This window comes from Physella acuta, unplaced genomic scaffold, assembly GCF_028476545.2.
Source record: "Physella acuta isolate Inbredline_101_S28 unplaced genomic scaffold, ASM2847654v3 ptg000235l, whole genome shotgun sequence".
Taxonomy (NCBI): Eukaryota; Metazoa; Mollusca; class Gastropoda; family Physidae; genus Physella; species Physella acuta.
Window position 1 is genome coordinate 653597 of NW_026731754.1, and position 144179 is coordinate 797775.

Sequence of the window (144179 nt, forward strand, 5' to 3'; positions counted from 1 at the left end):
TCAATAATGTTACGCATCCGCATAATTATTATAATTTTATTAATATGATATATTTCTGCTAAACATTTTTGAATAATATCAATATAAGCCTAATGTAAATATCATATTGGATTTTTCCAAAGAATTTTTATATTAATTAGGGCACAACGATGCAGGCCGCCATCGCACGCAAGCATGGAAGTTGTGGTATCCTTTGTATATTAAGTAGGTCACTGAGAATCAGGCAGCCATTGCACTCAAATGGTAAATGTTTTGCTGTCCTTCAGCTACTAAACGTGTGCCAATACTTTCAGAATTGTGTGGAGGCTTTTTATATGTTATATTATAAGCACATCTAGCAGTGAGTATAAACAGAATAGTGTTTAACATATCTTAATACATAGAGTCTAGTATAGTAGTAGTGTGCTGGTGTTACACTTGATCAGATCAACTACCGCATCGAGTGTATAAATCTGATAGTAACATTCAATGCTCACACACTTGAACATACACACACATACACACACATACACACACACACATACACATACGACAACGCAAACACGACATCACACATTTTGAATAATAAATTATTTACACCATTTTAATTTTTTAAAAAATATCTAAAACAATAACAGGACTTTTCGCCATCTATCCCCATAAATAAATACGCGTAATTTTTGTTTGTCTAGTTGTGTCGTGTCTTTAACAGTAGCATATACCAAAAAATTATAACAATTAGATTTTTAGAAGTGACACTCGATATCCAATTAACAAATTATTACAATTCATTTTACTACTACTGTGTGCTGAAAACTGTAATGAAACAGTTTTTTAACTCTTATATGTAGATTTCATTATGGACTGTTTGAGGTCTCTTTATAATGCAGCAATTTTAACTTTCTCCTTTTTAAATGAAATTTTGATAGAATTTATTCGTGGTGATACCAAAGAGTCTGTGTTTCTTGAAATCAATACAACAAAAGATTTTTAGCAGCCGGAAAATGAAGAAGACCAATAGAAAATAATTCTTCTTGCTGCATTAAAAGTAGACGAATTACCAATTTATGAAATAGAAAAATATACAGGAATGTACGGACTAAGAAAAACTTCGTTTTTAATACCTTTATTCCCATTACTGCTATAAATCATTGGCTAGAATTCTCAAATGATTTTCTATTGCAGGTCATAAGTACATTTTCTATTAAATGGCCAAATGAGCTTTTTTTTTTAAATTTATGCCTCGTCAGGCGTAGCTAAAACGTACTTTCATTACATAATTTTCTATCCCAGATTTGAAAAAGACATAGACTGACTTTCAATAATTTTGCATATTGAAGTATTTTCTTCTTATTATTGTAATCTATTAAACACTTTTTTATTAACAATAAACTGTATTTTATACCATTGTTTACATTAAAATACCCTCCATTGGCGATAATTTTTTAAGTGTGAGTGTGACTATATTAACAATTAAATTATTTTTTTACTCTCTCAAAGTATTTGTTAATTGAACCTTATCAGGAAGAAATTAATGATCATCTACAGTTTTCCATGGAAACCGATAATGAAAACAACCTTGAGCAAAAAGGGGTGATTGGCAAAGGTAAATTGTTTAATAATTATGTTACTTTTTTATCTTAAAAACATTTTAGTTACACGCTTTTATACAATAATGCACTATAGAGATGAAAAATTATTTTTTTTATATAAAAAGGATTAACATTTTTACTAAAAAAGCGTATGTCGCTTCTTAAATTTTAGTAATGATATTCAATACGTAATAGTGTTTCACAAGCTTTTAAATTAATTCCTTATTAAATTAATTATACATCAGAACTCTAATTTAGTCAAGATTAAATCAAGCTTCATTGTTATTGGTTCTTGACCCTCGTGCCCAGGTAGAAACAAATCAGTCAGGTAGAAATGGTCGAACGTTCACTCGCCATTTTCCAGGCACAAGACAAAAGAGAGAGAAAGCAAGTTAAATATAAGCTTGTGGAAATATATCAGGGACGGAACTACAGTGCCGCCAGACCCCGCAATGCGGGGGGGGGGGGGGTAGGCACGCCATTTAAGGGCCCTGGGCCGACCATAATCTATTTTATTTTACTTAAAAAACTTAGTTTTCTTTCATTTTTGACTTGATGGTTGTTTTGTTATAAGAAAACTGTAGCTGCGGTTGGATTATCTTTATTCTATAGACACTATCCCACGCTCTTGTATATGTTTTCCATTTGTTTTTAAACCATTGGGAAAGATAGGCAAACGTTTACACCACCTTCATGACTTATTTCCCTTTATTAAATAGTCAAATAGGGGTGCTCATGAACTCCTTTTAATATATTTTAACTGAACAATTATAAAGCAATTACTTATCTTAATTATTTTTTTTTAAATACATACTAAACAATGGCACAGTATAAAAAGGAAATGTATTTAAAATTAATAATATAAATAAAAGATTTGCACTCCCCCCCCTTCCTCAAACTTTCGATTTGCACCCCCCTCATACTTTTTATATATATACCGAGGGGTCTATGGGGGTTATGACACCCCCCTACCCCCCTTGCCTACGCCACTGGTTCAGAGCCTGGACAATCCGAAACGTAAGAAGTCAGCACTGCACCATCTATTTGTTTAACCTTGTCGTATTATTTCCTCTAAGCCTGGTAAGCTAGTTGCTCTTCTATTTTCCTGTTTTGTAATGTTTGTTGGCCATGGGTTAACTTTTTCTGTACATGTATATTTTCTTGTCACCATTGTGGTTTTGCCAGACCACGTGGGGCGGCCAGAATTTATCTTTATTGTAAAGTCTATTTTTTTTATTCGGATGTTTCTGTAATATTTAGGATTATGCCTGTAACCCACTGTTGTGTATTGTGCACAGCATTGATTTTTATTAGTTGAATCCCTTGGGCTTGTGTTAAGCTATGGATAAGGTAAGGTTTATTTATACTTGACCCACAGTTATGGTTTACTCCTGGCTGTTGGGTTAGGTGATATAGGTAATTTTTATTAGTAGTATCCCTTGGGATAAGGTTTGTTGTTGCCTGACCCACAGATTCGGTTCATTCCTTCTGTCGGGTTCGGTTATTTTACTTATGAGCTGTTTTATACTATTTTTCTGCCGTTATAATCGAATTTCACTTCCTGGGGTGATCTTTGTTGATCCCCAAGAGAGTGTTTCGTTTATTCTAAGTCACTATGTATGTGCAGATGATATTAATAGATAGTATACAATTTTATTGTTCGTGAGTCTTGTGTTGAGGCTGGTAACTGTCTTTTGAGCTAGTAGTTAAGTGCTCAGTGTCCAGCTTTACTAAGTGGGATTAAGGGATACAAAATCTTCAAAAGGAAGCTATTTTTCTAGTTTTTGATGTACAAGCAGGTATTAAATGAAGACGGGGCTAGCTACATGTGACATGTTTGTTGACCTAGGCTACAACAACAGCTATGAAATGTGTTAATAGCATCTATATGATAAATCGAAGTAAAAGTGTAAATACTTATATATTATTTTAAATTTTTGTTCTTTATAATATATATGTATTTATACTTTCTAATAATTTTACAGACAATATGATAGAAATCAGCAGCAAAATATGGCTCGTGGGGTTGACTGGTAGTGGCAAAAGTTCAACCGGAAACACAATCCTTCACGGCGAAAGATTTTCTCTCCGCTCGAATAAAATCAGCGTTAAGTCAGACTTGGTGTTTGGTGAACCTGTCACAGTTATAGACGGCTCAGGTATAGGGGACTCTGCTGAAGACTTGCAGGTGGGCATGAAAACTCTCGTTGAAAATGTCGAGAAAGTTTTTAATAAAACTCTCAACAGAGAATTCACAGCGCTGGTGCTTGTTCTTAAATTTTGTGACCGGTTCTCAAAACAACACAGGGACTGTGTAAAGACTATTAAGGCTATTTTTGGAGAACATGTATTTAAAAAGTGTGGTGTTATTGTATTAACTTATGGGGAAAACTTTGATAAAGAAGATAATATTGGGACATTTATAGAGTGGTGTTTGAGTCAGGGTGGGGATTTCAGAAATCTGTTGATTGAGTGTGATTACAGATGTGTTTTGTTCAACAACAAAGCCCCGTATAAAAAACAGAAGAAGACGATGGTCGCTCAATTAATGAAATGCATTGACAAAGTTAAATCCTACGGTGAAGAAGATTTTCTTCAAGCTGAAGTCGGACGTGAGAAACTTAAACAAGAGGGAGACATTGGAGCTTGGGACCAAGAGGGACTTAAACAAGAGGGACTTATTAGATCTTCGGACAACAAGGATACCCACCAAATTATTCTCATTGAGGGAAGTACAGAGCAACATCAACAGCCATGCTTAACACTAAACGAGCGTCTCGTTATATTCTTTTTTATAATTCTAATTAAGATACTGGTGTTTTTGATTGTATTTTATACATACTAAGTAAAGTAAAGTTTCCTTTTCAAAGCTGTCGGTCTATAGTGCAAGTGAAGTAGAGTTCACTATTTTTTGTGTTCTGGGCATATGAAGAAATAGTATGGTCTGCCGCTTTTACTTTCCGTAACGTTAGTTAGGCACCCATCAGAGACGGTATACTGACTTGAACACGGATTCGAACTCGAGACATACTGGTTAGCAGACCAGCTCTCAACCGCTAGACCACACCTATCACTAAAACTGAATTACTTTTAGCACTGTATTATTGTCATCCGACAAGTTAGCGAAACAGTAAATCTCGTATATATATATATATATATATATATATATATATATATATATATATATATATATATATATATATATATATATATATATATATATATATATATATATATATATATATATATATATATATATATATATATATATATATATATATATGGTTATATGACAAATGATCTCAGACAAAATATCTCACAGACAAATTATCCCAGGACATATGGTCTCAAGGAAAAATGATCTCACGGACAAAAGATGCCAGGACAAAATATATCATGAACACATGATCTCAGACAAAATATCTCAGACACAATATCTCACAGCGAAATTTCAATAGTATGTGCGATGATTATGGTTATTTGAACTTTTTTTTATTCACTGTCAATATGGATTTGTTTACTTTTTTTACGTATAATAATTGTGAATAAGATGAATTTGTTAAATTTAACAAACCATTAAAAGGTTTATTAAACTTAATCTATATAGTAGCATTTGATTTAAAAAAGGAAAATTTAAAACAAAATTACTCCTTTAGCTTGAAAGGTATAATAAATGATAATGTATAAAACAAATAAAAAAAAAACGGTAGCTATACAATATTAATGTTCAAAACACGCGAAATATTTTTCGAAAATGTAAATGGGTCTTCATGTTCGTAACGTTAAACTATTGTTTTTATTGCATCATCAAAAAAACATAACGTTTACTTTTCTATGCTATAAGGTACATCGTTATGATCACACCTCTCCAAACTATGTGATCATGTATTGTGTGAACTCTTGCTCGACATGTTCTAGCTTCACATTTCCAACTCTCTTTGCCTGCTGCTCCAATTATGGCATTTTTAAACATAAATTCACCAGAAACCAATGTTCTAAAACATTTCTGCGAGGTAACGAAAGATGCCATGGCTGAGTAATCACCGCTAATACTGCTTTGTTTGCATACGCACTTCGACAAACTTAGCTTCGCAATTACCACTGTCGTTTAAATCAACATTTGTCACTTGATCACCTAATTTTGACCGACGCATAACTATTGACTTTTGGTGTTCGTGGTATTGTCCTTGAAGCGTATATTTCTTTCCCTTAAGGCATGTCTTAGCCATCAAAGCGGGCGTCCACCTTGATACGAAGGTGTGTCGTAATTGTTTTTTCATTCCCTTTGATCTAATTTCGTCCACCTGACGTGGTAGGATTGTCTAATGTTTGGCAAGCTCAATTACACTGTCTATAGAAAAAATGTCTTTCATCTTCGTATACTCTATTTGCAATCCTAATTTTAAAATATTTAGTGCAATTTGACAAAATTTATACGGCAAACAGTTCTTACAATTATTGTATAGACCTATAAAAAATAGTAAACTTGGTAAACAAAACAATATGACAATCAATAAAAAAAATTCAGATCAACTAAAATCATCCAATACACTATTACAATTTAGCTGTGAGATATGTTGTCTGAGATATTTTGTCTGAGATCAATTGTACGTGGTATCATTTCGAGATTTCTTGAAGCTAAGGTAACGGTCTAATCTAATAAATACTGTTGTATTTTGCCCCCCTCCGCCAAACCCATTTTGGCTGATCTGTAGTTGAACAATAAGAGAACAATCGGCTCGTATTTTGTGGTTGGGATGAAAATTGATATTTTTCTGTCTTTTGTAACGAACTTGTAGTAGTTAATGCAAAATCTTCGTTTTATTTATTATGTTAATTTTTTTTTTTTTTTTTTTTTTTTTTTTTTTTTTTTTTTTTTGTCAAAGTGTAAAATTTGGAATTGGTTTCGTTTTTGACAGTGTGGTATTAATTTGTAAGAAGCAATAATAAATGTTGTTTACTATTTTATTGTATTCGTTTTTTGTATATCAAGTAGCCATTTACACGGTACGCTTATAATCGGTATTTTAATTTAACTATTGTTATAAACTATAACTCATAACAGGAGTTTAGAACAGTGGTTCTGAAACTTTTTTAGTTACTGAACCCCACCAGTTTCATATGCGAGTTCATAGATACCATCTTAATTATTGTTATCGATTGAGAATCATATGAATCGAGTGTCGACCTTGACCTCCGCTGAATACCTGAGATTGACTCAGCTAACCCCTGAGGTTCGATTGAACTCATTTTGAGAAACACTGGTTTAAAATATGTGGCTCTGTGTTTTTGTGATACTTGTCGCAATTAATGTCGTCAAAACGTGAAATGAAACAAGACCTTTCTCCTTTAAAATAAAACCACAAAAAGCTTATATGAACTCACAATTGTTCACTAGAATTATTCATATATAAATTCTAACAAAAAGTATATAGTCTAATTGAGATACTTTTTCACCTCCTCCAGATATTAGAACTGTCTCGTATACTTCAATAAAACGATTATTCTTGTATTTAGTGTAAATGTCTTTAAACAATAATTTCCCATCTGCTCTAAGTCTCCCCAGCTGGTGTTGTGATCTGTATTGTGAAATAAAAATCCTCAACAAATGTAGAATATCTGCTGTATTGCACAGACAGATTTTGTCGATAAACTCCACAAATGTAGAACCTCTGTTGTATTGCACAGACAGATTTTGTCCATAAACTCCCGAAATGTAGAACCTCTGTTGTATTGCACAGACAGATTTTGTCCATAAACTCCCGAAATGTAGAACCTCTGTTGTATTGCACAGACAGATTTTGTCCATAAACTCCCGAAATGTAGAACCTCTGTTGTATTGCACAGGTACAAAGTTTGTCGATAAACTTCACAAATGTAAAATCGCTATTGCACAGGTACAAAGTTTGTCGATAAACTTCACAAATGTAAAATCGCTATTGCACAGGTACAAAGTTTGACGATAAACTCCACAAATGTAAAACCTGGGCTGTATTGCACACACAGTTTGACGATAAACTCCACAAATGTAGAACCTCTGCTGTATTGCAACACCTGCTCCACAGACAGTCTGTTGATAAACTGTACTACGACACAAGCAGCTTACACAGCAAGCCCTATAGTTAACGCGTCACTGATTGGTTGATTTTAGCTGCTGTGTAGCGAGATACACATTTTGTGTTGTGTATTGAAAAGTTGAGTGAGGAAAGTCTAACTACTCGTGTTTGGTAAGATATATACTTATTGCTATCAAACTAGATATAAGACAATCTAGCTTTTCAAGACATTTCTGGGACTATATATACAAATTTTAATTCGATGATATAAACATTGATTTTTCCTTTGTAATGGCCTGCCAAGAATCTAATCAACTAACATGTAGATGTATCTTCATGATCTGACGCAAACGTATACTAAAACTAACTTTAATCGTCGTCTACTTTCAACGTACTACTTGTGGGGGAGAGAGTAAAAAAACTCAAATAAATGGGATTTTTAATTTTTTTATATCTACGTTTATCAATAATTAATTAGGATTTTATATTTTGAGGGAATAATATTTTGTAAAATTTATCATCATCGAATGTCACATATTAACAAACTCAGTAACAAATACGATAGCCCACAGTCACAACTTGCAATGGGATTTGCTTATGAAAAACAATTATTGAGATATATAAAAATAATAAAAACTAAGAAATATTTCGCTTAGTTTTAAGATAAATTGTGTTGATAAAGTTATTATCTTTCTAATATAATATGTACACGTGCGGAATTTGGCTTATCTTGGTAGGACACGGAGGCTTAGACATAAGCCTGCCCATCCCCTATAAACAACACTACATGATTTAAATAGCCACACATGCCTACACACCACAAACAAAACTACACATCTTATCGCGTGCTTCGCTTGTAGAAAAGAAAATTCATAACCTTACGGAGTAATCAGCGTTGAAAATGTTTTATAGAAAAGATTAATAATATGTTGTGTTTGAGACAAGGTTCATAGGGTCAAGGTCGTGTGTCCTATCACATGTTGTCATTGATTTTGTTTGTTATCTCCCACCTGTGACCAGGTAAACAGTCTCACGTATCACGTGCTTGAGTGTGGATTTATTGCATTGGTAAATACAGACCATGGGGCGGCGTGGCCTAGCGGTAGAGAGCTAGACTGCTAACCAGAAAGTCTCGAGTTCAAACCGGGTTCAAATCAGTCGAACGTCCCTGAGTCCACCCAACTCTAATGGGTACTTGACACACGTTAGGGAAAGTAAAGGCGGCTGGGCATAGTGCTGACCACGCTATCCCTTCATATGCCGAGGTCTCTGAAGCAGATGAACTCTACTTCATCCACCCCATGCGTCTTGGGCACGAACGGGAAATGATGATGAAATACAGACTAGGCGGGCTAATGCTGTCCTTTAACTAAAACAGGTTACTTTTTAATGTAAAACAAAGTATTTAATGGATTTAATGCACCTTATTAGTGCGGCTACTGTACATAAAGATATTCATCAGCACAAAGGGATTGAAAGGAATCGAAAAACGGATTGGATGGTAGAATATGAAAAGATTGTGTAACGGGCTATGAAATAAATCCGTGGCGGAATATAAGAGGATTGAGTTACAGAGTATGACATGATTGTGTGTCGGACTATAAAAAGATGGTGTGTTGGGATATAAAATGAATGAGTGATAGAATATTAAAAGATTGTGTGAGGGAATGTACAATTATTGTGTAAGAGAATATACAAAGATTGTGTGACTGAATAAATAGTATTTTGTGACAACGTATAAATGATAGAATCGGTATATAACTGACTACAATGCAACTACTAACGAATGCTAATATTTTTTCTTGTCTTTTTTAAATTAATCCTTCTGATTTGTAGTTGTGTTTTTATTGTATAATTCAGTTTGTAAAGTATCCCTTGACTTTGTAAGGCACCGCTCCTCAGGCTTGGATAGAGGGGGGGGGGGGAAATGTACTTAAAAAATTCAAGACCAGACAGTGTCAGCGATTTTATTTATTTCTAGGGGCGCTTGAACACAGCTAGTCCATTACTTGTCAAGTATGTTAAAAAAAATGAAAATTGACATTAAAAGCACACAGCTTTCCTCCCTTGCAATACAATGGAATGTGTTTGTAATAACACACCAGGGATAAGAGTAGTTGCGTGTGTGCTTATTACGTGTATCAACCTACAACTAATTTGACCACTTACACGTCATTATGGTTTCCTCTGGCATTCAACGTCCGCTACTGTGGCCTAATAACATTTGTTACGGCCTAGAGAACACTTAGTGTTGTTTGACAGGTGGTGTGGTCTAGTGGTAAAAATGTGTCTTTACTAGCGCATAAGTAACGAGTTCGGAGCATACCAAACCCTTCCACCATCAAGGTGAGTAGGAAAATGTGGCGGAAAAGATGGATTAATCGAGGTTGACATGCTCCTCTACCTAGTCTACAAAGTCGTGTGGTTTATTTGGATTGGTCCAGTCATGGATAGCTGCTCTGCGTGTTATTATACTTTATCCGGTTAAATAACTTTAACAGATATGGCTAAATCGTTGTATTACTGGCTGTTAAACTATGTAGTCAGATATTTTAAATAGAAAAATAACGTCACTGTTTTATGTAGCAAGGCTTGAATCACAAGATAGTATACATAGTTTTCCTAAGTTAACCAAATTTAGGAATTATTAAATTTTTTATATTATTTATTTGTTGGTCAATAATCAATTGCTGTTCTCTCAATTGCTGTAGTTTATGTGATTCAACCGTTTTTTTTTTCGGGTAAATCTAGTTTTGTGTTATAAAAATGTGTTTTTATTCACATGTTATTATTGTATTTTACAGACAACTTAAATCACAATGCCTAAAAAGTTACCCAAAGAGCCAAAGATTTTGTTGTTGGCTGGAAGAGGTAGCCTGGGTAAAAGCTCAACCGGCAACTCAATCGTTGGTAAACCTGTTTTTAAAGTTGACGCCGGGCTTGATCAAACTTCTTACGAGATCCTGGCGCACCAAACGGACGATTTGATAGTCATTGACGGATCCGGCATCGGGGAAATTATCGACGATCTGAAAATTAGTCGAGAATCGCTGGTGGAGAATATAGAGTCATATTTCAGTGAATACAACGTATGGTTTACGGCATTGATTGTTGTATATAAGTACGGAACACGCTACACAGCGCAGGAACAGAAAGCTGTAGAGATGTTGAAATCCCTGTTCGGTCAAGACGTTTTGAAAAAATGGGGCGTGGTTTTGTTCACCAATGGTGACCAGTTTGAGGAGCCGTCCACGTTTCATGAATGGTGTGGTCAGCAAGAGGGTCAGATAGTTGATCTGATGAATGAATGTGGGCACAGGTTCGTTTTGTTTGATAACAAGACTCAAGAGGCTTATCTGAAGAAAGAACAACTTGATAAACTTATGGAGGAAGTGGGGAAAATATCCAGCCCAGGATACACGATGAAAAACTACAAGAAAAAAACAACTTCGTGCAGAAGAATATGTATTTATTCTGTTGTTGCTGTATGTTTAATTGTCTTCATTGTGGTTGTTGTGCTTGTAATTTGGCTATGATTTAATGTAGATTATACCAGTTGCACGAAATATTTGTATTTCATTTCATGTCGTTTGTTTCAAATAGTTGTCTATTTAATTAAATTGTAAAGTTTTTATTTAATCTACTTGAAGTTGTTATTTTTATGCTTCGATAAAGCAAATATTTATTTAGTAGTAATTATTTTACCAATGCTAGTTGAAAATGTAAATTATAATTGGTAAAGATCTTTCAAAATTTATCGCTTTTTGCCAAAGACTTTCAACATCTCTTATCTATTATATTTGTAAATATGTATCTTCTTAGACATAACCATATTTTCAGTTTATTTTATAAAAGTTCTTTGTTCGATATCAATTTTTTTTTAAATTCTATACATTATTATATGCCATATTTTTTATTTCATTAGATTATTCCAATTTTGAATGGGTGTCGTATAGAATCGCCAAAACTTTATATGACTGTGGTTACTAAATTATTACAATGTGTGTTGTTTCACTGTTGGCTATTTTTGCTGAAAACATGTTTCTTTAATCATAATAGCAATGAATAATGCTACAACTGTAATGTTTTCAAAGTTTTCAGATATCTTCCGTAAATGATGACATTCATTATGAATACCAATTAACAATTAGGTGGTTAGTGGGGCAGTAGTCATTCACTACGGTCATATGTAATGCTGGCTAATTATAATCAAGTGGATGTTAATGAAATTAGCCAAATGATATGTTGGGACATTAATTAAATTATCCGAATGATACGTAGAACACATGAATGAAGTTAGCCTAATGATATGTACTGGACCTTAATTAAATTAGCCTAGTAATGTGAATTTGGCATTAATAAACTAAGCCAAATGTGGGGTAGTGGACATTAATAAATTAAACCAAATGAGGTGCAGTATACATTAATAAATTAAACCAAATGAGGTCTAGTGGGTATACACCGCGGTTGAATTTCTCATTTATATAATAAATGCATGTTTATCAAAACTTGATAATGAATAAAAAAATATCATTTTTAAACAACTCCTGTTTTTGTTTCCTGCTGTGTTCAATAAAACCATACAACTTGAATATAATTACAATCTTCATTTTAAAATGTGTATATTTATACCTGAATGGTGTCATTCAAACTAACAGATCTAAAATCGTACGATATTTTATTTTAATCATCGAACGGATGATGAGAAAATGGTTTGTTTTTTTTGTTAAGAATGTCAGTAAAAAATAACAGACAAAACAAGTCTTTCGTAAATTAAAACTGAGTGTCGCTACATTTCGTATTTAATAAATGGTTCTAAAGGCTACATTAGTCTGAGAGTCTTTTGCATGCGTTAGATTCGATCACCAACTTATTTATCTTAGGTTTTCTCCTCTTCTGTATCTTACCTTGTGATGTTTGTGTAGTCTTTACGTGCTTCAGGATCTGTGTGAGCCTATTCAAGTTAACGTGAGTCTTATAATGAAATCATCACATCTTCTGTGGGTCAGAAGTGCTCAATGACAACAAAATATCACAGGATAAAATATATAAGGACAATGATCTCATGGATAAAACATTTGAGAGAAAAATATTTCAGAGACAAATATCTCAAAGTCAACATATCTCAGAGATAACATATCTCATGGACCAAACATTTCAGAGAAGAAATATTTCAGAGACAAATTTTTCTCAGAGATAAAATATCTCAGAGTCAAAAATCTCAGCGATAAAATATCTCATGGACAAAACATTTCATGCAAAACATATCTCAGAGACAAAATGTCTTAGACAAAATGTCTTAGACAAAATGTCTTAGACAAAATGTTCAACTCAAAATATCTACATATAATATTAATGTAGTAGTCGATTGAACTTTTGCTGTAAAACTATTATTGTGTCGTTTATCTATTCAAAATTGGTTGTGATTAAAGAGTTAACAAAATTAGCTTATCAGTACATATATATATACGTATATTAGAACATGTTTGTGTTTAAATGTTTTATCTCATGTGGATACTTCTATTTCCCCACCCACCTGTGTATGACTGTGTTTTTCCTTGTTCTAATTTTAACACAATGCACAGTGTAAAGGCCACAGCTGTCGGTCGCCACATGCGAAGTTTTCATATAATGAAGGTGGTGTGTTGTTTGCGCCAGTTGCTCTAGGATTTAGTTACGTGGATAGTTTATTTCAGTGCTTGTGCTTTGGCTAGATCTACAGAAGATTCGTCTTGCTGAATAATGTAAATTTGTTTTGCATAAGAAATTTTGGCTTTTAGATTTGTTGATCAAGTTATATGCTTATAATTAACTGTATTTTATTGCTAAAATGTAAACATTGTCTAAAATAATGTACTTTAATGTTGAATTATTTAAAGTATGAAAAAGTGCGTGTACATGTATGATTGGAAAGCCATCTTTCTGTTTTAATAGGCATACTACACACATCTAAATGGCGTGATGGATTTGCACAGAAATATAGCGATAGAGCTAGCTATTTCATTTCTTAATGAATATGCAACGAACACCTTAAAATGTTGATAGACTTTCAAAATACACCTATATATCTTGATAGTCATAAAACAAACAACTAAATATTTTCATTGCCGTAAAAGAAAAACACCTTAATCTGGTGATAGCCATACAACATTCACCTAAATATGTTGATACATTTACAACATTCACCTAAATATGTTGATAGATTTTCAACATTCGCCTAATTATGTAGATAGCCATATAACATTCACCTAAATATGTAGATAGCCATACAACATTCACCTAAATATGTAGATATTCATACAAAATTCACTTAAATATGTTGATAGCCATAAAAAATTCACCTAAATATGTAGATAGACATACACCTTTCACTTAAATATGTTGATAGCCATACACAATTCACCAAAATTTGTTGATAGCCTTACATGTTTCACCTAAATATGTTGATAACCTTATATCATTCACCTAAATATGTAGATAGACATACAAGATCCACCTAAATATGTTGATAGATTTACAACATTCACCTAATTATGTTGATAGACATACTTCATTGACCTGAATATGTAGATAGCCATACAACATTCACCTAAATATGTTGATTAACATAAATAATTCACCTAAATATGTAGATAGCCATACAACATTCACCTAAATATGTAGAAAGCCATACACCATTCACTTAAATATGTTGATAGCCATACAAAATTCATATAAATATGTAGATAGACATACAAGATTCACCTAAATATGTTGATAGCCTTACATCATTCACCTAAATATGTTGATATACATACAACATTCACTTAAATATGTTGATAGACTAGCATCATTCACTAAATATGTTGATAGACATACAACTTTCACCTAAATATGTTGGTAGCCTTACATCATTCACCTAAATATGTAGAAAGACATACAAGATTCATCTCAATATGTTGATAACCATACAACATTCACTCAAATATATAGATCTAGGACTAATGAACGTGCGTTCACATGAACACAAATGTATTGATCCTATACCAATGCAAGGCAGGTGCTGCTAGTTAAAGCGATCGATTCAGCAACTCATATCGAACTATGACTGGTTATTGTAATATCGGCTTTGTGTTGGCCTGTGTTATAACCACCTGTTGCGTTTATCTGAGCTTATCGTGAGTCATGCTAAGTATAGCCGCGTCAGTCGTAATGTGTATGTGTATGATGGCGTCAGTCGTTATATGTATGGTCGCGTCAGTTGTTATATGTATGGTCGTGTATTGTCGTGTCAGTCGTTATTTGTATGGTCGCGAGGGTTGTTATATGTATGGTTGCGTCAGTTTTTATATGTATGGTCGCGTGAGCTGTTATATGTATTGTAGCTTGACTAAGTCTTAACGGGTGAAGGGGTGTGAATGATTGTTGTTATGTTACAAGTAAATTCCTAACTACTCACCAGATGTAATTGTTGTTTTTATATAACAATCGACACTACACTTATTCTTACCAGACTTAGTTTGATGTGTCCTTTCCACACATTCTGTTGTATTTGTTGAAGCTGAAGTAATGTATGTGACTAATACCACAATTACCCCATCTCCCCCCTACTAGCGTGTTGCTAACAACGGAGAAATGTCACGCTGCTGTGCCCTATATGTAATCACCATGACAATTAGTTGCATGAGCCAGTAGCATAAGTTGACGTATATATGTAGACAGACATTGTTCCCATAACAAATATGTATATGCATTGTATCATACATGCTAACAAAGACTTAAAACTTATTTTAATTCTGCTATTTATTGTAAATGTATCCGTGCGATGTTCAGTAGTGTTCATTGTTTTTTTTTCGTTTGTATCGTGGACTTCTCATACATAAAGAAAAAAAATAAAGAAACCACATGTGCAGATGAAGTAGAGTTCATATGTTTCTGACCTCTGGGCATTGTGCTGACCACACTATTCTTTCATACAGTGGCGTAGCGAAGTCGGGTGTCACCCGGTGCGGCACTTAATGGTGTCACCCCCCCCAGAGGCATAGAGACCCTTCCCAGGGACAAACTTTCAAATTTTCGATTTGCACCCCCCCCCCTCGAGTTTTCTCTATATATTTTGCTATTTTTTGCCTTGATGTCACCTCCCTAAATGGTGTCACCCGGTGCAGTCCGCACCCCCCGCCCCCCCCCCCCCCTCGCTACGCCCCTGCTTTCATATGCCGTGGCCATTGAAACAGGTGAACTATATTTCACCTGCCTCATTGAATGTAAAGTTCAAAAGGATATTTTACTTTTATCTATCCTTATCAAGGCGATGATACTTTATTTTTACAATGCTACTCCTCATGCACAGCACAAAATGAAATGCTACATTGTTCTTAATCACTGTAAAAAAAAATCATTTTAAAATAATTTCTTGTTTCGTCAATGTTTTACTGTTAGAGACCAAGACACATGGGATAAATGAAGTAGAGCTTATCTGTTTAAATGATCTGTGCATAACTTTGCGTTTTTGTGCTATACCTAGTCTCTTAAGTTTTCGTAGAGTTCCAGGATCCGAACTAAAGATTCTCGGTGTAGACGTTATGTGCTACATCATACAACCACACCATCTCTAATTTCTAATGTATTGTGTCTTTTCATTCTAGACAATCATGACTGGTCAAGAAACCAAAAAGTTTTTTGTTGTGGGACGAGGTGGAAACGGCAAGACGATGACCACACAGACCATTGTTGGAGAGAACAGCAAAGTCGTCTATACGTCTGGAACTATTAATGTTATATCTTCAGCAGACGATAAAGTAGATAAAGTAAAAGTGGCTGATGGGACAGGTGTAGGCGAACCGCTGGAAGATCTGGTCAATGATAAAATGCATATTGGGGATATTATACAGCTAGTAGATGACGTCATGGGTAAACAATTTAGTAACACGTTAACTGCCATCGTGCTTGTGTACAAGTTTGGCGTTAGGTTCACAATGCAGGAGAAAACATGATTGTCAAAGATATCTTCGGACAGGACGTGATTAGACAACGCGCTGTTGTGGTCCTGACCAATGGAGACAATTTTGATGAGAATGCTCAAGGAACGTTTCATGATTGGTGCCGAAAACAGACAGGTGATTTCAGGTCTCTGATGGAAGAGTGTAACTACAGGTGTGTGTTGTTTGATAACAGAGATGGGTCAAAGCGTGAGTCACAGGTCATAAAGTTCATGGCAGTCGTGGCACAGATTGATGGTACCATTCCCTATGTGTATACACCAGATAAAGATAGTAGAGAGAAGCTTATTAATGAATACAAAAAGCTGAAACCCATTCCGGCCAAAGAAAACCATACCGTTGAAAAGCCAAGACACCATTTGGTTGCATTCCTAAGTTTGCTCGTTAGTTTGATTTGTTTGATTTTTTGTTTTTGTCGTTGTTGCGATTGTTGTAAGAAATCAGGGGAAGAGGCTTCCAAACAGGAAGACTCGACTCCAAAGGAAACGGACTTGCCCTAGGTAAGAGCAACACTGTCTTCGGAAATGTCAAGTGGGCTTTATTAAAAAATATACAGCTCATTGTAACCAAATATATCATAACACACACATACACACACACACACACACACACATATATATATATATATATATATATATATATATATATATATATATATATATATATATATATATATATATATATATATATATATATATATATATATATATATATATATATATATATGCACTAAAAGGTAAAAATATTCTGAAATTTTTTTAAACATATAACAAATGACTTAATATGTATCTAACTAAAATGCGTGGGTCAGTCATAAAATGTCGGTAAGGGTATTCAATACCTAAAATAGTGACCTACGCTTTTTTGTATAAATGACTATATGCATGTGTGTACATTTCATTTTAAAAAAATAAAATCCCATAACTAATTACAGCGCGTAAAGATTCATACTTTGTATATCAATATCTAATTATCTGTTTTTAAAAATTAATTAAACATCTAATTATATCAAAGTGTATGTTACACAACAGTCTTATTTAGTCTTGCTGTTAGTGTCAAGTTTGAAACAAAGCAAGTTAAAAGACTAAAGCAATAATTAAACGCACGCGAGTAAAACTTAATTTAAAATTAAAAAGAGACTTAATTTAAAATGATATTTGGAATGTATCGGTTACCTCAACGCTGAATCTTTTATATTCTTTAGCCTAGTTTCAAATAGTTTCACTACTGACGGTATGGCTCCTATAAAATGTTGATCAATTTACAAATCGACGTAACTCCAATTATTTAGGGTATAAAACGTAAACACTTTTCAACGTTGAGAGGTGATTGGGCTGGCGTGAAGATTTTGTAATATTTATTACAAGATTGAAGGGGTACAAAAATATTGGTTGCCAAAAACTGCTCATGATCTAGGCATTTTAAAAAGGAAAACTGTTTCTTGTTCCAATAAGAAAATAAGAAATCAACACATTGGAAAGAAATTACTTTTTTATTACTTTAAGCCTCAAGTCAATCTATGAACAAAGATGATAAATTGTTTCATACAACAGCCAAATAATACGATATACTTTGATGTCATCATTGTGAAAACGATGACAAACACCATGTTTGCCTTGATCCAAATTATTGACATTTGTTAATTTGATTTGTGTATTATTTATTTGTAATTTTTTTATTTATATGAATATTAATATTTTTCTATTTGAAAATAATATATAAACCTGCATAAAATTAGCAAATGCAAATTACTTTACAATATTTACTGTATTATTTTTAACACTATATTTAACCTATCGCGTTGGTAAATTAATATATTACATTAGGGCTCAAGTTAATTTGTACTCACTCTGAATACATTCTATTTCAGATATCTAATATAATAAAGCTTAAACGGATTATGTGGCTTTGTAATGAATTAATTTGTTAAACCATTTTCATTTTTCAAAATTATTGTTTTAATTGAGGTAATTTGAAATGAAAAAATAATCAAACAAAATGTAATATCCTTCAGAAAAATTTATAATTGTGTCTGAAAATTACTTAGTACCTTAGCATCAATAACTTTCCTTGATAGATCACCTAAAGAAACAATTACTTCCTTTAGACCCATAGGGGGAATAATATACTTTTAATTGGTGCGTTTTGATTTTGGAAAAGCATAATAAGTTAATTAGCTTGTATTGATAAAGTGCAATGTGGTAGGTAAAACTAATTTTATATACTACATTTTTAAAATTGTATGCACTAAATGTACGATTTGTGTCTTTTTTAAGTTTAAAGTTAGACTTAGCTTTAGGTTATGTGTTATTTTATATTTCAAACGTACATGCCGGATATATTGCTGCATAATAAACATACAAGTCATGGTCCTTTACTAATAGTTTTTTCACAGATTCCAGTGCAGGGCCTGGTCTGGACGGTTAATATATATATATATATATATATATATATATATATATATATATATATATATATATATATATATATATATATACATACATATATATATATATATATATATATATATATGGTAAAGTGTTGAACACCCCTCCCCTTTGATTCAGTACGTTATATCCACACTGCTCAGGCGGGTACTGTATTTGAAGATATTATTTGTCTAATGGTTTTAGCGTGATTATGAAATTGAGAACCAATAGATAATGTGGCGGATAATAAAATGATGTAGCCCTAGCCCTACATGCATTGTTTATGTTTTGTGTTATTCAATGTGTTCCCAAGTTTATTATAAAGGCTCGAGCTGTCACCCTCAGTGTACACGTCCCTCACCATTAAGATCGTTTATTGTTTGTGTCAGGCTTGCTATGCTTTAGTTACCTTATTACAGAGGTTCCCAAACTTTTTCGAGTGGCAACCCCCTTTTATAAAAAAAATAATTTACCCGAGACCCACATAGAATTAAAACGTCAAAATTAGTAGGAGAATCAATAAGCCTTAAAATACGCTTTTCTATCTAATTTTTATATGAATTATTCTTGATAGCTGTTTTAATACGATGAATGAAATTACATTCAAGTAACTCGACCCAACATTTACGGTTGAGTTTTTGTTAACGTCAACCTCATATCATTCTCAGCAATTGTTATTTTATTTCTTTGTTTTGTTTTTAATTTGGAGAGGTGTTAAAATCTATTCTCGCTAAAGATATATAACCTCAAAAGGAACGAAAACCTAAAAAGCAATCAATTTTAAGTTTGGATATACACCAACATTGTGTGAGCAATTTTCATTTAACTCGGTATGTGACGTGGAATCATTCCGCAAATTTAAGAATTCATCTTGCAATTCACCGGGAATGCTGGTAACATCAAGGGAAGCAGAGAATAGGTAACATGACAATGCATATTCTTCTTCTTTCAGCTCAGGGAAATAACGCCGCCGTTCTTTTTTATTAGATTCAAGATGCCCAGAATTCTCTTTCAAATTTTTATTTATCTCAAATTCAGATTTATCTACCACTGCAGAGTGTCTCACACATGGCAATATTTCCAAGATTTATTTTTCTTCGCAAATTATGCAGCTTTGATAAAAATGCCCCGAGTATCATGAAAAGAGATAATATTCATTAATTTTCCTGAACCTTCAGGTTAAGCTTTTGATGAAGTTCGATTATATCTTCTAGGTATGATACTCTCTTCAACCACTCTTAGTCGTTAAAGGTTTTGTTTCCCTTGCACTTCCAAGAACATTTTGATTTCATATTTCAATTTTTAAAAAAAACGATTCACACAATTTTCGTTTGACAGCAGTCGTATTGTACTATAGAAAAACAGAACTTATTCATGTCTTTGCGCAATTCTTTAAACAGACAATTGTATAGTGCTCCATATTTAATATACTTTACGACTTTTATTAGTAATGGGGTCGGAAACGTTTTGCTGGCTAGGGCACACCAGGGAATCATACGTGGATTTCCATTGGTTAGTGAGCTAAATTTTTTACTGTTTACTGAATGCATGATTTTTACCCAAACATAGATGGCGCACGTTACAAACTCTAAAGCCGTTTTCCCATTTTTATCATCCACTTTAAAAAAAAAACGTATTTATGTTGTCCATGATATCAAAAAGCAAAAAATGGTAAAAGCTTGATTACATTCAAATTTGGTGTTTAACATCTACGGACATGTCTGCTATAAAACGCTGAATAATATTATTAGACAGAGATATTTGATGCATCTTTACTGCACTGGAATCCACAAGAATTAATTTCATAATCCTCAACATGCAGGGTTCGATGAGATGTTCTACTATTGTATGAGAGGAATTTTTCTTGGCAATTTCTAATGTGACTTCATATGATGCTTGCTCTAATAATGTGTTCCTTGGTGAAAACATTCTGTTCGATCAAATCTCTGATGTTTGCAACTATCTTTATGCCGACGAAAGTTTTTTTTGTATTTTTGGTGTGTTCCCAATGACTCGTCTCAAAATGTCTTTTTAGATTTGAAGGTTTCATAGACGCATGACTGAGAACAACTTTGCACAGTGTACATTTTTTCTTGTCTATTCCATTTCCAGTAATGTTAGTAAAGCCGAATTTCAGATATTCTTCTAAATATATATTTTTTTAAATTGCTATGGTTTAGTCTACCAATTGGAGACCCCCCCCCCCCCCCAAGAAAGCCCTTCGCGACAACCCTGGGGTTTGCGACCCACAGTTTGGGAACCCTTGCCTTAGTAGCATACTGGAGCGTTACATATGTGCGGACCAACCATTTCCACTAGGATTTCAATTCGCTGAATATTGTAAGCTCGTTTTGTATGAAAACTTTACTATTTGTGTATTTTCACTATCTCGTATATACGAAGTATAGAGAAAGTCTTGTAATCGTGCACAAAAATCACATTAAATTTGGACAGTTTTCACCGTTTTACTCCTCAGTCCTTCATCACATCCGGGATATAGAAGACTTATTTTAATCGGGCAAAAATTATAAACACAGATATATAAAAATTTTGGCGTTTTATGCGTAATGGAGTTGGAAAAAACTGGATTATCCAATTCTGTCCGTGTGTGTGTCCGTGTGTAAACACGATAACTTGAGTACCGTTACAGCTAGGTTGATGAAATTTCATATAAAAGTATTTTATCAAAATCGTAGATCCGTATCAACTTTTGAGCGATTTCCGATAACCGGAAGTGGTACTTTTTCTACTTTGAATTTTTCAAAAGCCTATAACTTGAGTTCTATTTCAGATAGATAAATGAAATTTGATATGTAAGTAGAAGATCTAATTCTCTACCTTCTGTCAAATTTTGAGTAATTTCCGTTTATCGAAAGTACTTATTTACGCTACTTCCGATTTCTCAAAAACGCCTGTAAATTTATAAAGTACTAATAATATTGCGCACTATTATGCACATCTTTATTTAGCGTTCACTTGGTGTGAATTTCTTTTTTCTACGAGATTATATTCTATATTTAAACATTTGAGTATTTAAAATGGATTAAAAATCATGTCTAGAAGTCTATATCCCGAGTTGCCATGCCCCGTAGTGTTATATTAGAATATTCGAGAAAGCTTAGGGGAGATCACTCCCGGTTTATTTTGCAATGTAACTAATGGATTATTTGGAACTTTTCCAATTTAAAAAAAGAATATTTTAATTTTTTTTCCGATTCCGTTCGGGGGGGGGGGGGGGGCGGTTGACGGCCTTCGGGGGGGGGGCGGTTGATGGCCTTCTGGGGGGGGGGGGGGGGAGATGCCTGGAAGAAACTCTGTAAAACAGTTGTTTTGAACTAAAACGTTTGCCGAAATTGTTTTTTTACAAGATCTACATTCAATGGCCGCTAACCCAAAACTGTTCTTTTTATAGTAGTTTAAATATATTTCAGCTACCTCTACGACGTCTCTCCCAGTGTTTTCTCCAGACTTTTTTCTCCGGGGGTGGGGGTGGGGCAGTATGCCTGGAAGAAACTCTGGTCCCTCCTCAACCCCTGCATGGTCGAAATGAGATAAAATTTGAATAGAGAAACAATCAAGCGTTGTTATATGCCTACGCGAAACCGTTAACTGAAAATTGCAATTAATAGGGTAGGGGGAATTTGCAATTAGATAGTTGGTAGCAGGGGGGGGGGCACAGCCGACAATAATAATTTAATAATGAAATATAAGGACATCGGCGCTTTGTTGTCCCTTTTAAGTTCCTTTCTCTGACCCCTCCCCCTCCCCCACAGCTCTTAGCCTTACAAGTAGCGTACTTCCTAGCTGTACATTCACCACTTCTCACATTTTATCAGACACAAGTCCGCTGATATTAATTTAATATAAGGTAAGAATATTTTTTATATTATTAGTACATTAATCAATTGGAGATTTATAATCAATAAATCACTTAATAAATGACGTATCTGGTCTTTTGTGAGTCATTAAAAAAGTATGACGTCATTTATAGATGTCCCATAAATCAGATGGTTTTCCTTCGCGTGAGCTGGGCACATACAACTGTACACGTGAACACCGTGTGTCTTTTATGCATTGCTAAATTTACTACACCCTTCATTCCAGAAGACATGCTCTTACATTCAATAAGCTCAAGAAGAACTTTAACTCCAGTTGTTCATGTTTAACTAGCAAGCTATTTACTAGTTGATGTGAAACATTGTCACCTGTTTTGGTGTCACAATTTTACGTGTTAATGATATCAACATTATCTTTTCCAGTTTGTGCCCAAGACACTTGGGGCAGATAAAGTAAAGTTCATCTGTTTCAATGACCGCGGCACACATTAAAAGGGGAAAATGTGGTTAGCACTATGTCCACCAACCACCTTTGGTTACCTAATGCGAGTTAGTTACCATCAGAGCTGGGTGACTCAGGGACATTCTAATTCTACTGATTTGAACTAAACACTGTAGGTTAGCAATCTAGCTCTCTATTGCTAAGCCACGCCGTCCCTGTGTTAATGATATAGTGGGGCATTTACGTTATACTTTATCCTTTTCCAATTCAATATAAAAAATGTATGTATGATTGATAAGCGTTTGTCTATACCGTATCATTTAATTTTTTTTTGACACTCAATAGATGCATCAAAATAAGCAATTCTTTTATAACTTAGTAGAGGGAATATTTACTTTTAATTGTAACCCACCCAGTGATGAGTGACCACTGCACTCTATTTTTGTCAAATCAGAAAATTAATACAACAGAATTACAGGTACATTAACTGTCCTCATATTTTTACTCTAACTGTAATGTAACACCACACACTAAAGCAAGGTGATAATTTATTTGTTTAATGCTTTTTGTTGACATAAAAAAAATAATAATCAAGATGTTCTTAATATTAGATTATATAGATTACAAGTAGACGAGTAAGCAGGTAGAAATGGTCAATGAAACACTGTCACTTGATTTTATTGCCCCCAATTACACATCAACCAATACATAAATTTACAAATTACATCCTCCATAATAAAAACAGTTTTTTCAACAATACACATTAGGGACAAAAAAATTCTTAGAATAGGCTTTAAAAGAAAATAGAGCTAATACTTCTATATGAAATTTAATCCACCTTACCTGAAACAGTACTTAAGTTATCAGTATTTTAGAAACCATAAATTAACAAGTTGAGTAAAGTACCACTCCACATAACCAGGGACTGCTAATAAATAAGGTGATACAAAGCTACTAACTGGAAATCATTCTCGAATTGAAATTTCTGATAAGGAACTCAAGTTATCGTATTTACATACTCATGATTGCAAAACAAATACTTTCCTACTTAAGCAGGAGTAAAAGGTCAAAATTTTTAAAATAGTGATTACGATTTTTTTTGCACAATACAATACTTCCTATATACTCTGTATATGAGAAAGTAAAAAAAAATACGCTCAATTCTTTTCAAAATTGTAAGTTGAAGTAATAAGCTACTTTAGCTATAGTGATTTAATGTTCATGAAAAAAAGTACTGCATAATTTAAAGCCAAAAAATCTTGCATGTAACTTTTTCCTTATTAATTATACACATATAATTATAACATATAATAAGTTATACATATATTTGCATTCTTAAATTAATTAGCTTACGTTAGTGAAAAAAAGTGCTACATAATTTACTAAACTATTTTAAAGCCAAAAAATCTTGCAAGTACTGTTTTCCTTAATATAATTATACACACCTAATATATAATAAATTATACAAAAATTTACATTCTTAATTGCTATGTTTAAAAAGCACAACTGCTGTGGACATAAATGTCCCTAATATGCATGTCATTCAGGAAGCTTAAAACAACATATAAACCAAACATATGTCTTAGAAGAAAATAAGTGCAAATATTCTGAATAACTTAATATTTAGAAAAGTTAATAACCTTCTAAACTTTCTAATATAATATTAAAGAGCCCAAACATAATCTCATCGCTCCTGTTGCAGTATGGGACACCAACTACAACTATCCAGTCTTGAGCTATCCTCTCTATTGTCTCTGTTACCCATTCTGATTTTAATTATTTATTACTTATATTAGTACCAATATTTGGAGATATACAAATGTAATAGTCAATATTTAAGGTTTTAAAACTAGTAATACACCAGTTATTCTTTCCAAGCTGATTTTTCATCTCTTACAGATGCCTTAAACTTTAGGCCTGGAGTTTCTGTGCAACAAAAAAAGTTACCATTAAAATATACAATACATAATAAACTGAGGGATGTTAAAGAGAGACCCCCCATCCCCCCTAAACACACACAATGTAATAGATTGAGATAATTGTAAGGTCAAGGGAACTCACTCTTCTGTATTAGTATTATATTTATATTGTTATCATGAGTGATGTCCCTTGTGGATTGTACTTCCTTCCTCTCTCTGGTTATCACGATGTAGTTAGACCCAATAAACGTTTTATACACAACCACATGCTTCTATCGTCAATCCATTATATCTGGCGACGAAGGATAAATAATCTACTAGAAAGAGCACCTACTTACGCAAAAAAGAGGTTTGCTAGAGCTTATTAGCTAAGTATTTCTAGAATAATGGCGCTGTATGGCCAAATAAAAGAATTTGATTCGAATGATGAAATCATTCAAGATTACCTAGATAGGTTAAGCTTTTACCTTGAAGCAAACGACGTGACGATAGAAGCCAAAAAGAGAGCTGTTTTGTTAACAGTCATAGGGCCTCAACAATTTAGGCTACTAAAGGACTTATGCGCACCAGCTAGTCTAACTACCAAGAGCTTTAACGAGCTGAGCAAATTGCTAACAGACCACCATGCGCCTACCCCATCAAAGTTTCTATGTCGAGCTAGATTTGACAGTAGGACTCGTCAACCAAACGAGTCAATATCAGAATATGTTGCTGCTTTACGTCATTTAAGTGAATTTTGTGAATTCGGAGACACGCTGTCTGACAGACTATGTGAAAAGTTTGTGACAGGTGTAAACAGTCCTGATGTTCAAAGAAAGTTGCTGCTCGAGTCAGATCTAACATTAGAAAAAGCAATACAACTAGCAATTTCATTCCAGCAGTCATCTGATGCGGCGAGATCTTTAGCACCTTCAGAGATCCATGCAGTAAACAGCAGGTTAGTCAATAAACATCAACCCCAACAGAGCATTCCATCTTATGCTAAACAGCCTGCTCGTTCAAAGCCTAGATCTAAATCTAGTAATAATTATCAAAAATGTAATCGATGCAAGGGTCCCCATGCATCTCATCGGTGCAAGTTCAAGTCTGCAACTTGTTATAAGTGCAGTAAGCAAGGTCACATTGCTAAGGCCTGCTTTGCAAAGTCTTCGTCTGTTGCTAAATCTAGCCAGTCAAGACAGTACCGCAACCAAAGGCAGCACTATGTTAACTCTCACCAAGACTACCTAACCCAACCAATGAACCACTCTACCTGTGAAAATGCTCAAACTGATTCGCAGCCGGATTTCAACCTGTTCTCTGTGAAATCAATAAGTCATGCTCCCATCAATGTACAAGTTAATATCAACGGTAAGAGCATCAGCTTCCAACTTGACACTGGAGCATCTCTAACAGTCATAACAAAGAAAGATTTTGACGCTGTCACAGGAGGATCAGTGCCTCTACAGCCATGTCACAAGTGTCTAATGTGACAATGTTCCGGTAATAGGAGAGTGTATGGTTCATGTAAGTTATAATGGTCAAAGTGTTAAACTTCCTCTTCTTGTGGTTGAAGGAAATGGACCACCATTACTAGGTAGGAACTGGTTAAGTGATCTTAAGTTAAATTGGGAGAGTATTTGTTCATTGAAGAATGTAAGAGAATCTAGTCTTACTTCAATAGATAAAGTAATATCTGAAAATAAAAGTGTTTTTGGCAATTCAGGTTTACTAAATGATAGAACAGTGAAGATAAGCATTAAAGACACAATTCCAAGATACTGCAAAGCTAGAGTTCCACCTTATGCAATGAGGAATAAAATTGAAAATGAGCTAAGTAGATTGGAATCTAATGGCATCATAAAGAAGGTAGACTATTCCGATTGGGCAACGCCCATTGTGCCAGTGTTAAAGAAGGATGGTTCTATAAGAATTTGTGGAGATTATAAAACTACACTGAATAAACAAATAGAGCTAAATAGGTACCCTATACCTAACATTGAGGAAATTTCTTTGAATTTGGCAGGAGGAGACAAATTCACTGAATTAGACTTTAGTCATGCTTACACTCAACTAGAACTGCATCCAGATTCAAAAGTCTATACGACAATAAACACACATAAAGGACTCTACCAATATGAAAGACTATGTTTTGGCATATCATCTAGCCCTGGAATTTTCCAAGCTGTCATGGACAGTATTTTTAAGGATATTCCAAATGTTTGTGTGTACTTTGACAATGTGTACATAACTGGTAAGAATGACACTGAACATCTTAAAACACTTGATAAAGTATTGAAAATTGTTGGTGAAAAAGGTTTAAAGATAAACAAAGATAAATGTCAATTCATGCTGACAGAAATTAGTTTTCTTGGTTATATATTAAGCAAACAAGGCATCAGACCTCAACCTGAGAAAACAAAAGCCATTAAAGAAGCACCCAAACCTGAAAATACCCAACAACTAAGAGCTTTTTTGGGCTTGATAAATTACTATGCAAAATTCATAGGGAATCTGTCTGGTAAACTATCACCACTGTACAAGCTGCTACAGAAAAATGCAACTTGGCACTGGGGTAAACAACAAGAAGCTGCTTTTAATACAGCAAAAGAGGCTTTGTCTTCTGACACCTTACTAACTCACTATGACCCAGGGAAAAGACTTATATTGACATGTGATGCTTCACCAGATGGTGTAGGAGCAGTCTTGTCCCACATGGATGAGAAGGGTGACAGACCCATTGCTTTTGCCAGTAGATCTTTGAACCAGGCTGAGAAAAATTATTCTCAGTTAGATAGGGAAGGCTTAGGCATCATTTTTGGTGTTAAGAAATTTCATAAGTTTCTGTTTGGTAGGAAGTTCACCATCTTTACAGATCATAAACCATTGCTAGGTTTATTTGGAGAAAACAAAACCCTACCTGAGCATGCCTCACCAAGGATTCAAAGATGGGCTATCACACTAACTGCATACAATTATGAATTGAAATAAAAACCTGGATCTGAGAATAGTGTAGATAGTCTTAGTAGATTACCTTTAGAAAACCAAGGCCTGAGCTATGTACCAGAAGATGTATTTGTTCTGTTCGCTATCATGGATAACTCCAATATAAATGTGAGTGATATTAAAAGAGAATACATTAGTAAGAAGGAATGTGATCATCAAACAACTTTGCTAACATCATTAGCACTTACAGAAACTAAAAGGGTAACATCAAAAAAAAAAAAAAAAAAAAAAATAATTTTTGCCATTTAATACTTTCAGATGCCAATTCAAAAATAGTTCCATTAAATCATGACAGAACACCCATTGAAAGAGAATTTGGTGTTAATAAGAATGTGTATCTAAGAAATTATGGGAGAAAGGAAAAATGGATACCAGGTCAAATTGTTCAATGTACAGGACCTGTGTCTTATAAAGTAAAAACAAATGATGGACTTATTGTCCGTAGACATGCAGACCAGTTAAAAATAACTTGTGCAGATAATAAGTGTGAATCTGTCAATCCCACCAAATCTGAACAGTTCACACCAACTCAGTTTGTTCCACAACCAAGTTCTGTTGATATGAGTGAACCAAGTTGTCTGGAGTCAGAAAATGTAAATTCTGGAGTTAATGATTTAAATCCTAGACCTCCTGAGATAGAGAATCCAAATGGTCAGAATATTGAGTCACCAAATCAAAAGCTACTGAGAAGGTCAAACAGGACAATCAAAGTTCCAAATAAGTTAGACCTATGATTTTAAAGGTCAAAAGGACTTTGACATCATTGTTTTGTATCTTGATTATGTTGTAGCATATTGTGCATTGTTTGTAAGGATGTAATCTACCATAGTGTTCATATTACAATATAATTGGTGATTTTAGGATACTATCAATTGTTCTATTGAGAGATGTGTTATTGTGTTCTAAGGGTAAAGGGATGTAATAGATTGAAATAATTGTAAGGTCAAGGGAACTCACTCTTCTGTATTAGTATTATATTTATATTGTTATCATGAGTGATGTCCCTTGTGGATTGTACTTCCTTCCTCTCTCTAGTTATCACCATGTAGTTAGACCCAATAAACGTTTTATACACAACCACATGCTTCTATCGTCAATCCATTATACACAACAGATGCCTTTATGATGATTATTCACAGCTGGAATATCTGTGAGAGTAGAAATTCTACTAGTTTTTTGCTATTGTCCTGGTTGGTAGGAGAATTGCAATCTGTGATGACAGTTTACACTAGAGGCACCTAATGATTATTATAATTTTAGTACATAAATCACAAAAGTTTTCCTTTTCATTTGATATATTTTAATATGGGACTTAGGCAATCATATTTTTTTTCACTAGAAAAATAAAACAAGATAAAATTGCAACAGTTCAGCTTACTTCAATTAATAATTTTTAATCGGTGGTTTAATTCATGTACTCAGTGTTCAATATTTCTACTTTTATTATACTATTTGTTTACCTACCAAATTCTGATAAGACTATACAAAAAAATGATACAATATTTACCATTGTACTTATTTTATTTCATAGTACTTGGTTTTACTTTCAACTGTAATGTTAAACCTACAAAACATAAAACCCCACAAAACAATAACAAGAACAATAGCATTTTACTACAGTATAGTATAATACTCAAAGGTGGTGATATTATCTATATTTAGTTTGCACTTTAAAATGAATAGTTCTAATTATTTTTTTGGGATCAGATTCAATGTGTTTATCACAATCAAAGCAGTCTCCCACCATTAATGTACTAATTAATATTTTAATTATATAGGCCTAGCTATCTTAATTAAAAGAAGCTTATGTTACTCAAAAACAACAATGACTGTCCTTTTATTTGCAACTGGATGTATCACACAGATACTCTATTTAAATACTAATCTGTGTTAATGTGCATGTCGGCTGTTTCCTTGTTCTGTTTTTTTTTTAATTATTAAAATTTAATTAGAAAATCCGCACAATAATTTGAAGAAAATTAAATTGCAGCTCAAATGGAAAAATCTGATTTCCTCAAAAAAATCAGAAAAGTCAAATGCCTGAAAATTCCCAGTTATTATGAAACTGACCAACTAAGGACCTCAGCATTTTCTAAACAAAACTGTTAAAGTTACATACATGGTAGTGCTCTAGCCACTTGAATACACAAGGTTGTAAATCAGTTGATTGCAGTGTTCTAGTCTATAAAAATTGTTGGTATCTTTGTTCCTGTGTCTTATTCCTGTCTCCATGTTGAGAGAACCTGAAGAAATTGTATTAAAATAAAGATTGTCTACAAAGGTCTACCCTTTTCATGGGGCAAGTGCAGTAGAGATCACCTGTTTCTGTGACCTCAGCAAATGAAGGGATAGTGTGGTCAGCACTATGCCCAGCCGCCTTTACTTTCCCTAACGTGAGTTAGGTACCTATCAGAGCTGGGTGGACTCATAGAAGTTCTGCTGACTTGAACCCAGATTTCAACTTGAGACTTTGGGTTATACAGTCTTGCTCTCTGCAGCTAAGCCAAACCATCACCTTACATAATTTACTTTAAATTAAATGTTTGCACCCCACTTCTCATTGGGAAGTACATTGCAGTACAGTTGGTGCTTGTTTAGTGTATTCTTGATAAGTTTAAAATAGTTCATATTGACTATGCAAAACTGTGAGTGTAAGCTTAAATTCACAATGATAAATAAACAAACGATATATAAAATATAACGATATACAAATAATACAGTGTATGTGAGTAGCAGAACATTAGATAACTAACCTGATAGTCTCAAGTTCTAATAATGGGCTCTAGTAACTTGTTGGGAAAATAAAAGTGGCTGAGCATTGTATTAAACTTGGCTACACTTGGGAAAATAAAAGTGGCTGAGCATTGTATTAAACTTGGCTACACTATCCCTTCCTATGCCAAAGTCAGAGAAACTCATAATCTCTCCATCTGTCCCATGGGCTTGAAAGGAAGCCTAACATGTACAAATAAAAAAAATTAACAAAATACAATCGCAACAGTTCAGCTGTACATTATAGTTTTTAATTTATCATTCAGCGTTACATTTTTTACTGTTAAAATGCAATTAGTTTACCTACCAAATTCTGTAAAATAAATTTCAACTTTAATTAAATCAGATTAAAAATGTGTTCATATTTACAATCATACCTGGTTTGTTTCAACCTATCACAGCACTTGGTTTTATTCTGTACTGTAAACATTAACCCATAAGCACAAAACACCTGCAAAACAATGACAAGATCAGTTTACTTTATTATACTACAGTATAAATGGTACTTAAAAGTGATACTAATATCTTATTTAGTTTACACTCTTAAATGGAATACTTAAAATTTAGAATGTAGCATAGTCCCCCACCCCACAGAAGTCACATAAAGGGATCTGAACGATTAACTGTTAAAGGACCTACTGTAAGCATATTCTAAACAAAACTGTTAAAGTAACATACATGGTAGTACTCTAGCCACTTGAATACAGAGGGTTGTAAATCAGTTGATTGCAGTGTTCAAGTATTGTTGGTTTCTTTGTCCCTGTGTCTGCCTTATTCCTGTCTCCATGTTGAGAGAACCTGAAGATTAAAGTTTTGAAAGTAGTAAAAATTTTAATAAAGTGCTTACGTCTAAGGCCCAATGGCAGTGCTAGATCGGGTGTCACCCAAGTAACGATGTTTATCTTTAGTCTGTTAATAATACAGTTGGAACTTGGATGTAGCAATGTTTTCTCTATAGTTAGCACGTTTACGTCATGTCCATGACATCACCCTAACCCTCTAGTAATACTTGTCGATTTATACTTAATCTGTATTATCTACAAACAGTGTTTCTTCCAGACTTTTTTCTCCGGGGGGGCACTTGAAATCTTCGGGGGGAGGGGCGATAAACTTTCTTCGGGGGGGGGGGGCGGACACTGTTAAAAGTATATATTTTCTATATAAATTATATAAATTTCATTTCGTTGGGGGGGGGGGGGGGCGGGTAAAAATTTTTTCGGGGGGGGGGGGGCTTTGCCCTCCCCTCCCCCCCCCCCCCCCCCCCCCCCCCCCCCCGCAGAGATGCCTGGAAGAAACTCTGTCTACAAATGCGACCAGTGTTTCGTTCAAGCGTTTTGCTCCACGGAGGAGTTACTTGAAATTTTCGGGGGTTGGGATGAACCACTGGGGGCGGCCACTGGTAAAAGTGTGTTTTCTATATAGGCACCTAAATTATATTTGGCTTAAGGGTACGGTAGACTTGCTTATGGGGAGGGGTGGCTATTTAGATAAAGTATTTATATATGCAAATGTGGACCATATCCATATTCAAAATAATTAATCATTCTACTTATATCAAGATGCATATTATGACTCTACAATAGGTTGAAATTTAAATGAAAGATGTATTTTTTTAATATGCTGATTTTAACTTTAAGATTCTTAACTTGTTAAAGAAATAATAATGTATTTTATATTGAACTATTTTGTCTTATTTCTACTAACTTTTAAGGCCTAAGTGGCATACTAATGCTAAATGATGATATCGATTCTTTTAAAAGCAAAACTATTTATGCAGCAGACGATCATTTTGCGTCTTTGCATTAGCTAACTCAGGCTAACTGGTACTTGGAGTACGTAGGCCTTGCATGAAACCTGTTAATTAATTAATTAAATAGATCTAGATCTAAAATGTAAAACGATTAGGAATCTACTACTTTAACTACACTTAATCTTAATTTCTAGATCTAGATAAAAGATTTCTAGAGTAGACTGTGAGTAGATCTTGTTGGTCAGCTAGATCTAGAGTCTAGATCTAGATCTATCTAGATCTAGAATCTAGATTCTAGATCTAGATAGATCTAGATCTAGACTCTAGATCTAGATTCTAGATCTGATCTAAATCTTGATTAGATCTAGATTATATATATCTAGATCTAGAATCTAGATTTCTATACTAGATTTATGTCTAGAATCTAGATCTAGTTATTATAGACCTAGACTAGTACTAGGAAATCTAGATCTAGATCTAGATTCTAGATCTACATAAAACTTGATAAAACATATCTAGATCTACTAAAAAGTAACAATCTAATCTAGATCTAGAGAAGATCTAGATTCTAGATCTAAAATCTAGACTAGATCTAGATCTAGAAAAATCTTAGATCTAGACTCTAGACTAATTTTAAAATTTATTAGATTCTAAGTATTAGTTAGTAAGTAATTTTGAACTTTATGAGTTATGATCTAGATCTAGAGAATCTAGAAATCTAGAATCTAGAATTCTAGATCTAACTCTAGATCAGTAGATCCAGCTAGATTAGATACTAGATCTAGATCTAGATAGATTATATCTATATTCTATAAGATCTAGAGATCTAGGTTTTATCTAGACTAGAAAAAAATCTAGATCTAGATTAGACCTTATATTCTTATAATTATATAGACTGTTAGGGCCTATACACTGTATAATCGTATATATTATTTATAGGCCTAGATCTATATAGATCTAATAGGGCATAGGGACCTAATATTCTTCTAGATCTAGATTGATAGATCACTCGCTCTCTAGATTTAAAATCTAGGCTTGACTCTAATTATCTAATATACTAATAGTTACTAGATTTTCTAGATCAAATTTCAAACACTGCGGTTTTGCATAAAACATCAAAATAAAGTAGCTAGATTTAGATTATCTATACTATAGAGTATAGATCTAGAATCTAATCTAGGCCGAAAACCAGAGAGTGACTGTGGTGTTGGGCATAGTGCAGATCGGCAAAGAACTCTAGATCTAGATCATAATCCAGACTCTACTAAGTAGATCTAGTCTAGTATTTAGAATCTACTAGATCTAGAAATCTAGTAACTAGTAGATTTAGAATTCAGTAAGTCTAGAATCTTAGAATCTAGATCTTGAATTCTTGAGTTTTCTAGACTAATCTAGCTAGACTAGATCTAGATTTCTAGCTCTTAAAAACTAGACTAGGTTCCCCATAGTCTGTATAGATCTAGATCTTTATTCAAATCCATGGCTAAACTAGTGAAGTGGTAACCATCCTAGGGTTCTAGAGTGACATAGGGTTAGAGTTGTTGGATGTTTAGAATAGTTTTAAAAAGTAATTTTCGTATGTTACAACACTCTAGCTCTAGTTTACTCCACGTTGTAAGTGTTCAAAACTTTAGAAACTTACATTTTTATTTATTTGTTAGACAAGAAGAAATAAGTGTTGCTGTTTACATTAATATTTTATTTTTATATAGACTGCTTAGTATATAAAAATTTGATACTATATGGCCTAAAGTTATTACCTATTTTGCTAATTTAACCATTTTTTTTATACTACAGCAGTATTGGCAGTGGGCAATTCCTACAGAAAGCCAAAAAGGAAACAGGAGCCACGCAATTCAGGTAAGAAAAAAGTTGATTTAAATTCATTTAAAAATGGTCAGGTAATTTGTTTTACAATTCTGAAATCATCTGTTATTGCTTATTAAGCTGTACAGTTAAAAAATGTGTGTATTGTTACAATAAATGTCATAAAAATTATAGCTCTATTTCACGACAGTAGCAGTAGGCACAGAGGGCCTTTTTTCACATTGGCTGTTTAAAAACATTTTTGCAACACATTATAAAGGGTGAATGAATATCAAAGATGTAGTAGAAAGTGAAAATTTAGAAATATATGTCTGTAAAATTTATATTATTCGCTATTATTAAATTAGCACTTTTGTAGCAATTTTTTTTTCTATAAGATGGAAATTAAACTTATACATTGTTTCAGTTGTGGCAAGCTTTGAAATTCAAAACAAGCAAATAATGATTGAAGAATCAGGTGTATTTCATCCAGGTAAGATATACTAAAACAGTTAATGCAATTATAATGTAAACAGTTTAATATATGTGCTAGTTTAATATCTAAATGACTGTAGTAAACTTGTTCCATTAAAATGCTGTTTATCATTAAATCTAAGATTTCTGTTGCTAGAGAAATAATTTGTTGTTTGTTCCTGTAGGAAATCATGAAGCTGAGATGTGCTATGGAGGAGAAGCTGATCTACACAAACATGTTGCTGGCTGTAAAAAGAATCCAGGTCACAAAGATTTTATACCGCTTAAAGATTTCAACGCAAGTTGTCTCCCCTCACGTTACCATGACGACGAGCTCATGTCTGAGACAATCAAAGCATTGGCAGCCGTAACTGTCCAGGTAAAGACTAAATTCACCAGTCTAGAGAGACCAGAGATTTTCCCAGGCACTCAAGTTCCATATCCATGTTATAAGGACAGAGGAAGTCACGTGATGAGGTTAGGGACGGGGAGGGTGTGTTGTGTGTACAAGTACACAGAGAGTGACGGAACTTGTCGTTGTGCCAAGTGTCAAGTCTCTGCCACACCCAGCAAAGTGTGGGGGCAGGTTTGTGTGATAACAGCCACACACGTGGTGTTTGATGACAGTGAGGCGAGACAGACCAGGTGTGTTTTAGGTTTTGATGACACTAAAAGTCCAGGGGTCAGTCTTGTTGGCTGGGAGGTGGAGGAGTATAGGGCAGACATTGAGGGAGACTTGTGTGAGTTGAGTTATGTGACATGTGACTTAGAGTTGGTTGATGAACTGGACAAGATGTGGCGGCGCTTTGATGATCTATGTAAGGAAGTAATGGACAAATACATGAGATTTGCTGATGTGGACAAGTTGACCGTAATAGTGTCACATCCCCATGGCTGTCCTAAACAGGTCTCTGTAGGACAATGGACACACAGACGTGAGAGGTTTGATGGTGATGGTGATGATGATGATGATGATATCTTATGGACCAGGTACTGGTACACAACATGTACATGTCCAGGCTCCAGTGGAGCGACTGTCTACAGGCCGGGATATGACGGTTCGTGGTATAACCATCCCCACAGTGGATCAAGCCCTGTAGGAAATTATAGTGGGGAGTTTGTGTACTGATGTAACTGTTAGTTCTCTCCCCTTGTCTACACAATGTAAACAAACAAAATGGCGGAACTTTTCCCTTCATTAAACTGTTTGTATTAAGACTCGTATGTCTTGTAAACATTTTATTACGTTTAAATGATTAAAATAAATGTGTTGATTGGTGTAAACCGTTTAACCGTTCTAATTCACATGTACATTAATGGGTTTTAGAGTTTTTTTGTTTCAAATGTTGTAAATAATTTGCTTATAATTTTTGTCGGCAAATTGTTGTCATATGCCTATAAGCTGGCTATTACCTGTAAATAAAATGTAACCTACCTTTCAAATGTCATATTTATACTGTTTGTTTACAAAATGTTCACACTAAACGACATTAAATGGTAAAAGAAAATATATTTTTACTGTTATTTTAATCTTTGTTGTCTGTCAATGTCTGTTGATGTCAAGTTGTTGTCAAACAGCTTATGTTGTGATTTCGATGTTCGCGCCAGGTTGTCATGGGTTGTAAGTTTAAACTTTACAACAAAGTCTATTTGTTTATGCCTAATGTACCAGTAAGGCTAATTTAAATGAGATAATTAGAAACAAAAACGGAATTCTAATAATTTTAAAATATTTCTACACATCACATGCCATAGTTAGATATTTCGAAGCTTCTAGACCTGCTCCAATGGAAAAATGAAAAAAGAAATAGTTTGATGCTGTCATTGACTGATATTTGTGTACACATTGTTGTCATTATAATTGACTAGAAATCCTTTAACAACACTTGAATGTTATAGGATAAAACAACTTTTGTAAAAGTTGATAGATGGCCATGATAGAACAACTAGTGTGACTTTAAAACACCCTAAAGACTAATTTAAATGAGATAATTAGAAAAATGAGGAATTTTAATCATTTAAAAATATTTGACACATCGTATGCTATATTTAGATACTTCGTCGCTTCTAGACCTGCTCCAATAGCAATGTGAAATAGTAGTTTGATGCTGTCATTGACTGACATTTGTATAAACACTGTTGTCATTGACTGACGTTTGTGTAAACAATGCTGTCATTGACTGACATTTGTGTAAACAATGCTGTCATTGACTGACATTTGTGTAAACAATGCTGTCATTGACTGACATTTGTGTAAACACTGCTGTCATAGACTAGAAATCCTTGAACAAACTGACTGTGATATTGTAAAACATCTTTTGCACAGGTTGATAGATCGGCAGTGAAAGAACAACTAGTGTAAATGTAAAACACGGAATATAAGTTTCTAAACATGAAAACTGTAAACCGTGGCATAAATAACGCAATTGGAGAAATGGGACGACATGATCGAGTAAAAGACCACGCGCATTTTATCCCCAATGACACGAGTCTGATCCCCATGTTAGATTACCTTTTTTGTTGCACTAATGTGATGTGTACCTGGACATGTTTGGAGAAAAATAATTTGTCTGGGTGTTCCGTGTAGGCTCAATGACGTAATAAGTCATGGGTATAACACCAATACATGAACTCTACTTTCTCTGCCGAATTGCCTGTATGCTATGCAAGTTAGTTAAAGTTGCTGGTCAATTTAAATATAATATGTAACACAATGTTAAACACAACTGTTACACCAATCCTACTAAGATTGAAATATCGTTACATTTTCAGGATAGCATGTACATTGTTAGGGATTATATCGGTTTCATGTTCTTCGCATATCAGAAGAAGACTCCCGAACATGGCACTAGAACGGACTCCACCAGGAAAAGAGAGGAAGACCACTGGGAACATGGAGGAGAGAGGAAGACCACTGGGAACATGTATGAGAGAGGAAGACCACTGGGAACATGTATGAGAGAGGAAGACCACTGGGAACATGTATGAGAGAGGAAGACCACTGGGAACATGTATGAGAGAGGAAGACCACTGGGAACATGTATGAGAGAGGAAGACCACTGGGAACATGTATGAGAGAGGAAGACCACTGGGAACATGTATGAGAGAGGAAGACCACTGGGAACATGTATGAGAGAGGAAGACCACTGGGAACATGTATGAGAGAGGAAGACCACTGGGAACATGTATGAGAGAGGAAGACCACTGGGAACATGTATGAGAGAGGAAGACCACTGGGAACATGTATGAGAGAGGAAGACCACTGGGAACATGTATGAGAGAGGAAGACCACTGGGAACATGGATGAGACAGATGGAAGAAGTTCTGGGTACTGACAAGACCTGGCATGAACTGAAGTGGCTTGCCCAATACAGAGTGGAATAGCGGAGATTTGTGGCTGCCCTATACTCCGCAGGAAGGGGCGAGGTTTAAGTAAGTAAATATATCGGTTTCATAAGTATACACTCTGTAAGATATTGTGATAAAAACAATAAAACAAGTGTCTATATATATAATTCTCTTCTGGGAAACGTTAGAAAACAAGCTGCAAGCTCGCACCTTGCAGTCCCCTCTCTTCCTCTCTATCGCTACCTTCCCCCCCCCCCCACCCCCCTCACATGGTCAGGAGAGTTGTAGTTCACGCTAAAATTAAATGTTTACAAAACAATCGTAGAGCAGGGTTTGGTGACGGCTATTAGGGGCAGATAATTCAGTTTAAAACTATTTTAAACTTAGAGGAGGTAACTAAGAGGAGGCTGCTTTCACGGTGGGGGGGATGGGGGGGGGGGGGGGAATGGGGGTTTAGTGTTTTAAAGCATAACTAAGGGGATGCTGCTTTCACGGGGGGGGGGGGGGGGGATGGGGTTTTAGTGTTTTAAAGCAAATATTTTCAGTGGCAGCATTGGTACTTTCGAATTCACAACTTATGAATTACTGAAAAGTAGAAAAAACAACTAAATAGCGGCGTATGATACACCGCGGGTCGGCTCGTATGAAATAAAAGTTCTTGGACCAAGTTAAGCGACAGTGCGATCTCAAAATTGAAATATACGTTTTTATGGTCTAGGGGAAGTAACAATGAAAATAATTGAATAAAAAGTATTTACATAGTTATATCCCTGTTTGTTAAATTTGACGTTTTACATTTTTGTTTTTCACAATAAAATATTCTTATTCACCCCCCAGCTTGCAAAATATAAATTTAAAGAAAATGCTATTAAAATATTTGAATGACAGTCCACATTCTGGGATAAAATTCAGTCACTTTTAGCTTCACGATCGGTTGTTTGCAGTTTTTTTTTCTTTTAAATCAATTTCCAATGTTTCAGCCTACATCAGTTCCTGCAATGTAAGCAGTTCCTTAGTTGTTAGTAGAATAATGTTTTTAATAGAGCGAATTAAATTGATAACAAGATAAGTACAACACATTGTTACCGCCACAGAGTAGTGTACATGGAACAGATGAAGTAGAGTTCCTCAAAAGCAACAGTTGTAGATTTGTTTTATTGAACGTTAACAGCAAAGCTGTCAAACATTTAAACCTTCTAGATGAAACAGCATTTCTAACTCGGGTTTAGAAACTGTTAAATAGTTTTATTTACACCACTCAATGTATGGTCAACACAGATGTCCGAGACAGTGGAACATGATGTCAGGTACGTGAATGTCGAGAGGCACATGGGGGGGGCTGTGTACGTGATTGAGCGACATATACAAGTCAGCATCTCCAGGAGTAGATAGAGCGCTCAACTGTCAGCCGAGTCATCATCTACCTATGTGGTGACTGTGAGCACCAAACATTACCCTTGCGGTGTGTCACCAGCAGTAGATTGGGCCATTATTGTGATGTGTCACCAGCAGTAGATTGGGCCACCCTTGTGTCACCAGCAGTAGATTGGGCCACCATTGTGTCACAAGCAGTAGTTGGGTCCATCATTGTGTCACCAGCAGTAGATTGGGCCATCCTTGCGGTGTGTCACCAGCAGTAGATTGGGCCATCCTTGTGGTGTGTCACCAGCAGTAGATTGGGCCACCCTCGCGCTGTGTCACCAGCAGTAGATTGGGCCATCCTTGCGGTGTGTCACCAGCAGTAGATTGGGCCATCATTGCGGTGTGTCACCATCAGTAGATTGGGCCACCCTTGCGGTGTGTCACCAGCAGTAGATTGGGCAACCCTTGCGGTGTGTCACCAACAGTAGATTGGGCCACCCTTGCGTTGTTTCACCAGCAGTAGATTGGCTGTCATGGGTTGTAAGTTTAAACTTTACAACAAAGTTACATTGTTTATGACTATTACACCTGTAAAACTAATATAAATAAGAACATTTGAAAAAAGTGGAACATCAGGTAGTGTAGTTTATATTTCGACGATTCTAGACCTGCTCCAATTGAAATGTAAAATGATATCTTGTTGATGTGATAGACGAACAGTTGTGTAAGCATTGTTGTCATTCTAATTTACTAGATAGCATTGAACAATCTGATGGTGATTTTGTGAATAACTTAAATAAAAGTTTATGTACCCACATTTGTATAGGCTACTTTACGTGAATTATAGGCCTATATATTTTAAAATGTACTTGTTTGAGAAAAATAATTTATGAAATAGTTATTGGTCAAAACGCAATGTGCTTTACTACACGCTGAACGATATTAGTGACAAACAAAACTAATAACCAATTAGCTAAAAATCAGACACATTTAACATAACACAGGCACACACTAATTAACTGATTTAAATGATTCTGTTAAAAATCTTGATATTTAATAGTCATTGAGTTGTTTTTAAGTAATTAGTTTTAGCTTGACCGATAAAATATTATATATATATTTCATAGCGTACGTCTTGATGAGTAGATCTATAGATATAGATTAAATTTGAATGAAGTAGTTCCTTTCTTTTTAGTCTAAAGATTCACATATAAAAAAATTAAAAAATTAAGTTTGACTTGGTTTGTCTCGATCGCGCACCACCTGCGTGGTAACTAGTATACTATCTTCTCAGCTATTTATGCACCTTAAAAATCACGGAGAATGAAAGACGTATCTAAAAAAACTAACTTACGTGAATATGCCTATTCTTTCAAATTAATTTCAAGAATTTCCAAGCTTTTATACTTCAGTAATTATATTATTTCCTGTGTTTTTAGTAGTATTAAAGTTCTTGTTTTAATTTGGTTGAAAATTTTTTTGATACATAATGTGGGGATATAGAAAAATTAATATTTAAACACTTATTTTAAATGTTTTATTTTGTTTTATTATTTACTTTTATGAAGATTTTTCAAAGAGGTATTTTAAAATATTTTTATTCGAATTAGCCATTTAATGTCATTTTATTCAGTTTAATTAATATGACTAATTAGTTAAACTAATTTTTATCAATAATAAAGTAGTACCCATACTTATCTTAGCTTGTTAAAATACCATTTTACGATATTTGACTAAAATAATTAAATCAAAGATCGATTAAAGTACTACCTGCAAAAATATTTTATTCTTTTAATATAATGATATAAACAACAAATAAGATTAGAATCAATAATAAATGCGGTACTTGTAATTTGTAGTCAAGCAATCTATATATATAATTATCTTCTTCGAGCCGTTAGAAAACAAGCTGCAAACGCTCTCCCTACCTCCCCACCCCTACATGGTTTTAGTGAACTGTGTTCACTCTAATTGTTTACAAGCAGAGCCAACGATTTTAAAGGTAGGGGGGGGAGGGGGGGAAGGAAGGGGGGGGTATGGTCCTTAACGAGCTACTTATAGTGTTTTAAAGAAATATTTTCAGTGTCAGCGTTGGTACTGCCGAATTCACAAATTATGAATTATTGAAAATTAGAAACAACTAAATAGCGGCGTATGTTATGCCGCGGGCCGGCTCGTACAATATAAAAGTGATACACGCAGCATATAGCAAAAGTATTCGTTGATAAAAAATACTTTTAAAAAGTGTATCAATTGTGTTTAATAAACAACATTAACAACATAAAAATGGTCAAATATTGTTATGCATCTATCAATTTATATGTAGGCCTAATTATTATATCTTTTCTATTTCACTAAACTATTAAAAAAAATAATTTAACACTAAAAACTTTCTGTTTTATTTAACACTACATTTTTTTAGCTGACTATTTAGTGAAGAAGATTCTCTTTTAACTAGACTATTCTTGTAAAAAGATTTATCTATATTTGTTGAATCCAATCACTTTGATTATGCTATGATTTAACTCGGCATAATAAAAAGTACAGAAATTTTATACATACACATCTTTTATATGTTTTAAGAAAAACTTAACGAATACAACGTCGTAGAATTTAAAAGACGTTTTAAAACTAGCAAGTTGAAATTGAAGTGTTTTAATAAAATTATTAAAAATATTCCGGTAAAAGTTTAGAAATATGTTCAGTAATTGATGGAACACTGAAACTGTTTTTATAAATGAATTAATTGATCAGCACATAAAGGTGACTGGTCGACAACAGAAACATAAAGTACTAAAAAAGCTCTTGTAATTTTAATTCGATTTGTCCTACCATTTGATCTTCTTCTTCTTCGTTATTAATTTTTCGTGTTGGGAGGGATCGAACCTTATCTGCCAGAGGGTTTGAACACGAGACTTTTTTCGAATTTATCAACCATTAGCTTTGCCGACTCGACCATGCTCCCATCACAATTAAGGATTACGTGTCAACTGGTTATGCGCCATTGAGGCCATTGACGCCGATTTCAGCCTGCTTTTATTTTTGGATTTGCTTCCATAGCCTTTTTCCAACCAAGAACAAACTACAAGGCAGCAGTTGTTTGATTTTGGAGTTGTCTCTCCTAGAAGAGTGGCTTTCCCCAGCTAAAGAGCCTCATCTGCCCGAGGGTTCGAACTCGAGACTTTTCGGTTTAGTAACCATAAGCTTTACCGACTTGCCAACGCCGACCCCTTACCATTTGTTGATTTTTTTTGTTAGGACAGCTTTGATCTTTTACAACGAAATAATCAGAAAACCTAAATTGTGGTGAATCAAAGAAAAACGTACAATTATATCGGGATAGTGACTTGGCTCCAGACATTTCTTAATGTTCTTTAAGCTTCGGATTTTAAACATAAAATAATAAGCTATGAGGTGTTATTGTATTTTTAGGGAAATAAAAATTACATCTATTGATGATACAACAGTGCAATGCGTATTTTGGACGTTTTTAAAAACGTAATCGTTCCCATTTGTTTAACTATAATCTATCTTGTGCAAATATATGTTTAATCCATTTTTAATTACTTAATCTTTTTATAATAGAATAGAATCTCGTAGAAAATAGAATTGCACACTAAGCGAACGCCAAATAAAATGTGCACAATAGTACGCAATATTATTACTACTTTAGGGTCATCCATAAATGACGTTACTCTCGTAGGGGGAAGGGGGTTGGGTTCGTATTTTTGTAACGATGTGTGATGAGGGGGAGGTGGGGGGGGGGGGGTTAGATATTGCGACGTCACACTTTTGCATTATAAAAAAGCAATGTTAGAAAACGAATTTTAGACGTTATATTGCATTTTAGATAACTGTTTTAATAAATTGTAATAGTTTAGACAAGATTTTAGAAAAAAATGGGTGTTTTCAAAAAATTCAACTGCAATTTTGAGGGAGGTTGTAGGTTGATGTGTGACGTCATTATAGGGTGGGGGAGGTCTGGCTTTTTGTGACGACGTGTGACGGAGATAGGGGGATGGGGTAAAAATCGTCAAAAAAAAGCTTGACGTCATTTATGGATGAACCCTTTATAAATTTGCTTTATTTTTTATGAAATCGGAAATAGCGTAAATTACTACTTCCGGTTAACGGAAATTACTTAAAATTTGACTCTGTATACGAGAAAGTAAAAAGAAAACACCAATTCGTTCGAATAACTTAAATTTAGGATATATTCAGTGGTCAATATTTATTGTTTTAAATACTCTGCACAGTATAAGTATGTTTGTATTCACACACTATATACGTTTTATTACGCATTTTGTTCAAGACTAATGAATACTGCATTTAAAAGCATACATTCAGCAGTGTTAAACTGAGCTGAACACCGAACTGTGTTGATAGTCTTTAACAATGGACAGTGTTGTTTCCAACCCGCTCAAAGCAACAGTAAGCGCCCCCATGCCAGACAGCAGCGTCTTCTTTGACGTGAGAACGGCTTCTTTCATATTCGACGTGTTCTTCGAATGTTTCCTCATCCATTTCCTGAGTCTGCTGGGCATTGTGGGAAACCTTCTCAACATAGTCGTCCTCTCGTGCCACAACCAGAAGGAGACCACACCATCATCCCACAACCAGAAGGAGACCACACCATCATCCCACAACCAGAAGGAGACCACACCATCATCCCACAACCAGAAGGAGACCACACCATCATCCCACAACCAGAAGGAGACCACACCATCATCCCACAACCAGAAGGAGACCACACCATCATCCCACAACCAGAAGGAGACCACAGCCATCATCCCACAACCAGAAGGAGGTCAAAACCATCATCCCACAACCAGAAGGAGGCCACAACCATCATCCTCATCTCCCTGTCCATCAGCGACCTCTGCTCCTCCATGTTCCAGCCTTTCAGACGACTCAACTGTTTGGTTTCACACTTCGACGTCCCCGGTTCGATTACCATCGGGTCGTTTACGTTCATCTTCATCTACCCCATCACCGACTACTTCGAGACTGTCAGTATATGTCACGTGACAGTCATAGCCATTGAACTCGTTATCGCAGTCTGTTTTCGAAAGTGAGTTTGTGTAAATGTTGATTGGGAATCGGGAGGAGTTTTATTATATAAGCTAACGATGTTCGTACAAGCAATACACGATATATGGTGAACTTAATTCTGTTCTATATTTACATTCACTTTGAGATGTCTTGTGCGATTTTTATTGTATCACTTTACTTTAAAAAATCACATGTAGATTATTCTGTTTATGAATATAACCATAATATTGATTAATATAACTTGGTTTAACGATAGAAATACAAGCTGTGATATGTGTACATGCAAGTGATCGACACTTTACCATTTCAGTAGTACCTGTGAATATGTTATTTGTAGGTTATATTCAAGTGTAGCTTTGTTGTATTTAAGACAATAGTTATAAGTGAGAATAGAATAAATAAAGATTCAAAATTGTAAACTTGTTAAGAAAAAATAAAAGAAATATAAAATTTAAACAGTACAGTTTAATGCAAAAATTGTTTATATTTTTTTGTTTAGTGTATGTAAAAGCAGGATTTAATTTTCAAAGTTGCAAAACATTACGTCTACACTTCATGTAAGTGTAATTTTTTTTTAAAAAAGACAACGATTTGCCTCTTTTTTACTTTCTCGTATACGAGTGAAGCTACATTGATTATGTAAATATTAAAATACATAAAACAAAATTAAAACCAAATGCTATCATCCTTTTTTTAATTTCTCGTATATACGAAGTATAGAGTAAGTATCGTAATCGTGAAAAATCTCGTTTACAAATCTCGATGTTTTTCATCTTGCCTGGGTCGGAAAAAGATAGTTTTGTAATCTTGTCCTTATATCTCTGTGTGTGTATGTGTGTCTGTGAACACGATAACTTGAGTCACAGCTAGGTTGTTGAAATTTTATATTTTATCAAATTTGTAGTTCTGTATCAACTTTTCAGCAATTTCCGATTACCGGAATCGGCTCATATCTTACTTTCATGTTTTCAAAAGCCTAAAACTTGAGTACGATTCAGATAGATAAATGAAATTTCTCATGTAAGTAAAAAATCAAATTTTCTGCTTTCTGTAACATTTTAAAAATTTCCATTGACTGGAAGTAGTCATTTACGCTATTTTCGATTTCTAAAAAAAAACGCATGTGAATTAATAAAGTACTAATAATATTCCGCACTGTTATACACAGATTGTTTGGCGTTTACTTGGTGCACAATTCTTTTTTCTACGAGATTCTATTCTAATTTAAAAAGTTTCAGTTGTTAAAAAATGGATTTAAAAATCATGTCTACATATATAAGAACTAGACTACCCGTCATCCCTTGGACAACTGTGGGTTTCGGGGGTCATCCATAAAAACATCACGTCTGTCACTTATCGTCACAAAAAACCAGATCCCACATTCAAAAAGATGTTTTTCATCTTTTAAAAACACCGCTTTCGGACTATCCCTTCGTATACTGACGTCACATGTGACCTACTCAACTCTACTTCACCTGCCCAGTGTCCCGCCAAGTCTCAGACAACATGTTTGTATAGTTTAAAAAAACGATTCCAGCCGAGCATGTCTTTGACCACACTATCTCTTCATATGCTTCGGACTAAGAAACAGATGAACTCTGCTTCACCCTACTGTATCCCGCCAATTTGAGATAGGCAACTTTATCATTTACCTCTCAAAAATAAAAAAAATTGAAAAAAAAATTATAGTGACGTGTCTAGAACCCGTGCCACCCGCATGAAAGCCGATTACACTAACAACTTAACTAATTAACTTGTGACGTCATTGATGTTTTTATTTATAATCACATAACAACCCAACCATTGATGAGTCTCCTTATGCAACTTGATTTACGCGCATAGATCTAGATCTAAGTCTAGTAATAGTAACTTTCAAATTAAATTTTATCTTAAATTAGCCAATTACATAGCAAAACAAACAAAGATTTATATAAAATAATGAAGGTCTGAAATTATGTAGATCTAGACAGAATTATCTAGAACGAGCTAACCCGCTGCGTATCATACGCCGCTATTTAGTTGCTTTTTTTCTACTTTACAGTAATTTGTGAATTCGACAGTACCAATGCTGCCACTGAAAATATTTGCTTAAAAACACTAACCCCCCCCTCCCCCCCCCCCCCCCACGTGAAAGCAGCCTCCTCTTAGTTACCTCCTCTAAGTTTAAAATCGTTTCAAACTAAATTATCTGCCCCTAATAGCCGTCACCAAACCCGTCTCTATGATTGTAAAATGTAAACAGCGCGAACCACAGCTCACCAGACAATGTGGGGGTGGGGTGGGGTGGGGGTGGTAGTGATAGTGATCAAGAGAAAGAGAGGGGACTGCAAGGAGTCGCTTGCAGCTTGTTTTCTAACGGCTCCCAGAAGAAAATTATATATATAGATTAGATTCTACGACTCGTTTGCTTAAGTCTTGAGTCTAGTTTTTGCGTAACTCTTGCTAGATCTAGAACTAGATCTAATCATTAGACCTATTCTAGCTAGATAGATCTAGATCTAGATAGATAAATCACAAAGATTTATATCAAGCATTTAAGGACTAAAAAATGTATTATGATTTTAAAATGGATTGTATTTTTATCTAATTAATCTTTGGTTTGTATCTAATTAATCTTTGGTTTGACCTAGATTCTAGATCTGGATCTATAAATAACTTTATGATTTTTAGATCTATAAATAAAGAGATAAATTTCTTGGACAGATTGTAGAGCTAGAGAAATGTATTGTAAAACTAAATGAAAAAATTTATATAAGTGTTGGAACGTAATAAAAACAGCAAACGGACGTATCATCTATATACTACTAAAAGTCAAGTTTGTTTACATGTTTGAATATTTATTTGTTTGTTTGCCTGATTGACTATTGTGATATGTTCCACTCTATCTGGAAAGCTGTAAAATAGTATGCAGGTAGAGAATAATTTTTTAATGCAGACAAACTGTTGATCACAAATTTATTTAAAGACGTTAATTAATTTATTGATTTATTCATAGTTAAATTAACCGTATTTTTTTAAAAATGTTAATACTTTGAATAAACTTTGTGGGGATAGTGACGTCCCTTGATGTGTTTACATTTTTGGTACAATAAAAATGGCGGACCCCATCATAGACTTTGTGGCCCATTCAAAAGTTTAACGCGTTACAAAGCTAATTTTCTGCCGGCTATAACTTAAACAATACGTCCTTTTGCTGTATTTATTACGTTCCAACACTTATATCAATTTTGAACTGTCTTTTTCATTTAGTTTTACGATAAATTTCTCTAGATCTAAAGATCAGCTATCGAAGGAAATTTATGAATCTAGCCTAGATCTAGCCTAGATGTAGGTCACTAGATTCAATGTAAATTCTACATCTAGAATCTATTTCAGGCCTTAATTATTTTATATAAATCTTTGTTTGGCTTATTTAAGATAAAATTTAATTTGAAAGTTAGTACTACTAGACTTATTTTTAGATCTAGATCTAGAATCTATACGCGTAAATCAAGTTGCATAAGGAGACACATAGTATAGTATAAAAATTCACTTGTGACGTCACGAGTAAATAGCTAAAATGGTAGCGTAGTCAGCTCTCATGCAGGAGGCACGGGTTCTAGACCAATATGTCAATGAAATTTTTTTTTTCAATTTTTTTTTTAGATGTGAATGATAACGTTGCCTATCTGAACTTGGCAAGATACAGGGCAGGTGAAGTAGAGTTCATCTGTTTCTTTGTCCTAAGCATATGAAAGGATAGTGTGGTCAGATACATGCTCGGCTGGAATTGTTTTTTTAAACGATAAAAACATGTTGTCTGAGACTTGGCAGGACACTGGGCAGGTGAAGTAGAGTTGAGTAGGTCACCTGTGACGTCAGTTTATGAAGGGATAGTCCGAAATCGGTGTTTTCGGTGTTTTTAAAAGATAAAAAACATATATTTGAATGTGGGGTCTGTTTTTTGTGACGATAAGTGACACTGCAGTAGCGTACCGAGGAGGGGGGGGGGGACGGTAGGGGAGGGGAGGCGGGGGGTGGGGAGGGGAGGCGGGGGGGGGGGAAGGGGAGGCGGGGGTGGGGAGGTGGAGGGGGGAAGGGGGGGGGGACATATGTTGGGGCGCCAAAATGGTTTGGAAAAATAAATTGATAGGTTGAGGGGGGTTCAAATCGAAAGTTTGAGTGGGGGGGGGGGGGGGGGGGGGGGGAATTGCACCTCAAAAGTTTGACTGGGGGGGGTTCAAATCGAAAACTTTGTCCCCGGGCGCCGGGAAGGGTCGCTATGCCTCTGAGTGACAGACGTGATGTTTTTTGATGGATGACCCCCGAAACCCACAGTTATCCAACGGATGACGGGTATTCTAGTTAAAGCTATAGCCGACAGAAAATTAGCTTTAGAACGCGTTAAACTTTTGAATGGGCTACAAAGTCTATGATGGAAGCCGCTTTCTTATTGTTCTAAAAAATACACAAAACATGCGACGTCAATATTCAATCAAGGTAAAGCCATTGTTTGAAAAATTTTAAATTAATGTGGTTAATCTACTAATGAATAAATCAATAAATTAATTAACGTCTTTAAATAAATTTGTTATTAACAGTCTGTCTGAAAAGAAAAATTGTTCTCTACCTACATACTATTTAGCAGGTCTGTACATATGGCAGATTCTTTCCAGTAGTAAATCAGACAAACAAATAAATATTCAAACATGTAAACAAAGTTGAGTGTTAGTAGTATAGAGATATTCGAGAAAGTTTAGGGGAGAATACTCCCGGTTTATTCCTTCTGTTTTCGTTTTTTGTGTGAAATCTCATGGTTTATTTATAGTCTAAGTTAGGCAACTCTTTTGTTTTAAATATGCATGACGTCAAGACACAAGTGGTTAGAAGTGGGCTACTTGGTGACATGATACGTTTTGTGTTCTACTATAAATAGAGGTGATGTAACACATGCTATTTGTGTGTGTTGGATTAATGAGGTTATTATAAGGAGATGACGACGGTAATGGATGGGTTGTTATGTGATTATTATGTGTTTGGTATGTGTTTGGTATGTGTTTGGTATGTGGTTTTTATGAAGTTTTATGTGGCTTTATGTGGTTATTATGTGGTTATCATGTGGTTTTGTGGTTGTTATGTGGTTGTTGTATGGTTGTCGTGTGGTTATTGTGAGGTTGTTGTCTGGTTATTGTCTGGTTTGTTGTCTGGTTATTATGTTGTTGATATGTGATTATTATGTTGTTATATTAGTGCAGTGTTATGGAGTAGTGTGCAGCATGCTGTATTATTACTCTATGCTGTATTAGTGTTGTATACTGTATTCGTGCAGTAAGATGTATTAGTACATCATGTACGTGCAACAGATTGGCGTTAACAGACGTAGATCTATTTAGTGCTGGGTTAAAGTAGGGGTAGAGACGGCGGTTATAAATAGCTCTAGCTATTATATTCTGTCTAAGTGTAAGACAATATACATTAGATAAAGTGAAAATACAACAATATTAGACATAATGAAAATACAACAATATTAGACTATGTTTAAGCCATGTATATGTACATTGTTGTGTTAAAGATATACGTGTATATTGTGATGTTGAAGCCATACAAGTGTGCATGTATTGATTAAACTAGTGTTAAAATTTCAACTAACACGTAATAACTAATTGTGTTGGAGGAAATTCCCTTTACTACGGCAATAAAGATAGAACAAAAAGAAAAAAAAAAGAAACATATTAAGATGAATGAGTCAGATTGTTGATTGTTTCACCATGTTGTGTCATCATAAAAACTGCACTGGGTTGAGTCAGAAAACCACTTAAAAATAAACTAACTGAAGTACCAGCTTGGTATGTTGACGTGGGGGTTACACTTTGCATGTAAGCTTTTTGGCTGTAGAAGATAGGTATATGATGTATAGGGTACACTTTGTGTACAAGTTGTGTGATTCATAACACTTATGTTTATAAAGTGGTGAGACCGTTCATGTTTACGAGTTAACAAAATGGTAGCTGCTCATCCAAATTAGAGTCTTGACTCCAACTCCTACTCTCTCCCCATATATTACCTTAACCCTAACCTCCAAAAAACCTTAGCATTCACTTCAGCCAAAAACCTAAACCTAACGCTAGCATTTACCTTCACCCTCACCCTAACCCTAACCCTAGAGCTAACCTTAACCCTAACTCAAGCCCAAGTCCTTACCCTAGCTGTATATGAAGCCTATTTTTCTACTGGGCGGGGGGTAATCGACAGAAGGGGGAGGGTATTTACTCCATAGGTAAAGTAGGGGGGAACATGTCCGGGTTTGATAGACAGGGGGGGAGGGGGTAATGCCCTGTTCACACGCTAGAATCCAGATACGATCAACTTTAAACAAACATAAAATAACCTTTAAAGCTTAAAGACTTAGCAGGAGGATAAAGCATTTGATTAAACATTTTTATAGTTTTCATTAATTAAGTTCGTCTAAAAATAATTACTCATTTAGAGTAGATCGGTAACTATTTATATGCATTTCCTTAAAACATTAATTTTTGAGTGTAAAACCTTCCCGTAAAGTGACGCGAAATAAGAAGACTTATGACCTAATACCAAGCTGTTTAGAACTCAATGAACAACTACAAGGGAATAAAAAAAAATACAAGCTATTGTAACCTCCAATTCCGAATGGGATTACTGTTACTTCGATTTGGTTTGCTTTCCGAGACTTGTTATTTTTAGTTTGTTAATAAAAAAATATAAACTGGGACTTATATTGTGCGAAAGTTTTGGGTTAGTGTAAAGACAATGTTTTTAACGGGAATGAGCTTAACTTTGACATAAAAATTGAAGATCGAATTGTTATAAACTAAAACGTATCTTCTATTTTGTTATAGAAAGGGACAATACAACCAGACACTGTTCTAAAAATATCATTCCTTAATGGTAATATCCACGATATTTATATACATTCTACGCCCTTGACAGTAGTTTTTAGTATTGGACGATTGTTTTTCTGCTAATTCCTTATATAGATATAAATTTGCTCATTTATCCTTCATATTACATGGACATTTTGGTTTTTCCAATGAATACGGAAAAGGACGGTCCCAGATTACCAGTAAAACGGTTTGTTTCTAAGCCACGCCCCTTTAACACCAAGTCATTGATTTATTGCTCACCCACTATTGTTTCCTTTGTGGAACAGGTATTTTCGGATATATGTCTACATTTAAGCTGAAGAAAACTCGAAACAAATTTGGCTTTAATACGATTCTCAACTGACGGATTCAGATTTTGTATTGGCAAGTTTCTTTTTATTTCTTTCAAAGTGAAATTGTTTTTATAACTTTGTTGAAGTTAGCTTTATATTAAAATTCAATGTCACATTCACAGTTTATTTCTTTTGTGGATGATATGTATGTAAATGCAAAAAAAAATGTATTCAGGTTAATTAAGTTTCGGTAAATGATTTAGGTCAGGGGTCGGCAACCTTTTGAGACGTAAGAGCCAAAATTACAATTTACCAAATTTCAAAGTATTTAAAGAGCCACTCGCATTTTTATTTCAATATTATCATTTTATATATTATATATATATATATATATATATATATATATATATATATATATATATATATATAAACAATACATTGTTGAATGCATGTACGTGATTGAGTGATGTTGACTCCGGACTTCGCAGAGATAGCTTGTCCTTGTGACGTTGTCTGAATGCCTTTAGCCAATCTTCTCCTGCAGATTTCGCAGAGGACCAGGATTCTGGCATTAAAATTGTGTTGGAGACAGCAACTTCGTAGACTAGTTTGAGTAATTATCTCAGAACTAGGTTATAGCAGATTGAAGAGGCTTCCATGGTGTAGTCCTGCAAAACTTGTTCTTGCTCATCTGAGAAGATAAGCTTCTTCTGAGTACTGTAGCCAAAAGTTGCCTTCTCGATGTTTCCGTCTGTTTTGTGCAGCTTTACATAGCATTGAAGGATGTTTTAATTAACCCCACAGTCGGATACAACTTTACGGAGCGACTTTCCTTCAAAATGGGCTTCAACTGCCATCTTAATGGCATGTTTCGTAAATGTTCCTCTCGTTGTCTTGCGCTGGTATTGTCTTGGCATGAATCTGTGAAGAAAAAAAGCAAGTTGAACGCATTAAACTAAATTTAAAGAAACGATTTAAACAAAAAAAATTTCAGTGATTGCATATGTAATGATTGGACTATAAAGGTTATTATTACTAAGTACAATTACATATTTGTTACTACTACTACTACTTGACTTGCCTTTTTTTTATCTTATTAGCTGTATACATGCTAGGAGAATATAATGGCATTAACCATATGGGAATTCAAATTTACATTGCTCTAGATATGTTACAACTAATTATATATAACATTATGGCCAGTTCTCTAGCCCTACGATTGTTCAACTAATTTAGACGTTTCTACCAATAAAACGCATTGTTATTTAATTTGTTTTTTGATTCTTAAAAGTGTGTCATCTGTATTTAATCTTCAGTTCATTTAAAAGTGGATGTTTTAAAAGAAGCTCTATATATTTATAACCAGGCCTTATTAGTAAAATAATGATGCGTCAACACTTCAACGGTTACCTTGTCCACATCAACACATAGCTTGTACTTTATGTTACATTCTTTATGTGAATCATCTAAGAACCGACCCTTCTTTTCCAGCTTATCAACTAACTTTTAAGTCTCGACTTAAACTAGTTTACCAACTTTACGTTGTATTAATTATAAATTCTACATAGGTCTGTGATATTACGATAATTAAAGATGAATCGGTATTTCCTTTGAATTTGACCCTCTTTGAATTAGACTTTTTTTTTCTTATTTTGTAATATTTATCAATATGCTAACAGTACGTGAGATTGTTGGTTGGATGGTAGGCTTATAACTCAAATTTATTTAAGCATGATGCAGAAATTTGTAACACCAAATAAATAAATATTTTTCATTGTTTAGATTAGATAGTAAATAATAATTTAAAGAATTCTATATTCAATTTAAAAAATTAGGAGATGAAAGTATTATGTAACAACCGGCAATGATACTAAAGCAAACAACCAACGTTCACTAAACCCATCTTCATAAAATTCATGGCCAGGTCCACGTGACTTCTCAGCACGCGACCCAGCCCGCACCAATCGACTTTACCCCCCCCCCCCCCCCCTCAAACCTAAGATAACAAAAACATATATGATACGTACTCATGCATTAACGTAACGTACTGTAATTTTTTAAACATATTTCTTTATACTGAACACTAATTCAGTCTGTCAAATCTCTTACCACATTCACAAAACCTAACAACACGTCATATCAAAGGCTCTCTGCAAACATTATGAAAGGAAAAAAATTAAAACGACCATAAAATTAAAATTTCCTTTATCCCTTATTTTAGTGAATCGAGTATCAGCTTTATCATAGAATAAAATCTTCTATAGCTTGTCATGTTGACATATGTAATGCCTTATAGAAAGAATGCACTCAAAGATTGTGTTACATTTAAATTATAATTTTTGGACTTATATTTCGATAAAATAATACAAGCATTTGTTAGTGAAAACAACAAAAATCTATCAGACCGGTCTAAAATTGTAAGGTGTGTCTATAAAAAGGTTTAAGGGAATACTAAAATCAGGATGTCGAAAATTCGGAGAAGAAAATAGTGTAGAACGAAAATATTAGAAACTCAATGAGATATTATTTATTACTTTTGGGAATTCATAAAAATATGCCAAATCTGAATAACTGACGTTTATGTTGAGTGTGTATCCCTGCACTTTCTTGCTGATTAAAATATAACTGGGAGAGTTATGTTTTTCTAATTTTAGCTACAATTACCAGGTCGACATGAAGGCGTTTCCAAATTTACATTTATGTTGTCCCTGTTAACCATGTAGTTATGTGTTCATCTTAAGACGGTTGTAGAAGCCAGCCCTGTGCCGAGTTGTATGGTAGCCACTTGTTTGCTTACTATGTCCTAGTGGGACTGTAGGCTCTAGTGAACGTATTTCATTTTTAAGCTTGTATTTAGAAAACGTATAAATGAATGTATTTGTAAGAAAGTATATTAGCCGTTGCGTTATTTTAACACTCGTTGTCTCATTTAATGTCGCACAGCCGGCCAACTCCACTTAACATCAAGAAGAATAGCTTCTAAAATAGTTCAAACATCCGGGTTGTTGTGTTAAACGTTTGTACACGTCACGTACGCCACATCATGTGGTGAGTAATCTCTGTTCGATTGCACAAAACTAAAAATCCCGAATATAATAGAAAAAAGTCTTGAGGCGAATCCGGGTTCAAGTCAGTAGACTGTCCTTGAGTCCACCTAGCTCTGATGGGTACCTAACTCACGTTAGGGTAAGTAAAGGCGGCTGGGCATAGTGCTGACCACACTATACCTTCAAATGCCGAGGTAACAGTAACAAGTGAACTCTACTTCACTTGCCCCATAGATTGTCAGTTTTGAAATAGAACTTTAATTATTGATAAAAATGTATCAGCCTCGTTTTCAAAATGAATGAGTAGATTAATCATTATTTGCTTAGTCCCAGTCAGTGGCGTAGGCAAGGGGGGGGGGGGGGGTTAAGGGGGTTACCCCTCCCATAGACCCCTCGGTAGATACATAAAGGTCGAGCGGGGGTGCAAAATCGAAAGTCTGAAAGGGGGGGGGTGCAAATGAAAGTTTTGAGGGGGGGGGGGGTGCAAATCAAAAGTTTGTTCTCGGGGGCCGGGGAGGGGCGCTACGCCTCTGATATATGCATTTATGATGCGGGAAAAAATTTGAACCCCCCCCCCCCCCCCATGAGACGATCCTGGCTACGCAACTGGTCGGGGGTATAGTAATGTAAACTTCAGTGAAACTTTTGAGCTTAGTGACAGTACAGTAATGTAAACTTTTGTGAAACTGTTGAGCTTAGTGGCAGTATAGTAATGTAAACTTTTGTGAAACTCTTGAGCTTAGTGGCAGTATAGTAATGTAAACTTTTGTGAACCTTTTGAGCTTCGTGGCAGTATAATAATGTAAACTTTTGTGAAATTTTTGAGACTTACGGTTCATGGGAAAGATGAAGTAAAATTTCATGAACCACGGCGTATGAGGGGATAGTGTGGTCTGCACTATGTCTAACCCCCTTTGATTTACATAACCTGAGGCAAGTACCCTAGTAAACTGGGACCTATATGTTTTTTTTTTGTTGTTTTTTTTTTTTTTTTTTTTGCTCAACACTTCTGTTTGCTAACAAATAGATTAAAGGTGTACACATTTCTCTAACTTTGAGGTTACTGTAACATACTCTATTTGTTGAATTGTTCAATTTATAAGGCTTGTCTGGTCTCTCTTACGTACTAAACGTACTTATCGTACTATAATTTTTAAAATATTTCTTTATACTGAACAATAATTCAGTCTGTCAAATCTATTACAACATTCATAAACAATAAACATTTCTTATGTTGCTTTCATGGTTTTCTTTTTCAGCCATTAATATACATTAGCTTGAAACATTTAAATAGCGTTTGCACGTCAGTATCTAAAAATAGCAGGAAAAAGCTGAGTCACTCCAGCCCTATATAGAAGCTTTTTACTGTTTTGAGTTGGGTTGGAGGCGTATAGAAGCGAGAATACAGCAGTTTAATATGGACTGATGTTACTGAGGAGAGGACTGAATGGTTTGTAAGATCGACGTTCTACCTCATGAAACTAGAAGATGTCTGTACACTCTATTGTATAAAAGGTAGGCTACAGATGAACAGGAAAGAATAAAATACGAGTGAAACAGTAAAATTTGGCAATATTTGATTGGTTTGAAAATCTATGGTAAATTGAAATACATGCCTCGGATGAAAACGTATCGACAATAAAATGCATGAAAGTTTGACATTTTGTAGACTATTTGACAACCAAGCCCGATGTGAATATGACTTCATTAAGTGGACTTTATAAAACAGTGCGCCGCTGGACACTTGGCAAAAGCGAAGTAAATTTGTCCTGGGTTTTTCTAATTGCGTCACAAGATGAATCACACACTTCCTGTTTTTACGTCCAACGCGCCTTACCCTCCTCGCCTCTTGACTCAGTTAGCGAATTTTATTTTTAGATAGACTGACGTTCGCCGATTGGCTTAGACTATCATCAGCCAACACAAGTAGGTTTCCCAATCCACGACAGTCAGATATTCAAGATTTCTAACGTTTTGTTATGTGATCGGTAAGTTAGTTTCTTATAACTGGTACTTGTATTATAAAATATATTACGATTGTGATAATTTAAATATAAAACTTGCAAAATAAATTTTCTGATAGATCTATCATTTTTTAAAAATCTGTATGTGGGTGTCCAGCACATAGGCTGATGTTTTTTTTTATCGAAAAAGCATGTATCCTATATTTTAAAGTTCTACACTAAATTGTCCTATGTAGAAAGTAAATCCTGCTTTCATTAGTTGACATCACTTGTAACTAGTTTCTTAATAAGATTGTAATAACTTGAGATATGGTTAGCATTAATAAACTACAGCATCTGATCGCATCGGGCAAAATAAATATCTAAATAACTTGCTGCAGAGGGTCTGCGTGGTCGCGTCGGTAAAGTTCATGATTGCTAAACAGAAAAGTCTCGAGTTCGAACCCTCGGACAGATGTGGCCCGTTAGCTGGAGACAGCCACTCTTCTAGTAGAGACAACTCCAAAATTAAACTGCTGCCTTGTAGTTTGTTCTTGGTTGGACAAAGGCTATGGAAGCAAATCCAAAAAGAAAAGCAGGCTGAAATTGTAGTCAATGGCCTCAATGTCGCTTAACCAGTTGACACGTATCCTTAATTTTGTTGGAGACGGATCCCTTCCAACACCAACATTAAGAACATGGAAGAAGAAGAAAGACCTGCTTAAAATAATATAACTTTTTCTAAAGCAAAATTCACTTTTTTTTATCTCGTTTACTTAGTATAGAAGAAGCATTGTAGTCGTGCAAAAAAATTCACATGAAATTTCGACTGTTTTCACCGTTTTACACCTAGTACTTCATTATACATTGAGTATATGGGACTTATTTTAATCGGGCAAAAAATTTAAATCCAGATTTATCAAAATTTTGTCGTTGTACGCGCAATGGTGTTGTATTATTTATATCTTAACCAATTTGTGAATGTTCGTCTCTCAGTACTCGAAATTTAAGGCGCCCCTCCCCCCCTCACATCTCTCCCCCAAAGTGTCCCCTCGAGAAAAATGTCGTAAAGAAAAAATGTTCAATCTTCTTGTTGAAAACGAGAATACACTATAACAAGATTTATTTAAAATGCAAATACTATACTCCTAACTTTCTACTTAACCGAGGTTACGCGCATCATAGAGGCCTACATATGTGATTTAAACTGGTTTCCTATCCGAATGTCTTCTTCTTCTTACTGTATTATAGCTTAACCAGGTTTTAATAAAATGTTACCATCGCATTGACATTTTTACGGTCAAAGGAAAGCAACAATAAAACTATTTAATATGCTATGGATTTTAAACATTATCTTTCTTTAAATAAAATACCCAAATATAAAACTAAATAAATCATAATATGCCTTTTCAATCACACAACAATCAGTTGTTTGACATTAATTACAACTGAAAATAAAAAAGTTCGTTGAGAACATATGAAAAGGTTTCAAAATCTATAATATTTTAATTTTAAATATTAAATCTAAAGACAAAGTATGATATTTTTATTATTTTTTTTTGGCAGGCTTAAAAGCCGTTTTGTTATACATGTTTTTTTATAATTAGACTTGTTGAAAAATAAGTTTTTAAAAAGTTAATTGAGTATAGATGTTACTTTCCAGGTTCGGTGTGGGGGCAAGCTGTCGTATACTTATAATATCTACTTACATAGCCTCGAGTAGGAATGTGTCGGGTAGTCATATACGATATGGAATAAGTATTCAGTGGCTAATTTGAGAATCAACCGTTGATTCAATACAATTGTTTTTTTTTAATAGATCAAAACACTGATTTAAGCAAATTACCGCTATATAAACCACAGGCGCTGAAATAAATGTGAGCATGATGTAAGTAATCAACAGGTGCGAAAGAATTGTATAATAACGTTTACGAAATAGATAACAGATGATTACACAACTAAAACAAAATTCTTGACTGCTTGTAAACTACCGTTACATCACCCGATCTCCATATCTACTAGTATCACCTACACTCCCTAGTATCACCTACACTCTTTGTCTGCTAGTATCACCTACACTCTTTGTCTTCTAGTATCACCTACACTCTTTGTCTTCTAGTATCACCTACACTCTTTGTCTGCTAGTATCGCCTCCACTCTTTGTCTCCTAGTATCACCTACACTCTTTGTCTGCTAGTATCACCTACATTCTTTGTCTCCTAGTATCACCTACACTCTTTGTCTTCTAGTATCACCTACACTCTGTCTCCTAGTATCACCTCCACTCTTTGTCTGCTAGTATCACCTACACTCTTTGTCTGCTAGTATCACCTACACTCTTTGTCTGCTAGTATCACCTACACCCTTTGTCTGCTAGTATCACCTACAATCCCTAGTATCACCTACACTCTTTGTCTCCTAGTATCACCTACACTCTTTGTCTGCTAGTATTACCTACACTCTTTGTCTGCTAGTATCACCTACACTCTTTGTCTGCTAGTATCACCTACACTCTTTGTCTGCTAGTATCACCTACACTCTTCGTCTGCTTTTATCACCTACACCCTTTGTCTGCTAGTATCACCTCCACTCTGTCTCCTAGTATCACCTACACTCTTTGTCTGCTAGTATCACCTCCATTCTTTGTCTGCTAGTATCACCTACACTCTTTGTCTGCTAGTATCACCTACACTCTTTATCTGCTAGTATCAATTATACTCTTTGTCTGCTAGTATCACCTACACTCTTTGTCTGCTAGTATCACCTACACTCTTTGTCTGCCAGTATCACCTACACTCTTTGTCTGCTAGTATCACCTACACTCTTTGTCTGCTAGTATTACCTACACTCTTTGTCTGCTAGTATCACCTACACTCTTTGTCTGCTAGTATCACCTACACTCTTTGTCTGCTAGTATCACCTACACTCTGTCTCCTAGTATCACCTCCACTCTTTGTCTGCTAGTATCACCTACACCCTTTGTCTGCTAGTATCACCTACACTCTTTGTCTGCTAGTATCACCTACACCCTTTGTCTGCTAGTATCACCTACACCCTTTGTCTGCTAGTATCACCTACACTCTGTCTCCTAGTATCACCTACACTCTTTGTCTGCTAGTATCACCTACACTCTGTCTCCTAGTATCACCTACACTCTTTGTCTCCTAGTATCACCTACACCCTTTGTCTGCTAGTATCACCTACAATCCCTTGTATCACCTACACTCTTTGTCTCCTAGTATCACCTACACTCTGTCTCCTAGTATCCCCTCCACTATTTGTCTGCTAGTATCACCTACACTCTTTGTCTGCTAGTATCACCTACACTCTTTGTCTGCTAGTATCACCTACACTCTTTGTCTGCTAGTATCACCTCCACTCTGTCTCCTAGTATCACCTACACTCTTTGTCTGCTAGTATCACCTCCATTCTTTGTCTGCTAGTATCACCTACACTCTTTGTCTGCTAGTATCACCTACACTCTTTGTCTGCTAGTATCACCTCCATTCTTTGTCTGCTAGTATCACCTACACTCTTTGTCTGCTAGTATCACCTCCATTCTTTGTCTGCTAGTATCACCTACACTCTTTGTCTGCTAGTATCACCTCCATTCTTTGTCTGCTAGTATCACCTACACTCTTTGTCTGCTAGTATCACCTACACTCTTTGTCTGCTCGTATCACCTCCATTCTTTGTCTGCTCGTATCACCTACACTCTTTGTCTGCTAGTATCACCTACACTCTTTGTCTGCTAGTATCACCTACACTCTTTGTCTGCTAGTATCACCTACACTCTTTGTCTGCTAGTATCACCTACACTCTTTGTCTGCTAGTATCACCTACACTCTTTGTCTGCTAGTATCACCTACACTCTTTGTCTGCTAGTATCACCTCCACTCTGTCTCCTAGTATCACCTACACTCTTTGTCTGCTAGTATCACCTCCATTCTTTGTCTGCTAGTATCACCTACACTCTTTGTCTGCTAGTATCACCTATACTCTTTGTCTGCTAGTATCACCTACACTCTTTGTCTGCTAGTATCACCTACACTCTTTGTCTGCTAGTATCACCTACACTCTTTGTCTGCTAGTATCACCTACACTCTTTGTCTGCTAGTATCACCTACACCCTTTGTCTGCTAGTATCACCAACAATCCCTAGTATCACCTACACTCTTTGTCTCCTAGTATCACCTACACTCTGTCTCCTAGTATCCCCTCCACTCTTTGTCTGCTAGTATCACCTACACTCTTTGTCTGCTAGTATCACCTACACTCTTTGTCTGCTAGTATCGCCTCCACTCTTTGTCTCCTAGTATCACCTACACTCTTTGTCTGCTAGTATCACCTACATTCTTTGTCTCCTAGTATCACCTACACTCTTTGTCTTCTAGTATCACCTACACTCTGTCTCCTAGTATCACCTCCACTCTTTGTCTGCTAGTATCACCTACACTCTTTGTCTGCTAGTATCACCTATACTCTTTGTCTGCTAGTATCACCTACACTCTCTGTCTGCTAGTATCACCTACACTCTTTGTCTTCTAGTATCACCTACACTCTGTCTCCTAGTATCACCTCCACTCTTTGTCTGCTAGTATCACCTACACCCTTTGTCTGCTAGTATCACCTACACTCTTTGTCTGCTAGTATCACCTACACTCTTTGTCTGCTAGTATCACCTACACCCTTTGTCTGCTAGTATCACCTACAATCCCTAGTATCACCTACACTCTTTGTCTCCTAGTATCACCTACACTCTGTCTCCTAGTATCCCCTCCACTCTTTGTCTGCTAGTATCACCTACACTCTTTGTCTGCTAGTATCACCTACACTTTTTGTCTGCTAGTATCACCTACACTCTTTGTCTGCTAGTATCACCTACACTCTTTGTCTGCTAGTATCACCTACACTCTTTGTCTGCTAGTATCACCTCCACTCTGTCTCCTAGTATCACCTACACTCTTTGTCTGCTAGTATCACCTCCATTCTTTGTCTGCTAGTATCACCTACACTCTTTGTCTGCTAGTATCACCTACACTCTTTGTCTGCTAGTATCACCTACACTCTCTGTCTGCTAGTATCACCTACACTCTTTGTCTGCTAGTATCACCTACACTCTTTGTCTGCTAGTATCACCTACACTCTCTGTCTGCTAGTATCACCTACACTCTTTGTCTGCTAGTATCACCTACACTCTTTGTCTGCTAGTATCACCTATACTCTTTGTCTGCTAGTATCACCTACACTCTTTGTCTGCTAGTATCACCTACACTCTTTGTCTGCTAGTATCACCTACACTCTTTGTCTGCTAGTATCACCTACACTTTTTGTCTGCTAGTATCACCTCCACTCTTTGTCTGCTAGTATCACCTACACTCTTTGTCTGCTAGTATCACCTATACTCTTTGTCTGCTAGTATCACCTACACTCTCTGTCTGCTAGTATCACCTACACTCTTTGTCTTCTAGTATCACCTACACTCTGTCTCCTAGTATCACATCCACTCTTTGTCTGCTAGTATCACCTACACCCTTTGTCTGCTAGTATCACCTGCACTCTTTGTCTGCTAGTAATACCTACACTCTTTGTCTGCTAGTATCACCTACACCCTTTGTCTGCTAGTATCACCTACAATCCCTAGTATCACCTACACTCTTTGTCTCCTAGTATCCCCTCCACTCTTTGTCTGCTAGTATCACCTATACTCTTTGTCTGCTAGTATCACCTACACTCTTTGTCTGCTAGTATCACCTACACTCTTTGTCTGCTAGTATCACCTACACTCTTCGTCTGCTAGTATCACCTCCACTCTGTCTCCTAGTATCACCTACACTCTTTGTCTGCTAGTATCACCTCCATTCTTTGTCTGCTAGTATCACCTACACTCTTTGTCTGCTAGTATCACCTACACTCTTTATCTGCTAGTATCAATTATACTCTTTGTCTGCTAGTATCACCTACACTCTTTGTCTGCTAGTATCACCTACACTCTTTGTCTGCTAGTATCACCTACACTCTTTGTCTGCTAGTATCACCTACACTCTTTGTCTGCTAGTATCACCTACACTCTTTGTCTGCTAGTATCACCTATACTCTTTGTCTGCTAGTATCACCTACACTCTCTGTCTGCTAGTATCACCTACACTCTTTGTCTTCTAGTATCACCTACACTCTGTCTCCTAGTATCACCTCCACTCTTTGTCTGCTAGTATCACCTACACCCTTTGTCTGCTAGTATCACCTACACTCTTTGTCTGCTAGTATCACCTACACTCTTTGTCTGCTAGTATCACCTACACCCTTTGTCTGCTAGTATCACCTACAATCCCTTGTATCACCTACACTCTTTGTCTCCTAGTATCACCTACACTCTGTCTCCTAGTATCCCCTCCACTATTTGTCTGCTAGTATCACCTACACTCTTTGTCTGCTAGTATCACCTACACTCTTTGTCTGCTAGTATCACCTACACTCTTTGTCTGCTAGTATCACCTCCACTCTGTCTCCTAGTATCACCTACACTCTTTGTCTGCTAGTATCACCTACACTCTGTCTCCTAGTATCACCTCCACTCTTTGTCTGCTAGTATCACCTACACCCTTTGTCTGCTAGTATCACCTACACTCTTTGTCTGCTAGTATCACCTACACTCTTTGTCTGCTAGTATCACCTACACCCTTTGTCTGCTAGTATCACCTACAATCCCTAGTATCACCTACACTCTTTGTCTCCTAGTATCCCCTGCACTCTTTGTCTGCTAGTATCACCTATACTCTTTGTCTGCTAGTATCACCTACACCCTTTGTCTGCTAGTATCACCTACAATCCCTAGTATCACCTACACTCTGTCTCCTAGTATCACCTCCACTCTCTTTCTGCTAGTATCAACTACACTCTGTCTCCTAGTATCACCTACACTCTTTGTCTGCTCGTATCAACTACACTCTTTGTCTGCTAGTATCACCTACAATCCCTAGTATCACCTACACTCTCTGTCTCCTAGTATCACCTACACTCTTTGTCTCCTAGTATCACCTACACTCTGTCTCCTAGTATCACCTCCACTCTCTTTCTGCTAGTATCACCTACACTCTGTCTCCTAGTATCACCTACACTCTTTGTCTGCTCGTATCACCTACACTCTTTGTCTGCTAGTATCACCTACACTCTTTGTCTGCTCGTATCACCTACACTCTGTCTCCTAGTATCACCTACACTCTTTGTCTGCTAGTATCACCTATACTCTTTGTCTGCTAGTATCACCTACACTCTCTGTCTGCTAGTATCACCTACACTCTTTGTCTTCTAGTATCACCTACACTCTGTCTCCTAGTATCACCTCCACTCTTTGTCTGCTAGTATCACCTACACCCTTTGTCTGCTAGTATCACCTACACTCTTTGTCTGCTAGTATCACCTACACTCTTTGTCTGCTAGTATCACCTACACCCTTTGTCTGCTAGTATCACCTACAATCCCTAGTATCACCTACACTCTTTGTCTCCTAGTATCACCTACACTCTGTCTCCTAGTATCCCCTCCACTCTTTGTCTGCTAGTATCACCTACACTCTTTGTCTGCTAGTATCACCTACACTCTTTGTCTGCTAGTATCACCTACACTCTTTGTCTGCTAGTATCACCTACACTCTTTGTCTGCTAGTATCACCTCCACTCTGTCTCCTAGTATCACCTATACTCTTTGTCTGCTAGTATCACCTACACTCTTTGTCTGCTAGTATCACCTACACTCTTTGTCTGCTAGTATCACCTACACCCTTTGTCTGCTAGTATCACCTACAATCCCTAGTATCACCTACACTCTTTGTCTGCTAGTATCACCTACACTCTTTGTCTGCTAGTATCACCTACACTCTTTGTCTGCTAGTATCACCTACACTCTTTGTCTGCTAGTATCACCTACACTCTTTGTCTGCTAGTATCACCTACACTCTTTGTCTGCTAGTATCACCTACACTCTTTGTCTGCTAGTATCACCTACACCCTTTGTCTGCTAGTATCACCTACAATCCCTAGTATCACCTCCATTCTTTGTCTGCTAGTATCACCTACACTCTTTGTCTGCTAGTATCACCTACACTCTTTGTCTGCTAGTATCACCTATACTCTTTGTCTGCTAGTATCACCTACACTCTTTGTCTGCTAGTATCACCTACACTCTTTGTCTGCTAGTATCACCTACACTCTTTGTCTGCTAGTATCACCTCCATTCTTTGTCTGCTAGTATCGCCTCCACTCTTTGTCTGCTAGTATCACCTACACTCTTTGTCTGCTAGTATCACCTATACTCTTTGTCTGCTAGTATCACCTACACTCTCTGTCTGCTAGTATCACCTACACTCTTTGTCTGCTAGTATCACCTACAATCCCTAGTATCACCTACACTCTGTCTCCTAGTATCACCTCCACTCTCTTTCTGCTAGTATCAACTACACTCTGTCTCCTAGTATCACCTACACTCTTTGTCTGCTCGTATCAACTACACTCTTTGTCTGCTAGTATCACCTACAATCCCTAGTATCACCTACACTCTCTGTCTCCTAGTATCACCTACACTCTTTGTCTCCTAGTATCACCTACACTCTGTCTCCTAGTATCACCTCCACTCTCTTTCTGCTAGTATCACCTACACTCTGTCTCCTAGTATCACCTACACTCTTTGTCTGCTCGTATCACCTACACTCTTTGTCTGCTAGTATCACCTACACTCTTTGTCTGCTCGTATCACCTACACTCTGTCTCCTAGTATCACCTACACTCTTTGTCTGCTAGTATCACCTATACTCTTTGTCTGCTAGTATCACCTACACTCTCTGTCTGCTAGTATCACCTACACTCTTTGTCTTCTAGTATCACCTACACTCTGTCTCCTAGTATCACCTCCACTCTTTGTCTGCTAGTATCACCTACACCCTTTGTCTGCTAGTATCACCTACACTCTTTGTCTGCTAGTATCACCTACACTCTTTGTCTGCTAGTATCACCTACACCCTTTGTCTGCTAGTATCACCTACAATCCCTAGTATCACCTACACTCTTTGTCTCCTAGTATCACCTACACTCTGTCTCCTAGTATCCCCTCCACTCTTTGTCTGCTAGTATCACCTACATTCTTTGTCTGCTAGTATCACCTACACTCTATGTCTGCTAGTATCACCTCCACTCTGTCTCCTAGTGTCACCTATACTCTTTGTCTGCTAGTATCACCTACACTCTTTGTCTGCTAGTATCACCTATACTCTTTGTCTGCTAGTATCACCTCCACTCTGTCTCCTAGTGTCACCTATACTCTTTGTCTGCTAGTATCACCTACACTCTTTGTCTGCTAGTATCACCTATACTCTTTGTCTGCTAGTATCACCTACACTCTTTGTCTGCTAGTATCACCTACACTCTTTGTCTGCTAGTATCACCTACACTCTGTCTCCTAGTATCACCTACACTCTTTGTCTGCTAGTATCACCTACACTCTTTGTCTCCTAGTATCCCCTCCACTCTTTGTCTGCTAGTATCACCTACATTCTTTGTCTGCTAGTATCACCTACACTCTTTGTCTGCTAGTATCACCTACACTCTTTGTCTGCTAGTATCACCTACACTCTTTGTCTGCTAGTATCACCTATACTCTTTGTCTGCTAGTATCACCTACACTCTTTGTCTGCTAGTATCACCTACACTCTTTGTCTGCTAGTATCACCTCCACTCTGTCTCCTAGTATCACCTACACTCTTTGTCTGCTAGTATCACCTACACTCTATGTCTGCTAGTATCACCTCCACTCTGTCTCCTAGTATCACCTATACTCTTTGTCTGCTAGTATCACCTACACTCTTTGTCTGCTAGTATCACCTACACTCTTTGTCTGCTAGTATCACCTACACTCTTTGTCTGCTAGTATCACCTACACTCTATGTCTGCTAGTATCACCTCCACTCTGTCTCCTAGTATCACCTATACTCTTTGTCTGCTAGTATCACCTACACTCTCTGTCTGCTAGTATCACCTACACTCTTTGTCTGCTAGTATCCCCTCCACTCTTTGTCTGCTAGTATCACCTACACTCTATGTCTGCTAGTATCACCTCCACTCTGTCTCCTAGTATCACCTACACTCTCTGTCTGCTAGTATCACCTACACTCTTTGTCTGCTAGTATCACCTACAATCCCTAGTATCACCTACACTCTGTCTCCTAGTATCACCTCCACTCTCTTTCTGCTAGTATCAACTACACTCTGTCTCCTAGTATCACCTACACTCTTTGTCTGCTAGTATCACCTACACTCTCTGTCTGCTAGTATCACCTACACTCTTTGTCTGCTAGTATCACCTACAATCCCTAGTATCACCTACACTCTGTCTCCTAGTATCACCTCCACTCTCTTTCTGCTAGTATCAACTACACTCTGTCTCCTAGTATCACCTACACTCTTTGTCTGCTCGTATCAACTACACTCTTTGTCTGCTAGTATCACCTACAATCCCTAGTATCACCTACACTCTCTGTCTCCTAGTATCACCTACACTCTTTGTCTCCTAGTATCACCTACACTCTGTCTCCTAGTATCACCTCCACTCTCTTTCTGCTAGTATCACCTACACTCTGTCTCCTAGTATCACCTACACTCTCTGTCTGTACCACCCACCAGTGGCGTAGCGAGGTCGGGTGTCACCCGGTGCGGCACTTAATGGTGTCACCCCCCCCCCCAGAGGCGTTGCGACCCTTCCCGGGGACAAACTTTCAGGTTTTCGATTTGCACCCCCCCCCCCTCAAGTTTTCGATTTGCACCCCTCCCCCCTCAAACTTTCGATTTGCACCCCCCCCCCTCCCTCAAGTTTTTCTCTATATATTTTGCTATTTTTTGCCTTGGTGTCACCTTGGTGCGGTCCTCACCCCCCCCCCCCCCCCCGCCCCCCCCCCCCTCGCTACGCCCCTGCCACCCACACTACCTGTCTCCTAGTTTTACCTAAACTCTTAATCTGCTTGAATTAATAAAACTGTCACCTACACTCCTTATTCTCTACTATTATCTAAATTAGATGTCGACGATTACTACCTAAACTACATGAAAATCAACATAAATCACTCATAAACATTTATGTACAAAATACATTTGTTTAATTAACTTTTTCGTAAATACTATTACGTCTGCCGATGACCACAAAATGGTCACAGCAAGGTGACTGATACTGGTCCACATAATGGTACACAACACATTTAGTCCAGTACACAATCAGTGTTTCTTCCAGACTTTTTTCTCCGGGGGGGCACTTGAAATCTTCGGGGGGGCGGTAAACTTTCTTCGGGGGGGCGGACACTGTTAAAAGTATATATTTTCTATATAAATTATATAAATTTCATTTCGTTCGGGGGGGCGGCAAAAATTTTTCGGGGGGGCTTCGCCTCCCCCGAAGAGATGCCTGGAAGAAACTCTGTACACAATGGTGACTGGACCAAGTGCTTGAAAATGAGTAACATAGCTACCAAAATCTTTTTTACAACGTTTGTATTGGCTAGAAGTTTTTAGTAGTTTAGTATTGAGATCTAAATAATGAATCGATGTAATATATAGACTAGATCTAGATCAACATTTAGATGTAAAAAGTTTCACTTTAAAACCTGACGGTCTATGGGGCAAGTGAAGTTTCTGTGACCTCGGCATATGAAGAGATTGTGTGGTCAGCACTATGCCCAGCCGCCTTTACTTTCCCTAACGTGAGTTAGGTACCAAACAGAGTTGGGTGGACTCAGGGTCGTCTACTGACTTGAACCCGAATTCGAACTCGAGACTTACGGATTAGTAGTCCCAGAGGCGTAGCGATCCTTCCCGGCGCCCGGGGACAAACGTTCGATTTGCACCCCCCCCCCCCACCCTTAAGATATGAGTAGTCCAGCTCTCTACCACTAGACCACTCCGTCCCACAACATTTTGCTGTGGTAGTCTAAACATAATTCACAAAACATTGACATTTAAGTTAGGAAGCAGTGTGTGAAGTAGTGACATTGTTATTGTAGGATGTAAGCTTATTAGATCTAGAATCTAGACTGTATCTAGATTCTAGAATATAGGGATAGGGCAGGGGCGTTGCGAGGGGGGTGGGGTGCGGATCGCACCGGGTGACACCATTTATATATATATAAAATATATAGAGAAAAACTTGAGGGGGGGGGTGCAAATCGAAAGTTTGAGGGGGGTGCAAATCAAAAACTTGAGGGGGGGGGGGGTGCAAATCGAAAGTTTGAGGGGGATGCAAATCGAAAACTTGAGGGGGGGGGGGGGGGGTTTGCAAATCGAAAATTTGTCCCCGGGAAGGGTCCCTACGCCTCTGGGGGTGACACCATTAAGTCAGAGGCGTAGCGACCCTTCCCGGCGCCCGGGGACAATCTTTTCGATTTGCACCCCCCCCCCCCTCGAGATTTCCATTTGCAACCCCTCAAACTTTCAATTTGCACCCCCCCTCAACCTTACAATTTATTTTTCCACCCCATTTTGGCGCCCCCTAAGGTCGGCGCCCGGGGACATATGTCCCCCCCCCCCGCCCCCCTTGCTACGCTACTGCATTAAGTGCCGCACCGAGTGATACCCGACCTCGCTACGCCACTGGGATAGGGTTAGGCTGTCAGTTTACTGCGTTAACGTTGGGCCAAGTAGTAACTTTAGATATATTGTTAATTGTTTCGCATTTTGTGCGAATGTTGATAAAGTACCAGATAAAAAAAAAACGGAAATGTCTGACAAATCAAATCGGGAAAACCTCATAAGCCCGGAATTTACGTGGTACTAAAAATAACACATTATGAGGAATCGCCATTCCAGCTCAACATAGCCCTATACGAACTGTTGAGGAAGGTTTGGCAGTTCTTCTATGAATCATTTGTTTTGTTCACATACCTAGTGTTTTATTTTCAATGTCTTATAATTTTAGACTAGGCAGAATATAGCTGTGTAATCTTGATTTGGGTAGTCAGACAATGGAGCAACTTTTTAATAATATAGTTGATTTGATTTTTTACTTTAATATAAATATGGCTTATTAAATTAAACAATCTGAAATTTAATTTGTTTTAATAATTTAAATCACACATAACTTGTCTCTTAAAGAGTTTCTTCCAGGCATCTCTTCTGAAAGTCTACCACCCCCCGAACGAAATGGAATTTATATATAGAAAATATATACTTTAACAGTGTCCGCCCCCCTCCCCAAAAATTTAAAGTGCCCAACCCCCCTGAGAAAAAAGTCTGGAAGAAACACTGTTCCATCACTAACTATGTATTAAATAGCATTTGGATTTATTAACTAAGCAGTTGTCTATATTTAACTCAACACCTCTTCGAAAGGGGGTGAGTGGGGAGTGGGTAGTTATCTACCGCCCCCCCCCCTCCCCCCCCCCCCCAGAACGAAATTGAATTTATATTGGAAATAAATACTTTTGACAGTGTCCGCCCCCCGGGAAATTTTAGTTCGCCCCCCCACCCACCCGAAAATTTCAAGTGCACCCCCAGAGAAAAAAGTCTGGAAGAAACACTGCTAGTTATTTGTACTGATTTCTGTGACGATAGAAAAGTGAAACATGTTTGCGAATTATTTTTTTTTTCTATCAAAGAAACGTAGTTAATAGGGGGTGGATTAAAAGTGTGTGTAGTTATTAAAAGGGGGAAGGAGGAACTAACTCCAATTTATTTGTATTTTAAACAATAATATAAACATATATTATATCATAGTAGGCCTATAGTTGCTGATTTTAATTTTAAGATTCTTAACTTGTTGTGTAAAGAGATAATACATGTTGTATATTGGCCAGGGGCGTAGCGAGGGAAGGGGGGGGCGGAGGGTGTGGACCGCACCGGGTGACACCATTTAGGGGGGTGACACCAAGGCAAAAAGTAGCAAAATATATAGAGAAAAACTTGAGGGGGGTGCACATCGAAAGTTTGAGGGGGGGGGGGTGCAAATAAAAAACTTGAGGGGGGATGCAAATCGAAAGTTTGAGGGGGGGGGGGGTGCAAATCGAAAACTTTAAAGTTTGTCCCCGGGAAGGGCCGCAACGCCTCTGGGGGGTGACACCATTAAGTGCCGCACCGGGTATCACCCGACCTCGCTACGCCACTGATATTGGCCTTATTTCTGCTAACTTAAGGCCTAAATGGCATACTCAATGCTAAATTATGATATCGATGCTTTTAAAAGCAAAACTAGTTATGCAGCAGACGATCATCTTGCTTCGTTGCATTAGCTAACTGGTACTTGGAGTACGTAGGCCTAGCATGAAACCTGTTAATTAATTAATTAAATAGATCTAGATCTAGACTAGATTTAAAACGATTAAGAATCTACACTTAATCTACATTCTAGATCTAGATTTCTAGAGTAGATCTAGATCTAGATTCTAGTAGGCTACTAGATTCTAGTAGATCTAGATCTAGTAAAATCTAGATTCTAGATCTAGAATAGATCTAGATCTAGAATTCTCATACTCATAGAGTTCAAAATTACTTAAAACATAAATAAGTTAAATTAGATGTAGATCTAGAATGTAGATTTCTAGATTTATCTAGATCTAGACAAGAATCTAGATTGGTAAAACTCCATTTTACTTTTAGCGTATTTTATTCTCCGTTGCTTGTTTAGGGCCTACTTCCAGTTGAACGTATTTTATTATAACAACCGAAACACACCAAAACATTAGCCGTTAGGAAAACACGATTTATTTTTTGTATTGTATTTTTGTTTTAGCAAATGAATAAAAATGAATATTTAAAAAACACGACTAGATTCTAGATCTAGAATTTTAGATAGACTCTAGACTATATATTCTAGATCTAGATCTAGATCTAGATCTAGATCTAGTTATTTATTTAGACTAGAAAAAAATGTAATCTAGATCTTATATTATATATTATATAGAATATATAGATCTAGTCGTCTAGATCTCCAGATCTAGACTAGAAACTAGATATCTAGATCTACTAACTAAAAAGTTAAAAAAGTAACAACTACAATCTAATCTAGATCTAGATCTAGCTAGTTAGCTAGATTTGCTAGACTATCGAGATTCTAGAATCTAGATCAAGATCTACCTAGATCTAGAAAATCTTAGATCTAGATCTAGATCTAATTTTAAAATTTAAGTACTGTTGAACTTTATGATATAGATCTAGAATTCTAGATCTAACCCTAGATCAGTAGATCTAGATTAGATATATATATATATATATATATATATATATATATATATATATATATATATATATATATATATATATATAGGCCTATATATATATATATATATATATATATATATATATAGGCCTATATATATATATATATATATGGGAGCCGGACGTTTTCCCGAAAGACACTTGCCCGAATGCCGTTTGCCCGAAGGCCGATTTCCCGAATGGACACTTGCCCGAATGCGACAAACGCCCGAATGGACACTTGCCCGAATGCGACATATATTATATCATAGTAGGCCTATAGTTGCTGATTTTAATTTTAAGATTCTTAACTTGTTGTGTAAAGAGATAATACATGTTGTATATTGGCCAGGGGCGTAGCGAGGGAAGGGGGGGGCGGAGGGTGTGGACCGCACCGGGTGACACCATTTAGGGGGGTGACACCAAGGCAAAAAGTAGCAAAATATATAGAGAAAAACTTGAGGGGGGTGCACATCGAAAGTTTGAGGGGGGGGGGGTGCAAATAAAAAACTTGAGGGGGGATGCAAATCGAAAGTTTGAGGGGGGGGGGGGTGCAAATCGAAAACTTTAAAGTTTGTCCCCGGGAAGGGCCGCAACGCCTCTGGGGGGTGACACCATTAAGTGCCGCACCGGGTATCACCCGACCTCGCTACGCCACTGATATTGGCCTTATTTCTGCTAACTTAAGGCCTAAATGGCATACTCAATGCTAAATTATGATATCGATGCTTTTAAAAGCAAAACTAGTTATGCAGCAGACGATCATCTTGCTTCGTTGCATTAGCTAACTGGTACTTGGAGTACGTAGGCCTAGCATGAAACCTGTTAATTAATTAATTAAATAGATCTAGATCTAGACTAGATTTAAAACGATTAAGAATCTACACTTAATCTACATTCTAGATCTAGATTTCTAGAGTAGATCTAGATCTAGATTCTAGTAGGCTACTAGATTCTAGTAGATCTAGATCTAGTAAAATCTAGATTCTAGATCTAGAATAGATCTAGATCTAGAATTCTCATACTCATAGAGTTCAAAATTACTTAAAACATAAATAAGTTAAATTAGATGTAGATCTAGAATGTAGATTTCTAGATTTATCTAGATCTAGACAAGAATCTAGATTGGTAAAACTCCATTTTACTTTTAGCGTATTTTATTCTCCGTTGCTTGTTTAGGGCCTACTTCCAGTTGAACGTATTTTATTATAACAACCGAAACACACCAAAACATTAGCCGTTAGGAAAACACGATTTATTTTTTGTATTGTATTTTTGTTTTAGCAAATGAATAAAAATGAATATTTAAAAAACACGACTAGATTCTAGATCTAGAATTTTAGATAGACTCTAGACTATATATTCTAGATCTAGATCTAGATCTAGATCTAGATCTAGTTATTTATTTAGACTAGAAAAAAATGTAATCTAGATCTTATATTATATATTATATAGAATATATAGATCTAGTCGTCTAGATCTCCAGATCTAGACTAGAAACTAGATATCTAGATCTACTAACTAAAAAGTTAAAAAAGTAACAACTACAATCTAATCTAGATCTAGATCTAGCTAGTTAGCTAGATTTGCTAGACTATCGAGATTCTAGAATCTAGATCAAGATCTACCTAGATCTAGAAAATCTTAGATCTAGATCTAGATCTAATTTTAAAATTTAAGTACTGTTGAACTTTATGATATAGATCTAGAATTCTAGATCTAACCCTAGATCAGTAGATCTAGATTAGATATATATATATATATATATATATATATATATATATATATATATATATATATAATATATATATATAGGCCTATATATATATATATATATATATATATATATATAGGCCTATATATATATATATATATATGGGAGCCGGACGTTTTCCCGAAAGACACTTGCCCGAATGCCGTTTGCCCGAAGGCCGATTTCCCGAATGGACACTTGCCCGAATGCGACAAACGCCCGAATGGACACTTGCCCGAATGCGACAAATGCCCGAATGGACACTTGCCCGAATGCGACAAACGCCCGAATGGACACTTGCCCGAATGCGACAAATGCCCGAATGGACACTTGCCCGAATGCGACAAATGCCCGAATGGACACTTGCCCGAATGGGACAAATGCCCGAATGGACACTTGCCCGAATGCGACAAATGCCCGAATGCCACTTGCCCGAAGGCCGTTTGCCCGAAAAATGTAAATATTAGATAATAAATAATTTTTCCAAAAAGACATTCTTTAATCAATTTAAGTTTGAAATTTTGATTGTTAACACAATTCTAAGCATAAAACAAAGTTGTTTATATTTTTAAATTTAGCTTTTTTTTTTCAAAACTGAGAAAGTACAGTAAGAAAAACTTTATTCTTTAATAAATGTAAGGTGATGTTGGCGGCGGTGTTCTAACATTCTTTTAATGAACGAGCCGGCCCGCGGCATAACATACGCCGCTATTTAGTTGTTTCTAATTTTCAATAATTCATAATTTGTGAATTCGACAGTACCAACGCTGACACTAAAAATATTTCTTTAAAACACTATAAGTAGCTCGTTAAGGACCATAACCCCCCCCCCCCTTCCTTCCCTCCTCCCCTCCTCCCCCCCCCCCCCCCCCCTACGTTTAAAATCGTTGGCTCTGCTTGTAAACATTTAGAGTGAACACAGCTCACTAAAACCATGTAGGGGTGGGGAGGTAGGGAGAGCGTTTGCAGCTTGTTTTCTAACGGCTCGAAGAAGAGAATTATATATATAGATGTTTTGAACACCTTGTTTAGCCGACGTGTTGCGGTGGTTATATAGCTTTTATGACACGGCGTAGGCGGCGCGGCGTCTCGCAACATTGAACAGAGTCGCGTTTGTTTGTTTATCTTATTATTCTTAACTTGTGTGGTGATCATTTAACAAAAGAATGAGGCGAGGTCTAGGTGGCAACTTAAAAACTAAACGTGGTCAAATATGTTTGATCTCCATTTAATGCACCTTGTTAAGACAATGTGTTGAAGCGATTACTTAATAAAGAAAGCAAAACTCATTTTAAAATCCAGAGATGAATGAAAATTGTATTTTTGTCTAATTTCATATATGGAAGAGAAAGTATATTTCTACACTTTTTAAATATCAAATACAAATTAATTTAAAATGTCTCATTATTTTTTTCACTTTCTTTTTGCGTAGATGTGTTTTGTTTACCAACATTTTAAATTTAAATTGATTACGAATGATTATTAAGTAATATATAATGTTAACATTTTTCGGGCAAACGGCCTTCGGGCAAGTGGCATTCGGGCATTTGTCGCATTCGGGCAAGTGTCCATTCGGGCATTTGTCCCATTCGGGCAAGTGTCCATTCGGGCATTTGTCGCATTCGGGCAAGTGTCCATTCGGGCATTTGTCGCATTCGGGCAAGTGTCCATTCGGGCATTTGTCGCATTCGGGCAAGTGTCCATTCGGGCGTTTGTCGCATTCGGGCAAGTGTCCATTCGGACATTTGTCGCATTCGGGCAAGTGTCCATTCGGGAAATCGGCCTTCGGGCAAACAGCATTCGGGCAAGTGTCTTTCGGGAATTTGTCGTAGACCCATATATATATATATATAGGCCTATATATATATATAATATATTCTAGATCTATAAGACTATAAGATCTAGAGATCTAGGTTTTTATCTAGACTTATAGACTAGAAAAAAATCTAGATCTTATATTCTTATAATTATACAGACTATTATAGACTCTATATAATCGTATATATTATTTATAGGCCTAGATCTCATATAATTTTCTTCTAGATCTAGAGATAGATCTCTCGCTCTCTAGATTTAAAATCTAGACTTGACTCTAGCTAGTCTAATTATCTAATATTATACTAATAGTTACTAGATCAAATTTCAAACACTGCGGTTTTGCATAAAACATCAAAATCAAGTAGATCTAGATATAGATCTATCTAGATTATCTAGGCCTATAGATCCAGAATCTAGAGTCTAGGCCGAAAACCGGAGAGTGACTGCGGCGTTGGGCATTGTGCAGATCGCAAAGAACTCTAGATATAGATCACAATCCAGACTCTAGTAAGTAGATCTAGATCTAGTCTAGTATTTAGAATAGACTAGATCTAGAAATCTAGACTCTAGGAGCTAGTAGATTTAGAATTCAGTAAGTCTGGATCTAGATCTTGAATTCTAGAGTTTTCTAGACTAATCTAGCTAGACTAGATCTAGATTTCTAGCTCTTAAAAACTAGACTAGTTTCCCCATAGTCTGTCTAGATCTATATTCAAATCCATGGCTAAACTAGTGAAGTGGTAACCATCCTAGGGTCCTAGAGTTATAGACAGACATAGGGTTAGAGTTGTTAGACGGTTAGAATAGTTTTAAAAAGTAATTTTCGTATGTTACCACACACTAGCTCTAGTTTAAAGAAAACGTTTTAAAATTCTAGGTCTAGACCTTCTCTTGACTTGGGTTAGCAGCCAAGAGCTTAGGAGGTTGTGGTTAAATATCTTACAGTCATTGAAATATAATATAAATGTACTAACACAATCTCCAACTAAAATTACATGACTTTATTTACTTTATAATACTTTTAAAGTTTAAAGGGTTCCTGTGTTTATCTAACCTTAATAAACCTTAATTGTTTTATTTCAGATGTTAAAGTTTTGGTTCTGCTGTGTGTTCAAATGCCATTCTGTCTTAGCAAGAAAAGAGGTTGTATTTAAGGACAACATTAAAGTGTTTGAATTGTGTGAATATTGTAAGCTATATTTAATTTTTTGAATTTTTAAAAATGTTCATAAAAGTTACATAATTTAATTTATTTAAATTTAAACTCATTTTTGGTAGAACATTAAATTTTAAACAAAATTAAGTAGGCCTACATAGCTTACTTGGTAATATAATTTGTATAACAAAAATTAGTCACATTTGTGAATTTCCTTCACCACCACTGTTATCAATAAAGAGTAAAAATTAATTATAGTATATGGTATATATATTATATGACACGAGCCGGCCCGCGGCATAACATACGCCCCTATTTAGTTGTTGTTTTTTCTACTTTTCAGTAATTCATAATTTGTGAATTCGACAGTACCAACGCTGACACTGAAAATATTTCTTTAAAACACTAAACCCCCCTCCCCCTCCCCCTCCCCACGTGAAAGCAGCCTCCTCTTAATTACCTCCTCTAAGTTTAAAATCGTTTCAAACTAAATTATCTGCCCCTAATAGCCGTCACCAAACCCGTCTCTATGATTGTAAAATGTAAACAGCGTGAACCACAGCTCACCAAACCATGTGAGGGAGTGGGGTGGGGGTGGTAGCGATAGAGAGGAAGAGAAGGGACTGTAAGGCGAGGTTGCAGCTTGTTTTCTAACGGCTCCCAGAAGAGAATTATATATATATAGATATGTTGTGATACTATATTGTATTATTTCAGAGCATTATTTCAAGGTCGGACAACTATCTGTTTATTCTAACAACGTTTACTTGAGAACAGAAAGGTGTTTGTATTCAAGGTTCAAGCTGAAACATTTAATAGTCTCCAAGTTGTAAGTGTTCACAAATTTAGAAACTTACATTTTTTTTTTTTTTGTCAGACAAGAAGAAATAAGTATTGCTATTTACATTAATATTTTATTTTTATATAGACTGCTCAGCATATAAAAATTTGATACTATAAAGCGTAAAGTTATTACCTATTTTGCTAATTTAACCCTTTATCTACTGACGGTACTTATAAGTACCACTTTAATTAAGTGTCTGTATTATTTTTAAATTTAATACAAATCTAAAAATTATTGGTGTATTTAATAGTATTATCTCCCCTGAGTCGCGGGGAGTCGAAGGTATCAATGTTTTTTTAGCGCAATTTCCATTCTGGAGAATTGCGTTTATTAACTCGTCTTTTCTGGGAATGGATGAATGGATGGATGGATGTGTGTCCGCAGCTTTAAGTCGTATCTCCTCCTCAACGAAGCAAAATCGAGGACTATTTCCAAAGCAAATATGTTAAGCAAGTTACCAGGATGAACATAGGCCAAAAAAATTCCGGGTTTCTTTCATGGATTTTCCGGAAAAGCCAAAAAACCTAAAAAACAAAATGCAGTTTTTGGCCCATATCTCGGTAACCAGACCACTTAGCGACTTGAAACATGTACCATTCGATTCCTGCCATAATTTAGAACAATATTGCCGAAGAAAGTTTTTCACAAATATCCTTTCGTTCGGTCACAAATTTTTTTGAATTTATTAAAATTTGGACCGAATTAGTAGGCATTTTATCCAACCACACCACACGCGTCATCACGTTCAATAGCTGCGCCATCACGTTCAATGGCTGCGACATCACGTTCGGTAGCTAGGCGCGCAATGGTTTTTAGTCATGTTACTCTATTGTAAATAAAACATGTAAAATACTAAAAAAAATTAAATAAAAAACGTTTTAATAACTAACCAATGGTTTTACTAACCCTGCTCTTGATTTACGCTACGACAGAGCTATTTTTAGATAACATAAGGAAATTGCGCTAAAATTGTCACTAGACTTTTTTTAAATACTTGTTTTTAAATAAATGGTGTGGCGCTTTTTCAATGTCTTGTTATATCGGTAGTTCACAATTTTTCTGTACATTTCTCACACACGTTCCTGATTTCCCTTATTTTTTCTCATTTTTCAAGTTTTCAACCCCAAATATTTTGTATTGGCACCTTCAATAGTCAGGCAAACGCGTTTAACTTCTAGTTATACAATTTTAATCAAATTATCTTTATATTAGATCGATGTTTATAAGTGGACTTATAAGTACCGTCAGGGCACACGGTCATTTTTTTTTAGGATTTTTAGAAAATGGCAGATTTGTTAGGTGGAGTTACAAAAATATTGTCTTGGCAATTAATTATCGAAATGTACTCAAAAATGATATTTACACATTTATAAGGTTTGCATATGGTTTACCTAAGAAATATTGTAATTACATGTTAATTTCTAGTAGTAGGAAATAACAAGAATAAAGGTATCAATTGCAGGCTCGTTTACAAGGTTTAATATACTTCATTTGTATACCAAAGCCTAGTTCTAGTTGTAAGATTTAATTTGTTAGTTATATTTACTGCAATAAACTGTCTTGCCTACAACAACTAGCATTTACATAATGTATACCTGTAGACTAGTAATAGTCCATACTTCTGCATATAGTATAGATCTATAAGATTAATTTTTAATCAGTAAACAGAAAAGAGCAATCCACTACTTCTTCCAAGACACATTGAGCTCACTTCTATTTATGAACTTTGCACTGTAGTGTAGACTTGTCATAACATTTTAGTAGGCTACAATTGTACTAGTATTACTAGTAGTTGCGTGCTGAATGACTAGGCTTTTGTTTGTTTATGCGGCTCATTGTACTAGTTATTGGAAGCTTCCAGCAAAAGCATATTCATTCCGGCAACCGTTGCTACACCAGAAAGACCACAGACAGGATTGAGGGAGCATGACATGTCGACTACTTTTGCTGTGTTTGAGGTCTAAGATGTGTTCCGATAGAAAATCCAGTAAAAATCGTACCCAAAATGTACTTTTGTGCTGTATTTATATGTGAAAATTACAAAAAGTGATTGTTTTAATGATTGCCATGTTATTAGTTAATAAATTGTATCGTTTGTTCCTTTTTTGTAAAAAAAAAAAATTGAAAAAAAAATGTCCTAGATTACTGACGGTACTTATAAGTACCAATATCTGTTTGGGTCATTAAAAATTAATGAAACGAAATTTCCATCGACATGAATGTGCTAAAAGCAATATAGTAACACATTGTTTAAGTAAAAATCTCATTCAGAACATAATTCCGTAAATAAAGGGTTAACCATTTTAAATTTTCTATGGTATCATTTTTTTTTTTAGAATTAAAATAAATCTTAAGATGTTTTAATAATTTTTAAGATTATTACTGGTATATAACGTTACTTATTTTATACTACAGCAGTATAGGCCATGGGCAATTCCTACAGAAAGCCAAAAAGGAAACAGGAGGCACACAGTTCAGGTAAGAAAAAAGTTGATTTAAATTCATTTAAAAATGGTCAGGTAATTTGTTTTACAATTCTGAAATCATATGTTATTGCTTATCAAGCTGTACAGTTAAAAAATGTGTGTACTGTTACAATAAATGTCATAATAATTATAGCTCTATTTCACAACAGTAGCAGTATGCACAGAGGGCTTTTTTTAACATTGGCTGTTTAAAAACATTTTTTCAACACATTATAAATGGTGATTGAATATTAAAGATGTAGTAGAAAGTGAAAATTTAGAAATATATGTCTGTAAAATTTAAATTATTAGCTATTATTAAATTAGCACTTTTGTAGCATTGTTTTTTTCTGTAAGATGGAAATTAAACTTATACATTGTTTCAGTTGTGTCAAGCTGTGAAATTCAAAACAAGCAAATTATGATTAAAGAATCAGGTGTATTTCATCCAGGTAAGATATACTAAAACAGTTAAGGCAATTATAATGTAAACAGTTTAATATATGTGCTAGTTTAATATCTGTAGTAAACTTGTTCCATTAAAATGCAGTTTATCATTAAATCTAACATTTCTGTTGCTAGAGAAATAATTTGTTGTCTGTTCCTGTAGGAAATCATGAAGCTGAGATGTGCTATGGAGGAGAAGCTGATCTACACAAACATGTTACTGGCTGTATGAAGAATCCAGGTCACAAAGATTTTATACCTCTTAAAGATTTCAACTCAAATTGTCTCCCCCCACGTTACCATGACGACGACCTCATATCTGAGACAATCAAAACATTTGCAGCCCTAACTGTCCAGGTAAAGACTGAATTCACCAGTCTAGAGAGACCAGAGTTTTACCCAGGCACTCAAGTTCCATACCCATGTTATAATGAAAGAGGACGTAACGTGTTGAGGTTAGGGACGGGGAGAGTTTGGAGTTTGAACAAGTTCAAAGAGAGTGACAGAATAATTTTTGCTAGAAAGGGAACTTGTCGTTGTGCTAAGTGTCAAGTCTCTGCCACACCCAGCAAAGTGTGGGGGGAGGTTCATGTGGTGACAGCCACACACGTGGTGTTTGATGCCAGTGAGGCGAGACAGACCAGGTGTGTTTTAGGTTTTGATGACAATAAAAGTCCAGTGGTCAGTCTTGATGGTTGGGAGGTGGGGCAATTCACATTCATTGAGAGAGACTTGTGTAAGTTGAGTTATGTGACATGTGACTTAAAGTTGCTTGATGAACTGGAAAAGATGAGGCGGCAATTAAATCGTCTATGTAGGGACGTAAGGGACAAATACGGGAGATTTGTTGATGAGGACAAGTTGACCGTTATAGTGTCACATCCTCATGGCTGTCCTAAACAGGTCTCTGTAGGACAATGGACACACAGACATGGGAGGGTTGGCTGGAGGAAGCACATTATGATGGGTGGCGATAAGACCAGGTACTGGTACACAACATGTACATGTCCCGGCTCCAGTGGAGCGTGTGTCTACAGGCTGGGATGTGACGGGTGGTGGTGTGGCCATCCCCACAGTGGATCAAACTCTGAAGGAAATTATAGTGGGGAGTATTTTCACTGATGTAACTGTTAGTTCTCTCCCCTTGTCTACACAATGTAAACAAACAAAATGGCGGAACCATTCCCGTCATTAAACAGTTTGTTTATAGACTGGCATGTGTTGTAAACATTTTATCACATTTAAATGATTAAAACAAATGTTTTAATAGATGTAAACCGTTTAACCGTTATAATGTTCATGTACATTAATGGGATTTATAGTTTTTTTTTTAAATGTTGTAAATAATTTGCTTGTACTTTTTGTCGGTAAGTTGTTGTCATATATATGATATACCTATACTGTTAATTAAATGTAACCTACCTGCTAAATGTTATATACCTACAGGCTGGCTATTACCTGTTAATTAAATGTAACCTACCTATCAAATGTCATATTCATGCTGTTTGAATTTAACTAGACAACATTAAATGGTAACAGAAAATATCTTTTTACTGTTGTTATTTAAATCTTTGTTGTCTGTTGATGTTTAAGTTGTTGTTAAACAGAGCATGTTGTGATGTCGATGTTCGCGCCAGGTTGTCATGGGTTTGTAAGTTTAAACTTTACAACAAAGTCCATTTGTTTATGCTCAATACACCCGTAAGACTAATTTAAATGAGATAATTAAAAAAATGAGGAATTCTAATAATTTAAAAATATTCGACACATCGCATACTATATTTAGATACTTCGTCGCTTCTAGACCTGCTCCAATAGAAATGTTAAGTGAAGAAGTAGTTTGATGCTGTCATTGACTGACATTTGTGTAAACACTGCTGTCATTGACTAGAAATCCTTGAACAAACTGACTGTGATATTGTAAAACATCTTTTGCATATGTTGATAATTGGCAGTGAAAGAACAACTAGTATAAATGTAAAACACGGAATATAAGCTTTTAAACATGAAAACTGTAAACCGTGGCATAAATAACGCAATGGAGAAATGGGACGACTACGCGCATTTTATCCCCAATGACACGAGTTTGATTCCCATGTTAGATTACCTTTTTTGTTGCACTAATGTGATGTGTACCTGGACATGTTTGGAGAAAAATAATTTGTCTAGATGTTCCGTGTAGGCTCAATGACATAATAAGTCATGGGTATAACACCAACACATGAACTCTACTTTCTCTGCCAAATTGCCTGCATGCTATGCAAGTTAGTTAAAGTTGCTGGTCAATTTAAATATAATATGTAACACAATGTTTAACACAACTGTTACACCAATCCTACTAAAGTTGAAATATCGATACATTTTCAGGATAGCATGTACATTAATTAGGGATTATATCGGTTTCATGTTCTTCGCATATCAGAAGAAGACTCCCGAACATAGCACTAGAACGGACTCCACCAGGAAAAGAGAGGAAGACTACTGGGAACATGGAGGAGAGAGATGGAAGAAGTGCTGGGTACTGACAAGATCTGGTATGAACTGAAGTGGCTCGCCCAATGCAGAGTGGAATGGTGGAGACTTGTGGCAGCCCTATACTCCACAGGAAGGGGCGAGGTTTAAGTAAGTTAGTATATCGGTTTCATAAGTATACACTCTGTAAGATATTGTGATAAAAACAATGTTAAGCGACAGTGCGATCTCCAAATTGAAATATACGTTTTTATAATCTAGGGGAAGTAACAATAAAAATAATTGAATAAAAAGCATTTACATAGTTGTATCCCTGTTTATTAAATTTGACGTTTTACATTTTTGTATTTCACAATAAATTATTCTTATTCACCCGACAGCTTGCAAAATATACATTTAAAGAAAATGCTATTAAAATATTTAAATGACAGTCCACATTCTGGGATAAAATTCAGTCTATTTCGGTTGTTTGCAGTTCTTTTCTTTTAAATCAATTTCCAATGTTTCAGCCTACATCAGTTCCTGCAATGTAAGCAGTTCCTTTGTTGTTGGGAGAATAATGTTTTTAACAGAGCGAATTAAATTGATAACAAGATAAGTACAACACATTGTTACCGTCACAGAGTATAGTGTACATGGAACAGATGAAGTAGAGTTCCTCAATAGCAACAGTTGTAGATTTGTTTTATTGAACGTTTACAGCAAGGATGTCAAACATTTAAACCTTCTAGATGATACAGCATTTTGAGTATCAAAATCAGGGGCGGAACTACAGTACCGCCAGACTCCGCAATGCCACGCCATTTAGGGGCCCAGAGCCGCTAAATTTTTATAGTTAAAAAAAGTAAATTTTCATTCATTTTTTGACTTGATGGTTGTTTTGTAAAAAATTACCGTAGCTGCGGTTGGATTATCTTTATTCTATAGACACCACCCCACGCTCTTGTATCTTCTTTTTCCCTTTGGTTTTAAATAACTGTGTAAGTCGAGTCCTTCTCATACAATTAAACTTACCAAAGATAAGCAAATGTTCAAACCACTTCCATGACCTATTTCCCTTTTTTTAAAAATAGGGGAGATCATAAGCTCCTTATCATAGGTTTATACTAAACAAATTAAAAAGCAATTATTTTTCTTAATTATTTTTTTTTATAAGTAATTACTAAAGATTGGTATTGTATAAAAAAGGAAATGTATTAATATGCATTAAATTAATAATATTTAAAACAATCATAATATAACTACAAAAAAAAACCATGAAAATAAACATAACACGAGACACCATTACTAATACAAAGCTTTCATGTTTTATATTATTTTGACCGACAAAATGCCAAGAGGTTCTCTATCAAAAATTAATTAAAACTGATTTGCACAAAACACGCTAATGCACTTACACACATGACATGATGTTGAAAATTTTTATAATTTCATGTTTTTCAAATCCCGAACAGGACAGCAACGAGTATCCCATGCTCGTATTATGTGATTAGGGTTAGGGCTAGGTTTAGGCTTAGGGCTAGGGCTAGGGCTAGGGCTAGGGCTAGGGCTAGGGCTAGGGCTAGGGTTAGGGTTAGGGCTAGGGCTAGGGTTAGGGTTAGAGCTAGTTTTAGGGTTAAGGTTGTGTCTAGCTTCGGTTTTGGTTTTGTGTGAAATTTTAGGCTAAGGTGGATGCTTAGGTTTTGGTCTTTTTCTTAAGGTTTGGATTAAAGTAGTATACAGGTATAAAATTCTAGTAAGAGTTAGGATTTTTACTTGAGAGGGGGGGGGGGGGGGGGTAATTCCACGTGGGGTAAATGACAGGGGGGTAATTAACAGGGGGGTAATTGCTCCGGGGGGCAAATACGGGCGGGGGGAAATGTCCGGGGGTAAATATCCAGGGGGGTAATGTCCTGTAGCCATATATATATATATATATATATATACATATATATATATATATATATATATATATATATATATATATATATATATATATAAATATATATATATATATATATATATATATATATATATATATATATATATATATATATATATATATATATATATATATATATATATATATATATATATATATATATATATATATATATATATGGGGGCCTAAAAAAATTTTTTGCGGGGTGGCCCTTTTTTTCTAGTTCCGCCCCAAATCAAAATGTTCATTTCTAACTCGGGTTTAGAAACTGTTAAATAGTTTTACTTACACCACTCAATGTATGAAGATGTCCGAGATAGTGGAACATGATGTCAGGCACGTGGTGTGAATGTGGGGGGGGGGGGAACATGATGTCAGGCACGTGGTTAATGCCGAGAGACATTTGGGGGGGGGGGGCTGTGTACGTGATTGAGCGACATATACAACTCAGCATCTCCAGCAGTAGATAGAGCGCTCAACTGTTAGCCGTGTCTTCCTCTACCTAGGTGGTGACTGTGAGCACCAAACATTACAATTGTGGTGTGTCACCAGCTGTAGATTGGGCCATCATTGTGATGTGTCACTAGCAGTAGATTGGGCCACCATTGTGTCACCAGCAGTAGATTGGGCCACCTTTGTGTCACCAGCAGTAGGTTGGGCCACCCTTTTGTCACAAGCAGTAGTTTGGGTCCATCATTGTGTGACCAGCAGTAGATTGGGCCACCTTTGTGTCACCAGCAGTAGATTGGGCCACCTTTGTGTCACCAGCAGTAGGTTGGGCCACCCTTTTGTCACAAGCAGTAGTTTGGGTCCATCATTGTGTGACCAGCAGTAGATTGGGCCACCCTTGTTGTGTGTCACCAGCAGTAGATTGGACCACCATTGTGTCACCAGCAGTAGATTGGGCCTTCCTTGCGGTGTGTCACCAGCAGTAGATTGGACCACACTTGTTGTGTGTCACCAGCAGTAGATTGGGCCACTCTTGTGTCACCAGCAGTAGATTGGGCCATCCTTGTGGTGTGTCACCAGCAGTAGATTGGGCCACCCTTGTGTCACCAGCAGTAGATTGGATGTCATGGGTTGTAAGTTTAAACTTTGCAACAAAGTCACATTGTTTATGTCTAATACACCTGTAAAACTAAGATGAATAAGAACATTTGAAAAAAGTGGAACATCAGGTAGTGTAGTTTTATATTTCGACGATTCTAGACTTGCTCCAATTGAAATGTAAAATGAAATCTTGCTTATGTGATAGACTAAGAGTTGTGTAAGCATTGTTGTCATTCTAATTTACTAGATATCATTGAACAATCTGATGGTGATTTTGTGAATAACTTAAATAAAAGTTTATGGACCGCATTGGTATAGGCCAGGGGTCAGCAACCTTTTGAAGCGGGAGAGCCAAAAGTTACAATTTTCAAAATTTCCCTGGTTTTAAAGAGCCACTAAAAATTTTTTATTTCAAATATTTTATTTTTTATTAAGATTATAAGTACTTGTTTAAGGAGCTGGAGAGCCGCATCTTGATATCAAAAGAGCCGCATGCGGCTCGCGAGCCGCAGGTTGCCGACACCTGGTATAGGCTACTTAACTTGTATTATTGTAAAACATAAAACACTTCAAATATTTCAAAAATTATAACTGTAAAGCGGAACTTTAAAAAATCAACTGGATACATGGGACATGTTCGAGTGATTGAATACAAGCAATTTGTCCCCAAGAGCACGAGTTTAAATCCCAGGTTTGATTACGTACTTTGGTGTACATATTCTTATCTCTCATGTGTACAGGACATGTTTGGAGGAATTAGAGTTCTACTTGGTGTTCCGAATGGACTCAATAGCACAATAAGTCATGGGTAGAACAAATAAATGAACTTTAAATTTTCTACATAACTGAGGAAATTGTATGCATTTCATTTTCAGAGCGTAACACTTTTAACTTAGTAGACGGAGTAATCGGTCTAAGACACCTGAAACCAGGTTAACAACACAGTAGCTAAAATGCCCACAAGTCTCTTCTTGTGCCCTTACAAATTGCTATTAATTAAGGGTGCCATACGGATTTAATAAAGTGTCATATTTAAATCGGCAAGCTGTTTATAGGAATTTTCATGTATTAGATGATATGTAATTATTGCATATATATTCAATTAACTACTTCAAATATATAATAATAAAAACAAGCATTATTGTTTATAACATCAATAATGTTACGCATCCGCATATTTATTATAATTTTATTAATATGATATATTTCTGCTAAACATTTTTGAATAATATCAATATAAGCCTAATGTAAATATCATATTGGATTTTTCCGAAGAATTTTTATATTAATTAGGGCACAACGATGCAGGCCGCCATCGCACGCAAGCATTGAAGTTGTGGTATCCTTTGTATATTAAGTAGGTCAATGAGAATCAGGCAGCCATTGCACTCAAATGGTAAATGCTTTGTTGTCCTTCAGCTACTAAACGTGTGCCAATAATTTCAGAATTGTGTGGAGGCTTTTGATATGTTATATTATAAGCACATCTAGCAGTGAGTATAAACAGAATAGTGTTTAACATATCTTAATACATAGAGTCTAGTATAGTATTAGTGTGCTGGTGTTACACTTGATCAGATCAGCTACCGCATGGAGTGTGTAAATCTGTTAGATATTGATGTGAACATGTTAACGTATGAACTTGCATACTTAAACCTTTATTTAAAGGCCAACTAAGTGAGTAATGTTATGGATCTTGCATATATTATTTTTCGGGTGTGATAATTTTGAAAACTGTGTTATAAACTGTAATGAAACTATATTTTTAATTCTTTTATGTTGATTTCATTATGGACTGTTTGAGTTCTCTTTATACTGCAGCAATTTTAACTTTCGCCTTTTTAGATGACATTTTGATAGAATGTATTCGTGGTGATAGCAAAGAGTCTGTGTTTCTTGAAATTAATGCAACAACAGATTATTAGCAGCAGGAAAATGAAGAAGACCAATAGAAAATAATTATTCTTGCTGCATTAAAAGTAGTCGAATTACCAATTTATGAAATAGAAAAATATACGGGAATGTACGGACTAAGAAAGGCTTCGTTTTTAATACCTTAATTCCCATTACCGCTAGGAATAATTGGCTAGAATTCTCTAATGATTTTCTATTGCAGGTCATGAGTACATTTTATATTAAATCGGCAAATGAGCTTTTTTTTTTTAAATTTATACCTCGTCAGGCGTAGCTAAAACGTACTTTCATTAAATAATTTTCTATCCAAGATTTGAAAAAGACACAGACCGACTTTCAATAATTTTGCCTATCGAAGTATTTTCTTCTTATTATTGTAATCTATTTAACATTTTTTATTAACAATAAACTGTATTTTATACCATTATTTACATTAAAATACCTTCCATTGGCGATAACTTTTTTAAGTGTGAGTGTGACAATATTAACAATTAAATTAATTTTTTACTCTCTCAAAGTATTTGTTAATTGAACCTTATCTGGAAGAAATTAATGATCATCTACAGTTTTCCATGGAAACCGATAATGAAAACAACCTTGAGCAAAAAGGGGTGATTGGCAAAGGTAATTGTTTAATAACTATGTTACTTTTTTATCTTAAAAACATTTTAGTTACAAGCTTTTATACAATAATGCCCTATAGAGATGAAAAATTATTTTTTTATATGAAAAAGAATTACCATTTTTACTAAAAAAAGCGTATGTCGCTTCTTAAATTTTAGTAATGATATTCAATACGTACGTAATAGTGTTTCACAAGCTTTTAAATTAATTCCTTATTAAATTAATTATACATCAGAAATCTAATTTAGTCAAGATTAAATCAAGTTTCATTGTTATTGGTTCCTGACCCTCGTGCCCAGTTAAAAAACAAATCGGTGAGGTAGAAGTGGTCGAACGTTCACTCGCCATTTTCCAGGCACAAGAAAAAAGAGAGAGAAAGCAAGTTAAATATAAGCTTGTGGAAATATATCAGGGGCGGAACTACAATGCCGCCAGACACTTAGTTTTCTTTCATTTTTGACTTGATGGTTGTTTTGTTATAAGAAAACTGTAGCTGCGGTTGGATCATCTTTATTCTATAGACACTATCCCACGCTCTTGTATATTTTTTTCCATTTGTTTTTAAACCATTGGGAAAGATAGGCAAACGTTTAAACCACCTTCATGACTTATTTCCCTTTATTAAATAGTCAAATAGGGGTGCTCATAAGCACCTTTTCCTAGATTTGTACTAAACGATTAAAAAGAGCAATTACTTCTCTTAAATATTTTAACAAATATACATACTGAAGAATGACATAGCAAAAAAATTAATAATATAAAGACAAAAATACATAAAAATAAACATAACACGAGAAACCATTACATTAAAAAAGCTTTGATATTTCATATTCTTTTGACCGACTTAATGTTAAATAATATTACGTCCAACTTTAAATAAAACAGATTTTCAAAACACACTTATATACACTCACACCCATGAGACGTTGTAATTTATATTAATTGAAAAATTAAGACTTTTTTTTTTCAAAACCCGATCAGGCCAGAAATGAGTATCCTATGTTTATATTTTTCGGTTTTTATATGCCTATATATTTATATATATATAGGCCTATATATATATATATATATATATATATATATATATATATATATATATATATATATATATATATATATATATATATAAATGGTAAGGGGGGGTGGGGCCAAAAAAATTTTTGCGGGGTGGCCCTTTTTTTCTAGTTCCGCCACTGAAATATATACACATTTTACTGTTACTTTAAGACTGTTTTTACTATTAAAATATAAATTAGAAAGATGTGCATGATTTAGATGTTTGTTTTTATTAAGTTTTTAGTAATACGTTATTTTATTTTACTCCGATTTTTAAAAAAAATTAACAATATGGATGTAATTCTTAAGATTGGAAAAATGGTGCTTTAATCAGTAATGGTGCTTTTCGATATGTGTACAAACTAGAGTCTCTGAAACACAACAGTAAGCTACAATATGTTGTCGTCAAATTATTTATTGTTTGTTGTGGCATGAACGAATTAAAGGAAAATTTGGTATATTAAACGCATGTTGATAAACAATAGTTTTCATTATGTTTAAATTGAAAATGCTTTAAATACATAATCGCCAGTTAATTAACATGTTTAAACATTTGAAACTGAATAAGTCAAAGCCATAATTATTTAAATATTTTAAAATATATTTAAATATATCAGACTTGATTTATATTTAGTTATTTGGGATACAGACTGAAATATAATTATAAAAGTTATACAGTCTGAGGACGTATGAGCAAGATAAGTGTCCATAAAACATTACCTTATAAATAGTTTAATGTAATTTTTTTTCAAAATATGTCGAATTTGGAAACTAATCGTACCGGTATTTATCAATCAAATATTAATGTGAGTGGCTGTAGTGTTTTATTATAATTATTATCTGTAGTTATACAAGCGAATGTATTGTTTTGTTTCATGTTATAAGCTGTTTCCGGCTATTCTGTTTATATTTTGTTTATATTGTTGTTAATATTTATATTAAGTGTCTTTTTGTATAATTGTCTTATATTTCGTGGCGTGTTATTTGTTATAAGTGAATTAGGGACTATTTGTTGATGCGTAGTGTGCAAGGTGTGTGATGTGAGTTACGGGCAGATGTTTCTAGTCACTTTTGTATGTCAAGGGAATGCGGGAGGCTCTTGTGTGTTCAGAGAAGTGGCGTAGCCAGGACCTTCTCAAGGGGGGGGGGGGGTCCAAATTTTAACCGGGGACAAACTTTTGATTTGCAACCCCCCCCCTCAAACTTTCGATTTGCACCCCCCCCCTTCCTCAAACTTTCGATTTGCACCCCCCTCATAGTTTTTTATATATATACCGAAGTGTCTATGGGGGTTATGACACCCCCTACCCCCCTTGCCTACGCCACTGGTTCAGAGCCTGGACAATCCGAAACATAAGAAGTCAGCACTGCACCATCTATTTGTTTAACCTTGTCGTATTATTTCCTCTAAGCCTGGTAAGCTAGTTGCTCTTGTATTTCCTGTTTTGTAATGTTTGTTGGCATGGGCTAACTTTTTCTGTACATGTATATTTTCTTGTCACCATTGTGGTTTTGCCAGACCACGCGGGGCGGCCAGAATTTATCTTTATTGTAAAGTCTATTTTTTTTATTCGGATGTTTCTGTAATATTTAGGATTATGCTTGTAACCCACTGTTGTGTATTGTGCACAGCATTGATTTTTATTAGTTGAATCCCTTGGGCTTGTGTTAAGCTATGGATAAGGTAAGGTTTATTTACACTTGACCCACAGTTATGGTTTACTCCTGGCTGTTGGGTTAGGTGATATAGGTAATTTTTATTAGTAGTATCCCTTGGGATAAGGTTTGTTGTTGCCTGACCCACTGTTACGGTTCATTCCTGACTGTCGGGTTTGGTCATTTTACTTATAAGCTGTTTTAAACTATTTTTCTGCCGTTATAATCGAATTTCACTTCCTGGGGTGATCTTTGTTTATCCCCAAGAGAGTGTTTCGTTTATTCTAAGTCACTATGTATGTGCAGATGACATTAATAGATAGTATACAATTTGATTGTTCGTGTGTCTAGTGTTGAGGCTGGTAACTGTCTTTTGAGCTAGTAGTTAAGTGCTCAGTGTCCAGCATTACTAAGTGGGATTAAGGGAGACTAAATCTTCAAACAGGAAGCTATTTTTTTAGTCTGTTTATGTACAAACAGTTATTAAAAAAAGACGGCGCTAGCCACTTATGACATCTGTTTGTTGACCTAGGCTACAACAACAGCTATGAAATGTTTTAATATAACGATGACGATGACGATGACGATGACGATGACGATGTTAACGGTAACGGTAACGGTAACGGTAACGGTAACGGTAACGGTAACGGTAACGGTAACGGTAACGGTGACGGTGACGGTGACGGTGACGGTGACGGTGACGGTGACGGTGACGGTGACGGTGACGATGACGATGACGATGAAGATGACGATGACGATGACGATGACGATAACGATGACGATGACGATAACGATAACGATAACGATAACGATAACGATAACGATAACGATAATGATAATAATGTTAATGATAATGATAATAATGATAATAATTATAATAATTATAATAATTATAATAATGATAATAATTATAATAATTATAATAATTATAATAATGATGATAATGATGATAATTATAATAATTATAATAATTATAATAATTATAATAATTATAATAATTATAATGATAGGAATTATAATAATTATAATAATTATAATAATTATAATAATTATAATAATTATAATAATTATAATAATTATAATAATTATAATAATTATAATAACTTCGTTAAGTATTTTATAGCTATAATTTTTTTCGTTTAGGTATATTATAATTTCTATATGATAAATAGAAGTAAAAGTGTAAATACTTATATATTATTTTAAATTTTTGTTTCTTTATAATATATATTTATTTATACTTTCTAATCATTTTACAGACAATATGATAGAAATCAGCAGCAAAATCTGGCTCGTTGGGTTGACTGGTAGTGGCAAAAGTTCAACCGGAAACACAATCCTTCACGGCGAAAGATTTTCTCTCCGCTCGAATAAAATCAGCGTTAAGTCAGACTTGGTGTTTGGTGAACCTGTCACAGTTATAGACGGCTCAGGTATAGGGGACAGTGCTGAAGACTTGCAGGTGGACATGAAAACACTGGTGGAAAATGTCGAGAAAGTTTTTAATAAAACTCTCAATGGAGAATTCGCAGCGCTGGTGCTTGTTCTTAAATTTTGTGACCGGTTCTTGAAACAACATAGGGACTGTGTTAAGACCATCAAGGCTATTTTTGGAGACCATGTATTTAAAAAGTGTGGGGTTATTGTATTAACTTATGGGGAAATCTTTGATAAAGAAGATAATATTGGGACATTTATAGAGTGGTGTTTGAGACAGGGTGGGGATTTCAGAAACCTGTTGATTGAGTGTGAATACAGGTGTGTTTTGTTCAACAACAAAGCCCCGTATAAAAAACAGAAGAAGACGATGGTCGCTCAATTAATGAAATGCATTGACAACGTTAAATCCTACGGTGAAGAAGATTTTCTTCAAGCTGAAGTCGGACGTGAGAAACTAAAACAAGAGGGAGACATTGGAGCTTGGGACCAAGATGGACTTAAACAAGAGGGACTTATTAGATCTTCGGACAACAAGGATACCCACCAAATTATTCTTATTGAGGGAAGTACTGAACAACATCATCAGCCATGCTTAACACTAAACGAGCGTATCGTTATATTCTTTTTTATAATTCTAATTAAGCTACTGGTGTTTTTGATTGTATTTTATACATACTAAGTAAAGTAAAGTTCCCTTTTCAAAGCTGTCGGTCTATAGGGCAACTGAAGTAGAGTTCACTATTTTTTGTGTTCTGGGCATATGAAGAAATAGTATGGTCAGCACTACGCCCAGCCGCTTTTACTTTCCGTAACGTTAGTTAGGTACCCATCAGAGACGGTATACTGACTTGAACACGGATTCGAACTCGAGACATACTGGTTAGCAGTCCAGCTCTCAACCGCTAGACCACACCTATCACTAAAACTGAATTACTTTTAGCACTGTATTATTGTCATCCGACAAGTTAGCGAAACAGTAAATCTCATATATATATACATACATATATATATATATATATATATATATATATATATATATATATATATATATATATATATATATATATATATATATATTATATATATATATATATATATATATATATATATATATATATATATATATATATATTTTATATATATATATATATATATATATATATATATATATATATATATATATATATATATATATATATATATATATATATATGGTTATATGACAAATGATCTCAGACAAAATATCTCACAGACAAATTATCCCAGGACATATGGTCTCAAGGAAAAATGATCTCACGGACAAAAGATGCCGGGACAAAATATATCATGAACACATGATCTCAGACAAAATATCTCAGACACAATGTCTCACAGCGAAATTTCAATAGTGTGTGCGATGATTATGGTTATTTGAACTTTTTTTTTATTGACTGTCAATATGGATTTGTTTACTTTTTTTACGTATAATAATTGTGAATAAGATGAATTTGTTAAATTTAACAAACCATCAAAAGGTTTATTAAACTTAATCTATATAGTAGCATTTGATTTAAAAAAGGAAAATTTAAAACAAACTTACTCCTTTAGCTTGAAAGTTATAATAAATGATAATGTTTAAACAAATAAAAAACGGTAGCTATACAATATTAATGTTCAAAACACGCGAAATATTTTTCGAAAATGTAAATGGGTCTTCATGTTCGTAACGTTAAACTATTGTTTTTATTGCATCATCAAAAAATATAACGTTTACGTTTCTATGCTATAAGGTACATCGTTATGATCACACCTCTCCAAACTATGTGATCATGTATTGTGTGAACTCTTGCTCGACATGTTCTAGCTTCACATTTCCAGCTCTCTTTGCCTGCTGCTCCAATTATGGCATTTTTAAACATAAATTCACCAGAAACCAATGTTCTAAAACATTTCTGCGAGGTAACGAAAGATGCCATGGCTGAGTAATCACCGCTAATACTGCTTTGTTTGCATACGCACTTCGACAAACTTAGCTTCGCAATGACCACTGTCGTTTAAATTACCATTTGTAACTTGATCACCTAATTTTGACCGACGCATAACTATTGACTTTTGGTGTTCGTGGTATTGTCCTTGAAGCGTATATTTCTTTCCCTTAAGGCATGTCTTAGCCATCAAAGCGGGCGTCCACCTTGATACGAAGGTGTGTCGTAATTGTTTTTTGATTCCCTTTGATCTAATTTCGTCCACCTGACGTGGTAGGATTGTCTAATGTTTGGCAAGCTCAATTACACTGTCTATAGAAAAAATGTCTTTAATCTTCGTATACTGTATTTGCAATCCTAATTTTAAAATGTTTAGTGCAATATGACAAAATTTATACGGCTAACAGTTCTTACAATTATTTTATAGACCTATAAAAATAGTAAACTTGGTAAACAAAACAATATGACAGTCAATAAAAAAAATTCAGTTTAACTAAAATCATCCAATACACTATTACAATTTAGCTGTGAGATATGTTGCCTGAGATATTTTGTCTGAGATCAATAGTAGGCCCTACGTGGTTATCATTTCGAGATTTCTTGAAGCTAAAGTAACGGTCTAATAAATACTGTTGTATTTCGCCCCCCCCCCCCCTCCACCAACCCATTTTGGCTGATCTGTAGTTGAAAAATAAGAGAACAATAGGCTTGTATTTTGTGGTTGGGATGAAAATTGATATTTTTCTGTCTTTTGTAACGAACTTGTAGTAAATGCAAAATCTTCGTTTTATTTATTATGTTATTTTTTTTTTTTTTGTCAAAGTGTAAAATTTGGAATTGGTTTCGTTTTTGACATTGTAGTATTAATTTGTAAGAAGCAATAATAAATGTTGTTTATTATTTTATTATATTAGTTTTTTGTATATCAAATAGCCATTTACACAGTACGCTTACTATCGGTATGTTAATTTTACTATTGTTATAAACTATAAATCAAAACAAGAGTTTAGAACAGAGGTTCTTAAACTTTTTTAGTTACTGAACCCCCACCGGTTTCAAATGCGAGTTCATAGAAACCATCTTAATTATTGTTATCGATTGAGAATCATATGAATCGAGTGTCGACCTTGACCTCCGCTGAATACCTGAGATTGACTCAGCTAACCCCTGAGGTTCGATTGAACTCATTTTGAGAAACACTGGTTTAAAATATGTGGCTCTGTGTTTTTGTGATAATTGTCGCAATCAATGTCGTCAAAACATAAAATGAAACAAGACCTCACTCCTTTAAAATAAAACCACAACCAGCTTATATGCACTCACAATAGTTCACTAGAATTATTCATATATAAATTCTAACAAAAAGTATATAGTCTAATTGAGATATTTTTTCACCTCCTCCAGATATTAGAATTGTCTCGTATACTTCAATAAAACGGTTATTCGTGTATTTAGTGCAAATGTCTTTAAACATTAATTTCCCAGCTGCTCTAAGTCTTCCCCAGCTGGTGTTGTGATCTGTATTGTGAAATAAAAATCCTCAAAAAATATAGAATCTCGGCTGTATTGTACACACAGATTTTGTCGATAAACTCCACAAATGTAGAACCTCTGTTGTATTGCACAGGCAGATTTTGTCCATAAACTCCCGAAATGTAGAACCTCTGTTGTATTGCACAGGTACAAAGTTTGTCGATAAACCCCACAAATGTAGAACCTCTATTGTATTACACAGGTACAAAGTTTGTCGATAAACCCCACAAATGTAGAACCTCTATTGTATTGCACAGGTACAAAGTTTGTCGATAAACTTCACAAATGTAGAACCTCTGTTGCATAGACACACTGTTTGACGATAAACTCCACAAATGTAAAACCTGGGCTGTATTGCACAGACAGTTTGTCGATAAACTCCACAAATGTAGAACCTCTATTGTATTGCACAGGTACAAAGTTTGTCGATAAACCCCACAAATGTAGAACCTCTATTGTATTGCACAGGTACAAAGTTTGTCGATAAACCCTACAAATGTAGAACCTCTATTGTATTGCACAGGTACAAAGTTTGTCGATAAACTCCACAAATATAGAACGTCGGCTGTTTTACACAGGTACAAAGTTTGTCGATAAACCCCACAAATGTAGAACCTCTATTGTATTGCACAGGTACAAAGTTTGTCGATAAACCCCACAAATGTAGAACCTCTATTGTATTGCACAGGTACAAAGTTTGTCGATAAACTTCACAAATGTAGAACCTCTATTGTATTGCACAGGTACAAAGTTTGTCGATAAACTTCACAAATGTAGACCCTCTGCTGTATTACAACACCTGCTCCAAAGACAGTCTGTCGATAAACTGTACTTCGGCACGAGCAGTTCACACAGCAAGCCCTATAGTTAACGCGTCACTGATTGGTTGATTTTAACTGCTGTGTAGCGAGATACACATTTTGTTTTGTGTATTGAAAAGTTGAGTGAGGAAAGTCTAACTACTCGTGTTTGGTAAGAGATATACTCATTGCTATCAAACTAGATATAAGACAATCTAGGTTTTCAAGACATTTCTGGGACTATATAAACAAATTTTAATTCGATGATATAAAAATTGATTTTTCCCTTATAATGGTCAGCCAAGAATCTAATCAACTAACATGTAGATGTATCTTCATTATCAGACGCAAACTTATACTAAAACTAACTTTAATCATCGTCTACTTTCAACGTACTACTTGTGGGGGAAGAGTTAAAAACTCAAATAAATGGAATTTTTAATTTTTTATATCTACGTTTATCAATAATTAATTTTGATTTGATATCTTGAGGGAATAATATTTTGTAAAATGTATCATCATCGAATGTCACATAATAACAAACTCAGTAACAAAAACGATAGCCCACAGAATTCACAACTTGCAATAGGATTTGCTTATGAAAAACAATTATTGAGATATATAAAAATAATAAAAACTAACAAATATTTCGCTTAGTTTTAATTGTCTTGATAAAGTTATTGTCTTCCTAATATAATATGTACACGTATGACTTTTGGCTTATCTGGATAGGACAACGAGACTTAGACCTAAGCCTGTCCATCCCCTCTAAACAACAGTACACTATTTAAATAGCCACACAGGCCTACACACCACAAATAAAACTACACATCTTATCGTGTGCTTCGCTTGTAGAAAAAAATGTACAAAACCTTACGGAGTAATCAGCGTTGAAAATGTTCTTATAGAAAAGTTTAATATGTTGTGTTTGAGACAAAGTTCAAAGGGTCAAGGTCGTGTGTCCTATCACGTGTTGTCATTTGTTTGTTATCTCCCACCTGTGACCAGGTAAACAGTCTCACGTATCACGTGCTTGAGCGTGCATTTAATGCATTGGTAAATACAGATCATGGGGCGGCGTGGCCTAGCGGTAGAGAGCTAGACTGCTGACCAGAAAGTCTCGAGTTCAAACCGGGTTCAAATCAGTCGAATGTCCCTGAACCCACCCAGCTCTGATGAGTACCTGACGTTAGGCTGGGCATAGTGCTGACCAGGCTACCTCTTCATATGCCGAGGTCTCTGAACAGATAAACTCTACTTCATCCGCCCCATTTGACTTGGACACGAACATGAAATGATGATGATGAAATACAGACCTTGGGAGATAAGACTGTTCCTTAACTAAACCTGGTTATTTTTAAATCTAAAACTAAATATGTTATTGATTCAATGCGCCTTATTATTGCGACTACTGTACATAAAGATACTCATGAACACAAACGGGGATTGAAAGGGGGTTAAAAAATGGATTAAATGGTAGAAAATGAAGAGATTGTGTAACGGACTATGAAATGATTGCGTAGCGGAATATAAAAGAATTGAGCGACAGAGTATGACGTGATTGTGTGACGGGATATCAAAGATGGTGTGACGGAATGTACAATTGTTGTTTGAGAGAATATTCAATGATTGTGTGACTGAATAAATAGTAATTTACGACAACAAATGATAGAATCAGTATATAACTAATTACAATTGCTAATGTTTTTTTCATGTATTAATTTAATTGACCCTTCCGATTTGTAGTGCTGTTTTTATTGTATAATTCAGTTTGTGAAGTGTCCCTTGACTTTGTAATGCACCGCACCTCACGCTTGGATAGAGGGGGGGGGGGGGTGTACTTAAAAAATTCAAGACCAGACAGGGTTGGCGCTTTTATTTATTTCTAGGGGCGTTTTGAAACACAGTTAGTCCATTGCTTGTCAAGTATGTTAAAAACTAAATGAAAATTGACATTAAAAGCACACAACTTTCCTCCCTTGCAATACAATGGAATGTGTTTTAAACAACACACTAGAACTACTAATTTGACCACTTAAACGTCATTATGGTTTCCTCTGGCATTCAACGTCCGCTACTGTGGTCTGTTAACGTTTATTAAGGTACGGTAAATAGTTACAGTTTTGTTTGACATGTGGTGTGGTCTAGTGGTAAAAATGTGTCTTTGCTAGAGCAAAAGTAACGAGTTCGGAGTCTACCACGGGCGGAAACGATGGATTAGCGAATTTGACATGCTCTACATAGTCTACATAGTCCTTGTGGTTTGTTTGGATTGGTCCGTTTATGGATATCTGCTCCACGTGTTATTATTGTTTATCCGTTTAAATAGCTTTAACGGATATGGTTAAAATCACTGAAGAAAGTATTACTGGCCTGTTAAACTATGTGGTCAGATATTTTAAATAGAAAAATAACGTCGCTGTTTTTTTTTTTTACGTAGCAAGGCTTGAATCACACGCTAGTATAAATATTTTTCCTATTTATAAACCTAAATTAGGAATGATTAAAATTCTTATATTATTTATTTATTGGTCAATAATCAGTAGCTGTTCTCGCAATGGTTGTAGTTTATGCGATTTAACTGTTTTTTTTAGGTGGATCTATTTTTGTGCTATAAAATATGTTTTGATGTACATGTTGTTATTGTATTTTACAGACAACTGGAATCACAATGCCTAAAAAGTTACCCAAAGAGCCAAAGATTTTGTTGTTGGCTGGGAGAGGTAGCCTGGGTAAAAGCTCAACCGGCAACTCAATCGTTGGTAAACCTGTTTTTAAAGTTGACGCCGGGCTTGATCAAACTTCTTACGAGATCCTGGCGCACCAAACGGACGATATGATTGTTATTGACGGCTCCGGCATTGGGGAAATTATCGACGATCTGAAAATTAGTCGGGAATCGCTGGTGGAGAATATAGAGTCATATTTCAGCGAGTACAACGTATGGTTTACGGCACTGATTCTTGTATATAAGTACGGAACACGATACACAGCGCAGGAACAGAAAGCTGTAGAGATGTTGAAGTCACTGTTCGGTCAAGACGTTTTGAAAAAATGGGGCGTGGTTTTGTTCACCAATGGTGACCAGTTTGAGGAGCCGTCCACGTTTCATGAATGGTGTGGTCAGCAAGAGGGTCGGATAGTTGACCTGATGAATGAATGTGGGCACAGGTTCGTTTTGTTTGATAACAAGACTCAAGAGGCTGATCTGAAGAAAGAACAACTTGATAAACTTATGGAGGAAGTGGGGAAAATATCCAGCCCAGGATACACGATGAAAAACTACAAGAAAAAAACAACTTCGTGCAGAAGAATATGTATTTATTCTGTTGTTGCTGTATGTTTAATTGTCTTCATTGTGGTTGTTGTGCTTGTAATTTGGCTATGATTTAATGTCGATTATACCAGTTGCACGAAATATTTGTATTTCATTTCATGTCGTTTGTTTCAAATAGTTGTCTATTTAATTAAATTGTAAAGTTTTTATTTAATCTACTTGAAGTTGTTATTTTTATGCTTCGATAAAGCAAATATTTATTTAGTAGTAATTATTTTACCAATGCTAGTTGAAAATGTAAATTATAATTGGTAAAGATCTTTCAAAATTTATCGCTTTTTGCCAAAGACTTTCAACATCTCTTATCTATTATATTTGTAAATATGTATCTTCTTAGACATAACCATATTTTCAGTTTATTTTATAAAAGTTCTTTATTCGATATCAATTTTTTTTTAAAATTCTATACATTATTATATGCCATATTTTTTATTTCATTAGATTATTCCAATTTTGAATGGGTGTCGTATAGAATCGCCAAAACTTTATATGACTGTGGTTACTAAATTATTACAATGTGTTGTTTCACTGTTGGCTATTTTTGCTGAAAACATGTTTCTTTAATCATAATAGCAATGAATAATGCTACAACTGTAATGTTTTCAAAGTTTTCAGATATCTTCAGTAAATGATGACATTCATTATGAATACCAATCAGTAATTAGGTGGTTAGTGGGACAGTAGCCATTCATTAAGGATGAAATATGTGGGGTAGCGGCCATACATAATGTGGCTAACTATAAGGTATTTGCTATTCATGAAGTTAGCCAAATGATATGTAGTGGAGATTAATAAATTAAGCCAAATGAGGGGTAGTGGACATTAATAAACTAAACCAAACGATGTGTAGTGGGTATACACCGCGGTGGAATTTCTCTTTTATATAATAAATGCTTGTTCATCCAAACTGGATAATGAATAAAAAATATCAGTTTTAAACACCTCCTGTTTTTGTTTCCTTCTGTGAGAATAAAACCCTAAAACTTGAATATAATTACCATCTTCATTTTAAAATGTGTGTATTTATACCTGAATGGTGTCATTCAAACTAACAGATCTAAAATCGTACGATATTGTATTTTAATCATCGAACGGATTCTGAGAAAATGGTTTGTTTTTTGTAAAGTATGTCAGTCATAAATAATAGACAAAACCAGCCTTTCGTAATTTAAACTGAGTGTCGCTACATTTCGTATTTTATAAACGATTCTAAAGGCTACATTAGTCTGATGGTCTTCTGCATGCGTTTGTTTGGTCCTAGGTGCTTTGACCACAGGTGCTTTGATCATAGGGGATTTGACCATAGGGGTTTTGACTATAGGGGGTTTGGCCACAGCGGAGCTTTGACCATAGGGGGTTTGACCATAGGTGGTTTGACCACAGCCGGGCTTTAACCATAGGGGGTTTGACCATAGGGGGTTCGACCACAGCGGGGCTTTGACCATAGGGGATTGGACCACAGCGGGGCTTTGACCGTAGGGGGTTTGACCATAGGGGGTTTGACCACAGCGGGGCTTTGACCACAGCTTGGTTTTGACCACAGATGGGCTTTAACCATAGGGGGTTTGACCACAGCGGAGCTTTAACCATAGGGGGTTTGACCATAGGGGGTTTGACCACAGCGGAGCTTTAACCATAGGGGGTTTGACCATAGGGGGTTTGACCACAGCGGAGCTTTAACCATAGGGGGTTTGACCATAGGGGGTTTGACCACAGCGGGGCTTTGACCACAGAGGGGGGGGGGGTTAACCAAAATATATAGATTTTAAAATAGAAAATATAAACTGTTATTTGATTTAAACTTATGATACAATACGATTTTATATATATTTTTCCTGAAAGTCTATTAATGGAAATTATCATGTACTAAAACAAAAGTCAAGTACGATATTATAGTCTCCACATAAAGGCTGGTGCTAAGCCTCATAGATTTATTTTAAATATAAATGGAATACAAATAATGCGACATAATGTAGATGTACTTGAAAATACATAGCATATGTAAAGGATAGAAAATGATAAAAAACATGCCAAAAGTATAGTCAAAAAAGTAATACTTGTATGGTTAACTAAATGACAGATGTGCTATAGCACGCAATTATGTCAGTACATCTCTTTGACCATATGTCTAAACAGCGCTTGTGATCAAACACCCGTTGAAAAACCACCTATGATCAAAGACCCTCTGCTGAGAAAACGCCTGTGGTCAAATCCCCTATGGTCAAAGGCCCTATGGTCAAATCCCTGTTATGATCAAAGCCCCGTTGTGGTCAAAGCCTCTATGGCCAAAGCCCCTATTGTCAAAGCCCCTCTGTGGTCAAACCACCTATGGTCAAACCCCATTTGGTCAAAGCACCTGTGGTCAAAGGTCCGCGCACTGTTTGTTTTGATCACCAACTTATATATCTTAGGTGTTCTCCTCTTCTGTATCTTACCCTTTCATGTTTGTTTAGTCTTTACGTGCTTCATTATCAGTGTGAGCCTGTTCAAGTTAACGTGAGTCTTGTAATGAAATCATCACATCTTCTGTGGGCCAGAAGTGCTCATTGACAACAAAATATCACAGGATAAAATATATAAGGACAATGATCTCATGGATAAAACATTTCAGAGAAAAAAATATTTCAGAGACAAATATCTCAAAGTCAACATATCTCAGAGATAACATATCTCATGGACCAAACATTTCAGAGAAGAAATATTTCAGAGACAAAATATCTCAGAGATAAATAACTCAGAGTAAAAAATCTCAGCGATAAAATATCTCATGGACAAAACATTTCATGCAAAACACATCTCAGAGACAAAATGTCTTAGACAAAATGTCTTAGACAAAATGTCTTAGACAAAATGTCTTAGACAAAATGTTCAACTCAAAATATCTACATATAATATTAATGTAGTAGTCGATTGAACTTTTGCTGTAAAACTATTATTGTGTCGTTTATCTATTCAAAATTGGTTGTGATTAATGAGTTAACAAAATTAGCTTATCAGTATATATATATACGTATATTAGAACATGTTTGTGTTTAAATGTTTTATCTCATGTGGATGCTTCTATTTCCCCACCCACCTGTGTATGACTATGTTTTTCCTTGTTCTAATTTTAACACAATGCACAGTGTAAAGGCCACAGCTGTCGGTCGCCACATGCGAAGTTTTCAAATAATGAAGGTGGTGTGTTGTTTGCGCCAGTTGCTCTAGGATTTAGCTACGTGGATCGTTTATTTCAGTGTTTCTGCTGTGGCTAGATCTACAGAAGATTCTCCTTGCTGAATAATGTAAATTTGTTTTGCATAAGACATTTTGGTTTTTAGATTTGTTGATCAAGTTATATGCTTATAATTAACTGTATTTTATTGCTAAAATGTAAACATTGTCTAAAATAATGTACTTTAATGTTGAATTATTTAAAGTATGAAAAAGTGCGTGTACATGTATGATTGGAAAGCCATCTTTCTGTTTTAATAGGCATACTACACACATCTAAATGGCGTGATGGATTTGCACAGAAATATAGCGATAGAGCTAACAATTTCATTTCTTAATGAATATGCAACGAACACCTAAAAATGTTGATAGACTTACAAAATACACCTATATATCTTGATAGTCATACAACAAACAACTAAATATTTTTATAGCCGTAAAAGAAACACCTTAATCTGGTGATAGCCATACAACATTCACCTAAATATGTTGATAGATCTTCCACATTCACCTAATTATGTTGATAGACATACTTCATTCACCTGAATATGTTGATAGCCATACAACATATACCTAAATATGTAAATAGCCATACAAAATTAACTTGAATATGTTGATAGCCATGCAAAATTCACCTAAATATGTAGATAGACATACAACTTTCACTTAAATATGTTGATAGCCATACAAAATTCACCAATACATGATTCACCTATATATGTTGATAGCCTTACATAATTCACTTAAATATGTAGATAGACATACAACATTCACCTAAATATGTTGATAGCCTTACATCATACAACTAAATATGTTGCTAGCCATACAACTTTCACCTAAATATGTTGATTGACATACAACATTCACCTAAAAATATGTAAATATGCATGAAACATTCACCTAAATATGTTGTTAGATATAAAACATTCACTCAAATATGTATTTAGACATTCAACATTCACATGAATATGTAGATAGCCATACAACATTCACCTAAATATGTAGTTAGCCATACAACATTCACCTAAATACGTACATAGCCATACAACATTCACCTAAATATGTAGATAGACATACATGATTCATCTCAATATGTTGCTAGCCATACAAGATTCATCTCAAGATGTTGCTAGCAATACAACATTCATCTCAATATATTACTAGCCATACAACATTCACTCAAATATGTAGATCTAGGACTAATGAACGTGCGTTCACATGAACACAAATGTATTGATCCTATACCAATGCAAGGCAGGTGCTGCTAGTTAAAGCGATCGATTCAGCAACTCCTATCGAACTATGACTGGTTATTGTAATATCGGCTTTGTATTGGCCTGTGTTATAGCCACCTGTTGCGTTTATCTGAGCTTATCGTGAGTCATGATAAGTATAGCCGCGTCAGTCGTAATGTGTATGGCCGCGTCAGTCGTTATGTGTATGATCGCCTCAGTAGTTATATGTGTGGTGGCGTCAGTCGTTATATGTATGGTTGCGTGAGTCATTATTTGTATGAACGCGTCAGTCGTTATATGTATTGTCGCGTCAGTCGTTATATGTATGGTTGCGTAAGTTGTTATATGTATTGTCGCGTCCATCATTATATGTATGGTTGCGTCAGTTGTTATATGTAGTGTCGTGTCAGTCGTTATTAGTATGGTCGCGTGAGCTATTATATGTATTGTAGCTTAACTAAGTATAATGGGTGAAAGGGGGGGGGGGTGAATGGCTGTTGTTATGTTACAAGTAAATTCTCAACTACTCACCTGATATTATTGTTCTTTTTTTCCCACGTTTTCTTTAACTTGCTTTCTCTGTCTGTTTTTCCAATCCAATCTTGCGATCGAAATTTCTGGCACTTCCCAGTTAGCTAGCGCGCTGATATTTTCAGGGAAGCTTTCTTTTGGATGACCATAGAATATTCAATTGTTATTATTACTAAATTGATCAATGGAAACATTTTATTGAGCATTTTAGACCGCTATATAATCTATATATATAATTCTCCTCTGCGAGCCATTAGAAAAAAAAACCAGCGACGCGTAGCTAGCCTCTCTCTTGCCGCGCGCAGTGAAGCGAACGATCCCAAGTCGCGACAGGCTTAGGGGCAGATAATTTAGTTTTAACCGACTTTAAACTTACAGGAGGTAACTATTACCACTGGTGGCCAGTTGGGGGGAGACGATATGGTCTAGTGGTTGGGCACACGATTGCTATGGGGCTATCCCACTCGGCGCGGGTTCAAATCTATGTGTTCTAGTCAGTAACGTATTCAAACAACGTGTTTTTTACGAGTTGTCTTTTTACGAGACTTTAATGCTATACAACTTTTACGAGATTTTAATGCAAACAAACAGACAAAGACTAAAAAGTAGAAAATAATAATCATTAAAAAAGTTATAAAAAACCCACGTTTTCTGATTGAACTAAAAAGTAGAAAATAAATGCTATACATCACAATAATGCAAGCGATCACTCTACTATAAGCTATCAAAAACCTCTTGTGCAGATGAAGTAGAGTTCATATGTTTCTGACCCCTGTGTATTATACTTTACTTTTACAATGCTACTCCTCATGCACAGCTCAAAATGAAATGCTACATTTGTTCTTAATCACTGTAAAAAATCATTAAAAAATAATTCCTTGTTTCGTCAATCTTTTACGGTTAGGGACAGATGAAGTAGAGCTTATCTGTTTAAATGATCTGTGCATATATTTGTGTTTTTGTGCTATACCTAGTCTCTTAAGTTTTTGTAGAGTTCCAGGATCCGAACTAAAGATTCTCGGTGTAGAAGTTATGTGCTACATCATACAACCACACCATCTCTAATTTCTAATTGTTTGTGTCTTTTCATTCTAGACAAACATGACTGGTCAAGAAACCAAAAAAATTTTTGTTGTGGGACGAGGTGAAAACGGCAAGACGATGACCACACAGACCATTGTTGGAGAGAACAGCAAAGTCGTCTATACGTCTGGAACTATTAATGTTATATCTTCAGCAGACGATAAAGTAGATAAAGTAGAAGTGGCTGATGGGACAGGTGTAGGCGAACCGCTGGAAGATCTGACCATTGATATTGGGGATATTATAAAATCAGTAGATGACGTCATGGTTAAACAATTTATTAACACTTTAACTGCCATCGTGCTTGTGTTAAAGTATGGCGTTAGGTTCACAATGCAGGAAAAGAAAAGTTTACACATTGTCAAAGATATCTTTGGACAGGACGTGATGAAACGACGCGGTGTTGTGGTCATAACCTATGGAGACAATTTTTATAAGGAAAATGATAAGACTTTTCAAGAATGGTGCCGAGAACAGACAGGTGATTTCAGGTCTCTGATGGAAGAGTGTAACTACAGGTGTGTGTTGTTTGATAACAGAGATGGGTCAAAGCGTGAGTCCCAGGTCAAAGAGTTTATGGCAACCGTGGCACAGATTGATGCTACCATTCCCTATAAGTATACACCAGATAAAAATAGTAGAGAGAAGCTTATTAATGAATACAAAAAGCTGGAACCCGTTAAGGCCGAAGAAAGGCATAACGTTGAAAAGCCAAAAGACAATTGCAATGGATTCCTAAGTTGTATCAGGAGTTTGCTTTGTTACATTTCTGGTTGTTTTTGCCGTCTTTGGGATTGTTGTAAGAGTTGTAACTGGTGGAATAGTTGTAGGAAATCGGAGTCAGAGGCTCCCAAACAGGGAGACTCGACTCCAAAGGAAACAGACTAGTCCTAGGTAAGAGCAACACTGTTTTCGGAAATTTCAGGTCGGCTTTATTAAAAAATATACACCTCATTGTAACAAAATATATCATAACACACACACACACATATATATATATATATATATATATATATATATATATATATATATATATATATATATGCAATAAAAGATAAAAATATTCTGAAATTGTGTAAACATATAACAAATGACTTAATATGTATCTAACTAAAATACGTGGGTCAGTCATAAAATGTCGGTAAGGGTATTCAATACTTAAAATAGTGACCTACGCTTTTTTGTAACAATGTTTATATGCGTGTGTGCACATTTTATTTAAAAAATAAAAATCGCATAACTAATAACAGCGTGTAAAGATTCATACTTTGTATATCAATATCTAATTATTGTTTTTAAAAATTAATTAAACATCTAATTATATTAAAGTGTATGTCACACGACATTCTTATTTAGTCTTGCTTTTAGTGTCAAGTTTGAAACAAATTGCTTGAGTAGAAATTGGGGAAACTCCCTTCTCAAGTTACCACTAATGACGGAGCTAGTTAAAAGAGTACAGCAATAATTAAACACACGCGAGTAAAACTTAATTTAAAATTGAAAAGAGACTTAATTTAAAATGACATTTGGAATGTATCGGTTACCTCAACGCTGAATCTTTTGGATACTTTAGCCTAGTTTCAAATAGTTTGACAACTGACGGTATGGCTCCTATAAAATGTTGATAAATTTACAAATACACATAACTCGAATTATTTAGATATGAAACGTGAACACTTTTGAAGGTTGAGAGACGATTGGGCTGGTGCGAAGTTTTTGTATAATTTATTTCAAGATTGAAGTGGCACAAAAATATTGGTTGCAAAAAACTGCTCTTGATCTAGGCAGTATGTGAATTTGTGGAAGTTTTATTTTAAAAAGAAAAACTGTTTCTCGTTCCAATAAAACAATAAATCAACACATTGGGAAGAAATTACTTTTTTATTACTTTAAGCTTCAAGTCAATCTATGAACAAAGGTGATAAATTGTTTAATGCAACAGCCGAATAATACGATATACTTTGATGTCATCATTGTGAAAATGATGACAAATACCATGTTTGCCTAAATCCAAATTAATTGACATTTGTTAATTTGATTTGTGTATTATTTATTTGTAATTGCATTATTTATATGAATAATAATATTTTTCTATTTGAAAATAATATATAAACCTGCATAGAATTAGCAAATGCAATTTTTTTTTACATTATTTACTGTATTATTTTTAACACTATATTTAAACTATCGTGTTGGTAAATTAATATATTACATTAGGGCTCAAGTTTAGATAAACAAAAACACGTTGAGACTAAAACAGAAAAAAAGAATTTGTAGCCGACAATTAAACGTTTGGAAATGAAGCGTAGCTCAAATAATACCACATTTAAATTGTATTTAACACGTGTTTTTTGCTGTAAATTTGTCAAACTTTTTTTCAAATTAACTTTACACTTTATTTATATTCGCTGGCAGTGGTATAGCGTTAGATTTTACATTGAAAATCAATAATCATCCCCCCATCAACACACACACACCAACAAATCTTTTCCCCGATCAACCAACATACCTTTTTATCATTTTGTGATTTCCAATATCACAATGACTATTTAATAAATATAATGTTCTATGTAGTGGGTTTTATATTAGGTGTAGTATTTAAGTTTTATAGTCTGGATTTTTCTCTTACTGAGTTTAGCCCCCCCCCCCCCCCCCCGAAAAAATTCAACGGCCTTTCCCCCCCCCCCCCCGAACGAAATGAAATTTATATAATTTATATAGAAAATATATACCTTTAACAGTGTCAGCCCACCCACCCCCCCCCCAAGAAAGTCTACCGCCCCCCCCCCCGAAAATTTCAAGTGCCCCCCCCCCCCGGAGAAAAAATCTGGAAGAAACACTGTTACTGAGCATTGTGTATATGTGCATTTTAAAAGCATGCCACTCTAGCTGTATTAATGTTATTGTAGCAGTTTTTTTTTAATATTAGCGTCGTGTTAACTGAAAACATTTCTTCAGTCTGTGTATCACTACTACACCATCTTATTTGTATCAAAATCATCCTTTGACCTGTCCATGATTTAAGTCGTTTGTTAACATTACGACATCACTGCGCCACTTGCCAAAAAATAGGTTTTTCTACTTTATTGTACACATATTTGTCTTAGCTTTATCTCATGGTATCTGGTCATTATTTATTTTATTAAATGTTTTATTGGTTTTTTCATCGTAATTTTAAACGAGAGCTGCGTGTATCAGAGGACAGCCATAAACAAGAAAGAAGACATACACAATTTTAAGATTTAAAAAAAAAAATCCAGGTCAGGTGGGTTTTTCTAATAAACCGGTATATTTTCAAAAATAGCTCTACGTGTTTTGTTATTGTTATTTTTGTTTTTGTTTCAATACATTTATTGCATTGCAAAATAAAAATGTAGACAACTGTCAACAAACTTAAGTTTAAAGCACCTATCTCGCATACGTCCCCTAGTTATCAAGGACCAAATAATCTGTTGTTTGCTCTTTATGCAGGATGGTGCGTATTCAACTTGTATGGGTCTAATGGTGACACTTATTCTGTAAGTTGAAACAAGCAGCAGCTGATTAAAAACAGAGTTACATTTGTATTATTCAGTATGTACAATTACAAATGTTGCAAAATTCTTAAAATAGGCAATGACTCCCATAATTTTAGCGTCACTTAAAAATGTAGGGTCTTCTGTAAAATTAAGACCATATAAAATATAGGACCCTCTAAATATAGAGCCCTTAATAATGTTGGATGCGCTAATGTGCATCCATCAATACCTCCTAAAATTATAGGGGGCGCCATAAGAATTCCCTCGGACAAGTGTATGACAAATGGCGTGAACTCTAACCCGAAAGTCTCTAGTAGTGAGTAGTATATTATAATATAGTACTGGTGTGTGTTCATCCAGCTATAATGGGTACAGGAATCACATTATAGTAGGTAAAAACTGTTGGGCTTATCAATGGCCACGCTACATTTGGATATCCCGACGTCACAGAATTATGGATAACTCTAGTTCACCTGCAATTTTTTATATTATGAATGAGTAACTGTTGTTTTTATTACACTCTACAGTAAAATTGTCTTTATTTTACTGGTGAATTTTCGAGGTAAAAAATATAACCGTAGGCCAATTGTATTATTTGCATACACTTTACATACTTTAAAATAGATTTCTGAGATGAACAGTATATGCAGTAAAACAATTCCTATTCTGAAATCTAGAATAATAAAAATAAAATTAATAAAAATATTATTGTCTTGGATTGTGTCATATTTGAGCAAAAATAATGTTTTGATCAACATGAAATGTGTCACTTAAAGCAAATACAAATAAATGCGTTGGTCATGGGGAACTTGTGGTGTGTTTATCTTCATTAAAAACAGATTTAGCTACATAACTTTATCGTCAGTACACAAAAATTAGTACACGTATGTGCACATATTACATAGCACACAATTCTCGCATTTTAAAACGCCTCTAAATCATGTAACGTTACTTCACATTAGCATTGAAACATCACCCTATATAATGCAGTATATTACTATGACTTTTATCATCATAATTTAACAATCTTGATGTCGCATTTTGTTTAAAAAAATAATTAAGTTAGTTGTGTTAACCAATTCATCTAACCATTTTAAATGTCATGAATTCATTAGAAAAAAAAATAAAAAATAATAATTGTGAAATGTTTAAGTTGTGTTTGAAGGATAGTTGATAATTTCAATGAAGTTCATCATCTCAACTGTCGATTTTTACTTATCTCTCACCGCTGACGCTGGTGACCCATTTCATTTTCTAGGAAAATCAACATGACGTGTGTAATGTGAGTCACTAGTAGACACCTATCTGAGGCTACACATCAGGGGAGATAACGTTTTTTTTTATTGTACTACCTGTATATTTTGTCTAACTGTTTAAATTGTTTTGGTTTCACTGAAAGGTTTGTTATCGAGGACTCACGAACAAAACGTGCCGTAAAGAGCACTGCAGGGGGTAATCATAACGCATCGTGGACACCCAAAGTGAAAACTGTTTTAATTTTAACTTGCATCAGTTGGCGACGGTGGAATAATGTTGCTAGCATCTGATGCTTAGACACTAATTACTCAGGGTTTAAAAATGTAAAACAACCCTCTTACTCCAGTTCCATCTAGATATTAATAATCCAGTGTCAACTGTCCTTACTCCCTGTTCAATTTTTTTTTAAATTTTTTATTAATTCAATTGTTTTAAACATTTAAAATAGAAATCATAATTTATTTGATGGTTTTACACAGCATCAAAAACATGAACATCAATTCCATATATAGTAATTAAAAGGAGAAAATAAAACGGCATAAGAACTAGAAAAAAATAAGGTGTGCAAACTCGGTTTCTCTTGACTGCTTAGTTTACTGTGCTCCGTCCTTGGCTGGGAAGTCAAAAGTTCACATTGTAGCCACACATAGACCGAAAATGAAACGACCGTGGGAGAAGGTTATCTGTAATACTCATACTGATCTATCATTCCAAACTTTTCCATCACACAAAATCGACCCCTGGCGATGAGGGCACGCTACCTTGATGTGTCCGCCAGTCCGGTTGAGTGGGGGGAAGTGTGTGTGTGGGGGGGGTGAGGTGTGTATCTCTTTCTACCATTCAGTTTCTGCCCTTTTAAGACCTGGGAAACAGAAGACTGTTCTAATATTAATTTACTTGAGGGCTGATTGAGTGATGTTTGGCTTGAGACTGTCTAAATTAAAATTAATACTTTATTTATTGTTTTCCTGTACATTTGTTTCAGTTAAATAAGAGTTCCAAGTCTATGTCTTAGCTTTGCTTGAAATATTTCTTTTAACTCAATGTCAGTGCATTTTGTGAAAATAAAAACTGAATTTATTCCTTGTTTGCCATATAGTCGATCTATAAATAGCCGTTGCTACTAGTCCCTTTTCGTCTTCTGTTCTTTGTCTAGTCGTGTTAATTAAGTTAAGTGTGATTGCTTTACTTGTTGTGGCTGTTTGATTGGTGGGTTTTTTTTTCGCAAGTGCTTGCTTTGCTTTCTGTACTAATATACAATCTCAGTTTCTTGTTATTATAACATTTTGATTTGACTTTGTATTTCGTAAAACTGGAGTTGTATTAAAATCAGTCTGTATGCTACTTCCTTTTCTTTTGGTATAATGCATTTATTATGTAGCTTTCTAAATGTAACTCTTATGTCTATAATATTGTGTTCCCTGGCCCAACTAATTATCGTGTATAAGGGTGTCGCTTGTTGTTTGATTAGCATGTCGTATAATTTTTTTGTCTTCCCCAATAATGCTTTTGTTTCCTTGGAATGTTGCTAGCGTTTCTTTTTTTTAAAGCTGCCTATGTCATTTCCCCCATAGTGTACTCCCGGTGCGACACTCAATGGTGTCACCCCCCCCCCCCCCCCAGAGGCGTAGCTACCCTTCCCGGGGACAAACTTTCAATTTTCGATTTGCACCCACACCCCCCCCCCCCCCCTCAAACTTTTCTCTATATATTTTGCTATTTTTTGCCTTGGTGTCACCCCCTAAATGGTGTCACTCGGTGCGGTCCTTACCCCCCCCCTCCCCCCGCCCCCTCCCCCTCGCTACACCTCTGCTCCCTCTTCAAATAACATTTGTATCTGATACTATGTCAAATTAATTTGTACTCACTCTGAATACGTTCCATTTCAGATATCTAATATAATAAAGCTTAAACAGATTATGTGGCTTTGTAATGAATTAATTTGTTAAACCATTTTCATTTTTCAAACTTATTGTTTTAATTAAGGTAATTTGAAATGAAAAAATAATCAAACAAAATGTAATATCCTTCAGAAAAATTTATAATTGTGTCTGAAAATTACTTATTACCTTAGCATCAATAACTTTCCTTGATAGATCACCTAAAGAAACAATTACTTCCTTTAGACCCATAGGGGGAATAATATACTTTTAATTGGTGCGTTTTGATTTTGGAAAAGCATAATAAGTTAATTAGCTTTTATTGATAAAGTGCAATGTGGTAGGTAAAACTAATTTTACATACTACATTTTTAAAATTGTATACACTAAATGTACGGTTTACAAATTATTATGTTTAATCATCAGTTTAGAAGCCGTTCCTAAATGCTTTCTGTGTTAACTTTTATCTTTCCATTTGAGGATAAGATGGAGTATTAAAGTCGTTCAATAAATTTAATCAGGCGCGTCCCGACAGTGTGCTATTTGGCGCCCCGCGCCATCCTGTGACCACTATGGCGCCATCGTTCGGTTTAAACAGTGCGATAGACTATGGATCAGAACGTTCGTTTATTTAGTTGAATTAGTTGGTTCAGCTGGAGCCCCGGCAATGTGTGATTTGGCGCCCCGGACTATACTGCGAGCACTATGTTTTTATGTTTGCATTTACGTTTGTGCTTATGTTATACATAAGTGTTTGCGTTTAGGTTTGCGTTTGTGTTTGCATTTGTATCTCTGTTTGCGTTGTGTTTGTGTTTATATTGACATTAATGTTTGAGTTTGTGTTTGCTTATGTAATTGCGATAATGTGTGCGCCTTTGTTTGTGTTTACGTTTGTGTTTGCATTTGTGTTTGCGGTTATGTTTGCGTCTATATTTGTTTTGGTTACGCCTGCACCCCGGTAGTGTGCGATTTGACGCCACCGGCTATACTATAAGCACTATACTTTTATGTTTGCATTTAATTTTGCATTATTTTCTGAGTTTTTGTTTGCATTTAGGTTTAGGTTTAGGTATATGTTTAGGTTTTCGTTTGCTTTTGTGTTTGTGTTTGCGTTTACGTTTTTTTTCTATAGGTATTTGTGTTAGTGTTTGCGTTTGCGTTTATGTTTCCATTTGTGGTTGTGTTTGAGTTTGTATTTGCGTTTGCGTTTGCGTTTGTGTTTGCATTTGAGTTTGGGTTTTATTTGTGTTTGTGTCTGAATAGCGTTTTGGTTTTGGTTGGTTGTGTCTTTTTTAAGTTTAAAGTTAGAGTTAGCTTTAGGGTTATCTGTTATTTTATATTTCAAACGTACATGCCGGATTTATTGCTGCATAATAAACATACAAGTCATGGTCCTTTACTAATAGTTTTTTCACAGATTCCAGTGCAGGGCCTGGTCTGGACGGTTAATATATATATATATATATATATATATATATATATATATATATATATATATATATATATATATATATATATATATATATATATATATATGGTAAAGTGTTGAACACCCCTCCCCCCTTGATTCAGTAAGTTATATCCACACTGCTCATGCGGGTACTGTATTTGAAGATATTATTTGTCTAAGGGTTTTAGCGTGATTGTGAAATTGAGAACCAATGGATAATGTGGCGGATAATAAAATGATGTAGCCCTTGCCCTAGCCCTATATGCATCGTTTATGTTTTGTGTAATCCAATGTGTTCCCAAGTTTATTATAAAGGCTCGAGCTGTCACCCTACGTGTACACGTCCCTCACCATTGAGATCGTTTATTGTTTGTGTCAGGCTTGCTATGCTTTAGCTACCTTATTACAGTGGTTCCCAAACTTTTTCGAGTGGCAACCCCCTTTTATAAAAAAATAATTTACCCGAGACCCACATAGAATTAAAACGTCGAAATTAGTAGGAGAATCATAAGCCTTAAAATAAGATTTTCTAGCAAACTTTTTATATGAATTATTCTTGATAATTGTTTAATACGATGAATGAAATTACATTCAAGTAACTAGACCCAACATTCACGGTTGAGTTTTTGTTAACGTCAACCTCATGTCATTTTCAGCATTTCTTTGTTTTGTTTTTAATTTGGAGAGGTGTTAAAATCTATTCTCGCTAAAGATATATAAACACAAAAGGAACGAAAACCTAAAAAGGCAATCAATTTTAATTTCGAGTATACACCAACATTGTGTGAGCAATTTTTCATTTAACTCAATATGTGACGTGGAATCATTCCGCAAATTTAAGAATTCATCTTTCAATTCACCGGGAATGCTGGTAACATTAATGGAAGCAGAGAATTGGTAACGTTGATACATTTACAAATATACATAACTCCAATTATTTAGGTATGAAACGTGAACACTTTTGAAGGTTGAGAGATGATTGTGCTGGTGCGAAGTTTTTGTATCATTTATTACAAGATTGAAGGGGTACAAAAATATTGTTGCCAAAAAACTGCTCTAGATCTAGGCAGTATGTGAATTTGTGGAAGTTTCATTTTAAAAAGAAAAACTGTTTCTCGTTCCAATAAAACAATAAATCAACACATTGGGAAGAAATTACTTTTTTTATTACTTTAAGCTTCAAGTCAATCTATGAATAAAGGTGCTAAATTGTTTAATACAACAGCACGATACGATATACTTTGATGTCATCATTGTGAAAACAATGACAAATACCATGTTTGCCTTGATCCAAATCAATTGACATTTTTTAATTTGATTTGTGTATTATTTATTTGTAATTGCATAATTTATATGAATATTAATATTTTTCTATTTGAAAATAATATATAAACCTGCATAGAATTAGCATGATGCAATTTTTTTACAATATTCACTGTATTATTTTTAACACTATATTTAACCTATCGTGTTGGTAAATAAATATATTACATTAGGATCAAGTTTATATAAACAAAAACACGTTGTGACTAAAACAGAAAAAAAAAAGAATTTGTAGCCGACAATTAAACGTTTGGAAATTAAGCGTAGCTCAAATAGTCCCACATTTAAACTATATTTAACAAGTGTCTTTGGCTGTAAATTTTGTCAAACCTTTTTTCAAATTAACTTTACACTTTATTTATTTTCGCTGGCAGCGGTGTAGCGTTATATTTTACATTGGAAATCAATAATCACCCCCCCCCCAACACACACACACACACGAACACATATTTTCCCTGATCAACCAACATACCTTGTTATTGTTATCATTTTGTGATTTCAATTACCGCAATGGCTGTTTAATAAATATTCTCTTCCATGTGGTGGGTTTTATTTTAGGTGTAGTATTTAAGTTTTATAGTCTGAATTTTCTCTAACTGAGCATTGTGTATATGTGCATTTTAAAACCATGCCACATTAGCTGTATTGATGTTATTGTCATAGTGCCTTTTTTTGTTTACTAAAAACCGTACACACTTCTTCCATCTGTTTATCACAAGTTGGTTTCTGTCCGATGGTTGAACTATCCCCTAACCAGTATCGCGACTACACCATCTCATTCGTATCAAAATCATCCTTTGACCTAACCATGATCTTAAGTCGTTTGTTAACATTACGACATAACTGCGCCTTTTGCCAAAAAATAGGTTTTTCTACTTTATTATACAAATATTTGTCTTAGCTTTATCTCATTGTATCTGGTCATTATTTGTTTTATTCAATGTTTTTTTTTTGTTTTTTATCGTAATTAAAACGAGAGCTGCAAGTATCAGAGGACAGCCATAAAAAGAAAGAAAACATACACAATTTAGGATTGTTTTTTTATAAAATTATTTAAAAAAATTTAGTTGGGTTTTCGTTTGATTTCTTTTTTTTTTGTTTAAAATCATGTGAACTTGACAATGTGATTCTAATAAACCGGTATATTTTCACAAATAGCTCTAAATGTTTTCTTGTTGTTTTTTTCTTTTTTTTCCAATACATTTATTGCATTGCAAAATTAAAAACAGTCAACTATCAATAATCATAAGTTTAAAGCACATATCTCGCATACGTCCTCTAGTTATCAAGGACAAAAGAATCTGATGTTTGTTCTTGATGCAGGATGGTGCGTATTCAACTTGTGTGGGTCTAATGGTGACTCCCATTCTGTAAGTTGAAACAAACAGCAGCTGATTAAAAAAGATTAACATTTGTATTATTTAGTATGTACAATTAAAAATATTGCAAAATTCTTAAAATAGGCAAGGACTCGCATAATTTTAGGATCACTTAAAAATGTAGGGTCTTCTGTAAAATTAAGACCATATAAAATATAGGACCCTTTAAATATAGAGCCCTTAATAATGTTGGGCGCGCTAATGTGCATACATCAATACCTCCTAAAATTATAAGGGGCGCCATAAGAATTCCCTCGGACAAATGTATGACAAATGGCGTGAACTCTAACCCGAAAGTCTCTAGTAGTGAGTAGTATATTATAATATACTAATGTTGTGTGTTCATCCAGCTATAATGGGTACAGGAATCACATTATAGAAGGTAAAAACTGTTGGGCTTATCAATGGCCACGTTAAATTTGGATATCCCGACGTCACAGAATTATGGAAAACTCTACTTCACCTGCAATTTTTTGTATTATGATCTGAATGGGTAACTGTTGTTTTTATTAAACTTTACATTTGACTTTATTTTACTAGTGTATTTTCGAGGTAAAAAATATAACCGTAAGCCAATTTTATTATTTACATACACTTTACATACTTTAAAACAGATTTCTGAGATGAACAATATATGCAGTAAAACATTTCCTGTTCTGAAATCTAGAATAATAAAAATAAAATTGTCTTGGATTGTGTCATATTTGAGCAAAAATAATGTTTTGATCAACATGAAATGTGTCACTTAAAGCAAATACAAATAAATGCGTTGGTCATGGGGAACTTGTGGTGTGTTTATCTTCATTAAAAACAGATTTAGCTACATAACTTTATCGTCAGTACACAAAAATTAGTACACGTATGTGCACATATTACATAGCACACAATTCTCACATTTTAAAACGCCTCTAAATCATGTAACGTTACTTCACATTAGCATTGAAACATCACCCTATATAATGCAGTATATTACTATGACTTTTATCATCATAATTTAACAATCTTGATGTCGCATTTTGTTTAAAAAAAATAATTAAGTTAGTTGTGTTAACCAATTCATCTAACCATTTTAAATGTCATGAATTCATTAGAAAAAAAAAATAAAAAATAATAATTGTGAAATGTTTAAGTTGTGTTTGAAGGATAGTTGATAATTTCAATGAAGTTCATCATCTCAACTGTCGATTTTTACTTATCTCTCACCGCTGACGCTGGTGACCCATTTCATTTTCTAGGAAAATCAACATGACGTGTGTAATGTGAGTCACTAGTAGACACCTATCTGAGGCTACACATCAGGGGAGATAACGTTTTTTTTTATTGTACTACCTGTATATTTTGTCTAACTGTTTAAATTGTTTTGGTTTCACTGAAAGGTTTGTTATCGAGGACTCACGAACAAAACGTGCCGTAAAGAGCACTGCAGGGGGTAATCATAACGCATCGTGGACACCCAAAGTGAAAACTGTTTTAATTTTAACTTGCATCAGTTGGCGACGGTGGAATAATGTTGCTAGCATCTGATGCTTAGACACTAATTACTCAGGGTTTAAAAATGTAAAACAACCCTCTTACTCCAGTTCCATCTAGATATTAATAATCCAGTGTCAACTGTCCTTACTCCCTGTTCAATTTTTTTTTTAAATTTTTTATTAATTCAATTGTTTTAAACATTTAAAATAGAAATCATAATTTATTTGATGGTTTTACACAGCATCAAAAACATGAACATCAATTCCATATATAGTAATTAAAAGGAGAAAATAAAACGGCATAAGAACTAGAAAAAAATAAGGTGTGCAAACTCGGTTTCTCTTGACTGCTTAGTTTACTGTGCTCCGTCCTTGGCTGGGAAGTCAAAAGTTCACATTGTAGCCACACATAGACCGAAAATGAAACGACCGTGGGAGAAGGTTATCTGTAATACTCATACTGATCTATCATTCCAAACTTTTCCATCACACAAAATCGACCCCTGGCGATGAGGGCACGCTACCTTGATGTGTCCGCCAGTCCGGTTGAGTGGGGGGAAGTGTGTGTGTGGGGGGGGGGGGGGGTGAGGTGTGTATCTCTTTCTACCATTCAGTTTCTGCCCTTTTAAGACCTGGGAAACAGAAGACTGTTCTAATATTAATTTACTTGAGGGCTGATTGAGTGATGTTTGGCTTGAGACTGTCTAAATTAAAATTAATACTTTATTTATTGTTTTCCTGTACATTTGTTTCAGTTAAATAAGAGTTCCAAGTCTATGTCTTAGCTTTGCTTGAAATATTTCTTTTAACTCAATGTCAGTGCATTTTGTGAAAATAAAAACTGAATTTATTCCTTGTTTGCCATATAGTCGATCTATAAATAGCCGTTGCTACTAGTCCCTTTTCGTCTTCTGTTCTTTGTCTAGTCGTGTTAATTAAGTTAAGTGTGATTGCTTTATTTGTTGTGGCTGTTTGATTGGTGGTTTTTTTTTCGCAAGTGCTTGCTTTGCTTTCTGTACTAATATACAATCTCAGTTTCTTGTTATTATAACATTTTGATTTGACTTTGTATTTCGTAAAACTGGAGTTGTATTAAAATCAGTCTGTATGCTACTTCCCTTTCTTTTGGTATAATGCATTTATTATGTAGCTTTCTAAATGTAACTCTTATGTCTATAATATTGTGTTCCCTGGCCCAACTAATTATCGTGTATAAGGGTGTCGCTTGTTGTTTGATTAGCATGTCGTATAATTTTTTTGTCTTCCCCAATAATGCTTTTGTTTCCTTGGAATGTTGCTAGCGTTTCTTTTTTTTAAAGCTGCCTATGTCATTTCCCCCATAGTGTACTCCCGGTGCGACACTCAATGGTGTCACCCCCCCCCCCCCAGAGGCGTAGCTACCCTTCCCGGGGACAAACTTTCAATTTTCGATTTGCACCCACACCCCCCCCCCCTCAAACTTTTCTCTATATATTTTGCTATTTTTTGCCTTGGTGTCACCCCCTAAATGGTGTCACTCGGTGCGGTCCTTACCCCCCCCTCCCCCCGCCCCCTCCCCCTCGCTACACCTCTGCTCCCTCTTCAAATAACATTTGTATCTGATACTATGTCAAATTAATTTGTACTCACTCTGAATACATTCCATTTCAGATATCTAATATAATAAAGCTTAAACAGATTATGTGGCTTTGTAATGAATTAATTTGTTAAACCATTTTCATTTTTCAAACTTATTGTTTTAATTAAGGTAATTTGAAATGAAAAAATAATCAAACAAAATGTAATATCCTTCAGAAAAATTTATAATTGTGTCTGAAAATTACTTATTACCTTAGCATCAATAACTTTCCTTGATAGATCACCTAAAGAAACAATTACTTCCTTTAGACCCATAGGGGGAATAATATACTTTTAATTGGTGCGTTTTGATTTTGGAAAAGCATAATAAGTTAATTAGCTTTTATTGATAAAGTGCAATGTGGTAGGTAAAACTAATTTTACATACTACATTTTTAAAATTGTATACACTAAATGTACGGTTTACAAATTATTATGTTTAATCATCAGTTTAGAAGCCGTTCCTAAATGCTTTCTGTGTTAACTTTTATCTTTCCATTTGAGGATAAGATGGAGTATTAAAGTCGTTCAATAAATTTAATCAGGCGCGTCCCGACAGTGTGCTATTTGGCGCCCCGCGCCATCCTGTGACCACTATGGCGCCATCGTTCGGTTTAAACAGTGCGATAGACTATGGATCAGAACGTTCGTTTATTTAGTTGAATTAGTTGGTTCAGCTGGAGCCCCGGCAATGTGTGATTTGGCGCCCCGGACTATACTGCGAGCACTATGTTTTTATGTTTGCATTTACGTTTGTGCTTATGTTATACATAAGTGTTTGCGTTTAGGTTTGCGTTTGTGTTTGCATTTGTATCTCTGTTTGCGTTGTGTTTGTGTTTATATTGACATTAATGTTTGAGTGTGTGTTTGCTTATGTAATTGCGATAATGTGTGCGCCTTTGTTTGTGTTTACGTTTGTGTTTGCATTTGTGTTTGCGGTTATGTTTGCGTCTATATTTGTTTTGGTTACGCCTGCACCCCGGTAGTGTGCGATTTGACGCCACCGGCTATACTATAAGCACTATACTTTTATGTTTGCATTTAATTTTGCATTATTTTCTGAGTTTTTGTTTGCATTTAGGTTTAGGTTTAGGTATATGTTTAGGTTTTCGTTTGCTTTTGTGTTTGTGTTTGCGTTTACGTTTTTTTTCTATAGGTATTTGTGTTAGTGTTTGCGTTTGCGTTTATGTTTCCATTTGTGGTTGTGTTTGAGTTTGTATTTGCGTTTGCGTTTGCGTTTGTGTTTGCATTTGAGTTTGGGTTTTAATTGTGTTTGTGTCTGAATAGCGTTTTGGTTTTGGTTGGTTGTGTCTTTTTTAAGTTTAAAGTTAGAGTTAGCTTTAGGGTTATCTGTTATTTTATATTTCAAACGTACATGCCGGATTTATTGCTGCATAATAAACATACAAGTCATGGTCCTTTACTAATAGTTTTTTCACAGATTCCAGTGCAGGGCCTGGTCTGGACGGTTAATATATATATATATATATATATATATATATATATATATATATATATATATATATATATATATATATATATATATATATATATATATATACATATATATATATATATATGGTAAAGTGTTGAACACCCCTCCCCCCTTGATTCAGTAAGTTATATCCACACTGCTCATGCGGGTACTGTATTTGAAGATATTATTTGTCTAAGGGTTTTAGCGTGATTGTGAAATTGAGAACCAATGGATAATGTGGCGGATAATAAAATGATGTAGCCCTTGCCCTAGCCCTATATGCATCGTTTATGTTTTGTGTAATCCAATGTGTTCCCAAGTTTATTATAAAGGCTCGAGCTGTCACCCTACGTGTACACGTCCCTCACCATTGAGATCGTTTATTGTTTGTGTCAGGCTTGCTATGCTTTAGCTACCTTATTACAGTGGTTCCCAAACTTTTTCGAGTGGCAACCCCCTTTTATAAAAAAATAATTTACCCGAGACCCACATAGAATTAAAACGTCGAAATTAGTAGGAGAATCATAAGCCTTAAAATAAGATTTTCTAGCAAACTTTTTATATGAATTATTCTTGATAATTGTTTAATACGATGAATGAAATTACATTCAAGTAACTAGACCCAACATTCACGGTTGAGTTTTTGTTAACGTCAACCTCATGTCATTTTCAGCATTTCTTTGTTTTGTTTTTAATTTGGAGAGGTGTTAAAATCTATTCTCGCTAAAGATATATAAACACAAAAGGAACGAAAACCTAAAAAGGCAATCAATTTTAATTTCGAGTATACACCAACATTGTGTGAGCAATTTTTCATTTAACTCAATATGTGACGTGGAATCATTCCGCAAATTTAAGAATTCATCTTTCAATTCACCGGGAATGCTGGTAACATTAATGGAAGCAGAGAATTGGTAACGTGACAATGCAGATTTTTCTTTCCACTCAAGGAAAAAACGCCGCCGTTCGTTTTTATGAGATTCAAGATGCCCAGAATTATCTTTCAAATTTTTTATTTATCTCACAATCAGATTCATCTACTAGTGCAGAGTTTTTCACGGATGGAAATATTTCCAGGATTTATTTTCTTCGCCAATTTTGCAGCTTTGATAAAACTGATATTTTCACAAAATAGCAACTCTTCTTTTCCATCTTCCGAATGAATATAATTCATAAAGACAAGCAAGTACGAACTCATGTCTGTTGATTCATCAAAAAGCAAACAATGGTGAAAGCTTGATTTCATTCAAATTTGTAGTATAACTTATACGGAGATGTCTTCTATGAAATGCTGAATAATATTATTATACAGAGATTTTTGTTGCATCTTTACTGCACTGGAATCCCCAAACATGAAGGGTTTGATGAGATTTTCTCCTATTGTATGAGAGGATTTTTTGCTTGGCATATATGATGCTTGCACTAATGATGTGTTCCTTTCTGTTTGATCAAGCCTCCGAAGTTTGCAACTAGCTTTATGACGACGAAAGAACTAAATGTATTTTTGGTGCGTTCTGAACGACTCGTCTCAAAATGTCTTTTTAGTTTTGAAAGTTTCATTGACTCATGACTGAGAAAAATTTTTTGCACAGTGTGCATTTTTTCTTGTCTATTCCATTACCAGTATTGTTAGTAAAGCCAAATTTCAGATATTCTTCTAAATGTTTTTTTTTCATTTCTAGGGTTTAGTCTACCAGTTGGCGACCCACTAGAAAGCCCTTCGCCACATCCCTGGGGTTTGCGACCCACAGTTTGGGAACCCTTGCCTTAGTAGCATACTGGAGCGTTGCATATGTGCGGATCAGCCATTTCCACTAGGAATTCGATTCGCTGAATATTGTAAGCAAATTTTGTATGAAAACGTTACTATTTGTGAATTTGTTATACTTTAAAATTGATACAATATATTTATTAACCATATTATTATAATTATTGTAATGATTCAAAATACATACTATTTTATTTTGAAACATTACTAATACATGTAGATAAATGTTAGATGTAACGGCGGTTTTTTAAATGCTTCTTTTTAGTTCGAATCGTCTGGTTTGTGAATTTGTTGCAAATCTTGTAATTCAATTTTGACCCACTTCTAACGCTGCGATTTCGTTCACAATTTTCTGAACCTTTAATTTTGTTATCTTACCGTTAGTTTTGAAACCGTTTAATTAACTTTTAATGACTAATTAATCATCTACCTAAATTATAAAATAGATAAACTTGTATTGTCATCGTAGTGGAACGTTTCTGAAAAGTTTGAACGAAATCGCTCCATTAGAAGTGGGTCAAACTGGAGTTACAAAATGTGCCACAAACCCACAAACAAATAAACACACAGACGTTGCGAATTAAATAAAAGAGTGTAATTACTATATTCAACATTAAAAGGAAGATAACCAGATCAAACCATCTATGGTGATTGTGATAGCAGCTTTGTGCTAGACAGAGGTATAGCCAGCAGCTAGACATACTCGATTTTGTAGTAAGTTGTCGATGATTTTTGTAGTGTCGCAGATTGTGTAGTGTGTATCCAATGTATGTAACTATGTTTCCTGTTTACGTTCTAGGCTAACATGGCAAGTAAACACAGCACTAAACTGTTTGTAGTTGGACGAGATGGGAACGGCAAATCTTCTACAGTTCGCACCATTGCTGGAGACAGTAGCGAGACTGTAGAAATTTAAGGGACAATTCAGGTAAAATTCTCCAGCAACAATAACATCTGGCTGGCAGATGGGAAAGGTGTTGGTGAGCCTTTAGAATACCTCGTGGAAAATGATATCGAAATTGAGGGAATAATAAACAATGCAGATGATGTGATAAAACAATTGTTTAAAGAAAAGTTAACTGCCTTCGTGCTCGTGATAAAATTTGGTGCTAAGTTCACAATGCAAGAGAAGAAATGTTTTAAAATTGTCAAGGATATCTTTGGATACGACGTGCTGAAACGACGAGGTGTTGTGGTCATGACCTATGGAGACCATTTTGATGAGAAGGTTCAAGGAACGTTTGATGATTGGTGCCGAAAACAGACAGGTGATTTGAAGTCTCTGATGGAAGAGTGTAACTACAGGTGTGTGTTGTTTGATAACAGAGATGGGTCAAAGCGTGAGTCACAGGTGAAACAGTTCATAAAAGCCGTGAAAAAGATTGATGGTACGATTCCCTTTGAGTATGCACCAAATAGAGAGAGCCGGGAGAAGCTTATTAAAAATTACACAATTCTGAAAGCAAGAAAGGCAATAGAGGTTGAGGAAAAGCATATCATCGAGAAGCAAAGAACACAATGGCTGGCTGTGGTTATCTGTTGTGCGATAGGTGTACTGTTGTTGCTCATTTTTGGGGTTTTGTACGGTACTGGTGTTATTAAAAAACGCGTTTAACCTATGTTAGTACACAAACGACTGACAATAAATTAATTTGTTAATCTTGTTCTCTTTATCGTTCCATAACTATGATGTTATATTTTTAAACGAAACAACCAAAATAACGAGACACCAATTGCTGTGTTGTTTGTTACGAAGAGGACAATTAAATCAGTGTGTGCTACTTGGACATTAAGGTCTTGTCTCTTGGAAATTGTGTTTTAGCTGCATTTTGTTATTTCGATTAATACTATTTGTTTTAAAAAATTACCTATCGCAAAGATTGACAATAAACATTTGCTTTTTTATTTTAACCCCTGCTTTAAAACTGTCAAGTTTATCAAGTAATAGTGCTGCAGATGTAACTCATGTATTAAAAGGTAATTAACAAAAACCTTTTTTTTTAAAACTTCAAAGTAAAACAGAAAAAATAAGTACCTGTGTTGTTTACATAGCTAAGGCCACTCGTGCAATGGACTTTAGTTTTTTTTTTTCCAACGAATTTTGCCGGCTACAGCGTTTGTTATCTCTGAACCATCATCAGTTAATAATTAATGTTTGGATCTCAGTCCTAGAATGATTGTGTTTACTTTTTTAAAGATTACTTAGAACTCATACAGCATAAATTATAACACTCAATAATTGATAAAACAATAGTGCCTTCATGACAACCAAGAGCAAGGAGATGTTCCCAACAAGCATAGCTAAGGACAGGTTTGGCAACAAGATGTCACTTGTCACTGGCAACCCTAATGTGGGCTCAGGTTGTTACGAAAACGAAGAAAAAACCTACATGTATCATATAGTCAAGACCAAACGTGTGAGTACAAAGGGATACACTTTGGGTGCCAGAACAGGACCAAGATTGCTCAAAATGTATCAGGACAAAACGCCATCAGTACTTGAGTACCAGCAGCACACAACTGATCCTTTTGTTGCTGGGAAGGATAACAAGCCTTTCAAAGTCGGGGCCGAGAGTTTTCCTGTTTATAAAAGGGATTTAGTAGATGTAGTGTAGGAGCAAGAACCTATGAAGCGAACACACCAATACAAAGAAAAATAGAATGGCACCAATCCTTTGGCAGTGCACCCATCATGCTAGCCCCCATAACACATAAAAGCACCATAGACATAAACGCAGATAAACTTTCCACACAATAGAGGAAATCAAATACCACAGAAAACTCGCATATCTGAAGCTATACTACTGATTCTTGCAAGCTGACACAATTTGTAATCTGCTAAAACAAGGACAATATCATCGGAGTTAAAAATCTTAAAATTTGAAATCATTCAAACTTACATCCAAACAAAAAAGACAGCGTTTGTTAGTTTTTTAGGAGAAAGAGAACTCGGCTTTCACAATGGTATAAAAACAAAGGGCGAAAAATGAATATACAAGAACATGATATAGTGACTATAGATTAAAGATAGTCCATCTGCAGATACAGTATTGTTTTTACAAATGAACCATCAAGCCAAAATACATTAAAATAACATTTTTAATTATAATCAAACATTTCTCTGGTCGACTGTGGACCCTCTATACGACTTGCCCCCCCCCCCCCCTTGTTTTAATTAAAATCGTAGAAAAATAGTGCATTTGTTCAGGTATGTTACTAATAATAGGCTGTGTTAGAAAGATAGTTCATGCAATCAATAATGCTGAACAAGCCAGCTGTTGTTGTTGATTTTTTTTCTTATCTCTCATATGTGGCCCAGAAAATATTTTCTAAGAAAATAGATATGACGTTTGTAAGTGTAAGTAGCTAGTCTCAGAAATGTTTGGTTACATATCAGGAGAGATAAATCAATTAATCTACGACTATTTTAGATTGATTGTTAACTTTTAAAAGTAATTTACAATCAAGACCGATTATTTTGATTCACTGCACCACACTTAAACGGTTCATGTGGATGCTGCATTTAAAGATATAACTAGCCACAGACCTAGCCCTAGCCCTAGCCCTAGCCCTAGCCCTAGCCCTAGCCCTAGCCCTAGCCCTAGCCCTAGCCCTAGCCCTAGCCCTAGCCCTAGCCCTAGCCCTAGCCCTAGCCCTAGCCCTAGCCCTAGCCCTAGCCCTAGCCCTAGCCCTAGCCCTAGCCCTAGCCCTAGCCCTAGCCCTAGCCCTAGCCCTAGCCCTAGCCCTAGCCCTAGCCCCAGCCCAGCCCCAGCCCCAGCCCTATTCCTAGCCCTAGCTCTAGCCCTTCCACCTAGCCCCTAGCCCTACATAGTTTATTTTTTAGTGTCATTCTGTGTATTCCCGAATCTATTTTTACACAACTCACATCGTAAAGGCCACAGCTGTCACTCCTCGTATAAGTTTCGCACGATTAAAGTCGTGTGTTGTTTGCGTCAGTTGCTCTATGCTTGCAAGCTTGCAGCAGCACAGCTTATGTTCGGATCAGCTACGTGCACCGTAGTTCAGATTCGATGAATATTGTAAGATTTTATTTTATACTATCTTGTAGATTTGATTATATTTTATTTAATTTTTGTAAGTTTTAAAATATAACTTTTTAATCATTAAATTAATTTAAAATTTATAATACGTGTTAAGTAATCTTGAAAACGCTTTACTTTTCATATTTAGCACTACTTATACTAATGTACATATATTTAAAAACCGATAAGCTTTGACTATTATTGATTTTACTACAACGGGGTTTGGCCAAGAAGGTTTTGTCCATCGATGGTTGTTCTATTTGTAGTTTTTAAAATAAAATTAATGAAACATTTTTATTTAGTTAAAATTCAATATACAATGAAGACAATGTAATATGCCACGTTTCCTTTGATTCGCCATTTATAAAAATTTACAAATACTTAAAAAATCAGTAGCTATTATTATAGTTTAGATAAAGCAAGTGCTATGCTAATAAGGCAAGTAAAAATAATAGTTTAACAGATTAATAATGTAGATGTAGACTACTTGAAAACAGTGGCGTAGGCAGGGGAGGTGTTAGGGGGGGGGGGGTCATAACCCCCCATAGACCTTTCGGTATATATATATAAAGTATGAGGGGGGTGCAAATCGAAAGTTTGAGGGGGGGGGGGGGGTGCACATCGAAAGTTTGTCCCCGGGTAAAAATTGGAACCCCCCGCCCCTTTGAGACGCCACTACTTGAAAAGACATAGCACACACACACACACACACACATATATATATATATATATATATATATATATATATATATATATATATATATATATATATATATATATATATATATATATATATATATATATATATATATATATATATATATACATTAAAAATCAAATCAATAATTTAGCCCAAAAAGTAGCATTTGAATGGTTAACTAAATTACAGATGTGTAATGACACGCTAATATGTCAGTACATCTGTTTGACCATTTGTTGCACCAGCACAACAGCACATTGTCCTTTTTTTAGTTGTCTAGAATACTTGCTTTTATACATAGTAAATAGTCGTATTATTACGTTAAAATATAAATAAGCAGCTTTTTATCACTTGTTAAGCTGCCATTTATGTGCAAACCCCCTGTGATCTAACTACTGATGGTAAAACCACCGATTGCTCAAAGCCTCTTTTGTATGGACCATACGTCAACTGTAAAGGTGTTCTTTTTTTGTTGTAATCAGTGTCAATACAATGAAACTATCAGTATGTTGACATGTAACAAACAACTAAATCAGTTGGTGGTTGTATAACTAAACAACTAAATGAGTTCATTGCCATACAAGAAACAAAATATGCAAAGAACAAAAAAATATATATGATCATATCCATTTATTAAAAAAATAAATGTGTTGTTCGAATGGACATATGTAAAACAAAATCTAATTATAAAATGACCGCTTCAATATTCACCCTACCCATTCACACTCTGAAACAACCTCAAGTATTCAGCTCTAAAAGTGAATTTGAATCTTTCATCTTTTTATCTGAGAGGAAGGAAATCGCATTTAAAGTATTACCAATCACACTGATCTAATGTAGGTAGGTTACTTAGGTGCTGCTATGTAGGGGATCTGTTCAATAACGAATCAAATGTGATTGTGATATCAAATTTGCATTAGACAGAGATATAACCAGCTGCTACAGATATTTAATTTTGTGGAGCTTATCGCTTGTTGGTTGTTAGATTCCAAAATGATGGGTCTTGCATTTCTATCAGATAAAGAATTTTTCTTCTTCTTCTATTTATTTTCTTAGTTCTTAATTGTAATGTTGAACAATTAAGTATTGCATGTCAACATTGTATGCGCCATTTAGGCCGTTGAGTTAGATTTCAGCCTGCTGTTCTTTTTGGATATGCTTCCTTGGGCTTTATCTACTCAACAACAAACTACAAGGCAGCAGTTGTTTGATTTTGGAGTTGTTTCTCCTGTATTTGGTTGCTGTCCTATCGACCCTAATATACCCGGGAGTGAAATGGTTTGAATTAGGGGATTGTTGTGCGGATTATTTGTAGGTATACCACGTGAACCAACATCAGTATATAGATCACCGACGAAATAAAATAATGCATACATTTCCAAGCCAGCCCCGATTCGATGTGTGTAGTACAGGCATTCAAATGTACTCATCATAGCTATGTTTTTAAAAGTCACACATGCGGCCAATTTCCCAACAGTCCAAGCTCAAATTTTCTGCTCACAATGGAGCTGTGCTACACTGCTGTGTTTGACATGCAATAGCAATGACATTTTAGTTAAGTACATACAGCAGGCAGACAGGGGTAAAAATACATTTTGTGTAGCTACACAAAATGTTTGTGGAACTGTTCTTTTTAAATGTTTCTTGATTAAAATTTGTCATGGCTGTGAGCCTAATGGTTTATATTACCATTAGAGGATAATGTGATATCAGCAGCAGGTTCAAAGATTATTTAGCACACCTTAGTACAAAATACATCAAATATTTTTACACAAAAGTAAAAAATCTCTCAAAGATACAAGGAAAAAATGTCTTTATTAATATACAATCAGGCAGTTATAAATTTTATGAAAAGCCACCTCTTCATTCGCGATTGTGTTTATTAAAACTCTTTAAATACCAGTCCTCAAACATAAGTCTTTCACATTCAGACAGCTTATTTAGATTCTAACATTGATTATTGAAATATTTATTGATTGACCAGACCTATTCTAGCGTGTAAATTAAAATGTTTAATGTTTACATTCTAGGCTAACATGGCAAATACAGAATGCGCTAAAATTTTTGTCGTTGGACGGGATGGAAATGGCAAAACTTCAACTATTGCAACCATTGTTGGAGAAAAGAGCGAAACTTTACAAACTTCTGGGGAAATTGAGGTCAAATTCTCCCCCAAAAATAACGTCAGTCTGGCAGATGGCGTGGGTGTTGGTGAGCCTTTAGAAGACCTGGTGCTAAATGATATCAAAATTGAGAAAATAATAAACAATGTAGATTATGTGATGAACAATGTGTTTAATAAATTGTTAACTGCCATTGTGTTTGTGTTTAAGTTTGGTGTTAGGTTCACAATGCAGGAGAAGAAATGTTTACAAATTGTCAAAGATATCTTTGGACAGGACGTCATGAAACGACGCGGTGTTGTGGTCATAACCTATGGAGACAATTTTGATAAGAATGTTCAAGAAACATTTCAAGAATGGTGTCAAAAACAGGAAAGTAGTTTCCAGTCTCTGATGGAAGAGTGTAACTACAGGTGTGTGTTGTTTGATAACAGAGATGGGTCAAAGCGTGAGACACAGGTGAAACAGTTCATGGCAGCCGTGGCACAGATTGATCATAAGCGTCCTTATGAGTATGCACCAAATAGCAATAGCCGGAAAAAGCTTATTAAAGAATACACAATTCTGAAAGCAAATAAGAAAAGTGAAGAAGAAGAAAACCATATCACCGAGAAGCAAGAAAAATGCGATACTAAAAAATGTCTGGCTGCTTTAGTTATTCTTATTGTAATATTCATTGGTATAGCGATTTTTTGTGCATTTTATTTTTTTTAAAACTAAATATTTCAACGATACGTTAAAAAGAAATCGATACATTACACAGAAATTGTTTTTTTGAAACTTATATTTGTGTAGCGCTCCATGAACTATTGTGTTACATTATCTAACCAAATATCGAGAACCAATCGGTTTTGTTTGTTGTAAAAACAATGTTTGTGCTCCTTTGAAATCCACATTTTCTATTTTGAATATGATTTGATGGTGCCTTTTTTCCATCATTACATGTTTTTGAAAACAGAACGAGCAATTTCTGTTTCATTTTTCCACCTTCAATAAAACTTTTGTGCGGATCAATTATAATTGCTACATTAAAATTCGTGCATTATAATTATATAACTCATTTATTTATATTAGTTTAACAGAAACCTTTTCAAAAATCGTTGATTTCAAATCCATTACTAAGTTTAACCAGTGTTGGCTTTCAAACTAATTTTAATGTTTTTTAAAGAAAGTTTATTATTAAACATGTTTTATTTACATCCGTTCACGGAGAATGACCACTCTCATCAATCCACGTGCACCAATATAACAGTTTTGATTAACATTTTGGTGTTTTAAAATGTTATTGCGTTGGTAGCCAAATATTTAAAATTGGTGCCCCAACCCAACACTCAAACATTCTTAGTCACATAGCGATTGTTTTTACTGAAACATATTTTCTTATGTGACTATTTAATTTTAGTACAAGTTATATTTTATTGGTAGTGGTTATGTTAGATTAATGTATTGGGTTTTATAGAATGGGCTTTTGAAATGAAATAGTGGTGCCTTGCGTGCAATACATAAGAATCTCAAAGTAGCTGAACATAGATTGTTGATGGTATTTTTTTTTCGTGTTCCCTTATAATCTTACTTATAGACTATCATGATAACAAGCACATTTTTATTGCTTACGATTCCTTACCCAGCTATGTACTAACTAAGCGACTGCATTACTTCAGTTAGCGTAAGTTTATCTGAGAGAACATACAGTCGTATGTTGTGGTATTACTGCTCTACTTACCAAATTGATTCTCCGTTGTATTTTACAGATATATATTGTACCAGCATAAATTGGTGCGTGGTTATTTTTGTTATGTTAGATAATAGTACTTACATTTAATTTGAAATATGTGTTGTATGGAAAAATAATGTAAACTTCTATATTAGAGAGAAAAGAAATCCTAATATATAAAAGCCCTTGTGCGAGCTTCTCTCTCTTTGTCTCCCCGCATGTCCTGAGCCTAAGAGATCAGTATTTTCAACAATACATGGAGAACTTTAATATACTGACATTTATTGAAGATAAAATTGTGGATGTATTAAATGTATAAACTAAATTTTATTTAAAGTAGGAAAAAATAATGCAACCGGTAAAGTGTTATTGTTGTTACAAGAACGCAAAAAACATTGGCGTCACATTTCACATGTTTAGACTACGAAAAGAAGACAACCCTATGGCGTCATCTTCCAATTTTGGAATATGAACAACTGGATTCTTTCGTGCAAATTTATTTAGATCTATAGATATACTTATCAAGACGCACGCTACGAAATGTATACAATTTTCTCGGCCTAAATTAATACAAATTACTTTAAAAACATCATAAATACCATTGATCAGCCGGGTTTTTAACAAAATCATTTAAGTCTCATAGTTTATTCATTTAATATGGTATTGTGTTAACTAATAATGTATATAATTTGATTTTAATTTTTCTAATAGGTATTGGTAGTCTATGTTATTTTAAATGTGTCGGATTTTTTGGAGATTTAGTTTTTTCTTTGCTTTGTCACTAATATTTTTCAACGCAATTATTTTTCCAAACAAGTATAACATCAAGAATATGTAGACCTATAATTCACATTAAACAGCTATACATGGCTAGTGCATAATAAATGTTGATTTGAGGTAAAAAAAAATTACTGCACATTTTAAAGTGACACCTGACAAGTTGTATGAAATTTAAAAGAGGATTTATTTAATTTTCATGTAACTGGAACTCGTCCTCCGCAAACCCTACTCGGCAAAAGGAGAAAAAAATAATTTAACTATTGTCTTCCCCCTCCCTTTCTAGATCCACTCAATGTATGAAAATGATCGAAAGAAACACTGCTTATGTATTCAGTAACAGGTTCAAATTGACCGTTGCATCAGATTAAATATAATCGACGAGTTCAACACCTGGCCTAACTAGATAAGCCTTGTATGTTTTATTTATTTCGGGCACCTAATAATATTGGGCATTCTAAAAATATAGAACCTCCTGAAGATACAGAAGGTCCATTTTTGTGGGGCCTTAGGCTGCTGCTTTGCCAGCCCTCAATCTTGCAGTTGAGGGAAAGACAGGGCTGAGCTTTGAACCGACCGCATTACCCTTGCATAGCCCGAATTTACTTTAGTCTCATCAAGGTTTCTGTGCTTGTTAGTTTTGTTGGGTTTTTTTTTAATGGGGTAGGGGGAGGGGTTGAGGGGGGGGGGGGCGGGGCTGGCGTTAGATCTGAATGGATACCTGCTCATTTTTAATTAACCTCTATAGGTAAACTTAGTTTTATTTATGAAAAATAAGTGTTAAATATTATCTTGTTTTTTGCAATGTAAAAATTTTTAATTTCCCTTTAATAAATAATTGTATAAATTATTTTTCCCATTGCTTTTCCTGTAGCTGGTGCATTTTTTAGTTAAAAAAATAAATCAAATCAACATTTTACATAAAGTTTTTAGTCGAAGTGAATTTCTGAGTTTAACACATCCACAGTAGATGTTTTCCCATATGCATTTCTTGAATTAGAAAATAAAATTTTAAAATGTTTCCTTGTGTTATGACTTTTTTAGATTATTACAGTCTCGTCTTAGCAAAACAAATGAATGAAATACGAATATACTCTCAAATAACGCAAACAGCAGATTTTCAGATTTCCAGCGTCATCAACAGATAAAATACAATCATGTCTATTTATTTTATGTTTTAGATTTAAATACAATTTGATACTAGAAGAATCTACAAATAGTTACGCTGATCGCAAGAGCCTGGTTATGTTTCTTTATCATCAGTAAACATTAACAATATATACAATTCTTTATGTATAGTAGGAAAATTAGTTACACTTCTTTTTAGTGAACATAATATTAGTTACATGTCTTTATTCTAAGTATAGACTAAATATGCTACATTACTTTATCTAGAGTAAGAAAATTAGTTTCTCGTGGCAAGTATAGTGCGCGTATTATACAATTTTAAATTTGTACATTTTTCCCACAGCTTAAAATCATAAAACTTTATCTAACATTTATGTAGATCACCTACCCGAAGCCTACCGCTTCGATCTACGACTCGATTTCAGTACCAACAAAAAATAATTTTGAAATTCTTTTTGTATATCAGACTACTTTAGAAACAATTAAGTGTTATACATTTATTTGAAACAGCTGCAAAGCATTATTTTGGGTTAACATCAGCAGCAGCCCGTTTATCAAACCATTCGAAATGCAATGTATTTAGCAATCAAACTCAAAGGCCGTGTTAACATCACACTATACTAACATCATACACCATATAAAACATAAAAAACGATACACTTTGTATGATATGTTGTAACTGTGTATGTTGTAGTTACAGCCGAGTATTATACACATAACTACGAATTTCGCAAATTATACAATCATATTTACAGCGAGCACTATTCGTCAACATTAAATCGGCATTACATAACAAAACAAGTAAAATACAACATGTATTCAAAACATCTAATACTAAAATACCCAAAGCTAAATTAGCCAATAATAAAATATCCAATGATAGAATATCCATTGCTAACATACCCATATTTTAGACTTGTCGGAACATTGGGAAAATAAAGTAGAGTTCATCTGTTTCTGTGACCTCGGCATATAAAGAAATTATAATGCCGATAGTTCTAAGCCAACTCACTTTTACCTTCCATTACCTATGTCAAGTGCCCATCAAAGCTGAATGGACTCTGGACGTGCAACGTAGTCAGGACTTGTGGGCTTGTAGATGTGTACTCTACCTCCCTACCATGCTGCTCTATATCTAAAATATTGTCCATATATTAGTAAACGCATCCAATACATACTAAAGTGACCCACGCATTTCTTTATAGTTATTTAATTAGTAGTGTATAATTTATTATCTACATTTTAGTGCATTATTACATAAAAGCTTGTTATTAAAAAGATTTGCTATGAATTTTTTAAATCAATTTTTAATTACTTAAACTTTTAAAACTAGAATATAATCTCGTAGAAAAAATTATTGCGCACCAAGTGAACGTCAAACATTCTGTGTATAATAGTGTGGAATATTATTAGTATTCTATACATTCATAATAGTGCTGCATATAATAAATTTATTTTCGCTTTTTTTTTTTTTAGAAACGAGTAATAGTGGAAATTACTACTTCCGGTCAACGAAAAAAAAGCAACCATCAAGTCAAAAATGCATACAAATTTAAAACAAAAATTATAATAACAAGCTAATTATGGTTGGCTGTGGCTCCTCTAAACGACTTGCACCTCCCCATCCCCACCGCCATACAAACACATTGCGGGTGTATGGTAGTTCAGCCCCTGGCTATAATTAAACTCGTAGAAAGTCAATACGTTAAAGGATGTTACTAATTATAAGCTGTGTTAGAAAGATAGTTCAAAAGTTCAAGGATTTTACTTATAATAAAACTGTATTAGAAATATAGTTCATAGGTTCAAGGGTGTTACTAATAATAAGCTGTGTTAGAAAGATAACTCATGCAGTCTAGAACGTTGATTCAACCATCTGTTGCCGATTTTATTGATCTCTCACATGTGACCCAGCAAATATTTTCGAAGAAAATAAATATGACGTTTGTAAGAGTAAAAAACACGTCTGAGACATGTGTGGTTACACATCAGGAGAGATAAATCAATTAGTCTAGGATTAGTTTCGATTTATTGCTAACTTTTTAAAGTTATTTTACTACCAAGAACACATATTATTTTGATTCACTGCAAAACACTAATGTGAATACTGCATTTAAAGATATTACCAGCCCTAGCCACAACCATAACCCTAGTCCTAGCCCGAGCCCTAGTCAGAGCCCTAACCTCTAACCCTATTCCTATCCCTAACCTAACCCTAACCCTAACCCTAAACCTAACCCTAAACCTAACTCTAACCCCAGCCCCAGCCCTAGTTCTAACCCTAGCCCTAACCCTAGCCTACATTGTTAATATTTTCTGTAATTCTGTGTATTCCCGATTCTATCTGTAAACAGCTCACATCATAAACACCACAGCTCTCACTCTCCACGTGTAAATCCCTCTCGTCTAAGGTCCTGTGTCGCTTGCGTCAGTCGCAATAGTCTTTGCTTTAGTTAACTTGCTTGCTTGCTTGATCATAGCGTTTGTTCGGATCAGCTACCTCCACAGCAAATCAGATTCACTGAATATTGTAAGACTATTTATATTTTTACTTATTTTGTTACATTAATAAAATATACAATTTGAATCATAAAGTTAATATTACTCTAAAAGTTTATAGTAAATGTTACTTAATATTGAAAACGTTTTCCCCCGCAGCAAGCACCTATAATACATATAGATATATGTTGATTATGAAGGCATTCTATTTTTCGTTGTAATCAAAGGCAATACAAAGAAACACTGAGTATGATGAAAGTGATATTATTAAACAACTGAATTCGTTTGCAAATTGCAGTAGAATTATTGTGCAGTGTGAATTATAGGCCTATATATTATAATGTTATAGGCCTACTTGTTTGAGAAAAATATTTTGCAAAATAGTATTGTTCAAAAGGCAATGTGCGTCACAACACATTGATTGATACTAGTGACAAGGCAAAGAAATAACTAAATAACTAAATCCCACACATTTAAAGTAACATAGGCTACTAATACAAATAAAAAAAAAATCCACATTATATACATTATTAGTCAATACAACACAATATTAAATGTCCAAACTAATAAAGTGAATTAAATGATTTCGTTAAAAACCCAGTTGTACTATGGTATTTAGGTCCTTTTTAAAGTAATTTATTTGCTTTATTTTAGACCGGGAAAATTGTATAATTTAAAAAAAACAATTTTTTTATTGTTTTTGTTTGGACAAAGGCTATGGAAGCAAATCAAAAAAGAATACCAGGCTGAAATCGGAGTCAATGGCCTCAGTGGCGCATAACAGGTTGAAACTTATATCTAATGGTGTTGGAAGTGATCCCCTCCCCGAACGCTTAATTATTATAAGACAAAATGTTTTCAAAGTTTTTTGTCGCATTAAAGCTACTCTTGAATTTAATTTGTTGTAACCTCTTCAGGTACAATAGGGTTTCTTAGAATTTACAAAACAGGTTTAACAAACCATGCATCAATTTACCCAGAGGCGTAGCGAGGGGGGGGGGGCGGGGGTGCGGACCGCATTTAGGGGGGTGACACCAATTCAAAAAATAGCAAAATATATAGAGAAAAACTTGAGGGGGGGGTGCAAATCAAAAGTTCGAGGGGGGGGGGGGTGCAAATCGAAAGTTTGAGGTGGGAGGTGCAAATCGAAAATTTGAAAGTTTGTCCCCGGGAAGGGTCGCTACGCCTCTGGGGGGGGGGGGGTGACACCATTAAGTGCCGCACCGGGTGACACCTGACCTCGCTACGCCACTGACGTTACCATAACCAATTTAGATTTAAATATTGATACTATACAATGAAATGTGTGGTTTGATATGATCGATTACAGCTCTTGAACTGAAACGAGTTGATCTGCTTTGTGTAATGTGTTTCTTGTTCACATTCTAGGCTAACATGGAAAGTACAGACAGCGCTAAAATCTTTGTTGTTGGACGGGATGGACAGGGCAAGACTTCAACAATAGCAACCATTGTTGGAGACAATAGCGAAATTTTACACAATTCTGGGGAAATTGAGGTCAAATTCTCCCCCAAAAATAACGTCAGTCTGGCAGATGGCACGAGTGTTGGTGAGCCTTTAGAAGACCTGGTGCTAAATGATATCAAAATTGAGAAAATAATACACAATGTAGATTATGTGATGAACAATGTGTTTGATAAATTGTTAACTGCCATTGTGTTTGTGTTGAAGTTTGGCGTTAGGTTCACAATGCAGGAGAAGAAAAGTTTACAAATTGTCAAAGCTATCTTTGGACAAGACGTGATTAGACAACGCGGTGTTGTGGTCATGACCTATGGAGACAATTTTGATAAGGAAAATTATAAGACTTTTCAAGAATGGTGCCGAGAACAGACAGGTGATTTGAAGTCTCTGATGGAAGAGTGTAACTACAGGTGTGTGTTGTTTGATAACAGAGATGGGTCAAAGCGTGAGTCACAGGTCAAAGAGTTTATGTCAGCCGTGGCACAGATTGATGGTACCATTCCCTATGTGTATACACCAGATGAAGATAGTAGAGAGAAGCTTTGTAACGAATACAAATCGCTAATAAGTGGAAGTAAGGCTAAAGAAACGCATACCACAGCGAATAATAATTGGGGAACTGCCATATTTCATGCAGTATGTGTTTGTGGCGCTCCAAAATGGGAGGACAAAACAAAACACGTGCAGTCCTGGCATGACTAGTGCAAGTTTAGGATTGAAAAGTTTTACCCGGACATGAAAGGCAGAACACACAAAAAATATACAGCGACAATTAATGATATATTAAAATCTTAAAGCGCTTTGCCAACTGAGGAGATTGCACTGATTACGATGTATCGGCTACATTGTAATCGAATTTTAATATCTCCTTGTTAGATTTTAAAGTTTCAATTACCGACAGTTTTTTTTATTCATCCCATTACTTTAAAATTGCCAAGTTTTGTCTGTAAAGTAACGTACGTAATTAACAAAATATTTAGAATAACTCTCAGTTTATAATGGTGGTGTCTTTGATATACATGTCTTTAAAAAGCTATTATCTTTAAATTTCTAACTTTAATCTTACATTTTTTTAGTAATTGTGTTTATCACTATCAATTAAGTATTTCGTGCAATTGTGTTTTGATTTGCGTAGTTTTGGTTTGTTGGTTTTTTAGTGCTTACACTTGACCACAATTTTTGCGTGGTGGAGGAATGGTGTTTGTTTTTTTCTTAATTGCCAATTTTTAGTACACCTGGCCGATAGTGAGTTACCCCCCCCCCCCCCCCCCCCTCCAACCCATCCCCAAGTGTTGTGAATTGTTTCCTTAGGTTCAATCTAATATATAAAGCTCAGTTCTGTATGTAAAAATACATATGTATATCGTTGACATACTTCCATGGATTAAAGTGTTAGAATATTACCGCGCGCATTTGTCTAAATTTATGAGTTAAAAAATTACCATTGAGAGTGTTGGGAAATAATTTTCATTTTTCAAACTCAAACTAATAATTGTCGGCATGTTCATTAAACACAATTTTTAAAAAATATCATCTTTTACAAAAATTCTAATTATGTCTTTATTTAGTCCTATAGCGTTTAGTTCCCTTTGATAAATTAGGACAACACAATTACTTCCCTTTATAGAACCATTGCATTAATGGAAAAGAATTTACTTTTTAATATTTTTATTACTTTGTTTTGGTGTTGGGAAAAAAATAATTACATAATTAGCGGGGATTGATCAAGTGCAAATGTTGTAGGTATTTTACCGATAAGCTTGGAGCATTATAATTGTTCATTAAATTGAAACAGGCGCGTTCGTTTAAGTGAGTGCAAAAGACTATGAATAAGTTGGGGTACTATAGTCGTTCATTAAGCTAAAATAGGTGCTTCTGCCCCGGGCGTTTATGTTCGCGTTAGTGTTTTCTTTGTGTTGAGGTGGGATTGAGTTAGTGGTTGCGTTTTGATATGGTTCGTTTTTGTTCTTTCTTTTTTCGTTTTTGTTTGTGTTTTTTTCTTTGGGTTTGTATTTGTGTTTTTGGTTGGTTTTGCGTTTGGATTTGGTTTGTTTTTGTTTGCTTTTTCGTTGTTTTTTTGTGTTGGTATTGGTGTTTGTGGTTGTGGTTGGGTTTGTTGTTAGGTTTTTGTTTTCGTTTGCTTTTTTGTTTGTTTTTTCTTTGTGTTTGTATTGGTGTTTGTGGTTGTGGTTGGGATTGTTGTTAGGTTTTTGTTTTCGTTTGTATTTGTAATTGTGCTAGCGTTATGTTTGCGTTTTGTTGTTTTGGTTTTGGTTGGTTGTGGTTTGGGTGGGCAATGCCGGGTTTATGATGATTACTAAACACACAGATAATGGTCTTTAACAGAAAGTTTTTCACAGAAGCCAGAGCAGGGCCTGGCCGGGACGGCTAGTGAATGTATAAAAGATGCGTGAATGAGAGTTAGTGGAGAGTTATCTTATGTTGGATGCAGTAGGCCTATGTAGGCACGGTCGATGGTTGTGTCGAATGCTTGCTACTGTCCTTGTCGGACTGTAGCCCATGTACCTGTCAGACTGATGTCGTATTAATGTCGGACTGTAGCCCATGTACCTGTCAGACTGATGTCGTATTAATGTCGGACTGTAGCCCATGTACCTGTCAGACTGATGTCGTATTAATGTCGGACTGTAGCCCATGTACCTGTCAGACTGATGTCGTATTAATGTCGGACTGTAGCCCATGTACCTGTCAGACTGATGTCGTATTAATGTCGGACTGTAGCCCATGTACCTGTCAGACTGATGTCGTATTAATGTCGGACTGTAGCCCATGTACCTGTCAGACTGATGTCGTATTAATGTCGGACTGTTGCCCATGTACCTGTCAGACTGATGTCGTATTAATGTCGGACTGTAGCCCATGTACCTGTCAGACTGATGTCGTATTAATGTCGGACTGTAGCCCATGTACCTGTCAGACTGATGTCGTATTAATGTCGGACTGTAGCCCATGTACCTGTCAGACTGATGTCGTATTAATGTCGGACTGTAGCCCATGTACCTGTCAGACTGATGTCGTATTAATGTCGGACTGTAGCCCATGTACCTGTCAGACTGATGTCGTATTAATGTCGGACTGTAGCCCATGTACCTGTCAGACTGATGTCGTATTAATGTCGGACTGTAGCCCATGTACCTGTCAGACTGATGTCGTATTAATGTCTGACTGTAGCCCATGTACCTGTCAGACTGATGTCGTATTAATGTCGGACTGTAGCCCATGTACCTGTCAGACTGATGTCGTATTAATGTCGGACTGTAGCCCATGTACCTGTCAGACTGATGTCGTATTAATGTCGGACTGTAGCCCATGTACCTGTCAGACTGATGTCGTATTAATGTCGGACTGTAGCCCATGTACCTGTCAGACTGATGTCGTATTAATGTCGGACTGTAGCCCATGTACCTGTCAGACTGATGTCGTATTAATGTCGGACTGTAGCCCATGTACCTGTCAGACTGATGTCGTATTAATGTCGGACTGTAGCCCATGTACCTGTCAGACTGATGTCGTATTAATGTCGGACTGTAGCCCATGTACCTGTCAGACTGATGTCGTATTAATGTCGGACTGTAGCCCATGTACCTGTCAGACTGATGTCGTATTAATGTCGGACTGTAGCCCATGTACCTGTCAGACTGATGTCGTATTAATGTCGGACTGTAGCCCATGTACCTGTCAGACTGATGTCGTATTAATGTCGGACTGTAGCCCATGTACCTGTCAGACTGATGTCGTATTAATGTCGGACTGTAGCCCATGTACCTGTCAGACTGATGTCGTATTAATGTCGGACTGTAGCCCATGTACCTGTCAGACTGATGTCGTATTAATGTCGGACTGTAGCCCATGTACCTGTCAGACTGATGTCGTATTAATGTCGGACTGTAGCCCATGTACCTGTCAGACTGATGTCGTATTAATGTCTGACTGTAGCCCATGTACCTGTCAGACTGATGTCGTATTAATGTCGGACTGTAGCCCATGTACCTGTCAGACTGATGTCGTATTAATGTCGGACTGTAGCCCATGTACCTGTCAGACTGATGTCGTATTAATGTCGGACTGTAGCCCATGTACCTGTCAGACTGATGTCGTATTAATGTCGGACTGTAGCCCATGTACCTGTCAGACTGATGTCGTATTAATGTCGGACTGTAGCCCATGTACCTGTCAGACTGATGTCGTATTAATGTCGGACTGTAGCCCATGTACCTGTCAGACTGATGTCGTATTAATGTCGGACTGTAGCCCATGTACCTGTCAGACTGATGTCGTATTAATGTCGGACTGTAGCCCATGTACCTGTCAGACTGATGTCGTATTAATGTCGGACTGTAGCCCATGTACCTGTCAGACTGATGTCGTATTAATGTCGGACTGTAGCCCATGTACCTGTCAGACTGATGTCGTATTAATGTCGGACTGTAGCCCATGTACCTGTCAGACTGATGTCGTATTAATGTCGGACTGTAGCCCATGTACCTGTCAGACCGATGTCGTATTAATGTCTGACTGTAGCCCATGTACCTGTCAGACTGATGTCGTATTAATGTCGGACTGTAGCCCATGTACCTGTCAGACTGATGTCGTATTAATGTCGGACTGTAGCCCATGTACCTGTCAGACTGATGTCGTATTAATGTCGGACTGTAGCCCATGTACCTGTCAGACTGATGTCGTATTAATGTCGGACTGTAGCCCATGTACCTGTCAGACTGATGTCGTATTAATGTCGGACTGTAGCCCATGTACCTGTCAGACTGATGTCGTATTAATGTCGGACTGTAGCCCATGTACCTGTCAGACTGATGTCGTATTAATGTCGGACTGTAGCCCATGTACCTGTCAGACTGATGTCGTATTAATGTCTGACTGTAGCCCATGTACCTGTCAGACTGATGTCGTATTAATGTCGGACTGTAGCCCATGTACCTGTCAGACTGATGTCGTATTAATGTCGGACTGTAGCCCATGTACCTGTCAGACTGATGTCGTATTAATGTCTGACTGTAGCCCATGTACCTGTCAGACTGATGTCGTATTAATGTCGGACTGTAGCCCATGTACCTGTCAGACTGATGTCGTATTAATGTCGGACTGTAGCCCATGTACCTGTCAGACTGATGTCGTATTAATGTCGGACTGTAGCCCATGTACCTGTCAGACTGATGTCGTATTAATGTCTGACTGTAGCCCATGTACCTGTCAGACTGATGTCGTATTACTGTTGGCCTGAAGCCCCTGTACATGTTAAACTGATGTCATTATACTTATCTGATATCCAGTCTTTCGCTTTATGTTTAAGTGAGAAGTTTGATAGTTGTGTTAATAGATGATTTAGAATTGTTATACATTACTTATTTATAAATACCTAGTAAATATAAATAAATGTCTTGAACTGTGTATTAACAATATTTATATTTAGTTTAATACTAGTGTCATTAACGTGTGTATTGGCTTGCTCAGGTTTTATAATCCTTTGATCTTACATTTACGGTTGGGTAAACATAAATAAACAAATCTTACATGTGTTTAATTAACCCTACCTATGTGTTGTGCTGTTGTTATTGTGTACTGCAATTTGAAAAATCACTCGTCTGAACATCTGTGAGGGTTCCACTACCAGACCCTTGTGAGTTTCTATGTGTGGGTTCCACTACCAGACCCTTGTGAGTTTCTATGTGAGGGTTCCACTACCAGACCCTTGTGAGTTTCTATGTGAGGGTTCCACTACCAGACCCTTGTGAGTTTCTATGTGAGGGTTCCACTACCAGACCCTTGTGAGTTTTTATGTGAGGGCTCCACTACCAGACCCTTGTGAGTTTCTATGTGAGGGTTCCACTACCAGACCCTTGTGAGTTTCTATGTGAGGGTTCCACTACCAGACCCTTGTGAGTTTCTATGTGAGGATTCCACTACCAGACCCTTGTGAGCTTCTATGTGAGGGTTCCACTACCAGACCCTTGTGAGTTTTTATGTGAGGGCTCCACTACCAGACCCTTGTGAGTTTCTATGTGAGGGTTCCACTACCAGACCCTTGTGAGTTTTTATGTGAGGGCTCCACTACC

At 35.4% G+C, this 144179-nt stretch overlaps 8 protein-coding genes and 1 long non-coding RNA gene across 10 annotated transcripts; 7 read left to right on the forward strand and 2 right to left on the reverse strand.

The window, feature by feature from the left end:
- Positions 1-31096: 31096 nt before the first annotated feature.
- LOC131938147 (uncharacterized) lies at positions 31097-31796 on the reverse strand. Its single transcript, XR_009386274.1, has 3 exons — positions 31670-31796; positions 31369-31442; positions 31097-31174 (listed from the first exon to the last, which is right to left on the reverse strand). It is a non-coding gene; the product is annotated as an uncharacterized LOC131938147 (long non-coding RNA).
- Positions 31797-32759: 963 nt separating this feature from the next.
- On the forward strand, positions 32760-36150 carry LOC131938134 (uncharacterized). The gene is made up of 4 exons (XM_059296037.1): positions 32760-32823; positions 34539-34601; positions 34975-35040; positions 35207-36150. The coding sequence occupies exons 3-4, from the start codon at positions 35010-35012 to the stop codon at positions 36148-36150; spliced, it is 975 nt and encodes a 324-aa protein (XP_059152020.1). The 5' UTR covers positions 32760-32823; positions 34539-34601; positions 34975-35009.
- Positions 36151-56906: 20756 nt separating this feature from the next.
- Positions 56907-82139, forward strand: LOC131938148 (uncharacterized). Its single transcript, XM_059296064.1, has 6 exons — positions 56907-56989; positions 76820-76925; positions 77610-77721; positions 80152-80214; positions 80588-80653; positions 80812-82139. Exons 4-6 carry the CDS (start codon positions 80163-80165, stop codon positions 81768-81770), a joined length of 1077 nt encoding a protein of 358 aa, XP_059152047.1. The 5' UTR covers positions 56907-56989; positions 76820-76925; positions 77610-77721; positions 80152-80162; the 3' UTR covers positions 81771-82139.
- Positions 82140-87461: 5322 nt separating this feature from the next.
- LOC131938149 (uncharacterized) lies at positions 87462-93756 on the forward strand. Of its 2 annotated transcripts, none has more exons than XM_059296066.1 (3): positions 87462-87584; positions 88524-88629; positions 92601-93756. In XM_059296066.1, the coding sequence occupies exons 2-3, from the start codon at positions 88578-88580 to the stop codon at positions 93458-93460; spliced, it is 912 nt and encodes a 303-aa protein (XP_059152049.1). In that variant the 5' UTR covers positions 87462-87584; positions 88524-88577; the 3' UTR covers positions 93461-93756. The 2 variants fall into 2 exon arrangements, with proteins under 2 accessions (XP_059152049.1, XP_059152048.1); XM_059296065.1 differs by having other exon boundaries at positions 88572-88629.
- A 3376-nt stretch (positions 93757-97132) lies between these two features.
- LOC131938151 (uncharacterized) lies at positions 97133-101134 on the forward strand. The gene is made up of 2 exons (XM_059296067.1): positions 97133-97250; positions 99735-101134. Exon 2 carries the CDS (start codon positions 99750-99752, stop codon positions 100464-100466), a length of 717 nt encoding a protein of 238 aa, XP_059152050.1. The 5' UTR covers positions 97133-97250; positions 99735-99749; the 3' UTR covers positions 100467-101134.
- Positions 101135-103574: 2440 nt separating this feature from the next.
- LOC131938152 (uncharacterized) lies at positions 103575-107460 on the forward strand. Its single transcript, XM_059296068.1, has 2 exons — positions 103575-103699; positions 106490-107460. The coding sequence occupies exon 2, from the start codon at positions 106496-106498 to the stop codon at positions 107363-107365; it is 870 nt and encodes a 289-aa protein (XP_059152051.1). The 5' UTR covers positions 103575-103699; positions 106490-106495; the 3' UTR covers positions 107366-107460.
- Positions 107461-127544: 20084 nt separating this feature from the next.
- LOC131938156 (uncharacterized) lies at positions 127545-133632 on the forward strand. Its single transcript, XM_059296074.1, has 2 exons — positions 127545-127658; positions 130392-133632. Exons 1-2 carry the CDS (start codon positions 127650-127652, stop codon positions 131196-131198), a joined length of 816 nt encoding a protein of 271 aa, XP_059152057.1. The 5' UTR covers positions 127545-127649; the 3' UTR covers positions 131199-133632.
- Positions 133633-137997: 4365 nt separating this feature from the next.
- LOC131938135 (uncharacterized) lies at positions 137998-138789 on the forward strand. Its single transcript, XM_059296038.1, has one exon. The coding sequence runs from the start codon at positions 137998-138000 to the stop codon at positions 138787-138789; it is 792 nt and encodes a 263-aa protein (XP_059152021.1).
- Positions 138790-140519: 1730 nt separating this feature from the next.
- LOC131938136 (uncharacterized) lies at positions 140520-143360 on the reverse strand. Its single transcript, XM_059296039.1, has one exon. The coding sequence runs from the start codon at positions 143358-143360 to the stop codon at positions 140520-140522; it is 2841 nt and encodes a 946-aa protein (XP_059152022.1).
- Between the last annotated feature and the right edge of the window lie 819 nt (positions 143361-144179).

Bases quoted from the DNA above. Each gene is read 5' to 3' on its own strand.
- LOC131938134 (XM_059296037.1), top strand. From the start codon at position 35,010: ATGATTGAAGAATCAGGTGTATTTCATCCAG. The intron at 35,041-35,206 runs GTAAGATATACT...TTGTTCCTGTAG, and splicing joins ATCAGGTGTATTTCATCCAG to GAAATCATGAAGCTGAGATG.
- LOC131938148 (XM_059296064.1), top strand. From the start codon at position 80,163: ATGGGCAATTCCTACAGAAAGCCAAAAAGGAAACAGGAGGCACACAGT. The intron at 80,215-80,587 runs GTAAGAAAAAAG...ACATTGTTTCAG, and splicing joins ACAGGAGGCACACAGTTCAG to TTGTGTCAAGCTGTGAAATT. The intron at 80,654-80,811 runs GTAAGATATACT...CTGTTCCTGTAG, and splicing joins ATCAGGTGTATTTCATCCAG to GAAATCATGAAGCTGAGATG.
- LOC131938149 (XM_059296066.1), top strand. From the start codon at position 88,578: ATGGAAACCGATAATGAAAACAACCTTGAGCAAAAAGGGGTGATTGGC. The intron at 88,630-92,600 runs GTAATTGTTTAA...ATCATTTTACAG, and splicing joins AAAAGGGGTGATTGGCAAAG to ACAATATGATAGAAATCAGC.
- LOC131938151 (XM_059296067.1), top strand. From the start codon at position 99,750: ATGCCTAAAAAGTTACCCAAAGAGCCAAAGATTTTGTTGTTGGCTGGG.
- LOC131938152 (XM_059296068.1), top strand. From the start codon at position 106,496: ATGACTGGTCAAGAAACCAAAAAAATTTTTGTTGTGGGACGAGGTGAA.
- LOC131938135 (XM_059296038.1), top strand. From the start codon at position 137,998: ATGGAAAGTACAGACAGCGCTAAAATCTTTGTTGTTGGACGGGATGGA.
- LOC131938136 (XM_059296039.1), bottom strand. From the start codon at position 143,360: ATGTACAGGGGCTTCAGGCCAACAGTAATACGACATCAGTCTGACAGG.